The 101,453-nt window shown below is 40.4% G+C and overlaps 2 protein-coding genes across 2 annotated transcripts; one reads left to right on the top strand and one right to left on the bottom strand.

Moving 5' to 3' along the window:
* Positions 1-5,495: 5,495 nt before the first annotated feature.
* Positions 5,496-7,071, bottom strand: LOC146545088 (uncharacterized). The gene is made up of 2 exons (XM_085217994.1): positions 6,666-7,071; positions 5,496-6,161 (listed from the first exon to the last, which is right to left on the bottom strand). Exons 1-2 carry the CDS (start codon positions 7,069-7,071, stop codon positions 5,920-5,922), a joined length of 648 nt encoding a protein of 215 aa, XP_085074120.1. The 3' UTR covers positions 5,496-5,919.
* Positions 7,002-97,861, top strand: MBOAT2 (membrane bound glycerophospholipid O-acyltransferase 2). The gene is made up of 13 exons (XM_085217992.1): positions 7,002-7,141; positions 21,199-21,344; positions 23,813-23,890; positions 63,937-64,032; positions 67,124-67,179; positions 75,468-75,522; positions 76,328-76,511; positions 81,851-82,043; positions 85,047-85,150; positions 85,474-85,538; positions 90,253-90,385; positions 91,111-91,262; positions 91,485-97,861. Exons 1-13 carry the CDS (start codon positions 7,070-7,072, stop codon positions 91,705-91,707), a joined length of 1,557 nt encoding a protein of 518 aa, XP_085074118.1. The 5' UTR covers positions 7,002-7,069; the 3' UTR covers positions 91,708-97,861.
* The last annotated feature ends 3,592 nt before the right edge of the window (positions 97,862-101,453 follow it).

The raw sequence follows: 101,453 nt of genomic DNA, 5'->3' as shown, positions 1-101,453 counted from the left end.
AACAGATCAAATTTACTGTCAATACAAATATTGGTTCTGGGAATCATGGAGAAAGAACATATATCTGAGTTTGTGCATGACCTGAAGTTGCTCTCAGAAACTCTACTTGCTACTGCGCTCAACTGTTACTCATTAAGGTTTTGTGTGTGTTGTGGAGGGGACTACATTATTATAATGACCCCTCATGAATATGTGTTGGACGAGGCCCAGATGCTTGCAGAGGGACTCTTATCAGATGGGGCATTAAGATGTAATTAGCAAAGTTAAGTCTCAGTGAAGTACTTTCATGCTCAGTGGCTGGTTGGTGTGAGACTCCAGGATCACTTCTTCTCAGGTCTCTAACCTCAGCAAAATTCCCGTCCTGCTGCTCTGAAAAATGAAGGCTTCCTCATAGGCATATGGCAACAATTTCTTGATGACTGAAGCCAGACAAAGAAAGAGAAGAGCAGGTGGGTCCTGGAACAAATGCAGAAACATTTGGGCTCTGACTCAGTGACAAGTTGAATTGCACTGGGCTGTTCCAGGCGGTGGCATCCCCCGTACCACCTTTCCATTCATCAGCTGACAGCCCTATTTCTGTGCACACCACCGGTTCTGTCCACCGTACAGTCTGCTGGCAATGAGGAAGTACCTCAAGCTATGCTGGCTCCAGTGTCAGAGTCAGAAGCAGTAAGGGAGGAACTTTCAGAGCAAGAGCTTCAAAGCTGTGTGTAGAGGAGGTAGTGGTAATGATAAATGAAGCAAGCATTACGTATTACAGGAATAAACCTATCCTGTTAGCAGGTGCAACTTTTATACAGAGCGTAAACTGAATGGCAAGCAATAAGACTAGTAACACGAATGGACCCTGAAGATCTTATAACAAAAATCTCCCAAAAGAGAGAAATTCAAATTCAAGTGAACACATAAGTACTAACTTCAGAAACCCCTCAAGGAAAAGTTCCTACTTCTAACCAAATGGAATTAAAATCAGGACTGAACATGAACGCTGTTCAGAACAGAAAGAACCATCCTGATCTGAGTAGCAATGACCATATGTCTTAGAAAGCTATTTGGGGCAACCTGGTTCTAAGGGACAGAAAAAGAAAATTCCACAGTCCTCCCTTTCTCTGCCTTAACTGTGAACTGTGAAAGAAAAACTTATGTGGTAAGCATCATTTTAAACTGCTTTTTTATTATGTACTTTACATCCCCTCCTACACTTCAATCTCTTCTCTTAGAATAAACTTATCTTACTATCCAACCTTATCTTGGAATTAAATCTTAAGCAACTCTGGCAAAAATAAGGTGTTCTATTCTTTCAGAAACAATCCAAACAAAGAAGAGACTTAGTCCTATCTTATTGCACTCACCTAGGGCAAGTGGGAGGGATCCTGGGAACTGAACTCTCTGCGTAGCAAGGATCAGTTTGAGAACCTGTAACATCAGATATCAGGAAAAGTTAGGTTTCCCCTTTCAACTAGGAGACAGCCCAGAAACCTGAGAATCTTGTTAAAAGCAGTTATTTCCATGGTGCTGTTGCAATTTAACAGGAAACTAAATGATTTATTAATGATACATTTATTCATAAGCATTTAATATGATTTTTAAAAAATAATTAGGGCAGTAAAATCGGTAACCTTGTCAGCTCCTGAGGACTGTTTTATAGACTGACAAGTAGATTCCCTTTCCACCACCTTATGTCTCATACATGCCTAATTAAGTGCTAAACAACAATTTTTGATCTCATAATTTAGCTTTGAAGTTCACTGCTTTTATTGCAGTTTTGAAAAAGAACCTCTAATACCCACACTTTTCGATCATCAGTGGCAATACCCCACTTGCACTGAAGTTATTACAAGCTAAAACACTGCACTGTCAGTTTGTATTTTTTCCCATAAATTATTTCATGAATATAATTTGCTTTGAAAAGGTGGCTCATTTATTAGAGCAACATCTTGCTGCTCAAGTCAGTTGTTTTGTCCTTGTCATGCAACCATGAGTTCCTTTAATCAGGAAATTACCATTTCTAAGATCTGTACCTGAGAGCTGCTACTTACAGCTGAAAAGTCTAGTGAGCTTTCCCATATCCCTCTGTACAAACCCTGCTTGATTTTGCTAACAGTCAGGGTTATAACTGAAAAGCAACATGGGCTGAGCAGGAGTTCCCAGTGACACTAATGCATTTCCCCATCTCAGAACTTACAAAACTTAAGTACTTAGATGGGAGAAAGTTGGCCCAAATGCTTCTTTGTTTTTGATAGTTGTTGCCTTATAAGTGGAGAGGCTTCTTTGCTCTGTAGAAATGAAACACAAGAAGAAATCCAAAATCTAAAACCAAAGTGTCCTAAAAGAGCTAAAGGGAGATTTTAGCAACTGAGTGGGTGTAGAAAAGTATTTACCTTTTTTTCCTAATAACTAAAGAGAAAAACAAAAATTACATGACCTAGCAATAAGCAGTACCATCGTTAAAGAATTCCTACCGACATTAACAGGAATCACATGGGACACTGAATTACCAATATAGCAGAACTGACTAATTAGAGATTACATTAGATTAGTAAACAGTCGATGCATGTGAAACTTACTGTGTTGGGATATTTGAAATACTTCAAGGGATGGCAAAAGGCTGCTTTGGAGGAATGGTGAGACCTAGCTACAAATGGCAAAATTCAATAGCAGAATTTTTTATTTGGTTTGATTGGCATTAGCTTCTGCAGAAACATTTTTTTCTCTTTTGAATGAAGTCTCAGATATTTTAGCTTAATCAAAGCCAGAGAGGTAAAGCTAAAATAAGACTTTACTCTGGAAAAGGGATAATCTCTCTAGAGCTAATACTGAAACTTGTTTTCTTCTTCATCTGTTGTGCTAAAAGGAGTTCTAAGGATTGTTCCTGTCTCCCATTGTGAATGTGTTTTCAGAATTATCTTCCCGAGCAGAGAGAGAGGCATAAAAACTGCACCCCGTGAGGTGCATCTGATAACATTGTCCCACTGCCTCTGCCTATCCTCTGCACAGATCTTCTCTTTTGGTTCTTCATTGTTTAATGTCACGTGGTTAGACTGGTATTGTAAACAACCCAATATCTTACATGGTCATTTGGCTAAACAACGCTTACAGGAAATGTCTGTTACATCGAGGCCTCAGCATTCTGACAGACCAAGTGACCTCTCTGGGGCTGAGATGCCTTTGAGTTCATCTTTTTACAAAACCGTGAGCACTTATGGAACCATAGAAACTTAAATCACAGAACACCAGAAGTAGTTCATAATACATCGAGTCACTGTCTGGGGATTACTTACACCAACACACCCTCTCCTGAGCTCTGACAGACAGCTGTTGGTGGAATTTCCTCATGAAATAGAGGGGGTGCTACAGGAAAGCTGGGGAGGAACTTTTTAGAAGGACAGGTAGTGACAGGACAAGGGGAAATGGTTTTAAACTTTGGAAGAGGGGAAATTTAGACTAGATATTAGGAATAAATTCTTTACTGTGAGGGTGCTGAGACACTGGAACAGGTTGCCCAGTGAGGTTGTGGATGCCCCATCCCTGGAAGCATTCAAGGCCAGGCTGGATGGGGCTGTGAGCAGCCTGGTCTGGTGGGAGGTGTTCCTGCCCATAGCAGGGGGTTGGAACTGGATGATCTTAAAGGTCCCTTCCAACCCAAACCATTCTATGATTCTGTGATTTTAAGTACTGCTTCTTGCTCATTATATGCAAATGTTTCCAACAGCATGAAAATAAGTAATGTTTATTGAAAACTGTTCCACTTACATGACCAACAACTCTTACAGGTTCCTTACTCTGGATACGCTAGCTTCTTTGTATCACTTTCCAACCTGCTTTTTCATGGCATCACATGAAAGATTTCTGCATACAACTTTCAGGGCTGTCAGTGTGTCAGTGCAAAGCGGAGTGCTGCTGTTCACCAGCCAATGTCTCACTGACCAACAAACAACACAGTCTTTTCACAGAGGGAGGAAATTCTTAACAATGCTAAAAATGTGTAATGAAATCTGTTAAAAAAAAAAAAAAAAGGCACCAGAAGACTTAGTTTTATTGTAATGCCTGTGAATGCCCTCAGCACACAATTTATAGCTGATACCAACAGTACACTATGGCATAAATTGCTTATTTTCCTGTTAATTTCTTCCCAGCCAACATTTGCGTGCCTCACTTTTAATTGAATACCTGGATTTTAAGCTGTGTGGAGCAGGAGCCTTTCTGTTCTTTCATGTAACTCGTCTGCCCTGTCACTACAAAGGGACCATTATTTTAAAACACATTTCTTTATCATTGTCTAATGCACACCTTCCTAAATAACAGCACAAGAACGTCTTCTCCAAACACTGCATTTTTTTCCAGTGGAAACTTTGGACAGATGCAATCATGTAACTTAATGCCTTAGCTGACAACGATTTGTAATGATAATGGAGTTTACTGTATAAATAAATGTGTCTTTCAGGTTTGAACTCTGAAGATGCTAAAGTCATGCAAGGAAATGCATTTTTGTATTTTCTCAGCATATGCATTGGAAAAAGAATGAAAATCATTGGAAAAATGAGGATTGTGTTTTAAAACAAGCTGATTTCTTATGCCATGACAGTATGAGCTTATTTTAGACAATTTGTTAATTGAATCCAAGAGCTTTATTTAGCAGGTCGATTACTTGATGCATATATTTCAAGAAAATCTCAGTACCACCACCTCCCTGGATTTATTTAGAATCATTCCTTGTGACCAGACTGCACTTCAGAACTAGCTATGGGCAGTCTCTAAAGCAGTCCTTCTGCAGTTTCAGGTGAGAAAGTTTAGATTAAGACTTCCAAATATTTGTGCGTAGGGATATGTCTACTTACTGAATCAGATAAATAAGCTTAGCTTTTATATACACATATGTATTGGGTATTGCAGACTCTGCCCAGTGGCACTGCACTCCTGTGAAGTTACTTACATGTATGTACATACATTATACATTCAGGGGGTTCACATTTACAGGACTGATTCAGAATTAATTGGGAAAATTGCGTGTGGTTTTTTTTCCTTTCTGAAGGCAGCTCTTTGCTTTACTTACAAAAACATCATGCGATTGCTTCTGAAGCTGCAGATACTACCACACTTGTAATTGCTTGTCACACAGTGAAGAAAACTAATTAAAACGACTTATTTGTAGCTATTATCCAGTCTCTTTAATTGCAGACAAAAGACCACACTACAAGCTAAAAGAGGAGAGCGTGGTCTTCAACTCATAAGAAAAGCACCGGATGTTTTCAGATAATTACACCTCCATTTTCCTGCTACTACCAATTAGAATTAATTGTGAACTTAAATGGGTATGCAAATCACTCACCTAGCTGTTCTTCCAGCTAGGAAGACAAAATATTTCATTTTCATTTTTTGTGTACTTAAAATCAAGGTGAAAGTCTTGTGCTTGCTGGAAGCACAATGATTAATGTGATATGCAGGCAAAATACGCACATTTAGTAGGATTATAGGCAAAATATCCAATCCATCTATTTTAAATGTTTAATAAAGTTGAAGGAATAACCTGCAGCTTTCTGCCAAGAGATCCAAAATTCCTGAGCAGTTACAGATTCAGAGCAGTATGTTCCTTGAGGTTCCTCCGCCTTTTAGAAAAATTAATGCAAAAACTTAGTTCATAAGAAGAAAAACACTGACACAATGGAGGACTCCAATATGAAAGCAGCAGGGCAGGTTACTAAAGCAGAACCGCTCAGTACTAACCCTGCTGCACGTCCTCACATCAAGTCACTGAGGACTTTGCTTTGTTTCGTGTTGCAGGGCTCACCGGGCAGAAGAAAGAGCTGTGCCACACACCGGTTTGTTGCTGTTGGCACCACATCACTTCTTGCTTTCTTTGGGGAAACCACTGCAAGCCTGAGCCTACTGGAAAGGCTTACAACTTATGGTTGTACTGCTTCAAGTTTGTGTATGTAAGAAACAGACCTTCAATAAAGGAAAAATTGTGGCTTGCAGCCATGGTAGATGGATCTCCCTGAAGTCAGAAGTTGGAAGAGGTGGGGTTTTTTTTTGCCAAGTTGTCGAGAACTCTTTATGCTGGGGATGGAACACCTCTCCCATGAGAAAAGGCTGAGGGAGCTGGGACCGCTCAGCCTGCACAACAGGAGGCTCAGGGGCATCTCCTGCACGTCCAGAGACACCTGAAGGGAGCGCACAGAGAGCAGAGTCAGACTCTGTCCGGGGCGCCCGGAGGCAGGACAAGAAGCACTGGGCACAAACCGGAGCACAGGAGGCTCTGTCTGGGCACCGGGAGCACTTCTGTGCGGTGCAGTGACGGAGCACAGGCAGCCGGAGCCGCGGGCTCTCCTCCTCGGATACCCAGAAGCCCCCAGACGCGGCGCTCGGCGCTGTGTGTTCGCGCTGCAGCAGGGCTGGGCACGGCGCACCCGGAGGGCCTTCCCAGCTTCGGCCGCGCGTGGCCCGTGGCCCATGACACCGGGCCGACCCCGGCCCTCACTCGGCAAAGCCGCGTTCCGGAGGGCCGCTGCCCCGCCTGCAGCCCCGCGGCTGCCGCCGGCCCCCGGGAGGAAGATGCCGTTTCCTCTCAGGTGCTCCCGTCTATTTATGAACGCCCTCTCCGCGCCCCTCCAGCATCCTTTTCACTCTCGCGGCCGCGGGGCGAGGCTCCAGGCCGGACACGCTACCTGAACGCGGCCCCGGCCCCACCTCGGCGCCGGGCGGCCCGGACGAGGCCGGCCCGTCCCCGCGCCGCACCGGCGCCGCCCCTCCGGGCTCCATCTTCCCTCTCCCGCACCCCGCGCCGGGCCGCGGACGCCGAGAGCGGAGCCCCTCGGCCCCGCCCACTCCGCGGCGGGGGGCGGGGATTGGGCGAGCCCTCCCGTCACTCCGCGCTCGCGCCGCGCTCCCATTGGCCGCCGGCGCCGTCAGTCGGCGGTAGGGTCGCGCCGGCCCCTTGTTGTCACGGCGCCGTGCGGGGCTGGGGCTCTTCGCGCCGCCGTTGTTGCCGCCGTCGCCGCCGCCTCGGGCGCCCGGCAAGGAGCGGTTCCTTCGGCCCCGCCGCCCGTTCTCCCGGCGTGGGTGAGACGCCATGGCCACCAGCACCACGGGCTCTACGCTGCTGCAGCCCCTCAGCAACGCCGTGCGCCTGCCCGTCGACCAGGTGAGGCTGCCGCGGCGCCGCCCGCCCCGCTGGGGGCACGTGAAGCGCGGGGCCGCCTCGTTCCCCCGGCGCCGCGGGACCGCCCGCCTCGCGCTGAGGATCAGGTGCGGCCCGTCGCCGTCCGCGCCCCGCCGGGTGCGCGCTGAGGCCGCGGCCGAATCGCGGGCATCGCCCCCGGGGCCGCTCCGCCGCGCGGGGGCTGCGGCCGCGCTCGGGGTCCCGCAGCGGGGATGTGCGGCCGTGCGGCCCCGAGCGGTGTGCGCGGTGTCGGCGTCCGGGCGGTGCCGAACGGGACGGGACGGGACGGCTTGCCGAGCGGCCGTCGGGGGAGCGGGGTCGGCCTCCTCCCTCCGCGGGATGTTTGTGTGCCTGTAGGTGTATCGGTAACTTCGAGGGAGTTCTGTGGATCTTGTGGTAGCGGGGAACTTCGTGTGGGGAGTGCTTAAAGGGAAAAAATGCTCTGTTAGTGTGTAAATGAATGGAACGGGACGAGAGAAGCTGTCTGCCCTCCCGTGAAGGGATGCTGGTGCCTGGGCTTCACGGGGCACACCTCGGGGGTAGGAAAGTGATTTGAAATGAAACCCAGAGGGATGAGCACGTCCATCAGCTTCTGAGCTACCTGCTCTTCTCTATTTCTCTTTCTTCCGTGTGTCTGGGAGGTAGGTGAGGTAGCCACAGGTGAAGGGTGCGTGGAAATACCTTCCAAAAAGCTGCTAGAAGTGGGCAGGTTTCGGTGGAGCTGGCTATGATGGGGTGGATGCTGAGCGCTGCTGGCACTGCCTCCTGTGGGTATGGCGCTGTATGGCTGTGTGCTGTGTGCTGCTGCCACGGCTTTACTGGGAAATAGGGGGTGGAATAAGAGGTGATCATCTTTTTATGGCGTGTTACCGCTGTCCCCCTATCACCTGCTTGTAACTGTAGTCTTAAAATTAGTGTTTTAGTTTTAATTTAAGAGCTTTTGATCCGGCATTTTGGTGGTAATGAAGTTACTTCTTATCAAAGCCTGGAGAACTTACCTGTTTTCAGTGTGTTGCAACAGATGCTCCTGTAAAGGTGTTTTTGCAAATAACTCTGCTTGAGCTCTGTGAGTTCTTGGGTGTTATTACAATGGAGGATGGCTAAACACAAGGTTTAGAAGATTACTTTTTTAATAAGCTTTAAAAAACCTTTATGTTTGTTTTTTCTGTATCAGTGGGCTGCAGTATCAGCCCTGCTGGTTTGGGAGAGCTTTGACTATGAATGGAGTATGAAAGTTACAAAATTGTGTTGCACTAAGAATGCACCTTTAACTGATTCAAAAAGGGCAACAAAAAGCAACGCTCTGGGCTAGGATTTTGTAGAGTGTCAGTTCGAGAGCCTGTCTCGGTAGTAAGTGTGTAACACAGAGAGAATAGGGAACGTGTTTTGTGTCAGGGAGGTGAAGGCGGTGGAGGGCGTGAGGGCAGAGAAAGGAAATGCACCCAGAGGTTGTGTGTGGCACTCAGTGACACTGTATGTATGTGTACTGGGTATGGAAATAGAGCTGTGCTTGGGGAAAAGGAATGAATGAAGAGCTCCTGATCAGTGCATTGTTTCTACCATCTGACTCAAAGTCCTGCTGTGATGGGTCCTGCCATGAAGCAGGCACTCAGAATGATATGCTGTGCCAGTGGTTAGAACCAGTGGATAAACAAGATTAAGCTTCATTTATCTACTTCTCTATTTTGTTGTTTTTTTTTGTTTTTTTTTACCCAAGTTGATGCTAATGTTTTTATCTAAAATATTGTGGTTTACAATTAAGCAATTACTCTCTGTAATGATCCTGCTCTACAATCTTACTGGAGGCAAAGGTGTGTAACTGGGAGGCTGAGTCCAGGCAGCGTGTGCCTGTGCTGCTCTGCTGGCTGGGCGTGCAAACACACAGATGAAACAAACTTGCCTCTTGGCACAGAATGTAAGTAGAAATTTCACTTACAGGTGAAGCTGATATCTCTGATTTTGACCTGATTAACTGGATAAAAATTTATGTTTGGGTTAAGTGCAAGAAAGCAGGCGGACTACTTTTGGTAGAATGAGAGGCACAGATCTGTTTGAAAGCAGTGTGTTACAGAGTCGTAGGGGCCTCTGGAGATGACCTAGTGCAGCCCCCAGAGTGCTAGCTGGTACCAGCCTGGAACATGGAGGATGGCAGCTCTGCCAGAGCCACTGGGCATGCTTGTGAGATCATAGAATATCCCAAATGGGAAGGATCAGTGTGTCCATCTCCTGGCACCACACAGTGCTATCCAAAAGTCAGACCGTACATCTGAGAGCACTGGGGCTGTGCACGCTGCCCTGGGGAGCCTGTTCAGTGCTTGACATCCCTGGTGAGGAACCTTTTCCTGGTATCCAACCTGAACCTCCCTCTCCTCTGTGTTGCACGAGGAGAGCTCTGCTTCTTTAACGATTTGCTCTTTGTGACTTTTCCTCTTGGTAGTGGACCACCAGTTGGCTACTGGGGTGGAAGAAAGCTTGTTGTTCCTCTTCTGTAAGTATCCTGCATGAGGTATTATGCCATGATTGGCCCCTGTGTTAACCCTTCCTTTGGCTTTTCCCTTCTCTTGTACGAAGTGAAGTGAAATGCCTGCTTTGAAAACCAAATATGTGTTTTGTGGTGGGCTGCTGCTTCTGCCTTCATTCAATCCCTTTGTTGTTTTCAGTCTTAAGATGCTGGGGAAGATGGTTGGTGTGATCAGCAACCTGAGACTGTCTCTGTAGATTTGGGAAGGCAAGCATGCAGACCTTTTTTTGTATATAGTTAAAGGAAAAAGAAATGCACTCCGTGGAGCGAAAACCTCTATCTTCTTGCTTCTTGGAGCAGCCAGGTTTCCTGCTCAGCAAGGGAAGCATCCTGTTGACAGCTCTGTGTCTTGGGTCCCTAAAGTTAATGAAGAGTGAATGCATGTAATTGCCCACGATTCTCCCTCTGTCTTGTTTGACAAGAGAGGGAATAGGAGAAGTTATGTCATTCCCTCCCCTTGCAGCTGGAGAAGTGCAACAAGAATTATCAGGAAGGCTGGGCTGCTGAAGGATTTTGTTGCATAATGCATCGAGGTTGCAGCTCTCAGTGTTGTGTTACAGCCTTGTCTCTCACCTAGGCTTCTAGTTTTCCCATCTACGCTCCTGTCATGCTGGTGTCCCTGCTGCTTGCTTCTTCCTGCAAGGAGAAGCCTTGGCAGGCAGCGTGCTGGGCTGCGGTCCGTTTCTAGCTCAGTCTTGCTGATGACAAGTCCCTTGTCTCTTGGTGTGCCAGCTCACCTGTCTGTATATCGGAGAGATTTAAGTTAGTTGTGAGCTGAGGGTGGTCCTAGGAGAGCAAAGCTTGGCTCAGAGTCTTTGCTCTTTCACTGCTTCCACCAGAGGGAGCAAAATTTGAATCAGAAAAATCGGCAAAAATGAGTTGAAATATTCCCGCAGTTGATTTGCCATAGAAACAGATAGCAGTTACAGAGGAGTCGCTGGGCAGCAGGGATGGGAGCTGGGTGATGCCGGTATGTGAGCATCAGCTGTTGGCACTTGTCTGAGAGATCGATGTGGAGATTGTGGGGCACGAGCTGGAGAACTGGATCTGCTAGCTGCAGCCATCACCTTCCAGATAAGATCAGCAGAGCTGCAGTGTTTTTCAACAGACGTCACCAAATTTCCTCGCTACTTATTTCTACTCATCTCTTGCTTTTTTTTTTTCTGTTCCTTCAACAGTAATTTTAGCTTTTATTTGAATAATGTGCTCATTTATGTAGACCAATAGCATTTTCTTCAAGAGTCCCAGAATCCAAATTGACCTTTTTAAAGAATAGCCATAAAGAGCTCAATGAACCTTATAAACTTCATACCTTAGTGATTGGAAGTAAGGCTGCTACACCTCTGCATTGCTTGCAGCACACGTGTCCTGATGCAAAGTACCTGAGCTACTTCAGCACGCCTTGAATGCAGCCAGTGCTGCAAAAAGCAGTGAACACTGACATACGTTGAGCCTCGTATTTCCCCTGGTTGCCTTCAAGAAGGGTAGGCAGAATTATTTTCCCTTGTTTTGACTTTGGATACTTTGGAGATGAGCTCCTGCTGGAGTTTGGGTAGAAGACCAGGCATGGAGGTGGTATGGGTAATCACTTTGCTTAGCAGCCCGGTTGCCTGCAGGGAGCATTTGGACACATCTCGTAGCTCTATGGTATGCTGGGAAGTTTGGGGCATTAGCAGTGCTGTAGTCTGCCTTGTTTTCTTCCCAGGCAACCTGACACAGCCTCCTGAGGACTGAAATGCTTGACTCTAATGAAAACCTTTTTGTTTAAATATAGAGGAGAAATTAAAATGTTTGTGTAACTGTCCAGAATGTAGATGGCCTAGTCTTGTCTTAAGAATTATTTAACTATATATATTCAAGGGAGGTTCTAGTTGGATATTAGGAAACATTTCTTCTCCAAAATAGCGGTCAGTCATTGGCACAGGCTGCCCGGGGAGGTGGTGGAGTCACCAGCCATGGAGGTGTTCAAGAGCCATGGAGGTGTTCAAGAGCCATGGAGGTGTTCAAGAGCCATGGAGGTGTTCAAGAGCCATGGAGGTGTTCAAGAGCCATGGAGGTGTTCAAGAGCCATGGAGGTGTTCAAGAGCCATGGAGGTGTTCAAGAGCCATGGAGGTGTTCAAGAGCCATGGAGGTGTTCAAGAGCCATGGAGGTGTTCAAGAGCCATGGAGGTGTTCAAGAGCCATGGAGGTGTGGTGCTGAGGGACGTGGTCAGTGGGGATGGGTTGGGGTTGAACTAGATGATCTTAGTGGTCTTTTCCAACCTTAATGAGTCTATGATTAAAAATGGAGAGTCGTAAAGAGCGTCCGAGCTTTATTCTGTTAGTGACTTCTGCTGATGTAACCTAGGAAATGTATGAGTAATAAAAGTGAGTAAAAGTAGTACTGATGGGTGTGTGAAATGCAAACGTTGAGGTGAGGGAGTGGTAGGACAAGGGCTTTGTGCCCCTCCTTTGCCCTGTGCTTCCCATATCTGTCACTAGCAGTCAGAAAAATGAAGGGTGGGTGGTGGTGTGATTTCCCCTGGCAATGGATGGAGGCAATGATGGGTGATCAGAAGCAGCAAGAAGTGCTGTGCTCTGCATTCTGTGTGCCATTCCCTTTAAATGGGATATTTCAGATTTCCTAGCAAAGTGCAAGAGTGGTAGGTATTGTTCTGCTTTCTTCTCTTCCATTCTTTTGAAGGACAGTTCAGGAATACACCATCAAATAGCTCTGGTCTCTTTGCAATTACACCTTTCCTGGAATCCAGTGTTTGAGGCAACACCTGCACACTGTGCTCTGGGTGATGCTGGTTGGAGTTGCACTGTGTGAGATGTGTAGAGAAGGATGAAATTGCTGGGAGAAGAGGGGGGAAAAAAAAAATTGGCAGGAGGTAGTGATTGCCTTGAAGGAAAGAGTGGGAGCTGACAAATGGAGAGAAGGCAGCAGACGCCGACTGCAGTGCTGGGAAAGATGAATTGTCTCTTAAGTGCAGGGAAAACTTAGTGCAAAAAACGAGTATGTCTCTGTTGATTTCAGGTTTATGAACACTGTTGCGGAGACACGAAGGGTATAGCTACTTACATTTTTTAATTTATACAGAGGAGATGGTGAATTTTCCCTTTGATACAGCCTCGATCGCTTTCATAGTAGGGATTTTTCCAGGTTTTTGTGAAGTAATGGGAAACCTGAAAGATAATTACAGCCCAGGGTTTCTCCAGCGAGCAGCTGAAATGAACATGGTTTACCTGAGCACTCTGGAGTTACTGCTTTGCTTTGCCCAATTGTTTTTCCCATCCTTAGGCAATTAATTTAGCTGCTGTAAGAAAGAGTGCTTACTGACAGGGTGCCATTCAGGAAGTGCTGCAAAAACACCGTGTCCTGGGATGCTGAGAAGAAATACTGAAGTGCCCAGAGAACAGGTTAATAAAGAAGAAGCATTAAGGCACGCTGAGGATGACAAGAGTAACTTGTTTTGCAGAATGAATAGCTGCTACTGTGCTGCTTTGTTTGTTTTTGAAGAGCTGCTGTTGTAAATCAGCTGTACTGCAGCTATATAGCTGCTCTTCCTCGGAGGGCTGTGGTGGGCACAGTGCTGCTTTCAAGGAGTTCTGGAAAATGCTCACATGTAACTCGCCAGCCTCAATACTTGTTTCTTTTTAACACCTGTTTATCTTTTTTTGATGAAGATCTGTGCTGCATCCTTTGCAGCCTTAATTATGACATGTGTAGGTACAGTTAGGGATGAGATTTAGTAAGCGTGGTGGCGATGAGTTGACAGTTGGACTAGATGATCTTTGGCCTTTTCCAACACTTAGGATTCTATGTCTTTATCAAGCTGCTTATTTTGACTTGTGCACTTCTCATGAGTAAAGATTCCCCTGCTTTTTTCTCATTTTCCAAAGGGAGTTCAGGCTGTGGGGTTTTATTTTCTCTTGGAAGATGGGAAGACTTCTCGCAGCCAGGTGCAGTTCTTCACTATGAATACTTCACTTGAAGCTACTTTCCAAGGTGAAGAAGTAAACGTCAACATCAGGCATTGTTTTTTGTATTTTGTGTTCCCTGGTGCAAAAAGAGCAGTTGGGCTATTTCTATTTATCTACTTCATTTAAATGATCATTGTAATGACATTTTCAATAGCCAAGCCATCTTTGCAAAGGAGCCATACCTCTGCCTTCTACCCTGGAATAAGATATCCCAAGCGGAAGATGCTGTATTGGGCTGGCTGTAACAGTGCAGTGTTACTGCAGTATGTGGGATTTGGGTGTTTCTATTTATGTCTCATTCAAGTGGCCTGAGCTGAAGAAGGTGCTCGTGTTTTGCAGCATGGCTTGTAGGCAGCCTGTTAGGTTGTGTAACTGCAGTTGGTGTCTTCCATATTGGTAGTGCTTCCTCTATAGGTAATTCCTATTCTTTCTGACCTGCCTTCTGCTGGGGTGATACTCTTGATTTTTACTTCTTCCTGTCTATCATTTAACAAGGAACCCACAGCTCTCTGGGCAGCTGTGCCAGGGCCTCACTGCCCTCTGAGTGAAGAATTTCCTCCTAACTTCTAATCTAACTCTCCTCTCTTTTAGTTTAAAACTTCTCCCCTTGTCCTGTTACTGTCTTCATGTGTAAAATGCCAGTCCCATTCCTGTTTATAAGAAGCTCCCTTCAAGTGCTGGAAGGCTACACTGAGGTCTCCATGAAGCCTTCTCTTCTCCAGGCTGAACAAGTCCAACTCTCTCAACCTTTCTTCATAGGACTGATGCTCCAGGCCTCTGACTTCCTGCAAATAGAAATGATGGAGACACCAGTGAGATCCTGTCCTTTTTCCCTTTTTTCCTTCTGCAAAGGAGCTGACCTTAATGTTTTAGTGATGGGTGGGGAATGTTTGTTTTACTTGCTGAGTAAAGGGACTGCTGCTGTTCCTGGATTTCTGAAAGCTTTATAAACTTACTGTTACTGTTGAAGTGGGATTTCAGTTTCCATTTTTCATATACCAGAGTATAATAGTAGAGCAAAGGCGAGAATACATGTTTATGGTTATTATTGGGAAGAATACTCCCAAATATGTTGGTTATTTTTACAAATGGCTAGAAAAGCGAGTTATAAAAAAACTCAATGTATACTCTACATAATTATTACTCGAAGCATTACATAGGCTGCTCTGAAACTAATGCCTTTATATTTATTTCCATGGAACCTAAAGAGAGCACTAACACTGTTTGACAGAAGAAATTTTCAGCTACAAAACGTTATTTCTCATCATAGCCACCACCATTAGCTCTACATTTTTGCCAATGATGAAAGTGAACCTGCACGTTGTGTTTGTAAAAATCTGCATGGCCATCCGGAATGGAGCTTGTCTTTGACATTGCTGTCACCATTGCTGAAATGCACCACGCACCCCTCAGTGTGCTCACATCCACTGTTTGATCTCCATAAATGTTCGCAAATTCCAATGGGTGCCATTTTTTCTGTATGGAGGCATTCAGTGACGTTTGCTTCATACACACTTCCATGTCAGACACCGTTGTGTCAGAGTGCCCCTCTGCTGCCATCTGTCACAGCAACATGTAATGGAATATTGATGGGAAGGTTCAACCTCTACTGCTATACCACTGATGTCTATTTCTGGTGTTGTGGGCCAACATAATAAAGTATTACTTTTGGTGCAGCCTTTGTAAATAAGTTTGCCATTCAAATGCACGTTTGACTATCCTGTGTGCTGCTTATACTCCAGTGGCAGAGCAGAGATCAAGGTTAATAATGATGTGCATGTGTGTGTGATAAAAAGCCACATTTTGGATAGCTCGGTAGCTGAATGGGTCTTTGTTTGGAACCACAATTTGTCAACAGAATCCTGGACTGTTGTTTTGATGCTGTAAACACTGATGCCTTTTTAGACTGAGTTCTGCAATCTTTAACTGGCCAAACCAAGTTTTGCTCAGCAGAAGCAGCATGTTAGGCTGTCATTTATATTGGGAGGATATGAGGAGAGGGGAAATGATCCCACCACCAAAAATACCTAGGCTTTATCACAGTTTCTACCTTTGGAGCAAACTTGTTTCCTAGATTTTGGCTATTGCTATGTACACGTAGGTGTTCAAAGCTCAGTGCCTGTAATCAGATAATGCTACACCCTTACGAGCTGAGCAGGAAGAATATTGGGTCCTTCCCACCCTTGAGCAATGAGCACTGGTTGTTTTCAGTGTAAAATGCATATGTTGTTTTCCAACATAATTAAGAATTACAAGTTAGAAATTGAAAATTGGTACGGGAAATAGAGATAGTGTTAACATTAGTCATGTCTGTCTTTGTTTTGGATTTCAATCAACTTGGGAAGACAGCATTCAGAATCTAAGTGCTTAAAGCTGCTTCCTAAAGTTCATGAAAAGATGAAGTATAATGGTGGCAAGCTTTTGCCAGTATTGTAGAAGTTGGCTAACAGCAGGTAGAGCACAGGCTTAGAGCAAGTGGCTGCTCTTAGAGGAATTGTGCTTGGAAGCCTGGTCTGAAAATGGCTGACCCTTCGCACTGGATAGTCTACAAACAGAGCAGCACAGTCTTTGCTACTAAGAACACAAAGTTAACATCTCCTACACTGATACCACCTAAAGTAATTGCTGCTGCTTCACATACTTTTCCTCATATTCCTCCTGGGATGAGGTTGAGATGTCAGGGCAGGAGTGCTGATGAGTTCAATCTTTGTCATGGAAGGTAATTGGTATTGAGCCAAAAATGGACTTGAAAGCATCACCACAAGGTTTATGGCCTTTGAATTGAAAGAGGAGTGCCCCGTCAGTTTGTGACGTTCTCTGAATGGGATGCTCAAGTATCCTTCAATTTCATCCGACATCGATGATCTCTGGGATTCTTTCAGACCTTTCCCAAAGAATTGAATTAAATTACTGGATGCTTTGATTTTCATTTTTGCCATGGGATTATTTTTTTGATTGAGAAATTGATTGTTGCTTTCATATAATAATAGTTGTTGCGTTTGGTTTCTTAGTGGTTTGGCAATAGGCAATTACAGGATCATCGTGTGAGCTGACTGTTCTTTTTCTGCTGGATGGAGGTTAGAAATTGGACAGAAGGAAAGCTGTCTGTACTGCTCTTTGCATGCCATAGGGAAGCATCAGCTCTCCTGTGTTGAAAGGAGCTTTTGGGGAACATCTGTAGATGTTTTCAAGTCTTCAACTGATGGCTTTGGGGGAAGGAAAATGGCTGTGACTTAACTGGCATGAAAAGCAGTATGCAATGGGCAGTGATATGGGACTTCTAAGTGTTACTGTTGTTAAAATCTTAATTGGTGGATAAAAAATTGCACAGCAGTGTATTAAAAATGAGTTTGAGAGAAATGATCTTCTATATTCCATTCTAATGTGAGCTTCTAATAAGCCATTAATATTTTTTAGATGCTGCCTATGTCAAAAATTGGCCATGTCTAGCAGTTCAGATTAAGTGTTTTTGCTAAAACTCTGAAGCTGGAAATCGTGAGCAGTTGGTAACCTTTTTCTTTTCCTTATATAAGAAATAGATTCCTCAAATGCTTTTCTTGAGAAACAGAATGTTTTTACAAATGCAGGTCACAAATTGCATTTAAACATCTAAAAATCTAGAATCGATGTTTTTTAAAGAAGTTTTGTTACAGACTTTCTATTGACATTTGCACAGTGTATGCAAGTGGGAGATTTGACATGTTGATTAATGCATTGAACAGCGCAGTGAGTTTATCAGAACAGCTGAGTTCAAATAGCCCAAGCATTGAAACTGGTCTGTACTCATGTGGCGCTGTCACGCTTGGCACAAAAGGTGCAGAGAAGCTGTGCTGTGCCACTGCTCTTGCACCAAAACAGTGGATTGAACTTGAAAATTGCAAGGATACATGTAGCAAGTTTTGGAATACCTTAATATTTCTAAGAGGGATTTGATAGGCATCTATGTCAGTAGTTGCTGAATGATCATTGCTGGTCATTTGTGTCATCATTGTAAGTTGTTTTAATTCTTCCATGTGCACACACAGCAGCATGTAATGGAAAGTTATATGGGGAGTAGAGGTGTTAGAGTCCCTATAAGCTCAGCTTATATGGCCTGTAACATGAGGAGGTCAAAAACTCTATTTTTCTTTTATAGATACACTGAATTACAACACCTTGGGGTGAAACCTGCTGTTCCACACATTGGATCATATATATATATTTTTACCCCTAAGACTTTAGCTTCTAATGGATCCAAGTTTTTATTCCTCCATAAAACCTGAGCTGCTTGTAAGAGTGGCTTTTATGACTTAAGGGAGACAACTAGAGTTGGGTTTGTGGAATGAATCATGCTGCCTTCGTGGTGTGTTATCTTTGTTCCTTGTGGGCGTTCTGTTCGAGTCTAACCAACTCATGAGGTGTTTAAAAGTTGTATTCTGCCCATACTCAGAACGTTGTAAGGGTTTGATGTAAGCTTTCAGGTGGTAACCAAGTCTATCACTCCCAGATGTTGAGGTTACCGTATGTGATATTTGCCAGCTGAATAGCTGCTTGGCTGTGCACATGTTTTCTATGTAAGCTTGCACAGTGATGATGTCCAGCCCTGCCCTTGTACCTCGCTCCTTGTTTTCTCTCTGAGTGACTGTTTTGCCTTCTGGCAAGAGGGTTCACTTTCATGCTGTATTTCAAGTTGTATGTCTGCAGATGGTTGTGCAGCTCAGGGCAGAGCTCTTGCTAGTTGAGGCCAAGTGAAGATGGGAGATGTGATTGAGAAAAGGCTGAATGTTGAATTCTGGCTTTGTTTGCATCAAGCACTGTGGTGCTATAAGAGTGCATCTGTAGGACGTTGTTGCTAACGAAGACCCATCACTGATGCTGTGATGATTTTAGGAAATTCTGCTGCTGAAGTCTAGTCCACAGACTAGATGTCCCATTTCCTTTGGAACATATCTTCTGGTTCAGTTCAGGTTAAATTAAAATATGTATGTATCTGATTTGTGTGGACACTGCTGTACCATGCATGCCAAAGCATCTTGAAGTGAGGATGCTTGGGAGGCTGCTTCAGCAGCCCGCCTGTCTGCCCTACAGCATGGTATAGATGGTGGAATTGGAAGTGAGCAGGATGGGCTTTGGAAGCCTAGAGTCTCTCTTTACTTCCTATAGGACCAGCAGGAGATTAATCTTATTTGCATGTGAGACGAGTTGATACTTTTGATAGCTGGAGCGGTAGGAATCTGTGCTTTGGGCTGAAGCAATAACTGATAATTGCAAACAGGTGAGCATTGAGTTTGTCATAGAAATGCCATGTTTTGTTTCTTTTTTAAATGTAAGGAATCAGATACTCTAAGTGTCTACAAAGTGAATGCTCAGCCTGTGATAGTATATGTTTAAACATCAGGAGAAGCGTCAGATGAGGATTATCTGACTGTGATACAGTCCAGCAATGGTCAGAACTACTCTTCATGTGATTTCCTTTCCTCATTCAGAATACAGGTCCTCCTGCTTTGCTGTTTTTCACGTCTGTGTCTTCTCTAGTGATCTAGAGAAATAACGTAATGAAAATGTCATCGTGATGACTTTAGGTTTTGCTTGTGTTCTGAGCTACTTTGGGCCTTATTTATAGGAATGCTGAATATTCATAAGAGCAGCTGAAGCTGTATTTTCAAAGCACAGCTCCAATTGAAGTTCTGTTGGAAGTACTGACTGAAAAACCAGGCACTATGTGTTGGAAATTAGGCAGCTGAAATTAGTGGGCATTTAGTTTATGCTTTGGACTTTCATTATCTTGTATATTCTTCCCATGCTGTGGTCAGATCTGCATAAACATGCCTGTGGGGAAATGTAAGGTTTTGTATTTGGTGTAGATGCAGATGGTAAGTATTTAATGGCTTGGAGGATACAGGCAAAAACTGGGCGACTGTCCATGTGCTGAATGAAGCAGAAATCCAGCTGGGGAGAACAGAGGAGCATTACCAGGAGGAGGTAGACGTAAAGGCTAAATGGGAGATGATGCATGGTTTTCAACTCTTAACTTATGTGTATTTTGCTTTTGTAAATATGTATTTAAAGCTTTGGGGGCACCTGGTATAATGCAAGGCTGTAAAAACCATTGGTGCTTTCTAATCCACGTTTCTGTGCCTTGTGAGGCAGATATTAGGGGTGGATGGGTAGGGTTAGGAGATGGCCCTGAGGTGCTGTGTGAATGTTGTGGTGGTGTCTTTTGTGCATCCCAGTGTGCGTCCATCTGTGCATTTTTGGGAAGAGCAGTTTAAAAGCACTCCCTGCTAACTGTGGAGTCACTTGTGAGGAAGGATTTCAGAACAGGCTTGTGTTGCTTAGGTCATTTGTGCATTTCAAAGACCAACGCTGTAAGCTGACATCCTTAGATTTTTGTACTTTTTCGTGTCAGTTGGGATTATTCCACGTCCCTAAACCTACAGGTTTATCCTGAGTTGTAAAGCTCGGGGTTTGTGTTTAGCTTGTCCTCTCCTGTAGAAACAGTGGTACAGGTTGGAGATGCCGAGCGCTTCTCTCCTTGCCATGGCAACCATAGGAGCCAGCCCTTGTTGGCCTTTCTTCCCCAGTCCTTGCCACCTTGCTTTCAGAGGTAACCCCTTCTCTCACTCCCAATCTCAATCTGCCTGGGGTGTGAGATCTTGGGGTTGCAAAGAGATGTAATGCCATTTCCATCAGAAACATTCAAAACAAATGTCAATACTGACTTCATAGTTAATTACTCGGGCTTTTTTTTTCCTCTTCCTCTCTGTATATTTGATCAGTTTGTTTCTTTCAGTGGTTCATTAAATCCAACTGCTTCGTATGGAACTTTTCCACTAAACCCAGAAACTCATCCCGACTTATAAATCTTCTTTTTCATTTGCATCAGTGCGTATAATGGAGAGAAAACAGGTCAAGTTATGCCCTGAAAGAATATCTCCTCATTCATTTAGGATTTTTCAGTTACTGTTAAAAGCATAATGTAAATGTGGGAGTAAGCAAATGGATGGCCAAGCGTAAGTGACAGCTGAGTTTAGGAAACCTGCTCTGTTAAGAAGAGCAGCGCTGTGCCCACAGCTGCTTTCCCTGCTGGCACTTAATGCTTGTGTAACTCGCTAGTGCAGAAGGGTTTGGAGTAGTACAGTAGAAGGGGAATTATTCCTCCCAAATGGGAAACCTATGGATGGTGAAGAAGATGAGTTCTGTAGGTTGTGGTTGCAGGTTGACCCGAGTTCCATTCAAGTAATTAAGTTTAAAAAAAAAAAAAAAAAGGGAAACCAAACCCACATCTTCGCATTACTGAGAAGTGTAAATGTGCCCGTGATTGAGAGAAGAGTGGTTTGGTGTACAGAACTTGTTTGATATGTGCCCAGATTGCCTCTATAGCTTCGGAGAATCCTTTCTATGTGGTTGCTGGTGGGAGCCCTGCTTTGTGCTTGGTGGAGCTCTGAAGGTGTCATGCTGTGAGAAGAGCTGTGGGAGAGCCCAAAGTTCTGCAAGTTGCAAACTGTTTATAGTTTGTCAGCTAGTTTTAATACACAAGTGTGAGAATTGTTCTTTTTCTTTTTTATGCAGGTCAACTTCGTAGTGTGCCAACTGTTTGCCTTGCTTGCGGCTATTTGGTTTCGAACATACCTTCATTCAAGCAAAACTAGCCCATTTATAAGACATGTTGTTGCAACCCTCTTGGGCCTTTATCTTGCACTTTTTTGTTTTGGATGGTAAGTTGCACTTAATTTCACTTCTAAAGGATTCATAAATTTTTCATGCCTTGTTTGCAGAAAGCAATGCTTTCGTGTGAAGAACATTACCTGTGTTTTTTAGCTGCTGCAAATGTACAGCAAGTGCCTTAAGTTTTCTCAAGTGCAGAAGTTTTGATAGAGTTTCCATTTATGAGCTGGTAGTTAACACTCTTGTAGTTTTGGGAAGATGGACCAGGTGCAGCTTAAATGTGCTTGGAAGGTGTTCTCTTGGGACACTGCAGATGTGGTGAGAGCATTTCTCCTCAACATTCTCTGCATGCACTAGCTCTCCAGGTCCTCTTCTGAGTATTGAGTATCATCTGATTTGTTACAGGAAGGGTGACCAGCACTGCAGAGCTGATAATGTTCCCAAGTAGTATTAAGCCTCTGAAAAGGAGTTGTTCTTGGTTTGAGAGTTTGGGGTACATTAATGTTTCTTTTTGTTTTATAAGGAGGAGTTTTGTTTAAAAATTTAAATTTTCTGATTGCTGCTTTCACATCTTGATCTTTGCAGAGCATACCAAGACAGAATAATAGTAGGGCTAATAAAGAGAATGCATTTAGTTGAGTGTTTTTTCTTCAAAATTATGAAATGGCTCTCATCTTCCCAAGCTGAATTAAGAGCCAGTTCAGTGTACTGCAAGCAAACTGCTTTTTCAATTTTAAGTATAAAGGGGGCTTAGATTTACATTGACTATAGGGAATTTAATCCTTTCCCTCAAGCTGGAGTGTGGGTGCAGATGGGAAGATGCACACAGCATGTGCACACTGTGTGTCTGTGCACAGCGTGTATAAATAAATCTTGGATTCCAAGCCACAGATTTGGTCTCTACTTTGGCATGTTACAGAGGCTGTCCAACATTATCAGATAAGTATTTTCTAAATTTAGGAAACATCAAACTTTTACTCTTTGGATTTACACATGCAATTTACTTACATATGTAACTGTATAACTCCCATGCATTTATTCAACTTTTGGCCCTGTATTTTGCTTTGGGCCATCTGCTGTCAAAGACTTGAGGGCCTAGCTGCAAACAAGGAGAATGATACAGCAGACGTGTCTGGTTTTGGTGAGAGCTGTGTAAGCTTTAGAAGCACATTCTGTGTCTGCATTGCTTTGGAAGCAGAAATCATTAAGTGTAGTTGTAATGACAAGTGTGACCAAACCAATAGCACAGAAGGCCTAGAATACCTCTTGTTTATAAGTAAAACTCACTGCTCTGTACAGTATTTAGATGCATCTCATATGATTGATTTCATATTTAAAAAAATAATAAATTGCTACTGTTAATGAGACTTGTACTGAAAGAAATACATTTTCAGGGACTGTAATCTTGACACACTATCCATGTCAATCTGAGCTTCTACAGGCTTTATTACAATATATCCCTCCATCTGTTTAAAAAGCAACCTTCCTGACATGATGTTTTCATGTCTTTGTTATGTGTTGCTTATACGTGGTTGATCTGAAAAGAAAAAGTGAATATATTTTTAATGGGCATTTGTATGTGATAAATGTGCATTTGAATTTTAGGTAGTCATAATTTAAACAAGAGTAGCTGTTAGTGAAGCATGGCAGCAAGTACTGATTGGATCTTCCATTGGAAGTTATTTTTCAAGGTCAATCAGTATCCAAGTGAATTTGTTTCTATGAGTTCATCATATTTAGTCTTCTTGCAGGTCCCTTGCTCAGTAGCTTTTGAGGTATCTCCTAGTGAATGAATGGGGAGTGAAATTACGCAGTTGCTGACAAGCTGGACAAAAAAAAAGCAGATCATGAGAACAGAACGGTAGCGGCTTTGAGGCTGCTCTTCATGGGGAAAAATCCCAAACTAGATCAGTGCATCACTTGAGTACATGTAAACGTTACTGAGCTCCAAACTGAAGGTGTGAATCAAGTTTGGTTAAGGACCAAAAGCCTCATCCCTAGTTAGGTCTTGACCATGTGGGGCAAAGAGGCTGGCTGGGCAGATCTGCTGTTCTTACTGCCTGGGAAAGGAAAATCTTCCCTCATACTGATACTGTGCTTGCTGAAATATGGTTGGCCTGATCTGAGATCTGTTGTTGCAGATAAATGAAGGGGCAGATATGGGAGCCGAGCCACAAAACATTCATGTTATTTACTCAGGAAATAGTGCTGGATGAAAGTATTGTGAGGCCTGATAATTAAGATTATCAACGTCTTTATACTCTTGTTTACTAACTGGAGAATTCTAGTTAAGTCTGTAGTCTTTGCTCATTATTGCTGTCTGTGCTGTGCTAAAGGGGGAAGCTATTGGGAGGAAAGAGGGTTGCTGCAAATCTAAATAGAATGCATTGTAAGTTTTAGGTAAGAAGTGATGGAGTTAGAACTGGAGAAGCCTCCTCAAGTTAACATTAAATAAATAAATAATGTAGTTGATTGTCATTAATGAAAATGCCTTGAGTGATTATTTTTTTCCTCCTAGGTATGCCTTACATTTTGTTATACAAAGTGGAATTTCCTACTATCTCATGATCGTTATAGGAGTGGAAAACATGCACAAGTAAGTTTTTATTCTAAAGCATAATAATAGAAAAATTGAAGAATGCTACTGTTGTGCTTCCTTATAGCTGTGCATTTATGCTGCTTCTAGTTGTAGTGGAATACCCAGATATTTCAGTATTTGATTTCTGCTAACTGTGATTTTTTTTTTTCCAGCAGAGAAAATGGTTTATCGGGTATTTTTGCCTCCTTTTTGAACGTCTGAATCTTGTTATAATTGGCAATATCCCCACTGAGACAGGGGATAATAGTATTCTCAGCATTCTGATTTTTTTTTTGCCATTATTGAATAATGTTAGGTTTCTCAAAAAAAGATGATACAAATGTATTTTGATAACATCTGTTGCTAGTAGAAGGGAGATGTCTGTCTGAGGAGATATGTCAGTCTGCGAGATATATATTAAGGTACTGTTTGCCATGCTCTTTCTTTTATAAAAAAGCACAGAGCAACTGCTGTCTTAGACAAAAATACCATCATAAAATTAAGTATGTAGGGCATGATTTGAGGTTTGCTTGAGCACACGATTAGATTAGCAGTATCTGAAGCCATGCAGAACATAGCTTGTTTTTTTTTTAATTATTCTTGAAACCAGGAAACACATGTCTCTTATTACTGTGTGCATATGTTTTAATATTCCACTAGTCCAGAGATCAGAACCAAGTTAGGTTCCCACAGTGTTAATTCCTGCATAAGTGCTTAGTAAAACAGCAAATCTGTGCTTGAACAGGTTCCTGATGTGAATGAAGCTGTCAGGAAAGATGCTGGTAAAAGAATCAAAAAGGAGAATTGCTTTATACAGGAAGCCAGGGTGACTTTCATGATGCTGTTTGTTACAACGCTCTGTTCCATTATACAGATAGTGAACAGAATTTTATTCTGTCTCTGGATGTGAACCATGTTAGGCTCTTGTTCTCAGGATTGTCTGCAATGGCTGACTTAATCAAACAACTACAGAGGTGAGAACTTTGGATGGGCAGTTTGCTCCCTAATGGTTGCTTTGGTAAGAAGTTGTTTTAAAACAACAGGTTCATGTTGATTTCTCTTCAGAAATGCTAAGAGGAGGCACTGCATAGGTAAATCTGGGTCTTCATCATAACAAATTCTGCAGACTTCTTGTGAAAAGAAATCTTGTGGTTAATTACTTCACTGGCAGTGAGGCAGGTGGGAATGCATGCATTTAATGTTCCTATGTTGGAGTGTGGGATCTGACAAGCTCTGGGTTCTTCTAGCTCATATTAGCTGGTGTAAGTCTGAGGCCTCATCTGCTGAAATGGCTGCTGTGCTATGTGCATCTGTGTGTGTGTGTTCTGTTGTTGCTGTATCATGGTATGAATTAGGATACCACTGGATGAAACTTTCAATGAAGGGAAAAAAAAAAATAACAAATGTAACAAATACTCATTCTTGAAAGTTGACTAGAAAAATAAGCCTTATTAGTAAAGCAAGTTTTTATTTCAAGTAACTATTCCATGAGTTTGTTTTACTAACTGTATTTTAATACTATTTAAGGACTTTGGTTCAAGTGAAAGCTTGCGCTGCGTAGCTATGCAAAATAGAGTATGATAGGAAGGCTGCAATGAACAGTAAGTTTAGAAAAATGCACTCGTATAAGGGTGGTGAGAGCATTAGAATGTCTTTAAAGATGGTTGTTGAAACTCAACCTGAAATAGAGTTAGTCTGGCGTCTAGTAGTTTTTGTAAGTCAATTCATAGTTACTCCTTTTAGGTCATTTCTGCTGATACAGCAGTATGAATAGAAAGTCTAAGCATCTGGCAGCCTGGAAGCACAGTAGTTCTGCTGCTAGCTATTCTCTGGCAGAAGTAGAAAAATACTGCTTTTTAGCTTCCTGTATTCAAAAACCATATTGAGGCTCATACTGCTGAATAAATAAAAAATAAGAGCAGGGCCAGGAAGCAAGCATGAGTGTCGGACTGCGGACGGTACCTGTTTGGTGCAGTTTTGGCCTCCACCAGTCAACACTAGGGTAATGCTTGGATGCTGTCTGGGAAGCTCCAAGAGCCGTTCCAAAGAGGTGACAGGAAAGACTGTAGAAGATCATCTCTTTCAGTTCTTACAGTATCCCAGGAGGAGTAGAGTCTCCCGGTGTCTCTATATGTCAGAACCTTTTACAGAAGGACTACACCCCGTAGTCCTGATTTTTTCCGCTGTGAAAACACTACTTTTCACATGGCACCTTGGTTCTCCAGCCCTGAGGCCAGGTGGTGTGGCCCTGCCCATGTCATACTGGTAAGTGTGTACATACACAGCTATTCAGAGTACTTCTGTATGCATGCATTGTTTTGTGTTCTCCTTTGTTGGTGGTAGAAGAGCCCACTGCCTGGCAGTCCCATTTAAGAAGTTACCTGCACTGTTCATATACTGATTAAACTCAGGTACCACAGAACACCAAATACTTACATGTGATGGAAATATGGATTCAAGTGATTTTGGATTGAAAAAACACTTGCATATTATGCAAACTATTCTTCTGTGAAGAGCATGGCTCAGGTGGGCAGGAAGCTCTGGATCCATCTAGCACAGCCCTTGCTCGAGCAGGGTGCCCAGCACCACATCCTGGCAGCTTTTGGAAATCTCCAAGGAGGAGACCCTATAGCCTCTGGGCAACCTGTGCCAGAGCTATATCCAACTTACATCCAAATTCGTTCACTGAAGTTGGTTTTCCTCTTCTCCTGCCTGTCATCCTGCAGATGAGTTTATGAATTGGGATGTCATTCTTTGTAACAGTACCTCATTCTCTCCGCCTCTCTAAAATGTGTTTTTGACAAATTTAGACTATTTATCAGTTCAGCTGCTATATACTGGGCATACTGACATCCTTACCAAGGAGCAAGTTCTGCTGAACTTCTGTGTTTTGTAGAACAAACTTTCAGGTCTGATACTGACAGTCTTCCAGACCTCTCTCATTTTCCTCATGTACTTCCTTTGGTTGGTTCCTTGAAGTCCTGCTGTTCTGCCAAGTTTCTACCTTTGTTGTCTTCCTAGGGTATCTGAACTCTCCGCAGCTATTGCTTTTAAATGTTAGTCTTGGCAGTGCACACTGTGTTAAAGGTGAAAGCCTCACTTCAATAATGGGAGAGGCAGAGATGTGGAAGTAAAACTCCATGCAAAAAGAAAAATTGAACATGCCAAGAAGAAAACAAATCTTTCTTTTGTTTTTTCAACTTTCAGGAAAAAGTTAATTACTAAAGACTGGTTATCTGAGATGTGAATTTAACTAAAAGCAATAGTTTCTTTTATATGCAGGTCTTATTTCAATGATGGTATTTAAATGAAAAATGAAGTGGTGAACAGAGTTTCCTGAAAATAATTTGAGTTTGTCATTGAGGTTATATATTTGTGGTGCTTTTGTGGGTCGGTGGTAAAAAATGAAAGATGTTTAACAAGTTCTCAACTGCAATACATTTGCATTTGATAACTGATGTGGTGCTAATATTTTTTTTCTTAGAAATCCTCCTTATCCTTCTTTGTTTTTTTTTTTGGTTTTTTTTTTTTTTTGAAACTGCTGCTTTCCTTAAAAGACAAATCTCCAAATGCCAGAGTTTTTTCTTGGAGCAGTTGACTACTGTTGGCTAGTAGCTATGTAAGCAAATTGTGCACAGGTGACTTACTGACAAGCTTTTTAAGGCTTCCAGGCAACTTTCTCTTTTGACAGAATTGTTCATTTTATGGTTGGTAAATAATGTCCCTCTGCCTGTATGGAAAGGAAAGTCAATTACAGGGCTTGCAGTTGCTTCACTGAAGTCAGTAGTTTTCTCAGTGACTTCACTGATAAGGCTCAACTTCCAGCTGTGACAGCGTAGAAAGTAAACGTGCTCATCTAAAATCAGCCCTTTTCAACCTCATAAATCTGCTAATGTTAAGCCAAACAAAGGCATGCTATTGGTGTCTAGTGTTACCAAGCAATAGGTGTGCTATTGGTATCTAATATGTTCTGCCTTATGCTTTAGGCTATAGGATGATTGTTTTATTGTTCTAGATTGAACTGCAGTAACTTAGGAGGTTGTTTCTGGATTGGGGGGGGGAAAAATCACTTAGCTATTTTTTGGCATATTGAAGTTGTAAAAAGACAGCTGTTGAAGGATTAAGAAACTATTAGAGGTAAATATTTAATGAGCTTGGAGAGCTCATAGAGCTGATTTTTTGATAGATTCTCATAATTTTGTCAAGTCTGCAGGTTTCAGGCATCTTCCTTTCCTATCACAATTAGGTATAATACTTTCTCTTTGGGACCATGCTGCATCTGTGGAAATGTTGTGGCTGCTTATTTGGATGACTTTTTTTTAAAGGATTTAATATCTTTCTCCTTTGATCAGTTAATGAGGCTGTGGTGGCTTCTCTTCCTAAGTTTCATCCTAGGTTTCCTCTGACTTCAGTAGCTGAAGTGTCTGCCAAATACCACGTAGAAATTGATCAAGTACTTGCTGCTAGCATTTTGAACTCCTAATATTTTGCTAAAGAATCAATTTCTAAACACTGTGGTGAAGGGATTGCCAATACAGTCCATAATCACCAGAGGAAGGCAAACAAGTAAGCTTGATGGTGATGACTTGCAGAAATTCAGCTTCTTAACATGGAAGCTATGATGGAGAAAAGGAAGCAGGGTCTTTTTAAACGTTTCTCACTTAAAGAATTTATTTTTTTAATCTACTTCAACAAAATATTCATCTAAATTAATTTGCTCAGCATGTTAATTGAGGCATTTCATTAAACACCTGAGTGACAAATTCTGCTGCATGTCATGATTAGCAGATAGACACATTGGATTTATGGTTACCCTGCAACTTAAATTGCTGTCAAAATTGTTACCAATTTTTAAAAGTGATGGTTTCAGTGAAATACAAAATGGGTCAAGTAAATTACTCTCACACTCATCCTGTGAGCAAGAGGGGAGATTTATTGTAAGTGTCTTTCTTGTATCTTCAGAAATAAGAGAATTCATAAGCTTACGTGATTTTTTGAAAGTGGATTTTGAGCTGTTTTTATTTCTTTTTGAGCTTTCATCTCTTCCAAAGGCCCTTAATCAAGACAAATGTAGGGCTTTTTGTTCCTGTCTCCTTTTGATTTGATCACAAGTGCTGTAGAGTCTATGAAGAACATATGTGATGTGGATAAAGAAGAAATTTTTTATCTCCAAAAGAGGATCTGATGCAGCCTCTAAAATTAGTCATCAAATCTACAGACTGAAATAACAGTATCTAATAACTGTTAAGAAATGCTATCACATTCTAGTGATAACTTTTAGCAAAGCTAGGGTTGGAAGCCTGCCAGTCTAATTACATTTCTTAGAAGACACAATGGTGTCCAGAGAACTGTAAGTAAGCTATCGGGCATCGCTTCTCAGTTACAAATTTGTAATTTATTCATGGAATTTGAATAGAGATGTCTGCTACATGGGTAGCTCCCACAGGGCAGTGACCATAGTGTGGAGAATACCTGATTCTGAATTTGAAGTATTAGCAGTCGCAAATTGTTCTGCATGCACAAAAAAATTCTATGTTTCTGTTCCCACAGTTAGCGCAAGCAAGATAAATCAATTTGAAATATATAAATCAGTTGAGAGCTGAAAAATCAGAAGTGTGTTCTTATCATCCAGCCAAGGATAAATTGAAGATGAGAGGAGATCCCGTCTCCAGCTTCTGTGGCCTTAAATACGAAGGTTCCTCATCAGATGTATGGTAAAGGCAAAACAAACAAACAAAAAAAACCTGTTACTATTCCATAATTACAAAATGTATATTTTATTTAAAAGCAATTTAAAAGTTATTTTTTCATAAAAGAGAATCAAATATATCCTAAATAGTATTAACTCCTACAGCACACATAGCAATTTCATTTTCACCTATTAGGAATAACTACCAAGCCCAATGAATGACTGTATTTGGGAGCATATATTAATAGTTAAGAACAAATAATAATCAGTTTTCTGTTCAGAAGTGATATGTCTTTTCCCAAAGAGAAAGGGTTATACTCTGTAAGAAAAGATCAGCGGCCATTATATGTAACTGTCTCAGCATGAGCAATGCCACAGGTAAAACACGTAACGCAAATCTTAAGGAATGGACTTGCAGTACTTGAAGGGAGCTTACAAGTAGGAGGGGGGGAGGGGTGTGTGTGACTTTTTACGTGGTCTGATAGTGATAGGCTTTAAACTAAGAGAGGGGAGATTTAGGTTAGATGTTCGAATGACATTGTTCACTCAGAGGGCAGTGAGGCTCTGGCACTGCTGCCCAGAGAGGAGATAAAAATGTAGAGTGGTTTTTAGAAAATATTACAGAAAATGAGTTAATGGCACTGAATGCAAGATTCCTGTTTTCCTTTAGCTGGGATCTCTTGTTTGCAGTCAGAAGTACTAAAATGCTTCTATGTAGAAGCACGCTAACTGAGAGGTGAAGCATGTGTTTCTCAATAGCAAAATATATGGTCTTGCTGCTTGATTGCTTTCCTAATTATATGAAGTCTTTGAGACAGCTTGTACAATGCCAGATTAATTTGTTTGCAGAAAAGAAACTAGTGTTTGCTTCTACAACAATGTAGCTGAACTCTGTGCACGCTAGAAAGGTAAAACGGTTAAAATGCTGAAAGTTATTATTTGAAATAGGTTTCATATTTTTGTCAGTTCTAACATCTTTGAGAAATCTGTGTTCTTAAGTGCTGAATGCATCTTTATGTAGTTATATTGATGTCCTGTGTGAATGTCTTAGCCATGCTCAAGAGCTCTGCTCAGCTTGTATTCCTATATCCTTCTGGCTCTACTTTGGTTAATGTGTGGGGTAAGGACAAGGATGGGGCATATCCCATAGCGCTTCAAAGTTCACCAGCTGCCTCTTGCATGTTCTTTTCTACCTCAAATTACTCATCAAAACAACTAAAACCTAAAAGATAATGTATCACAAATTTAAAAGCAAACAAAACAGAATCAAACAACAACAGCAAAAGCCTAAGAAAGCAACAACAACAACAACAACAACAACAAAACTCCAACTATCCCTATTTACTTTTTGTGGAGCTTGAAACTTGTGGCTATTAGTACTAGGAGTTCTGTTTGTTTCTTTAGTGGTCTTGATTGATTTTATTTATCTTTGTAATTTCTTGTGTCTCCTCTATTCTGATGCCTACCTGCAGATCAAAATTGTGTATTCTGAGGAGTCTGAATGAAAACAACAGGCAGCAATTCCCTGTATGCTGAAGATCTGGCCATTCCAAAAATAGCCATGTAAATACATGGCTGCATTCAGTGGCTTGAAAAGTGAACACTTGTCGAAGCAAATAGCTGTGAAGGAATTTCCTAGGAATCCTTGTGAAGTTCTTTTGAAAGCATTTGTTTTAAATAACTCCTGCAAGTTCATCCACTTCAATAATTTCCTGTAACTCTCCTGACTGTGTTTTGATAAGACTTAATGAGTGACTTAAAACAATAAAGGAGTAACAACTTGATTTAACATCCTTCTTAAAGCTGAGATGTTTGAATGGAAAGGCCTTTACTGATCATATTTTTGTAACTACAGAAATGGAGTGAAGATTGGAACTGGAATTTTGTTACCTTTTAAAATGCTTGTAAATTTTGTCTTATTTTTAAACAATGAAACACATTTATTTGTTCTTCCCTGATGTATGTACATGGGGAGGAAGAAGGAAAGACAAAATCATATAGTCGCACAAAGCTTTGCAAAGCTTCAGACATTTGTTGCTGAACAACAAAACAAAAATGCACTATTTCTCAAGTTTGTAGTTGTATTGCATTCAAGCCTTCAATTTCATTGATACTAAAGTGATGTACTAACGTTCCAATGCAACTACAACAAATTCTAGTTGTGTACTTTGTCTTTCCAGGGAGAAAAGTCTAAATTAGCACACTTTACATTTTCCCACCTTCTTATTTATTTCTGACTTTGGTTGCTGATGTCCTTCAAGGAAAGGAATTCTCAGGATAGGCATGATGATGGTTGCTGGTATATAGAACCTCCGTCATCCCACTTGACAAAAACTCAGGCAAAAAAAACTCTGGACTTTGATTTTGGGAAGTAGCTTTGGATTGAGTGTTGAGGTTTAATTAAAAGAGTTCTCTTTTTTTCTTAAACTGAATTGATGAACACTCAATATTTTTTGAGTGTTCATCAATTTTTTTTTTCACTCAATGTACTTGATTTCTATAAGCAGAGAGGACAGTCTTGGAAAGAAGTAGTAATGCAAAATGGCATGCTGCATTAGGAGTCTGCTGGGACTGAGTAGTTATTGCTTTCTGGCTTGCATAGATATGTTTTTTTAAACTTCATACCCAAAGTGAGGGTGAGCTCAATCAATTAATCAAGCAAAAGAAAATTGATAGCAAGAGTGAAGTCGTGTTTTCTGGGCAGCGTATTTGTTTGATAATCCTTGAAAGTTGTTGCATCTATATAAATACTTCTTCAAGGCACATTACTCTGCCTGTCATACTGCCAAGCAACTTGACTGCTAGCAAATGAGCTCTGAGTCATGGTATCACTGCTGCATGGTTTATTACCTCAACAAACTATTGATGTCAAATAAATTGGGCTCCCTACAAAATGAAGTGGCAGAATAAATTGTACCTAGAAAAGTTCAGTGAAAGCTGTGCTCATCTTCAGCTTCTGGCAAAGACTGCAGCTAATAGCAGTTGATTAAAAATTCTGGTTGTATGACATCAACTGAATTGAACCAGTTGTGGATATGATAGGGAGGGATTATATGCAAGTATTCTTCATGTTACAGTCATTTATTTCATTTCAGCATGCTTTTTAAATATTTCATTCTTTGACATGTCTTTTCTTTGGGGCAAATTGCATTTGAGTAATGATGACAAGCTCAGCAAACAACCATTTCATTGTCCTCAATGGCATTGTTGACTGTAAATTATGCAAGTCCATTTTGAATGCAGAACTGGAAGTGGTGGTGTATGAAGTGTCTCATTTGGAGCAAAAAGATGATTGAAGAAGTGGAGGAAGTTGGCCCATTTTGATACAGATGCGTATTATTCAAATAACAAATTTCCTTTAAGGGAAGCTGGATGTAAATATAATATAGTCCTTTTTATTTACAAAATACATTTTAAAATCCATCATTTTAAATAATAAATCTTCATTTTAAAATCCAATGTCATTAAAAAGGTTAAATGTCTGTATTGTAAAATCATAGCATAGCTGAGGCTGGAAGCATTTTCTAGTCTAGCCCCCATGCTCAAAACAGGAACAACTAGAGCAAGCTGTTCTATGAAACTGAAACCTTCCTTAATATGCACATGATCCTGGATCGTTGTCATAAGCATGCCAGCCATTTCCTTTTGGTGTTTTGCTTCAATGTCTATTATAGCTTAACATTTATTTGAGATGACTTCATGCAGAATAATTTCTTTATCTGATCTAGACCAACTACACAAGCTTCATTTTTATTCCTTAATTTCCCTTCACCCCATGGGTGCAGAGCATGGTCAACTTTCCTTGAAGTTGCACAGATTTAGTATTGTCAGCTGAAGCATAGTAGGCCCCTTTCAATTGAAATGAAACAAGTAACTGAGACAATTATTTTGGTACAAGGAGACCATACTAGGGCACAAGTAGTAATCTGTTTTCTTGTCTTCCTTTTTGAGGGGAATAAAAATAAACAATAAAAAGAGGATGGGGAGAAACTCAAAACAATGACTTCATCAACAGAAAATATATAAATCTTGCATATTTAAGCTAGTAGAAATAAGTGGAATCCAGCCTGGATAACTTATCAAATATGCCCTCTGATATTTCTATTTCAAGTTTGTTTCAATTTTGAAATCATTTTCAGTTGTATTAGAAGACAAATGTTTTCAGTATTCAAACAAGAAATTTCTTCTATGCCATGAAAGCGTATGTAAGGGATTTACTCATGCTGTCTTCAGTATGATTGAATTGCCTCGAGATCTTAATAGGGTAATGTGCAAAGAAGTTGTTTCCTTGCAAATAGATTGGCGTAGTTCTTATGTAGGATGCTTAGAGTTCTGACAGCAGATTTCAAATTGCTGTTTAATCAGTAAAATGCAACTTCCAAAGACAAGTGGTAAAATACATAAATTGTAAATGGCTGTCGGATTGCTATCTTAACTCTCACCTGTGAGAAAGTGAAATGGAGCTCTCCACGTCCTGCTTCCTGTCAAACTTTAGCTGTGGTACTAAAGCAGTTTTTCTCTATATCAGTGTCTTGTAAGAAGATGCATGTACGTTGAACAATATAGCACAGTGTTGATCTTCAACGCTGGAGCTGAAATATGAAATACTTAATATGGACAAGTGCTAAGCAGTTTGCAGTCATTACTAATCACAGGCACAACAGGAACTGTGAAGTTGGTAGGCTTGTGAAAGGAAACTGGGTATTTCAGTGCATGATTACTTAGAGTGAATAATGTAATTTATTAATAGATTGTCTCATGGAAATGCAAGATGCATACACGTAATGCATAATTTTAAACAACAGCCATGTAGCTGTCTTTTTTCTTGGCATTCTGTCCTTTCTGGCAGTGCCTGGTATGTTTAAGTCCGCTATTTTGGAAAGTCTGTAGTAAGTCTAGGACTTATCAGTTTATCAGGAGTTCCCTTCTCCTTCCCTCCACCATGGTATTCATATCTGATGGCACACTTCATGTATGTTATGTTGAATTAATGTCTTCTGGCTTTGATATTGAGTCCTCATTTATGTTTTTGTTTTTTAATTATTGCTTGTGTGAAGAGCTTTTCAGCTTCAAGGCAACTTGCAGTCTATGAAATGTGAGGTGTGAATGAGGTGGTGTGAGTATAGAGAGTACTAGTAAGATTCTCCCATATTTCTGTATAATCACAGGATGGCCTGGGTTGAAAAGGACCACAATGATCATCTAGTTTCAACCCCCCCCTGCTATGTGCAGAGTTGCCAGCCACCAGACCAGGCTGCCCAGAGCCACATCCAGCCTGGCCTTGAATGCCTACAGGGATGAGGCATCCACAGCCTCCTTGGGCAACCTGGTCCAGTGTGTCACCACCCTCTGTGTGAAAAACTTCCTCCTAATATCTAACCTAAATCCCCCGTCTTAGCTTAAAACCATTCCCCCTTGTCCTGTCACTATCCACCCTCATAAACAGCCCTTCCCCTCCTATTTGTTACGCTTCCAAGTACTGGAAGGCCACAGTGAGGTCTCCCCAGAGCCTTCTCTTCTCCAAGCTAAATAATCCCAGTTCCCTCAACCTTTCCTCATAGGAGAGGTGCTCCAGCCCTCTGATCATCTTAGTGGCCCTCCTCTGGACCCTCTCCAACAGCTCCACATCCTTCCTGTACTGGGGGCCCCAGGCCTGGACGCAGTACTGCAGATGGGGCCTCACAAGAGCTGAGTAGAGGGGGACAATCACCTCCCTCTCCCTGCTGGCCATCCCTTTTTTAATGCAGCCCAGAACACAGGTGGCCTTCTGGGCTGCAAGCGCACACTGCTGGCTCGTGTCTAGCTTCTCATCTACCGGGACCCTCAAGTTTTCCTCCACAGGGCTGCTCTCAAGGAGATCTTCCCCCAGTTTGCATAAATACTTGGGACTGCCCTGATCCAAGTGCAGTACTCTGCACTTGGCCTTGTTGAACATCATTAGGTTTTCATGGGCCAACTTCTCCAGTCTGTCTGGATCCCTTTAGATGGCTTTCCTTCCCTCCAATGTATCGACTGCACTGCTCAGCTTGGCGTCATCCGCAAACTTGCTAAGGCTGCACTCAGTGACATCATCTAAAGATGTTGAAGAGCACCAGTCCCAAGACCGACCCCAGGAGGACACCGCTTGTGACTGGCCTCCACCCTGACATAGAACCATTGATCACAATCCTTTGGCTGTGACCAGCCAACCAATTCTTAGCCCACCAAACAGTCAATCTTTCCAATCCATACCTCTCCAATTTTGAAATGACGTACGTGTCAGTCCTTGAACTCCAAGCCCCAGATTTTTCTATTAGAAAATAAGATGCTGGCAAAGCAAAGTCACCTGTTGGCTGAAGGGCAAGGCTCACTGTTAAATCTTTAATGAGAGTTGTCTGTCTTATGGTGAGGTTATCATCCATTTTCTGTCTCTGCCTGCTCTGTGCTCTTGGCATCTCAAACATCCAGCATCTATTGTCTATCTGACAGGAATTCCATGTTGGAACCCTTCGGGCTTCTAAGAGATGAAGCACTCTGGATTTCTCTGGCAAAAATAAAGTGCTTCCCCTTGCAAAAATTTCCTCTTGACAGCAAATTCTTAACTGACCGTATTGATAGTTCAAGGATGGTCTACTGAAGTCAGCCAATGTCAAAGCCTGAGTACTCAAAGATAAGAGATGAACAGGTCAGAATAACAATAAATACACAAAGTCCAGAATTCAAGTACTTATTATTCTGTTTGGTCTTCTCTTATTGCACTCTATTTCCACTCAATTGCCAAATCAATGAGCTGCAAGACTAATCCATTAATTGTTACCTACTACAATTTTTTTATCATCTTTGCACACAGGGACACTAACTCTGCAAGAATTTGCACTCCCAAGGAAAACAAAGAAAAGTAACCTACATAGGTTGATCAGGCATCTGCTCAGTGACTTCATCAAATACCATTTTAAACATTATTGTTAATGTCCTGTGACTTAGAAACTGAAGTAATGCAATCAAGAATAAACCAGACAGCCTGCCAGTATTCCTGTGTGTTTGTACACAGCAAATGAGAAAGAACAACTAAAACAAGCTATTTGCTGTTAGCTCACATTTCTTCACTCTGAGAATGAGAAAGAAAAATCAAATTCTCACTGGAGGAATATGCTATGGATAATCAGAGGCCAGGAGAATACAGTTCCTCTCTTAAAAAATGAGGGAGAACTGGATCCAGACATGGAGAAGGCTGAGGTACTCAAGTTCTCTGCCTCAGTATTAACTGGCATTCAGGCTTCCTATGCCTCTCATGTTTCTGAACCCCTGGGTGGGGTGTTGGAAGAGCAGAATCTCTCTTCTGTAAGCAAGTGGCCTAATCAGACTGAATAAGCATAAGTCTGGGGGGCTGGACAACATGCAACAACAGGATCCTGAAGGAACCAGCTGGTGTAGCTGTCAAGTCATTCTCCGTCATGTTTGAGAAGTTATGGCTGTCAGGTGAAGTCGCTGGTGACTGGAAAAAGGGAAACATCAGTCCCATTTTTAAGACAGGGAGAAAGGAAGACCCGGGGAACTAAAGGCCCACAAGCCTCGCATCTGTGCCTGGGAAGATCATGGAACAGATCCTCCTGAAAGAGACATTAAGGCACATACGAGACAATGAGGTGATGTGAAACAGCCAGCACAGCTTCACCAAGGGCAGATTGTGCCTGGCCAATCTGGTGGCATTCTGCAGTGGAGCAAGGGCATCATCGGACAAAGGAAGGGCAACTGATGTCATCTACCTAGACTTGTGTAACCATATCAAAGGCCTTGCACATTGCATTCTTAAGGGTGGACAAAGAGTTGGTTGGATGATCTCAGCCAGAGGTTGAGGTCAGTGGCTCTATCTCCAGGTAGATGCCAGTCACGAGTGGTGTCCCCCAGCAGTCCCAACACTGGGACCTGTACTCTTCAACATTTTTATCAGTGATGTAGATGGTGGGATTGAGTCCATCCTTAACAAGTTTACCAGTGACACTGAGTGGAACAGTTGATACGACAAAAATAAAAGATACTATCCAAAGGCACCTGGACAAACTTCAGAAACTGACTCATTCGAATTAATGAGGGTCACCAAGGCCAACTTCAAGGTGCTGCACCTGGGCCAGGGCAATCCCAGGTATCTGTAGAGATTGGGAGAAGAACTGGCTGAGAACAGCCCTACAGAGAAAGATTTGGGCATCCTGGTGGACAAAAAGCTTGACATGATCCAGCGACGCATATTAACTGTTAAAATACATAGGTTTTACAACTTACAGTAGGAAGATGATCACCAACCAAAAGAACTGGATGAGGACAGCATCCCAATCTATGTGTGTGTTCTAAATGGTTTTGTAGTTCATTTCTTAAACCTCAAAGGATGGTAATTTTTAAGAGCATAAATCATTTCATAGTATTGAGGTATTGCGCATCTACATTGCAAAGTAACCTTTGTAAGGTGTTTGAAAAATACACCACATAATTACACGTTGTGTTAGCAGTGCTTTGCTATTCAAACTAAACTCAATCTGTTTCTAAGTGCCTTAGGCTCCTTTATTTATATCTTTCTACTGTTTAGAGAGATCATCTCACATACGCTAATTGCTCAAACAAAAGTGTGGAAAAGTGCCAGAGAAACTAAACAGCTGCAAAAACCACACAGTTCATATCTAAGCAAAATCAGAATAAAGCTTTATTTCAAGCCACTTTTCAGAAGCCACCTGTAAACCATGGTTTGCTTTCAAACCCTTTCAAAAGAGTTAGAAAGCCTTAGCTATTTCAGTACGCAGATATCTTACCTGGATGTGGATGAAAAAATTGTTTTATGCAAATATCTGATAAAAATCTGTTTTTCTGCTCTCCAGTAACCAGGAACAACAAGGAAGCCACTGGTCTCTGACTGGAGGTCTGACAGCAGCTCAGTAGCAAAGCCTTTCCATTCTTCTGCAAAGCTCCCCCAATTTCATCCATATCACATTACATTCATGTAGACAAATTCACATTTTGTTCCAATATAAACTGGCAACAATTTGCTGTAGAGACAATTCTTCAGAAACCACAAACACATTGCATGTGAATTTCCAAAGCAAAGGACTGACACATACGTTGTTTCTAAATTGGAGAGGTATGGATTGGAAAGATTGACTGTTTGGTGGGCTAAGAATTGGTTGGCTGGTCGCAGCCAAAGGATTGTGATCAATGGTTCTATGTCAGGGTGGAGGCCAGTCACAAGCGGTGTCCTCCTGGGGTCGGTCTTGGGACTGGTGCTCTTCAACATCTTTAGATGATGTCACTGAGTGCAGCCTTAGCAAGTTTGCGGATGACGCCAAGCTGAGCAGTGCAGTCGATACATTGGAGGGAAGGAAAGCCATCTAAAGGGATCCAGACAGACTGGAGAAGTTGGCCCATGAAAACCTAATGATGTTCAACAAGGCCAAGTGCAGAGTACTGCACTTGGATCAGGGCAGTCCCAAGTATTTATGCAAACTGGGGGAAGATCTCCTTGAGAGCAGCCCTGTGGAGGAAAACTTGAGGGTCCCGGTAGATGAGAAGCTAGACACGAGCCAGCAGTGTGCGCTTGCAGCCCAGAAGGCCACCTGTGTTCTGGGCTGCATTAAAAAAGGGATGGCCAGCAGGGAGAGGGAGGTGATTGTCCCCCTCTACTCAGCTCTTGTGAGGCCCCATCTGCAGTACTGCGTCCAGGCCTGGGGCCCCCAGTACAGGAAGGATGTGGAGCTGTTGGAGCGGGTCCAGAGGAGGGCCACTAAGATGATCAGAGGGCTGGAGCACCTCTCCTATGAGGAAAGGTTGAGGGAACTGGGATTATTTAGCTTGGAGAAGAGAAGGCTCTGGGGAGACCTCACTGTGGCCTTCCAGTACTTGGAAGCGTAACAAATAGGAGGGGAAGGGCTGTTTATGAGGGTGGATAGTGACAGGACAAGGGGGAATGGTTTTAAGCTAAGACGGGAGATTTAGGTTAGATATTAGGAGGAAGTTTTTCACACAGAGGGTGGTGACACACTGGACCAGGTTGCCCAAGGAGGCTGTGGATGCCCCATCCCTGTAGGCATTCAAGGCCAGGCTGGACGTGGCTCTGGGCAGCCTGGTCTGGTGGCTGGCAACTCTGCACATAGTAGGGGGGGTTGAGACTAGATGATCATTGTGGTCCTTTTCAACCCAGGCCATTGTATGATACCCAAAGCAGTGTTCCCAGCACCATGTCCTGGTGGCTTTTGGAAATATCCGAGGAGACTATAGACCTTCTTGGCAACCTGTTCCAGAGTTCCATGCCCCTCGTTGTATAAAAGTGCTTTCTGGTGCTCAGAGGGAACCTTCTGTGTTCCAGTTTGTACTCACTGCCTCTTGTCTTGGTTCTGGGCTCCACTGTTGAGAGCCTGGCTTCATCCTCTTTGCACCTTACCTTAAGATATGTACAGACACTGATGGGATCCCCCTGAGCCTTCTCTTTTCTGGGCTGAGCAGTCTCATAGGTGAACTGCTCCAGTCCCTTCATTGTCATCATTGCCCTTCACTGGACTCTCTCCAATATGTCAAAGTTTCTCTTTTACTGGGAAGCCAGAAGCAGACCCAGCACTCCAGATGTGACCTCATCACTGCTGAGTAGAGGGGAAAGATCACCTGCCTTGAGTTGCTGGTGGTACTTAACCTGATGCAGCTAGGGATACCATTACCCTTTGTAGCAGCAAGGACACATTACTGTCTTAGGGCAACTTCAACATATAAGGAATTTTTTTTAGGTAACAAATGCCTGGATGTTTTTCTCTTAAGTTTATTAATGAAGCTAAGACCATCAGCCTTGAAACAATCCCAACTTGTATTTGTATTGATCTTTTTCTGTCTGTTTATGTCTGTGGCCACACTGATTAATATCATTGTGTGACTGGTTTTGCTTTTTCATTTTTTAATATGAGTGGTACTTTAAGACATTTGCAGATTTCCAGTGATCATGTGCTCATTTTAATATTAGTAGGGTTAGTTGCTGATCTATCATTCAACCCATTTCTCATTCTCTTTCTCAGAAATAGAAATATAAAATAGACTTTATCTTTTTTGTTTTTTTTTCCTTGTTTCTTACTGAGAGAAAGCTAATGCTGTGCTTGTGCATTAGAAATTGGTCAATTGCTTCAGTCAACTTGAGCATAAATTCAGATTTCTTCAAGATAATTTCCAGTGTACGCTGTGAAAACTGGATCTTAAGGGAAGAGAGCGCTTACAGACATAAATCTGTGACACTTTCAGATCCTTCACCCATCTGTTGTTGGCTTGCTTTGTCCTGCAAACTGAACTTCACTATTCTCCTGTACACACCCTCTCCCTTGTATTGAATGGATCTTCAACTTTCACTGAACAGCTGTGTCTCTCTGAATTCATGGAACTCCTTGCTGTTTTCCTTCCACCCAGTACCTACCTGTCCTATCTTGTTGTAGAACACTGTGGTGCCTTGATCTCTCCTCTGCAAACTGCCATGCTTTTCCATGCTCTTCAGTTTATGGCTGGCTTGTTCATTTTTCTTGAATTTGAACAATGTTATTTATCTTCCTGTCATGTACTTAGCGTTCCAGTGCTTTCTGGTATTCATGTCTGCTATAAATATTTTCTGCAGGTCAACTTGTAAGCTAAGTTTGAACAGAGGAAGTCTTTTCTGGCTTCAACCAGGGAACAAGTTGTTGCATGTCTTTTCATGGCTTTTGTGGTGATAAATGTGGAACTGTATTAATAAGAGAGCAAACTACTTCCAAAAGTTTCCACAGAATATCACAAAATATCCTGAATTGGAAGGGGTCTGTAAGAATCATTGAGACCAACTCCTAATGCTCCTCTCCTAAAGGATTAATTACTCTCCCAAATAGATAATGGTATCAGAACACACGCCAAAATCTCTCGTTTCCTTTAGGATTCTTTTGAAAGAGCATTCTGAAATGATTCTACTTGCTAGTGTGTGTTTGTTAAAAATACATAAGAATCCTTGTATGTTTGCTCTCCCTTTATGATGATCTGACACGTTAGGTGAGCAAAAGCTGAGAAGAAAGAAAATGTGAAACAGAGGAGAGTTGAGAGGTCTTCTGACTTTGCTAGCTTGCATTTTAATTTGGTAGTTACTTTTCCTAGAAATGGTTTGGTGTTTTTTTTTCCTTTGCATCGTGCTTTCCTGTTAAACCATTGGGAAGGTGACTTAATTTCTAAAAGGAGACTAGGAGCTTTAACCTTTAAATGTCATCGGCTATTTGGAGATAATTTGGCTCCAGTAATGAAAGATATATAATTTATGAAACTTCAGATCCTCCTGCTACTTGAAGTAGGTAAGTACTATGAAATCTAGTTTCCATGGAGTACATAATCACAGTTCTGGATCCAAATGAATCATTTCTAGATAGTAGGAGCATTTATGGACTTCCTTGATGACCTAGAAGTCCTGTTCTTATGCACTGCAAAAATACATATGGGACACAAAGCTGTCTAAAATAAAAGGTGGAGAAAGTCTACCAACCATTAGTGTGGGGGCCACCATTTAAGTAAAGCAAATAGTAAACTTCATTTTAAATGAGCTTAGACTTGTACAGGGAGATTGATTCTTAATGGTTTGTCACTAGTAAAATTTTAATTGGACTTTGAAGGATTTTGCAGAGCTGAATACATTGAGTACTTCCAACTTAGTTTGTTTTCTTAAATTAGAAGCATTCTTTTCTATTAGTTACTTTGATTTTGATTTTTATTCCCCATGGCAGCTAAGGAAGATTGTGAGGACTCTGCACTAGGAATACTGGAAACAAAATTTCATTTTTCCTACACTGTTGTCTTCCTAGTTTCTGAAAAGGAGACAACAGTAAGACTTACATCGGTGGATTAATACTACTGGAAGTGCCATTCAGAAGGAAGAAGCCTGCATCATCCTTCATGCTTCTCTGTCTGCTGCTGCTGCTGCTTCTTTTTTTTTTTTTTTTAATGCTGATGAGGGCATCTCTTCTGAGAATCAATGTGTGGGTGCAATTCTGTTGCAGAGTCCAAGATCTTTGCTTAAGGAGAAGGAGGAGCAAAGGTTTTGATGTAACATAAAATTTCATTATTTAAATCCTCAATTTCTTTATGTTTGTTCCTGGAGTAAACCTGCTTTTTAATAGGAAATGTTCCATATGGCTTTTCCAGAAGAAAAACATGTGGAGTACACAGTGTAGAGAGAAAAATAATAATAATAAAAAAAAGAGTATGTGAGAGCTACAACTCAGCTTAGTTTTTTATATGGTTTTTATTTTATTTTTGTATTTCATACTGCCTGGCTTATTGTAAAGAAATACAGTACTCCAAATATTTGATCTCTAAAACAAAAGAGGAAAAAAGCTGTTGGTTTATCTCCCTCTTGCCAAATGTTTCTGAAATTACTGATGCTGAAGCCTCATTCTGCCTCAAGAATACTCGCTTGCACTGATCAGTAGATAAGAGGTATAACTGCCCACCCTAAAAGCACAGCTGAACTTCTTAATCAGGCATTTATCGTGTGGAATATGCATTCAGAAAGAAATACATGACTGTACAAAATGTGAAAACTCTGCAGCACACACAACCTTGTTTGGCAGGGCTAGAAACGTTTAAAAGAGATCTGAGTAGTACTAAATGTTATGACACAAAAACAATTACTGTGGGTGTGTCTCTCATTCTGTTCTTGGGTTTGTCTTCCCAGATCGTAAGCATCTGCACTGCCTTCCCAGTTGTTTTTTTTCTTCATTGCATCTCAGCTCCTAACAGACTTGAAATTATAAACACTTCAAATGCAAGCATCTTTTCTTGTACACATTGGATCTGTTTTAGACAGATTCCTTTACTCACATTTCTACAAATGTTTATTTTCTTCAGGAAACCAAATCTGATAATAGAATCATGGAGGAGAAGGCTGGAAGGGACTTGAGAGTTCTCCTGGTTCTGGATGAGAGAAAAAACAGTTTCCACAGTTTTGTTAGTCAATTCATATAGGTGCTCAGTGGTAGTTTGGTTATGTTGTCCTAGAAATTAGCATAAATCTAACCTAAATTTTCCATAGCTTAAACTCTTTTATCACCATTGGGGGATTTATTCCTTTGCTTTTTTGCAGCAGTCCTTTGTTCATGTTGTCTCCTTTCATTCCAGTAAGGACTGAACTATTTAAATCTTTCATTAAATGGTGTTTTCCAGACCTCTTTCCACTTTTGTGTAGTTGCTTTTGGACTTCTTGTTCTACGCCATTTGGGGATGTGCTTTGCAAAAACAGGTTGAGGCATTTAAAATGCTAAGCAGGATAAAAGGCTTTTCTGTCTGTTTTGTGGTGCTGTGACTTTCTACAGATCCTTTTCTGCTGTAATGCTCCTTAATAGCTGGTTTCCATTACAGATTTGTATGGTTGATTATTTACAGCCAAAATTGCACTTTACACACAACTTAATTCCACTCCATCTGATGCTTTTAAGCCTGCCTTCATTTTCTTTCAAGGTAATTTTTTCTGATCCAACTAAGAAAGTATTTGCAGTTTGTATAACTTATTGGGTATCTGCATGTTTAACCAGTTTACTTACAGTTAAAGAAATACTTAATAAGTGATACCAGTTGTTTTGCTACTGTCCTGACTCAAATGCGTATCTTATACATCCTTCTGATTTGATGTCATATCACCAAAACATTTTTTTATACAATCTGCCTGTGGGTACATAGTAGTATCTCACACTGACTGGACTGCTTGGGATGGTTTGTTCGTGGCAGTCATTAGCTTTGGGTATTCACAGTGGTGCAGCACATCTTTTAGTCACAGCTGTCTGACCAAGTCATTAAATAGGCTATTTTGATGGTACATGTTCTGGATAAGGTTTAAACCGTGTAACGTGTGTTACGTTCTGGATATTCAGAGATGCAGAATGGGGGGAAAAAAATCCCTCACGAGTATCTGACATTGAGTTTATGGGTCTGTGATTTTCTGAGGTCCCTTTCCTACTTCTAAAGATAAAATCAGCATCCTTTGCCTCTTTTCCAGTTTCCTAGAAATATAGAACTTCCCAGTTGAAAAGGCTTCACAGGAATCATTGTGGCCAACCCCTGGCTCCACACAGAACAACACGAAACCCAAAACCCCATGTTTGAGAGCAGTGTCCATACACCCCTTGAACTCTGGCACTCCTACTGCCCTGGGCAGCCTGTTCCATGCCCACTGCCCTGTGGTGCACAGCCTGTCCCTAACCCCCAGCTGCCCGTCCCTGACAGCTCCATGCCATTTGCTCAGGCCCTGTCGCTGCCACGGAAAGAGGTGATCAGCACAGTCTTCAAACCTTATTTTTGATTCTTTATTTCTTTTTCTGCAATTGGCAGCAGTGCCTTTGTGGCTTACTGGTTATTTGATTTTTATTCTTTTTATGGTTTTCTGTTTGTGGGTAGAAGGAACAATTGATCAAAACAATTCCTTGTGAAAAGCATCATGTGTTCGCCTGTTAGAGGCATAGCGCTGCTGTGGATTGAGTATTTCTACTAAAGGCAGCTAGTAGAAATAAAGAACCTGCATAAAAGTTTAGCAATTCTACAATTCATAATTAAAGGTACCAATAATCTAAGATCGCACACTGAAAATCAGAATTACAGACTGGTTGAAATTGGCAGGGATCCATCTGACTCAGCCCTGTTCCAGCAGGGACACCCAAGCGTTGCCCAGTACCACATCAGGGCTATTGGAGATCTCCAAGGAAGTGACCCCACAAATTTTGGGCACCCTGTGCCAGGGCCCTGTCACCCACACAGCACAGAAGTGCTCCTGGTGCTCAGTGGCAACCTCTTGTGTGCCAGTTTGTGCCCTGTGCCTCTTGTCCTGGCACCACTGCTCTGTTCTCTCTGTTCTCTCTGCACCATCCCCTCCGTTGTTAGTAAATATTGATGGGATCCCCTCTGAGCCTTTCCTTCTCCAGTCCCAGCTCCCTCAGCCTCTGCACAAGGACGGGTGCTGCAGTCCCTTCATCACCGTGGTGGCGCTTTGCTGGACTTAATGCCTCTCTGGTGCTGAGGAGAAGAGAATCACACAGAGAGGGATCGCTCCTCTTGATCTGCTGGCAGTGCTCTGCCTGATGCAGCAGATAATTGCAAATAAATGTTTTGTTGAGACAAAAGAAGAGTTTAATGATCTTTCAAACTACTAGGAGTCAGTAAATGGAGAAAAATGACAGGCTTAGTTCAACATGGGAAAGGCAGTCATTGTAGTTGATTGCTCAAGTCTTCATAAAACGCAGTTACCTTGGAATTAGAAGTGAGACATGTATGTCATGGTAGACAGCTAAGAGAAACCTCATAAAATAATCTACAGGAAGCATGAGGTGTGAAGCTGAGAATAACAACAGAAGACATTACACTGTTCCTATATATACAGGGGAGCTGCTGTTCTGCAGAGCTCTGTGTCAGGGATTGAATGCTTTATCTCATGTAGATACTGCAGAACTATTGGGTAGTCAGAGGAGTTCAAAACCAAAACAAACAAAAGTCACAGAAAACTCTGATAAGAATTTGAGTATATTTGAGTTTATCTTGAAAAGAGAGTTAATTAAAAGGGGCATAAGATTAGAAGCTGCCTGTCTAAGTCTCGACAAAGTTGTTTGTCGAGAAATTGCTTTTCTATTGTAGGACAATGGGGAGGAGACTGGGAGGGGATATGAGATGGGAAGTTGGATTTGATCTTCTTATTGCTTGTGGGAAAATAGAAGTAGTTCTGCCCAGTCCAGTAGGGGTACTTGCTTCTAAAAACAGCTATTTTTGTTTCTTTCAAGTTACAAAAGTACCTAATGTAAATTATATATCTAGTTTGGGCTGCAAATAGAGATGTGTATGAACAGGGTAGGAAAGTCAGCTTGGCAGTTTTTCTTTCACAAATAATATAAAATTGAATTGTTGTTAAAATTTCACTTCTAAAAGGTGTAAGGGTTTACCTTCATCTTAGTACGTAGTGAACCATTAAGCATCAAAATCTAAAATGGCTTCCAGCTGGAAGATCTTCATAGGCTGAACTTTTATAAGGGAGAGTAAGTTCTAGCTACCTGGTTTCAGATATAGCATAGATATATTTCCCACAATTATTGAAACCAAACACTTTTTTTAGTTGAATGTTTTTCAGAATCAAGACTTGATGTTTTTGCAGCAAGTTTGTTGAGTCAGAAAATGGCTTCTCTGAAAGGCTGATTCCCGTAATGGCACTTACTGATTCTAATCTGAACATTTGGTTGCTTTGCTCCTGCCGTTATTTCTTTATGCCCATTTTTGCCTTTTAAAAGGTTTCCTAATGGACCTCATATTCTTTCACTTTGATCACAACACTTGTGATCAGATATTTTCTACCTTGTGGTTCTCCCTACAGCTTCTGGTTTACTTATGCTGATAAGGATTACTGAATTAAATGAACCATTGTGTTCATCCCTCATGTAAAATAAAAATTGTCTAAAATACCAAAATAAATTACAGTGAACAAACATTGTGACTTGTTTTTTGTAGGTTAGTACCTCCTTTTATGGCAACAATAGGTGAATCTTTTGTAAGGGGGGAATCCTTTTATCCTTTTGAAAGCTTCCTTGGGCATAGGGGCAATGAGATGCTGCTGCAGTGGGGCAAGGGGCAGCTGGGGAGCTTCTATACAAGCCAGCAATGGGCAGCCAGGGCTCAGATGGAAGCAGAGAGCTTCCCACGGACCGGGGTAAGGGAGCAGAGGCTGCCATCATTCACAGCAGTGGAGCTGGCTGGCAGCATGGGCTGCTCTGCCAAGGACACAATGAACAGAGGGAGAGATGTGCTCTTTGTTCTGCCTGCCCCAGTTGCTCTGAGATTTTTTTTTTTTTCTCTGTAAAAGTTCGGGTTCTGGTTTTTGTTCTAGCAGTGCCTGGGGAGGGGTTGTTTTTTGTTAAGCTTCAAACTTCTGGAAAGCTTCCTGTGGGGAAGGGATCCAGACATCATTTAAAGCTGTGGGCAACGCTGGGTTCTTTGTTTAACTCCTGTCCTTCTTAGACTAAGTGGTTTGGGGCATGCACATGTGGAGATTTTTTTTAAATGATGTTTTCCCACAGCAAATCATGGTGAGCGGTGGAGCATCTGTTTGTAAAGTGAAGGAATTGATCTTTTTGACTCCTTAGCTATCATTGCTCTCGTACAGTTTCTCTAGACATTTCTCTCAAAGCATCCTTACAGATTTTCAGTATTTTTAATAAAAATGTGAAAATTTCCACAATCTCTGCTACCTGTACTGAAAACTGAGATGATTTGATGCATCTGCTCTCATTGATACAGGCATTCATAGCTCGCAAGTATGTCCTCAGGAGTAAACAGCACTGAGAGAAACCCGAGCTTTAACTGCGATGCTCACAGTGCAATAGAATCTCTTGTTTGAATCTATGTTTGGGAATTTACAAATTTGCATAGAAGGTACACGTTTATACTTACACATGTATTCAAATATTCAACTCAGAGCTTTTTGCACTTTTCTGTAAATACAGTAATGTTTTGTAATTTACTATATGCTGAGAGTGTAGGTACTGGACAGACAAAAGAATGTGCAGAAAGATCACTGTTGGTGCATTTATCCTATATGACAACATCTCAGTTGCGTTGCTGTACTGATTCCTACAGCATAACTTCTTTCTGTAAGGCTTGCCTCATCCTGCTTGCTTTGGTGATCTCTTCTTCTTCTATAGCGTTAGGAATAATTTTAATTACTGGAGGAAAATTAACTTGTTTTGGAACAAAAAGGCAACGAGGCCCAACTATTTTATGCTCAGAATGCAAATGCTTCATTATTAGATGGCAAACTTGATTAGGAAAAAAAGTACTGATTTTCTTTACCATGTTTTGTCTTAGAAAATTAGCAGTTAAGTTGAGCCTTCCTAATTCAGGTGGAAGGAAGCTGAATGTCTCCGATCCAGCCTCCTGCTTGCAGCCAGATCAGCTATGGGGTCAGAGCAGGCTGTTCCAGTTCCTGTTGGTGCTGGATAACCCATCTCCCTCTTATGCTGCTCTCCTTCAAGCTGATAATCAGCAAGTTAGCAGATCTGTGAAAGATGAAGATGGACCTCGAGAGCCAAAAGTTGCCCAGTGTATTGTTGCCCACCTTGAATTAAAATTAACTGCAGTTAATGCATGTCACTATCATTTCATAAAGTGTACCTTAGGCTAACAAAGTGCTCTGCTACTCTGAAGCTTGTTCATTAAACGTGGTCTTGCAGTCTTTGCAGGAGCCCAGGATAATTTGGGCCGTGATGAATAACTATTCCTCATGAATAAAATCTTTGTCCTTTTCTTGCAAGTCACACATCTCGTAAGGCAGATGTGTTCCTGCTTTTTGCTTTTTTCTGCACCATACATTCACGGGCTTCATTGCTTCATTACTGAAGTAATTTGCAATAGAAAAGCTATTACAGAGATATAACACATCTGTATCTAGTGGCAATAGTGACCTTAGCCTAAAGGTGTGCCAATATGTTCATGGTACCCTCACATGGCCTTTGCTGGAATGCTGGAAAGGTAGAAATAACTGAAGGGAGCACTGCTGGTTTTTGGCGGTCACTGATGTTAATTTGCTAGCTGGAGGCCAGCTTACGTGCTTTTGTTTAGAGTAGAGATGTCTGACTCAACTAGCATGGCAGAGCCTTCAGATAGGCTGGGAATGCTTCAATAAACCAACTTACAAGCTTACAACTCCAGATGCTTTTGCTATTAATTCATTATGAATTGTGACAAGATGAAAGCTCCCTCTTGTAGTTTACAGCTGATGCTATATCTTAAGCAGTTTGAAGTAGAGTGCTTTTTCTCATGACAACATCTGGCACTTGGTTTTGTTTTGTTTTTTCCTTTTTCACTCCTCTTCTGTCTTTGTATCTCCAGAGCAAGTTCTGGTGTTCAGCTGAACTCACCTAAGCAAAATGTGAGTGCTGCAGTCTGTTTGCTTGTTGTTAATTCTGTGCTCTTCTTGCAAGACTGCCACCGACATTTTTCTTCCTCCTGCTGCTTTCTAGTTCATTTCTGCTTCGGTACGGTTCAGTATGTGAAGCAGCGTCACAGCAAACAGTACTTGTCCCCTAACAGCTAGGACAAGTTTGAAAAGCATTCTATCTTGACATTTTTCCCAGCTAATGCCATTTAAATTTTCTCTTCTAAATGACAAAAAGACCTACATATAATATATTTTCAGCTTGCACTGTCTTTACAGAGCGCTTTCTCTACTGTTCTAGCAAATAAAGATGACTGAAGAGAGACTACTAGTAGCAGGAGCATTATAAACCATTGTGGAAGGAGGACTCCAAGTCTACTAGGAAATAAGTATAATAAATAAAAATCCTGGCGAATAATAATTAAATTTTATCCCTCTGTGGAGGGATGTGGATGCCTGGTGGCGCAATGAGAGGATATCAAATGCAGACTATAAGTTGTTATTTCGCTTTTGAAAACAACATTAGAAGTGATGAATAACTGAGGTAAACATAGAAGCATAAACACTGCTTTTCATTTCACTTGAATAGAGTATGGCTGGTTGAAACAGCTTATGGGAGAAAGAAGCAATGGCTCCTGCGGATCTTAGAGGCCAAACCAGCATAAAATTCTCTTCTCTTACAAGACGTGGTCCACCTTCCCTCAATCTGAGTCACTAATGAATGTCACAAACCCCAGATGCATTGAGCTGGTTTTTAAGGCGTGTAAAGCATAGCACACACATTTAGCTGAAACCTTTGCTCAGATTTGGTTTCTAATGAAATCACAGAAGGAAGCTGAACAGCAGTGACACTGTGAGGCTTTGCAACAATGAATAATCAGAGATAGCACATTGTGTGCTTGTGTTGCAGATTAGTTTGTCTTTACTGTTATAACATATGTGATTTTTCAAAGTCTTGACATTCGTGGCAAGCACAGTGTAGGAGATTCTGGATGCATACGGAATTTCTGGCTGACTGACAATCAGTCTATTTTTAGGCTGAAGGGTTACAGTGGAGCCTAACATGCTTGGAAGAGATCTTAATTTCATTCCATCTGAAAATGAGTGATTTCAATTAGCGCGAACACAATTTGTACATGGCTCCACGATGCGTGTTTTCTAATAGAATTAGTTTTGTAGAGTGGCTAAGTTTAGTGTTTGGGCATTCGTATGATACAAAAACAGTTCAGCAAATTGTAATCTTTGACGCTGTTGCTCACAGAATGCTCTTATGAGCTAGGTAAGTGTTTCTATTCATGTTTTATAGATGGGGCAGTCAGAGGGACTGAAATAGCTCTGTAAATTTAGCTCCCAAATCCCAAGCTTCTGTGGATTTATACACTGGGAATTTGAATGCCAAAAAAGAACTTCACAAATAGGAACACTTATTTGTGGATCTTGGTTTAAGTCACCTGTTCAGAGTCTTACCATAAGGCTGTGATGGGCTTTCCAGGCTGCTCAAGTTGCATTCCATCCCTTGCTAGTTCTGTCTTTCTGCTGAGTGAACTATGAACTATCTAAATTGTTTCTATACAGATACAGTGTGTATTTCCTCCTTGAATAAATAGGTATAAATGATTTTATGCATACTACTTTTTGTCTGTGGCTCTAAGTTTAGCAACCTTTAAGTGCTAATATGTCTTTTAATAGTCTAAATGCAGTAATGTTTTCCCTTTCTTAATTCAAACTGGCACCGGTCTTGAAAAATAAAAATCAAGACAAACTTTCTTCTCAGTCTGTTTCTGCAGATCAAATTTAAAATGCATTAATTTATTTTTAGAGTTTTGTGGCTCTTTTGTTACCTGTAAATGAAGGAATTTTTAAAATGAAAATTTAACAACTACAAAAAAGGAAGCTTGAAGCTGGCAAAAGATAGTGGGATACCTCCCTTGTAGGTACCTGCAGCCTGCTGGGAGTCTTGCTAGCAGCAGCAGATGTTGTCACTGATAAACCAGCATTACAAAGGATTTGGGAGTGAGAAGTTCATTTCCTTGGATGCCATGTTTGTTTTGAGAAAAATAACTGATCTCTACTGAAGAACGGCTCTTTGTGTTTGGACGTATCACTCCTTGTCCAAAACAGAGCAAACTCTTAGTAGGAAGAATTTTCCCAGCTACTTAGTGAGTGGGAAAGGTGACTGAGTGCTGAGGGAAAGAAATTGTTAAGAGATTTTAGGAAATAGGATAATTCAGGAGTGTTATGGAACATCTTCATTAGGAGCAATAGGCAAATGGCACTAATATGGGTGACACATGGGTGAAGGATTTGTGATTTTGATTTCATATCTCAAAGGATAATTGGTGAACAACCTGATGTTCCTTATCCTCCTTGCATTGACACTAACACTGCATTTATACAGAAATGGAGCCTCTTCCACTAGCATATATTGTTATTACATTTTCTGCTATTGGCTTCTGCTAGTTGACTTCATTCTACATGTTCCTAGGGACAGGTCATATGATTCTATTGGCTGGAATAAGCAGTAACTGATTTTTATTTGCATTTTACTTAATTGTGAGATAATTTAGTATCTCCAGACGTGTAGGGAAGAAATTTGGAAGCACATTAGAAGCTCATCTTTACTGAGGAATTGGGAGATGACAAAGCAGAGCACAAGCAGTTTAGCAGTGAGTTTAGGCTGAAAGTATGGCAAAGTTCATGCAGTGTTGAGACAGGGTCATGGCAATAACCAAGTGAAACTAAATATGTGTATTTTGTGACAGCAAATATATGCAGTATATATAATAAGAGATATGTTATGAAAATACAGTTACTATCTAACTTGGAGATTATAAATGTCACTTTGAAGAATTTTTGTTTGCCAGGGGTTAACATCTGGGTGATTCCATGAATGATTGTGCCATGACTTGGGCCATCACTGAGTAATTAATCTTCAGTTTTCAGTTTCCCTTTGGGAGCTGGAAGAGAGAGAAATGTTCCAAAATAAATGTAATAAATGTAAAGCTATTTTCATAATGGGTTCCTTCTATGCTTGCATGCAACAGTCTACAGATACTGATTCTGAAATATTTCCTTATTAGCGTACAGTAGGACTACTGTATATCACAAGTAATCTTTACATGTAAGGCTCGCTGCTGCTGAGGCTTGGTTTCGTGCCATGCCATTTCTATTGCATCTCCTGTTTCTGTGCGGTAGCTTGGATGCAGTCTTGGAAATGGCTGATAGTGTTTCATGTGGGAGAAAAGAAATCTGCATGAAAATGGAAGTTGCCACTCTTGTTCTCAGGAGTAACCTGTGTTAGCTTCACCGTGTGCAAAGAAAATGGAGTTAGCGACAGGTTTTCTCCAGGCTGGGAGTAGGAGACGGATAGATGACTTTGATCTCTAAATATGATTCTGCTGGAGCACGTGACAAGCACTGTGACAGTGGCAAAGCTGATGCATCGTGTGAATGCTTTATATATATTGCCATGCATTAATTAAAGGCTGTAAAAGATGAAACCGTTGTGTGATTGTGGTGATTTAACTTAGCCCTGGGAGTCTGAGGTGTGAGAAAAGCAGACTGAAGTGAAGCAGATCATCCAAAGGGATGAGCTAGGGATGTGTTAAGCACTGGAGCAATGCAGGTATTTCTATTAGGCCATATTTTTGGTAAATGAGAGTTTTTCAGAGCAACCGATTCCTAACGCTGCACTGTTTGAGATGTGTGCATGATCACAAGATGATGCAAACTGCTCTCTGATGAGGAGGGGAGCTGTGGATGTGGTGTGGGTCAGATCAGCTGTGGGGCTTGCAGGTACAAGGGCAGCCAGGTGACATCAAAGGCTGTGTCCTTCCTTCCTGAAGAAATGAGACTTCAGGTGAGAAACAGGCCGCCATCCCCTCTGGTGAGAATTCTACAAAAGGCATTTTGTTTTGATACGCAGTTGGAAAGAAAATGCAGCTGTGTTCTGGGTACGTTGGTTTATTATCACGAACTGCTGGCTTCCCTGTGATACTCGAATTGCTCAAATATTCAGTTGCTGTAACAAAATGTGACTTCTGCAGCCTTTCCTTTTGTGTATTCCACCTTGCAGGATGTGGGTTGTTTATTAAGCTGCAAGCTGCCCCATGCACTGCTTCTGGCTGCACAACCACCTTCTCAGCAAATCGCATCCCCTGTGCTTCACAGCTGCTGCCATCCTTAATGCAAGTGCAGAATGTCTCCTGGCTGTCTGAGAACAGATCCCAGCTGGCATCACCTCACGGCTGAGCAAAGCTTCCCCTCACTCCCAGCGGTGTTGTGTTGCCCTCTTTCTCTGTCTCAGGTGCTCATATCCGGAGGCAGGGATGTGAGGGCAGCAGCACAGCTCAGGGGAATGAGACAGCTGGGAATCTGCCCTGCTCTGCGGCCGGGAAGGACAGCAGCTGTGACTCTTGGGGGTGTGGATGGGGTCTGAAAGGGTGGGAACCTGGAGGGGAGTGGTGAGCGGGTGAATGAAAACAACAGCTCGCTCTTATCTTTATCCAAGATGATACATGCCAAGTACTGAGAATACGGCAGTAACAGGTTTAATGATTGACCTCGTGGGTTTGCCAGCAGAGAACTTGTTCTGTTGCATTTGCTCCAAGTTCTTGCATCAAACTTAATGGTCTGCTGAAACAAAATTATGTAGCCTTACAAAATGTTTTGGTTTTGGCAGTTCTGGTTTACAGATGCTAAGGCATTATGGATAGTAGAACTGCATTTTAAAATAGTATTCTTAGCAATTTTTGTCCATGTTATGAAAAACATCTGTATTCCTTTAAAAATATTCTGCAGAACTTGTGTGATTGCCCCTTTCCTAAAAGGAGACTGTTTTCTACCCATAGGTTTCTGCTGATGTGCAGAAATAAAGGCACTGGACACATCCCTGATGTTTGAGAATGTTACTTGTGTATCACATGGGAGAGAGGGGAAGGATTAGATCACTGGCATGCTGTGATACTGGAATATCAGATAGGTAGGCAAATACTGTGTAGAAAAATGGGTGAACAGATGGAAATTCCCAGCACCAGAATTAGGAGTGTTTGGAATTGAGCAGCTGTTTTATTTGTGAGCTATGACTGCTCATCTTTGTGAGAAGATATGTGAAGGATTCCTTCACCTGTGTCTTGTAAGGCAGATTTCAAGGGAACTTTGCCTTTACATGTTTTGTGTTAGGTTAGTTGTTAGGCTTTCTGCTTTGTGCTTGTTTTTAACTGCAACAAACTGTTAGCAGCTTTTTATAAAATGTAAAGGTCAAACTCGGTGCTCTTATCTGCATTGTTTACTGTTACACTTCAAGCAATTGCAGAAATACGGGTTGGTATGACATGACAGTACACACTGTGGTTTTTCAGATGAGAGAGAACTTGAATGACCTCTCCTGGATCATCTCAGTTTAATAGGGGATTTTGGATAGGTCTGACTTTATCTCTCAGCTCTGAGTCTGATAAAACAAGTTTATTACTATTCCCATCCTTCCAAGTTCCATGTTCCCTTGGAGACGTGCGGAAAGAGTGAAGTGAACAACATGTCTCCTCCATCCTGGTGAAGCAGCGAAGGCACTCCCCACACACTTCACTTGTGGGTGATGCTTTTCCTTTGTACAAGAGCCTGGAGCATTCCAGATCTGGATGGAGCAGGAGGGGAAGTCAGAAAGTGAGAGAGAAAATAACATTTGAGAACGTGTGGATAATACCAAATTTCAGTATGCATTTTTGACAAGGATGTCTGTGGCTGTATTTGTCATTAATGACACATTTGAAATATGGCCTATAAATGGAGTGATTGTTTAATTTAGCTTGGTTTGAGATTTACCAAGCCACTAAATTGCCACTATCTAGCAAAACATCAAAATACTTGAGGCAAGCTGGAACATCTACAGTATATCTGCAGTAAACAAAACTAGCTATCCCAGAAATCCCAAATGCTTTTGGGTGCAGCAGAGCTAATGAAGCCTTGTTTTCCATGGCTTTCTGTGCCTGTCCTTGCTCAGGAAGCCAGTGGGCCTGGATACCTTTCTCTGCCGACTGGACAAATCCCTTACAGGCACTGATCGGCCCACAGAGGAGGACCTGATGGCCTGCGCTGGGCCTGTCAGCTCTGTGCTCCTTGCGGCACAGCCAAGCCGGCCAACTCGCCTTTGTGGCAGTAAGGCCAAGCAAATGGCTTTGGAGGCTGTGCCGTGCCCTTATGCCATGCCTTGTGTAGGAGCGTTGCTGCACCCATGTGTCACAGAATCACAGAATCACAGAATGGGCAGAGTTGGAAGGAAGCTCAGGAATCGTGAAGCTCCAACCCCCTGCCACATGCAGGGCCACCAACCTCCACATTCAATACTAACCAGGCTGCCCAGAGCCTCATCCAACCTGGCCTTGAACATCTCTAGGGATGGGGCATCCGCAACCTCTCTGGGCAGCCTGGTTAGTTCCAGCATCTCACCACTCTCATAGTAAAGAACTTCCCCTTGACATCCAACCTAAATCTTCCCTCCCTCAATTTAAAATCATTTCCCCTTGTCCTGCTGTTATCTACCCTTTCAAAAAGTTGAATTGTCAGCTCGTGTGTGGCCATCAGACCCCAAACCTTCAAGTGAAGTTGAAGAAGGATGGGTTGGCCTGGTTGCTCATCACTGAAGCATGGTGATACGGGCTCTTCCTTCTGTGGCCTTGGGCTCATAGGCAGTTTGGTTTTGTTCATTTTGTTGTGGGTTTTTTTTCCAGCACGTTTTGAAGTACTGAGAAGACCAACTAGTGCATGGGTCACAAGGATTGATATTACATTCTAGAGAGTAGTCTCTTGATATGTGGATAGGACTGTGACTTTCTGAAGGCCACAAGCTCTGGCTGGTTATATGATCAGTGTTCAAAGCGGATGTACACCAGTGGTGTATGGTTTGATCAGGAATTGTGTAAATAAGGAATCTTTTCTGGGTGTAACAACAGCATGTTGGGGCAGGCTAGCTTACCCTGTGCAATGTTACACAGTCAAAGCTAAATCTAATCGGTATTTGTATTGGCTTGGAGTGGATGGTTACAGAATTCGAGGTTTAGCTTTGTCACTTTGGACCTTTTTGCTTGATGTTTTTCCCTTTCAAGTTTCACAAACACGTTTTATGTTGTAACTGCATGGAGTGGGCTTTCGCTGTGTGAGCGATGAAAACTAATTACATTTGTTGGAATTAATGCAGTTAATATAGCTGCATCTAATAACTATTCTGTTATGACCCTAGTGGTGAGAATTTATTTCTTAGTGGTTTTCACATTGGTGGAAGCAATGGGACAACCAGCCAACCCAGGCAACAGCTTTCAGCAGAGGGCTGGAATGTGGGCTTGGGAAACTCCAAGGCTATTCTGTCTCTTTTTCTAAAAATCAGAGCGGCGTGATGCTACATTGGGGTCATATCTGCCTTTTGAAACTGTAGCTACACGTTTAAAATCTATGTTTTCTCCTCATGTATTGGAAGGAGTGGAGCTTGACTGAAAGTTAAACCTTTATAGTGAAAAAGAGCCTTGTGCTGATTGGTTTACTTAACTTTCTTCTAGCAACGTAACATACTATGCTGTTGTCCTTCCACTGCATGGGAAGAGCCTAAAATAACAAAAGCGTTACGACAGCTCCCAAAGGGTGGCTTTGCCAAGGTCACTGCTCCTATTTTCGCTGGATTTTGTGCAAATAGAGATAGGTATGCTAGGTACTCGACCAAATATTTTATTTAGAAGATGAGTCCTTCAGAAGTGTAAAATCAAACAAAAATGCAACTTCTGCCCCTGGTTATGCAAATACAATCAGCTGATGTGTATTGTTAGCCTGAGACTGTGACTGGTCAGCGTGTACAGAGCTCTGGAATTAACCTGTGGATGTTACTGCTGTTTTTTAGCCAGCAAACCAAAGTCTTTGAGGGTCACAAAGATCTTGCTGTGAAGGCACAACACAAAGCTACTGAAGCTTTAGCAACTTCTTTTTGCTTGTTTCATGCTAATTTTTATGTAGTTATGCTGAAAACTTGGAATTAGTGAACAGAGTGAGGGTGATAAAGACGGGGGGATGTCTTGAGAGGAAAAAAACAAAGAAGGCTATTAAATATGTGTAAATAGTAATACACATATATTAAATATGTGTATTCAGTAGTATTTGATTCCAGGCCTTTAAGGTGCTGATGGTTTGAGCCTCAGAGCTTTGGGAAGTAGACTGAGTGTGCTTGTCTGAGCACCTCCCTTTAGCCATTTCTGGGGAGGAACACTGACCTGGATGGAGACTCAGAGCTTAACAGCCCTGCTGCTTGGATGAGACCTTCAGCTCTTTCTTTGTTATTGATGATGTGGTGGGCAGAATAGTAAGGTTATGATGTGGAATGAATTTAAGACAACACTGGGTTAAAAGGGTTTGCCTGTAAAAACAAAATTAGCTCACCTTGCACTGAACTAGACAAGCAATGATGATGTGAAGTATTGTTTTGTTTGCTCTGCTGTGCTTGGGGGGATGATCAAGAGGAGGGATTGTACAGGGCAGAGCTTTAGGAGGTATTCTGCATTGGCAGAAACGATGCTTTGGAAGTCTATTTAATTTAGCAATGCAAAGTCTATATATTGAATTTCATGGAGATTTTTGGAAACCAAAGGAAATTCCTTTTGATGTAAAAGAAGCCTGTATATATCTTATGTGTGTGCATATATTTATATGCATAAATACAGACACGTAGGATGGTTTTTGGCTTCTTAAATCTATATATAGACACATACACACACCTATAGGTAGACTCATGTGCATATATGCGGATTAAAAAAAAACCCTTTTTTTGATTAATATTAACAACAGCAGTCGATAAGACAAGAAATGTTGTAGAACAATGTATTTGCTAATAAGAGATAACTCTGCATTTAATTTTTAGCAAAGTTAGAATAGAAATCTTCTTGATCAACATCTTCTGCAGAGTACCATTTGGAGAGAGAGTTTGTTTGCTGTTTTCTATGTATAGTAAAACACATGATAATATATAGAGTAAATTATATTTAATGTAAATGTTAGAACCTATGTAAAAAAAAAAAACACAACAACTTTGATTATTTTACTAATTTTTTTAGTGCTTTCAGAGTTCAAAATAGTAGTGAATTAAAACATAAAATGGCAGTTTAATACCAGAAAAGCCCTGCTTACTAGTGGTATATTTAGTCTTGTTTGCTTATAACCTGTTTTCTAGTGTGAGAGGGGGCTGTTGGTGTTTTTTTGTTGTTGCTTTTGTTGGGTTTTTAGCTTTAAAGCTAAAGTTAAACGTTTCAGACAATCTGTTCTGCTTTCTGCTACTTCATTATTGCAATGTCTTCCAGACATGCCTGGCTCGGTTGCATCTGTTGATAGATGAAGGAAGGTCATTTTGACAAAGATCCTGTGAATTAGTTCTAAACAAATACTAAATGAACGCCTTTGTGCTGATTAATTATATACCATACAACATGAATTACAGGTCAGTTTGTCTTACTAAACATATTGTAATACTAAACATATTGTAACTTGCTTGTAGCAGCTCTTGAGCAAAGGGAGTTACTTCTGTAATTCTGCAGTGCGACCGTTCACCTAACAGCGGGGATCGGTGGAAGATTAACATGGCTTTTCGAAAACCACTAGCTTTTGAACCAGAGGAGAAAATTCAGCCCTGGGTAATGCTGCATTCACATACAGCCTATAATTAATGCTGTGGTAGTTAGATACAACTTCACATGGTTGAGTTCTGCAAAGCTTTACTTGTTTTTCAGGTCTATGGGGTGTTTTTTTGAAGAAATCCTGCCGTGTTGGCAGTGGTGGCTAACATCTATTTCAGGTAGTCAGGTGGGTGACACTTTGGTCAGCAGCTAAATAAAGCTAGGTTTGGTTTTGTTTAGGGAATCGGTAGGCATAGCAGGTGCTGGATCTGATAGATGTTTGTGATTCTCCTCAAGGCAAGGAGCCATTTGTGCTCCTGCTGTCGTTTTGGTAACCATTGGCATTTTCACCTTTAGAGATGATAGGAAGGATGTCTGTCCCATCCACTGCAGGGTGTTGTCTAATGCTTTGTCAAAACAATTAAATACTTGTAAATACTTGTTTTTTCTGCTGCAGTAGGTTTGGGATTCGTTGTTCTGAGATGATCACATGTACATACTGTTCCTGAACACATGGCTTTGATGAGTCTTTCTATAATTAATAGTGACAGAGCTGCCTGACAGCCCTGGCTGACATGGCTGGATTTCAGGTATTTTCATTCAGTGGGGCTAAAATATCCCTGATACCTCATTTACTTTTCTTTTGAGTTGTATCACTTTGTTTTAGCCGTCGTATCGACCTCACCTTGTCTGTTACATTTAGAAAAACTTGAAAATGAATCAGATGGAGATTCAGAGAAAAAGAGAAGAGAAGCCCAGGAGCTTGTAGCCAGAAGGAAGGCTCTGGAACGAGAGCAGAATTTGTGGATTGCTGGAGGATTTACACCTGTATTTGTTAACCAGGTTCATTATAGGCAGATGTCCCTCATAATTCTAAGCCTTCATGGGTGCTTAGAGAACGTATGCCTGGGCTTTGATCACAGCTTATGATTTTTGTTTTTCTACGCAGACCAACTGTGAATGGTTATAACCTAACAGACTTCCTGTAAATCCTGAGCATAAATCTGGATTTCCATTCAAAGCTGTATATAGTGGTAACTTCTGTTTCCTTCTTTCTGGGAGGCAGGAGAAAGGGGAGTGTCATTGCTGTCCCCCTTCCCCTTATTATTATGGATTTTTTTCCTTATTTTTTTCCTTAAAAAAAAAAAAAAATCGTTCATAATTCTGTTTAGTTTGTTCTATTGTAATAGTAATCAGATTCTGTTATTTTCAGGAAGCAAGAATCTTCTAGATTTAGTACATGCAAATATGAAGTTCTTCACTGATAAGATAAACATAAATTATTTTAGAAATAATCTGTAGTTAATATTTAGCTAAAATCCCATTATAAAATAACAGCAAATTATATATTATAAGACTGGAGGTGTTTTCAAAATGCGTAAGTAAAGTGAAAGCAACAGTTCTGTGGATTTTAGAGTGTTTCTCTTTGCTTTTGTTTTGTTTTGTTGGTTTTTTTTAGGGGGTATCTATCTAGTGCTTTTGGAAGCACTGCCTGATTGTCGTACTGCTGTGGCTCTCTACAGTGAACTGATGCTGATTTTAATTTTTATCTGCGTAATAACCTTTTAGGGAATTGATTATATTTACTTTGGTCACTTGTTTTCCAAGCCTTGCCATATGTTTCATGTCATTTATTTTATTATCATTGCTAGCAGTAAAAACATCTATGTCCAGAAACCACCCTAGTTTTCTTGCAAGTCACTTCAGGTGGCACTTGGTTGTTGCTGTCTCTTTGAGAAGTGTATAGTATTGCTTTGTTATTCACGTGGGCTCCATGGCCTGCCACATGGCAGCTTGTGATAATCCTTCCTGAACATCAACAACAATCTTTGACTTGGCAATATCAGATTGTATCTCTCACTTGCTCATAAGGCAAATATGATTTTGAAACAGTAGGTTTCACTTAATGAAGCATCAAATTTTGTATCTTTGCGTGTGTATTGACCTTTAAGCTATTACGGAAGACCTTTACGCTTACTTGTAGAGCATGTTCAAACTTGCAGTGCTGAAACAAGAAACAAAACAAAACAACAACAAAAAACCAACAAATCTAAGAAGCCTGACGAAGTCTCTCTGGATGGCAGCACGACTCCCTGGCCTATCAGTTATTTCTCCTGTTTTGTGCCATCAGCAGCCATGCTGAGGGTGCTACCACATCACCCAGGTGAGTTACAGAGCTGCTGAACAGCACCGGACCCTGTAAAGACCCTTGGGTCTGTATGGATCCCTTTCCTTCGCTGCTGGCCTCCAGCCAGACTTTGCATCACTGACCACCACTCTGGGTGCTACCATTCAGCCAGTTTTCCATCCACCTCACTGTCTGCTCTTCCAGCACATGCGTCAACAGCTCCTCTGTGAGAATCTTAATGGGAGACAATGTCCAAAGCATTACTGAAATTCAAGTATACAATACCCACTGCTCTTTAGTTGTTTGCCAAGACAGTCATTTCACTGTAGAAAGTTAGTAATTGAAGTTGCAAGGCATTTAAGCAATACCATAGCCAACCGCAAGCAACCATAACGCTGTCTTGTATGTTTTAGTATTCCAGAAACGGGTAGCATCATTGCCTCAGTCTGCCTCAGCACCCTCACTCAGAGGGTAGTGAGGCCCTGGCACAGCTGCCCAGAGAGCTGTGGGTGCCCCATCCCTGCAGCTGCTCAAGGCCGGTGGGGGCAGCCAGCCCATGGCATGGGTTGGGCGGGTGGGCTGTGAGGTCTCCTCCAACTCAAGCCATTCTATGATTCTATGATTGCAACTTGGTTTAAACTATTTGTTTTAGCTACAGATATTGTCCGCCCACTTCTGGGCATATTTCATAAAACGCTTGGGGTTAGAGATGTAGAATTAGGAAGATTGAGTAATTTTTCAACTGCAGGATCAGTGTAGCTTTTCTGCAGAAGAAAGTCTTCATGTTTTGTTAAGAACTTAGCGTAGAAGTGTTACAAGGTAAAACATTCTGAGGTAGAAACTGGTGACTGTTTTTGTTTGTCTGATGAGATGTGCCTAACCCATTGATGAACCGTAGAATCACAGAATCATAGGACCATGTATGGCATGGTCCTTGTCCTAGTGGTGAGCCCTGCTGCTGTGGTGGCACCGTGAGGTAGGAAAGCTGCAGTTGGTGTTGTGTGAAATTCTGTTTGTTTTAGACCTGCTGCAATATACAGTGGATAGACTGCTGTTAGCAAATATATCATGTTACCATTGAGGATAAAATGAGATTTTCTTAGAGAAAACAACAGTATTTCAATTGTTCTTGTTTTATTTATATTTATTTATTTTGTGTAGTATCTTTGGGTGGGTCTCAAAAAAAAAAAAGGCTGGTAACATTGAAAATCATGTTGAATTTTAGCTAATGAAATGGCTGGGAGTTACATCTGAGTGGGAAACCACTCATCAGTCATGTGAAACCTGTGTGATTTCTATCAGGAAGAGGAAGCAGCTTTTCTTAACAATATCTCAAGAAGTTACTTTCTAACTTGTTCTGCAGTGTATAATGCTCTTGATATCTGTGATCCACTTCTTAGATGTGTCAACTTTTTTCCTTGCTGAAATAATTCAGTAGTATTAGGGGTCAATTGTTGCTTAATTTTGTTGCGTTTCTATTATACACATTTTTGTGCCATTTAGCCACTCAATATGATATTGTTTCTGGATTATTAAACTGGATGAAAAGAGAAAAATGCTATTTATTGCTAAAGCAGGCAACCTAAAGCTTTAAACAAGCAAGCAGACGTGGATTTACACGGCTTCTGATGCATGGCAGGTGAGGTCAGAAATGGTTCTCTGTCCGAAAAGCTGGACGGCTTAAAATATTGTGTAGTTTAAATCTAGCACAATTCTTAAAGGTTAACCTGCAAGTGTTCTCTATGGCAAAAACAGGTATCCCTTTCAGCTTGAAGAATAATTTCTAAGAATTCAGACTTCATTATGTAAACACTTTTGTGCTAAAATATTAGTTTGAGAAAGAAAGGAAAAGCGTGTCCCAGACTCCTCCTGGAGTGCCCCTCACTGGGTCACCTTCATACAGTCCTAGTTCTGATTTTCCATGTAATACAAGAAAATTTTCAGTTTAATTGGATTTTGATTGTACAGCATAGTCTGCTGTAGGGATTGAACATCAGTCTAGTGTGCTCGATTTCATTATCGTGAATGCTTCATGATCTGTGTGGAAATAGTCACCATTTTACATTCTTACTAATAGGAGGAAAAAAAATCTGCCCTTAAAATGATATGTGAAATGAAATTTTTATTGCTTACAAAAGTTGCCTTTGTGTGTATTTTTTATACTTGCAAGGATCAGCTTTAACAGGAGGCATAAACTCATACGGTTCCCTTTTCAATCAGATATGTTTTAATGGGTATATTTGAAAATTAATATTCTTTTCCAGTGTCTGTGGCATCAGAAACGGTGAGGCTTGTGGTATGATGTATAGAAGTTCATTCAATGGAGATGTTGTTCAATGTATAATTTGCTTAATTTGCCAAATTCACATACTGGTACGGTCAAAAATTAACTTTGAACTAAAAATAATAGATTCATTTTATAGAAATTCTGTTCTTCACAGCAGCATTTACATTACAAATCCCAAGTCTCATTCATGTCAATAAATAAGATAATGGCATTAGCAGTTATAATTTAGTACTGTACACTTGGAAAAAAATAATAGAATAAATGTTACAGAAAAAGTCAGAATGAAGGTGTATTGACACGTGCAAATTATGCAATACTCACTGGAAATTACTGAGAATTAAAATCTAATTAAAGATTGCTGACTCAGTGAAAAAATGTTTTTAATTAAAATGTTTTTTGTTTTTTACCCCTGTCAGGTATTGCTTTGTTTTTGCTTTGGGATACCTCACTGTGTGCCAAATTACTAGAGTCTATATCTTTGATTATGGACAGTATTCTGCTGATTTTTCTGGGTAAGGACAAAAAATAAATCTCTCCGTCTTACCTTCCTGTGTGATGCTGCATCTTTGTTGTTTATTTTTCCCTTTCCCACCCATGGCAATATGATGAAACCTGAATTGTATCTTACATCCATGTATATGTCTGTAATGCCATGCTGTGAATTAAATCTGAATGTTTTAAGGGATTTAGCTTTTAGCTTTTCTCTCTTTTGGGTTTTATGCTATGTGTTGCAGAAAGGAAAGGCCAAGGAGAGAGGCACCCTTAGAACTAGAAAGCTATGCCTGTTTGTGTTCTCATTTTATATGAGGACCTTAATCTATATTTGGTTGGAGCCATGTGTGAGCAATATATAATAAAAAAGTTGAGGCAAAAATGAAAAATATTGGCGATTCTTGTCAGTATTACAGACAGAAACGAAGCACATAATTTCCTATGACTGTTTACTCCTGGTCGGTCTTTGATTTAAAGGAGCATTTTGGAAAAAAAAAAGAGATGTGTGCAAGTCTGTTTAAAAACAGCAACGACAGAAGCATTAAATACTTCTCAGGAATAGTGGGAATGGCACTGGTGTTTGTATTCAGTATTACTGTACTGTGTAGCAGAGTTGTGTTTGTCTTGTCACTTCTCAGTCTTCGTTGGTAAGAGCCCCAGCACTACCTTGTAGTCTGAAGCCTGTAGCTTTTATGGTTAAGTTCATCCTTCCTGTTCCCATCAGTGGAGATCTAACCAATGCAGACAGCAGAGCCTGGAGGGCACTTCAGCTGACCCTCCACTGAGTGTCTACCTGGATGTGAACTGGATCACTTGCCCCTGACTGTCTTGTCTAGATTTCTGCTGACTGTAATGAGAGATTGTAACAAAGATATATGCATACAGATGCACAGAGCTAGATTTACAGATGTTGAACTGAATTTCACCATTAAGAGTGGAATCATGATCCAAATGCTGTCCTTTACAGATCACTTAAGGGCCAAACTGTACAGCCTTACATCAACCAAAGCTCTAAGCTCACTCAGAGCAGTGTAATTGTATTTGCCTGTTACTGACCTAAAACTATTAATAGTAGCCTGAGCACACCGTTCTTCAAATGTGACTGTATTGCTCTGATAGCAGCTGTCTTTGATGTTAGCTCCGATTTCTGCCAGGTCTAAACGTGTCCAGAGATTCGTGAAGTCTGTGCTCTGGATAGAGCTGCTCTGTTCAAACGACCCTTTCATGCCTGGGAGCTTGGTGTATGGGTGTTGTATTAAATCTCTGGCATAAACTGCATCTGCTCCCTTGAGACCTGAGACAGGAGTTGTTTCCAAAACAGCAGGAGAACTGCATGCTGCAATTTGAACTGGAAGAGGCTGTTTTCCCTCAGTTTGCCCTATTTCCAGAGAAAGAGGTTGAACTCAAAATTAACAAAAATGCCCTAACCAGCTGGTGAATCCCAGCACCAGCAGTTCTTTCTTGGTACCAAAGAAGATGGCACAGCTTCATACAGAGGTTAGCCTTGAAAGTGCTTTGAATGAGTTTAGATATTTCTCATAACCCATCTTGCCCATCTGAAGTGTCCAAGCCCATACAATCTGCCAATGAAATCTGACCTCGTGCTGGAGGTGCCGTTGTGATTCTGGCTTCAGTACTAACAGACCCCAGCTGCCTGCAAGCCTTCCACAGCTTCCTTGCCCTTCTACCAGTACCTACAAGGGAAATGAAAACTGATATTCTGCCACACTGTTCCAGAAAGGGCTCTTCCTCTTTTAGTCTCTAGATTGTTGCTCCTCAGTCACATCTCTGAAGGTACTGGAAGAGCCATTTCAGAAAGAAAAAATATCAATGTCTGCTATGATAACAATGACATGTGTCAGCTAGAATTATTGTAAGGTCTGTCTGAGCTTCTCCTGGGCTCCATCCATTCACATATCCATTTACAGAAGGAAAACCTGTTCTGTTCTTAATCAGCTGGAGATCTGTGACAGCACCAGGCAACCCTTCAGCTCAGATGCTGAAAAGAGACTAGAGAGAATATTCCACAGTGTCTGTTCTCATTTATTTTTTTTCCTTGCTGATCCTCCCCTGTCACTCTAGCCTTGATAACAGGATTTTTGGGGGCACTGGTAATACAGGGGGTTAGTTTTTCCCTGATTGCATTTGAGAACTGAAAATGCATTGTGCTTTGAAATAACCTGAAACCTAAAAAATATCATTTGGCAGGCTGAACCATCTGGTGTAAGACTTGTCAGTAGAGGAGGACTTGATCTCTACAGGGTGGTCATTTTTCTCTGTTTGTTTTTGTTATTGTGTCTCCAGCTCACATACTACTAGGCAAATAAAATATGTTTAAGAACTGGCCTCTGAATTCTGGTTACGCTCGTTTTATGCTTTAGTCTTCCCTACCCCTGTTAGAAGTGCTGAGATTTACATCAGTTTAAAACTTAGGTACAGTGGAGATGGTACCATTTCTTAGTAAACTTTTCTGTTTTCCAGTGCAGTTAAAGCTGAGTTACATATCCAGTTAAGAATCTCTCTTGGACAGTTTATGATCCAATAAAATGTAGGAAATTCAACACGAAATGAATTCCACTGAAGTCAGCATAATTGTGCTAGGTTTTATTTATGTTTACTTGAAGCACATAATAATTGTAGATGGAAAAATTAAGCATAGGACCAGCTGTTAGTAGAAATAGTGAAAAATGCTCTGAGTATCTAAATAAGTAATGCTGCTGCTCAACTTTGGTATTCTTATTGTCCTTTTTTTAATGCTGCTGTAATTCATAATGCATATAGTTGTTCTTACTGCCCTTTTTCCCTTACTCTTCCCACTAAAAGAAAAGAAAATAAACAGTGCTATTAGAAAGTAAATGTGGAACACTGGCTGTGTTTGTGGGACCTAATGCAGTAATAAAAGGCATGGTTTATCAAATACAGTATCTAAGGAATAAATTATTTTCGTAGCTTGAAAACAGTGTAATGCTTTAAGCTCCGAAAACATACCTTGTATTGGAAGTCTTCCACTAGAGAGTAATTAACCTGGCTATTTGTATAACATTTTCCTTGATATTTACATGAAAATCTGATTTTTTTTCTAAACTGTTCTTTCTTCCTTTCTTGTAACAGTCCAATGATGATAATTACACAGAAGATCACTAGTTTGGCATTTGAGATTCATGATGGTAAGATTTCTTTAAGCTGTCTTAAATTTTACTTTTTCTTTTCCTTTTTTTTTTTTTTTTCTAAAAACAATTGACATTCTTGTGCTGGGGTATAGATTCTGAGCGTTAGCCAAATAATCTCAAAATTCAGAGGTCTCTGTTGTTGAGACATTGGTGGTAGCAGTACATTGTGATCTCAGTTGCTGAGCACCTGTTGTTTTAAACAACAGAAATACTGTATGTGTACAGGCGTTAGTGCTGTTGTTAATTGTTTGAATTCTGGTAAGCCTAGAGAAGCCTGCAGGCTGTAACGTTCACAAATATGAAAAGCCTGAAAAACACTTCTTGTATGAATTCTTGAATGAATGAAAATGAATGAGCAATGCTAGATATGTCTAGCTGATGTCTAAAATGGTCAAAAAGATGATGTCAAACTTCAGAGAAAACATATTCGGAAGTATTAGTTTTGCAAGCTATAATCAGAGTACAGAGTATGCAGATTAGAGGAAACAGCTTATTCTGAAGAAGTAATAATTCTGTTATCAAAGGTAAATGCTTCCTCCTATTATTTTGCTAAAGGAATGAGCTATTCCAGATTTGCTGAAATCATGCACATGTAGTGGAGTTGTGTTACAGGATAAGCATGGGAGTGTTTCTGATGGAGTGTCTCACCTTTCGGTCTTGAAACAAACGTTTCATTTAGTCAGCTCTGTTCTTTAACTGTGAACTGCACAAGATTTTTTTTACCTACTTAGAATCATAGAATCATAGAATTGCTCAGGTTGGAAAAGACCTTAAAGATCATCAGGACCAACCACGACCTAACCATATACCCTAACTCTGACAACCCTCTGCTAAATCATTCCTGAGCACCACATCCAAACGGTTTTCAAACACATCCAGGGATGGTGACTCAACCACCTCCCTGGGGAGCCTATTCCAGTGCTTAACAACCCTTTTGGAAAGAAGTTTTTCCTGATATCCAACCTAAACTTACCCTGGCACAACTTAAGGCCATTTCCCCTCATCCTGTCACCAGTGAGAAGAGACCAGCCCCGCTCTCACTGTAAGCACCTTTCAGATATTAGAAGAAAGCAATAATGTCTCCCCTCAGCCTCCTTTTCCCCAGATTAAACAGTCTCTCCTTCAGTCTCTCCTTGTAGGGCATATTCTCCAAGCCCTTCCCAAGCCTTGTTGCCCTTCTTTGGACTTGCTCCAGTACCTCCATGTCCTTTCTGTATTGATGTGTCCTTAAATTAATACATACCACCTGTATTTTACTAGAAAGTTCAGATTATTTTAGGTCTGAATTTGTTTGAGATAACTTGAATTCTGAGTATCTATCATGAAATTTTCTTCCCTAATGACTCCACATCAGAGATCCTTTAGAATCTCTGTCAGCTTGTGGGAATACAGTGGAAAGCTCTCTCTCTGGTTGCATTTGCAGTTATCAGAGTTCTTGAGTTGGATGATCACAGCTGTTGAGAGCACAGTGGCAGCATGATGAGACCAGTGTAAATTCAGGAGCATCTTTGAGTCTTATCTCAGGAGATGATTAAAAAAACATATACAAGGGAGACTGAGGTTGTATTAAATCAATGACTTTTAAGCATTCACAGCCTGCAAGGGATCTGTCAAGAGAAAACAATGAAAAGAAGCCTGCTGCCAATGGGCATTTGTTCACTATACTTGCTTCCACTGGAAAATATTTTAAGAGACGTACAGCTTAATGAGGAGGTAATGTTGGAAATCACTGTACAGATCAATTAATGGCACTCAGCCTTTAGCCACCTCAGCTTGGCTATATTCATCACCAATTACTTCTTGTTTTTTGTTGGTTTTTTTTGCCCTCTCCTTGGTTTTTACCAGTATATCTAAGGAAAAGTAATGAAAATAAAAAATCAGACACGTTGCTGCATTGGAAGATCTTAGTAAATGTCAAGGCTCTAGCTGTGGTTAGGTTGGTTTTGTGGTAAAGGCAAATCTTCTGCACTTTGGACATCTTTTCCTGGCAGCCTACTCTCTGTAGAGTTCAGCTGGTTTCAGTATTACATTTGAAGATCCTGGAAAGAATTGGCTGTAAGAGCACACACTCACACTGCATAATAACTCACACTGCTCTTAGTGAATATCCTTGATCCCAAGTTGAACACCAGCACTTCTGTAAATAAATAGTTCAGGAACTGTTACAACTCTGCGCGTTTATTGTGGACTTTTACAGCAGGAAAATTGTATGCAAGTTTTATAGGAACAATTTAGGTTTGATTTGTAATGCTAGCTTTTCAGAAGGTTGCATGGGTCACAAATTCACACCTACATAAATTTAGTCCGTGCCTTTTGTGTTTTGAAGATAAGCCCTTGGTAATTCTTGTCTTCTTACATGTTCCTGCTACTTAAATGAACACTAACAAAATTAAATAGTCAGTATGTTATATTTTGTATTTCTTGCTGACTATCACACATATTTTAAAGGCAGAGAAGTTTTTGTTCAGAGACAGAGAAAAGTGCTTAAAGACTGCTTGTGTCCATATTCATTCTTTCTGGCAAGATTTAGATTTATTTGTGTAATGTTAGGCTGCTGACAGAGTTAAGGGGATAAAAAAAGGAACTTTTCAAATTCTGTATGAAGTACCTTTTCATCAAATTTAAAACTGGCATGTTTTGGAGAAGGAAAGGTGCACTGCAGCTCTTCCAGAAGTAGACTGATTGGCTGCAGTTAGTTTAGGAAGGCTAAAAATGAAGAATTTTATTTGCATGAGAATTTTCCAGCTAGAAGATGCTGTTAAATAGAGAAGTTTTTGCAATTATAAGGTGCAAAAAGTTGATCAGAGGTGAAAGATACCATCACCGCTTAACTCCTCTATCTTGAGATGGCAACAGTATATTTTTTGGATAGAAGTTGGTTTAACAAAGTTTAATGATTAGTAAGACAGCTGTTTAACAAGCTTTGATGGCAAGGTAGACTTGGTTATTCTCTGCATAGAGGACAGGATCAGAGGAAATCATCCAGAAGCCCTTTTTGTTGAGTCATGAGTTCTGAGTGGACCCCCTTACTTTCCAAACTCCTCCTCAGAGGCACTGGGGTGCAGCAGGACTCAGTCTTAGTCCCACTAACAATGAAAGACCAGGTTGGGCTGGAGGATGCCATCACACACACGGAGTTCGCCCTCTTCTGCTCACAGCCCATATACCTGCAGATGAGTATCACTCATTTTACTGCAATTCTGCAGGAGCTGGGAGATCTTTATGAGAAGGAAGGACCCGTATCAACGTCTAATCTCACTAATCTGTATGTGCTTTGACAGCTTGTTTTTAACTCCATTGCTTAATGAGTCTTAAACAAAGAATCTCTTCAAATGTTTATATTCATAACCCAAGGAAGTTCTGGAGCTCACAACATATTGATTTTTGAAGCACCGAGAGATTCAGTCACCAAAATCAGGGAATATTAGGCTCGATATTTGCTATTTAAATGGGCAAACATGCTAATGGCTTCTTCCAACCTCATTTCTCTTCTCTAACTTAAACTAAATTAAAGATTAAAAAAACAAAAACCATAAGCACTTCTTATATGTAATAGTCGTATAGTAAGGCAGATGTAATTCTTCCACATTTCCTCCATGTTGCTGTGTTGCATTTGTCCAGAAAACTGACTAGACACAGGTAAGAAACCAGAACCATAACGCTCTTCTGTCAGCTTCTTGGTTCCTAGAGGCTTATCTCTCACATGCTTTCTGACCACTGGAAAATAAGCTTTCCTGTTCCTTTAGACACCCTTCTGCTATCACTCATGCCTTGGTTTTCAACTCTGTAGTTGCTAATGCTTAAGTGCACTGTTTCAGGAACACAGCTTGCTTTTCTCTATTATGTCCTGATGGATCTGATGCCCTCCATTTTTAAAAACAATAGAGCAGACATGGATACTGATCTGATACAGCACTGCATTTACTGTGAGAGCTAAAAGGAGATAGAGTACACTGAATATGCAACTAATAAGGTATTTGTTTTATTTTGTTTGGATTTTTTTAAGCTCTGCCTTTTCTTTTTCAATCATGCATCAGGAAATATAGTTATGTGCTAGTCTTACAGCAGTGTTTTGGGTCTCCCCACATTTATTGTGCTCCAGCAGCTGCATATGAGGACAACAGGGGGATTGTTTGATGCTGTTTCTCCTCATATTGCTGTTGTACTACTGTATAGTGTTGTAGATTTGCAAATTGGCTATTAAAGCTTATTTTCCTCCCAAAATTGTGGAAGTATATTCTTTGTTCCATGTGGTCCCTCAGGAGATGATATCTTAATGAGTGGATGAAACACACAGGAAAAAGAGATAAGGAAAAAGAAAAGTAATACTGGAGAAACTTACTATGTTAGTTGCAGTGGTCTTAATTATCTTTTGCTACCACCTTCTTACAGTCAAAGCATGCACCATACACTTGGGATGGTTGTTAAGCAAAGTAATTTGAAAGAAAAAAAGGCAAATTTCATGTTCATTCACATCTAATGAGCAATCCCATCCAAATTGCAGTACCTGCTGTTCTGATAGCAGTGCTGGCTTTATTAGCTGTGCTCAGACAACGTAATGCTGCCGAAAGTATTGAGGAATGCTTCATGTTTAGATGGATGCAAACATTCCATCTTAATTTTCAGTTAACTTGATGTTTTGCCTTCTCCTTTTCTCAAAGGCAAGTACTTCCCATATTCAGCAGGAATGCTGTGGTGGTATGGTGTTTCTTTATTTGTTGTTGTTGTTTTGATTGGTTAGTTTTAATTGAATGCTTTCTTCAGAAGTCTTAGAGCTTCTCTCTGTCAATTGCCTCTTGGTCTATATTTTGTACATCTTTTTTTAAACTGCTCCCTCTTGTGTTAGTGACAACATAGCTATTGTAGCTGCTACCAAATCACTTTAATTACTCTACATGTCACTAAACTTCTAAGGAATTACATTGTATTTCTCAACTCCTAAGACTTATGTTGTTTGGGGCCCATGTTTGATCATGTCAAAATTTCTGATTTTTTTTTTCCTTTTTTTTTGTAATTTCTCTGCAATTTTACTTAGCTGAGCCCTGTGTCTGTTTGCTGCCAGCGTGCTGGTAACAACTAAAACTGTTATGGAAAGTCTGTGTCTTCTTCAGACCTTAAAATATTTCATTAACAGCGTGCATTTAAACTCAGGTGATCCACTTCTGAACCTCAAATTAAATCTTGCTGTGGTTTCAACAGAACTTGTGATACAATCTTCGTGTTTAAGTATTATTAGTTAATATCATATTTAAGTATTATAAATGAGTTACTTAATAGCCAGTTTTTCATGCAAATGTAATAATGGGTAGATTCAATCAGATTAACTACTAAGCTGGGTTAATACCAAGATATAATGGTAAATATTGTGCTGTTGTAGTGAGAAAGCCTGACAGTAGCCATAACAGCCTTTAATAAAACCTGTGGGGAAGGATATTGGTATTTACCCAAAGATGATGATTTACCTTTATGGTGTGCTCTCCTGAAGAGGAATGAACAGATGCAACTTCCTCACAATCTAGATTAATGGAGATAATTTTTGTTAGTGGTGATTTACAAAATTCTTGTACACAGAAGGAACGCAGGCTTATTTCTTTACAGATGAGAAAACTGAGTTATAGTTGCTGAAAGGCCAGATAATTTCACTTCTCTCACAAACGTTCGATAAAACCCATTTTCTGTAATCCCCACTGTGTGATTTGGTAGCAACTAGAAGATGCAACCATTGCAGAAGTACGCTGCTTTAGAACAGGAGAAAACATTTCTCATAATCCCTAGAGGAAAGTTAGAAAAATTCATAAATTCCCTACCAGTGGCATACTGATGAAATGAGGTGTCTTTATCTCCAGTGTGTAGCAGGTAGGGAACAGCTATGATCTGGGGCCTCTGTCCCCGTGGGCAAATACACTGCCTCAAAAGCATTGAACGCATTTATCTTGGTTTAGATAAGGTTGGACTTGATGATTCTTCAAAGTCCTCACCGTGAAGAGGTTTTAAAAGCATCTTTTCCCCTTTTCTATATGTATTTTCTATCAACTAAAAGAAGTCTGCAGTACCTTTCTGAAAGCTTGCAAGAGTGTGACACAGGCACTGAGAAGACGTGTAAAAAAATTAGGGGAAAGGCACTGACCTCTGAGAAGCTGGTAGTTGGAGTGAAAAAACCATGGAGGCTTACTTGTATGCTGCATGCTTGAGACAGCAGGTGTATTGCCTGCCACATTATGTAGGGGGAAAGCAACTCCACACATATGTATGTGGATATACTTGAACCTATTTTAAGTATGCCAACTCCTTAACCTCTCGCCCTCCAAAAGTACAGGTCATATTTCACTGATTAGATTCTTCTATTTCAGTTTTTTCCCTTTTTTGTAGCACATCAGTGGCGTGAAATCTTTTATTAGGCTAATTACCTGTCTTTAGTACTTCCTTGTTCAAGTTAATTTGGACATACTTGGTCACTGCTTCCTCCTGACTCAAGGAAAAAGGTATCTACCGGGATTTAGTACCGGAGACCTGTTATGTTGTGGCCTTAAAGGTTAAAGTACTTTTCAAAAAGCTTCTCCCACTATTTTTAAAATACTTTTAGCTGTAGTTAAACTTCTGCTGTAGTACTGAGAAGATAGGACAGTGTAATGGTGGGGAAGAGAAAATGCCTGCATGAAGTCAAGGGCCGTGCTTTGTCCTTCAGTTTCTTTCCTTGGGTCTGAATGAAGGAGGTTGACTTTTCACTGTGAAGATGAGGAATGAAGAAGGTATTTTTTCAGGTTGTAGGAGATACTCATTTGCTGTATCCATCTCAGCTTGAAAGACAGATGCAGTTTTTAAGACCTAAGTATCTGTATGTCATAATTCCTGGAATCAAATGAAGACAACAGGGCTATCTTCCCTTCAGATAAGAAGTATTTCCATGAGTCATAGAATTGAATGAGGTTTGATATCACTTCCCCCTCTCTCCCCCCCCTTTTTGTTTTGTTTTTTTTTGTGTACGTGTGTGTGTCTCAAACTTGACTGATTTTGATATCTAACTAGAAAACAGACTCCATTTGAAACTTTTCTTATGCTTAGATCAAATGTAAGGGCTCGTTTCCATGGATTTAACGGCATCAAGGGGCAGGCTTTGAAGGCAATCTTTCTGTGAGTGAAGGAGGATCCTTTCCTTCTATATAGTCTGTATAATCACTTATTTTTACACAATGTGTTGTAATTTCGTATCTATGTTACCTCTACACTTTCATTAAACTGGGATGGAGATTGGCTTTTGGGTTTAGGAACTTCTAGGAAGGAATATAATTGAAGTGGGATTCCATAAGCTTAATTTCCCTTAGGAAGCTATGTTTTATAAAATAAGCGAATGCTTGCAGTCACTAAGGAAACTTGCCGATGTGAACAGCAGAGATGGATGCACATGCTGCTGTCTGAGCTAGAGGCAGACCTGCAGGAAGAGCTGAAGCAGCCATTTTGGCAGGTGCTGCTGGCTGCTCTAAGCCAGGCCTGTCTGAAGGAAGGAGCTCAGCTTCTTCTGTGCTCCCACCCTTGGATTATTGTATTTTGTAATTATTTCAAGTGTTGAAGGTTCTATTCACTTTCACAGCAACATGAATTCTGCAAATTGCTTTTCAGGAGTAGGCCAGCAAAGCGCTGGGTACTGCAAGAACATAAATCCAGCCTTGCTGCTGAATGTAGCCTTGGCCTGCCCCTGTCTGCTGGCAGGGCTCTGGGTTCTGGGCAGGAACTCTTGCCTGTTGTGCCTGCTTCACTGGACCCTCTCATAGTCCCTACTTACAGCATGGAGGTACCTTTTAAAGGTCTGCATTGGGCTTTGAGTAGGATAAATCTGTCTTAGGCTGTGTTCATATAACATATCAGAGGTGTATGACCCTGGGTTACTGCTGTGTTAATGGGGATTGGATTTTAACTTCCCAGACAGGGAAGAAAGGGTTCTGAAACCTGCAGACTTTGAAACCTGAAGAAATGTAAGGGAAGTGTATTTTTCACCACTTATTACAAGCCTTCTTAATGCTCTCCTGAAATCCATGTGGTTTCAGGTTTGGACACTGTTGGATATAACTGAGGATATGTAAGTTTGTAATTTTGTCAACAGTAAGAAATGATTGATCCAATTCCAACTAAAATATTATGTGACATAATACTTCTGAAGTTACTTGAGGACATAAAGAAAAAGGTTGTACTGCAGCATGAGGGTTGCTCTACCGATTAAAGCCAGTACTAATTAATAAGTGTTGTTTAAGCTTTTCTTTATTTTTCCTTTTCTCTGTGCTCTTTTCTAGGTATGTTTCGAAAAAATGAAGATTTGACACCATCACAGAGGTGTTTGGCTGTAAGGTAGGCTTTCACTGATCTGAGAGTCTAGTTTTGGTGGCAGGAAAAAGCTGATGGTTTGTGTGCTTTATTAATGCTGTGCAAAAATGCTACAGCTCCTGTTCAGGATCGAGCATTTACAAACTTGGCTAAAACAGATCCATGCATTTTATATTTGTAACTTAATTACAGGCATCTATTCTGCAAAATATCACTTAAAATGGAATATTTTTCTAAAGTGTAAAAGCTAAGTTCTATGCGTCATATGCAAATTACATCCAGACAGGAGACTAGTTAACATTTAGTACACATATAAAGTAGTTGGCAAAGGGACATACTTGTGTAATTTCTGTTTTTCAGCATTTAACTTACCTGTTTTCCTTTCTTTATTTAGGAGACTTGCTAATAATATGTTGTCCTGGGCTAAACAGTCTTGACTTGAGGAATTTTCCTCAATTTAGGTTATTGCCAGTTAACACAAACCTTTGTTTACTGACTCAGTTATTGAGGAAAAAAGAAAACATAAACAATTGAACAAGCACTTTAGGGAAACACCCTTCCACCTTCTTCCCCAGGTTCAGCGTCAGGTTGAGGACAAAGTCTCAGGAGTTAAAGACCTCGTTCTGAACATGCTCAGTATGGATTGGAAAGCGATGCTATGTTTAGAGTATTTTGAGTTGTGATTACAAAATATACACAAACTGCTTTTCTGCATTTGGTTTTTACTGCAATTAGAGTAAGCAATGACATGCAGTATGACTTCTCCTGCTGTGGAAATTCTGTGGAACTACACATTCCATCTCACAAGCTGCTTGTCTTTGAATTACAGACGCATGCCAAGTCTACTGGAATATTTAAGTTACAACTGTAATTTCATGGGTATCCTGGCAGGCCCGTTATGCTCTTACAAAGACTATATTACTTTCATTGAAGGCAGATCATACCAACTGCAACAGTCTGAAGCAAATGGGAAGGAAGATACAAAATATGAACAAACGGATCCTTCTCCAAATGTAAGATGTATGACTCTGACTCTTGCAGTGCTGATGCTGTTGTAATCATTGCATGAAAAGCTTAGTTTGCACTGTTTGTTTACAGGCATAACTGCTGAGCTGTATCTGGAGTTCATTCATCAACAGTACAGTTTTCTGTTCAGAAAGTTAAATACTTTCTTTTTAAGTTAGGTTTTCTCCATGGTTTCCAGTCTGGATCTTGTGGACAAAAGCAAATGAAATTGGTGCTTCCTAACAAGCTTATATGGTAAAAAGCCATCTTTAGATGAAGCAGTTAATGCATGTTTTCTTCAAAGTGTATGCTGCGTACAGTGAAGACAAACTGTATGTCTTGTCTTTTGAAAGTGGATGAGACTTAACAATTCCAGCAAAGTTTTATGAAAGTTCTCAAATTCTATTGTTTTCTAATGTTTTCTGCTCTGCATGGAGCAAGCAGCAAACATGCACATGCATTAAGTTGAAAAACACTCATAGAAACAAATTTTCCTGCTTTTATTTGTGTAGAGAGGTGCTAAAGCTCAGTGTTATTTTTTGCTTTCATCTGGAGATGTAGTAAAACGTATACTAGTGATAGCTGCATGGCTAGCCATCCGTACAGTGTACTGCTTTTCTCTCTGTTCTTCTACTGGAAAAGAGAATACATATGTGCAGGAGAAACTCCATTTGATCCTACCTAACTGAAGAGATTGCATGGTCTGAATTAAAAGCTCCCAGAGCTTGTTCCTTTTGTAATTTAATCCAAAGAGTTTAATGTTGAGGGTACTGAATATTATCACTCTCTTCATATGTTCTTAAATAGGAGTGTGTCTATCTTTTACATTTGTGTTTAAGATAATTAGTATTACATATTAAAAACAGAATTTTTATGGAGTCAACTGGAGCACTTTGCATTAATGGCTTTCACTGACTCCAGGAACAATTACTTGTTTTCTGCTTGTCTTTTAGACTGCTAGCAGTTGCTAGAGCAGATGAAGGCATTCCCACAGCTGCTCGTCACATCCTGCTAGCTGGAGGATTGCATCCCCTAGCGAATAAAACACATAAGTGCTTCTCAATCAGTTGTCATCTCCAGCCACTTCCATTCTTTGAATGTGGGTGAGGACATTTTGGACATTCTGTTCTACCGGTCTTATGTTATTGTTGAAAGTTGCACCACAGAAATATAAACAAGTGGCTGGAGAATGATAAAATTTTAACCTGCTCTGCATGTTGGCAAACTCATGCAAGTGTGCTGTTGAGGAAGTTGTCAAGAAGGGAGAAGGACAAATGAGACTTGCTTGCATAGATTGGCACTTGAGAGTCTGTCCATAGCCTGCACTTGTGTGTCGTATGGGCTAGGTTGCATACTCTTGGTTTTTAAACAGTCTTTTATCTTATGTACTAAACTCCTATTTCTGGATAAAAATATTATGAAGTAAGATTACTACAGATAAATAGACCTAACCCAATCTGCTGGTATCAGGACGTCTCAACATGCATCTGCTGTTTGCCTAGTAGGGCTTCATAGCTTTTTACCACATAATCTTTCTAGTGACCCAAATAAAGTCAATACAAATAAATGTAAAACTGTAACAGATTCTTCTTTCAGGTAAGCAGTTTTTGTTAAAGTGTATTGCTCTCAAATTGCTTGATGGTTTTTGCAATTTATGCTGCATTAGATTTTGACGTAAAAAATAAAAGAGAAGTTGACTCTGCTGTTGATACTTCATCTCCCAACTGGCATTAGAGAGATCTGGCAGCATTTTATAACACCAGAGAGTATTCTGTGCTTTTGGAGAAATGTGGATGATACAATTTGTTCACTGCATTTGCTGCATCAATTAAACAATTCATTGTTTTGTTCTAGAAGAATGTTTAAATCCCATTAACTTCATGTTAATACCTTAAATTTGTGCCTAGATTCTCATGTTACCTTTAATTTCGGTGTAAATTGTTAGGTAACTCAGAAAAATGAAGTGCAATGGGAATTGGCAAATGTTAATGTACTAAGTGAAAAAAAATCCTTCAGCTGAGTTTACAATAAGCCTCTTGTTAAATATAATTTTTATAACAGAAGTAGTTTATGCTGGCCTCCTCCCCTCTCCTGTGTGTTGATTGCATGATATTTACTTGGTTTAGCATTTTTGCTGTGTTCATTGCATGTTAAATGAATCGAATCAGCATATTAAAACTCATTTCTTATGTCCCTCCTATTGTGCCTTTTTGCAAGCTATCAATTGTTGGTGCTCAAAGTGGTGTCAACTCTCAGAAATTAATATCTGTCTTTGTAAGTTTCTTTTTATTATGGCTACCCTTAACATACGAGATGCCTGTCAGTAGATATCCACTTTCTTGCATATTCTACAGACTCTTCCTATAAATTAAAAAAGTTCTGGGTTAATTACGTGTAATTTCTAACTGAGGTGCTATCCTTCACAAAATGATGCACTTAACGTAGTTCAGTATTATATTGAGATCCTTATTTTTATCAGGCAAGAAGAAAAAAATATTCATATAAGGCCTAAAGCGCCTTTTATACTTTTTGTTTGTATTCATTTACACAGTACTTCTTCATACAGTGATACATCCATGCGAGCTCAGCGTTTATTGCTTCAGTTAGAAAGCTGTTCCTGAACTCCTGTCACTACTCAGGAATCCAGCTTTCAACCTACTTGCATTCCCATCTAATTTATGCACATTTGTGTTTGCCCTGGCACTCTCCTAGCCTAAATACATTTTTTCCTTTCACAATATTATCCATATTTCGTATTTTTTATACAGGTATACTCAGTTTTTATTCATCAGAGCTAAATGAGCCAGGCCCTTCTTCCTTCTTGATGACAAATAAATTGTATGTTCTACTTCACATGAGGTTAAAGGGACCCATCCTGCAGCTTCTGTTCTTGCTGCTCATTAGCAGAACGATTGCCTTGGACTGTAGTTTTTGAGTTATTCCACAATAAGTGAGTTTTACTTTTTGACTTGATGTACAGAAAACTTCAGAGAGTGAATGAAACAAAATTTCAGACTTCTTAGAATTAGTTTCTTCCTCCTGTAGAGCCTGACCAATCCTCCTGTGAGTGTGGAACCCTGCTTATGCTTCGGCAAAGAATAACCAAATGGCAATTGCACTAACTCTGGTGTCAGGTGTGGATTTCTGTTTGTGTGTAAGATTGTTCAAAATTAGAGTGCTCTAAGCAAGCCGAGCCTCAGGCTAGAATGTAACGATCTGTTGAGTCCAACCCAAGTATCAACTTGTAGCTGTGGCTTCTGAGCGGTGTACCTGTCACAGAATGCTGGTGAGCCTTCCATGGCACAGTGATCTGATTTGAGCAGTTGATCCCATCCAAAGCTAGTTTGTCAAAAATAAGTAAATAAAAACAAAACAAGGCAAATACCCCAGCAGCTGGTATTTCTCCTCATTTGCTTCCCTAATCTGACCCCCCAGAGGGAAAAGAGCAAAGTTTGTAGCCAAGGTGAGGAGAAAAGGCAGGACTGCTTTGTTGCATTGCAGCCTGGGTTTGGACTGTCCTTCAGAAATGCTGCTTAATGCAGGCCTGGAGCTGCAGCCCCCAGTCCTTGTAGAAGATGATGTCCAGTATTGCTTGCTGAGGACTTCAGTGTGCCTGCCCATGCCTGGGAGTGGTGTCAGCAGGCTTGGTTGGGGTTCTGCGATTTGTAATTATACATGTGAAGTAGTTAAAAACCAAAAACACAAACAAAAAAAAGCCATTAAGGAATATGCCGTGCTGCTCCTGGATGTTATTACCCTTTTTCCTGTACTTCAGTGTTGCTGCTAAAAAATTATAAATAAATATAAAAAGTAGAAATACATCATTTAAGTGAATAAAAACACCATCCTCCTATGGTACGTAGAAGTTCTGCAACTACAGATTGAAAACCTCAGAGTTTATTTTTCAAAGGTATGTCTGTATGAGTTCATTGTTCTTTCTTAAGATGAATTTTATTGAGAACCTGCTGCTGTTCCTTCAGAGAAGGGCTTTCCCCGCCATGATTTAATTGAAAACCTGCAGAGAGTTACCAATGCATTTTGGGTTGATGATAAAGTGTTTGTAAAGATGGCAAGCAGTGGCAGTGGACGAAAGGGAGAACAGTACTTACTGTGTGTCACGTCATGTCAGTGAGACTTTGGTACTGTGCATCTTGCAGAAATCCTGTGTTCATTTGGGCACTTAGTGCTGCATCATGGAACAGAATTACTGTTTTGGAGCTAGGTATTTGTAGCTATGCTGATTGAAGTAGGACTTTAGGTACTGGAAGCAGGATGGGCAGCAAAAGGATTGTGAGTATCTTTTCGTTCGGTGCTTCAAAGAAAAATAGCTGTATTGATTATTTTCCTGCCAAGTTTAATGTCATAGAACTATAAATTAAAATTGTAATATTTAAATTTAAATACTGAGTTTGCTTACAATGAAAACTTGAGAGTTGGATCATTTAAACACAGTTTGCAATCTTCTCTTTGAGGTGCTGGGTTAGGGTGTTCCTTTAGGAGCTTGCCCACACTGGTAGCCACCCTCGGAACATGGGTGAGACTCCTGACTCAAAGTCGTGCATGTCAGGCATTATCTCTGTGCATTTTGTAACAGAACCTTAGCAATCCTGATGTCCTAAAACCTCTTTAGTGCAGTGGTTATAGCAAAACTGAATTTTGAGGAAATCTGAGTCTAGATTCAAGCTGAAGAATGTACTTTTTACATGTCTGTGAGCATATTATTTGACTCCTTATCGCTTGATCATTCTAGGTCGGAAAACAGGACGTTATAGAACTGAGGTATTTTGGCTGTAAATGCATAAATTATTTCAGCATTTTATTGTTTTAGAACTTAGGTATTGCAATAATTGAACACAGATAATTGACGTTTTGAGTTGGGCAGCAACTAAACATCTGTATTATGCCAAAGGTTTCAAAAATGAACTAAAATTTAGTCATTCTTTCTGGAATCTCTGCAATAATTGCAGGTGTCCAGTGCAAAGTTACACGCTTTGTGTTACGATGTTTTGGCAACTTACTTGTTTAGGTAATTTGACAATGAGCTAAAAACTGGGCTTGCAAAAGAACTTCCTGTTATTGAAAGGGATTCTCAGGGGCTCAGTGTAGTTGAATTTGATTTGCTGAGTTGCCAAAAGCAATGGTACTCACAGTGTAATCGAGATAAGGATATTTCTTGAACACCACTAAAATGGTACCAAATATTATAAATATTTGGTAGTAAGTATTACTGAAAAATCTGACACGTATATATACACCTGCTTAGGAAAGACTAACTCCAACTTACCTTTGTTTTCAGAAGACTGACAAAACCTGAAGCTTACAAAGTCTCTTATCTTAAACTTTGCAGATAGCTGTGGCACAGAAGCTCTTAATTTGTGGACTGTCCTTACTCTTTCACATGACTATTACAAAAACATTGCCTGTGGAATACAACATTGATGAGAACTTCAGAGCTACAGCATCGTGGCCTGTAAGGGTTTTCTACCTATACTTGTCTCTCATGGCTGCCAGACCCAAGTATTATTTTGCATGGACTTTAGGTAAGTGTGGTAAAAAAGTGTGGTTTCATTTGAGATGCTGCACAACCTATGTTTTAAAAAGAGACAGTGCCCTCTTGAGGCCTTATGAAAACATTATTAGATGTAAATTTTACAAGGCATTGTCAAAGATACTGAATGATGTCTCTTTCTTGTGAAACAAAGCCTATCAACCACAGCACTAAGCACAGTGTTGTGACAGTGTGGCAAATGAGATCACGGAATTCTGAACAAATCTATGTGAAACGTGAGGGTTTTTGAAGAGTGATATTGTTTTAATGAACAATGTCTTTTTTGCTTTTTGAAGTGTGTACTAAAACTAGTCTGATTTACAATCCTTAGTGTTCTAGGCATATCTGAGAAGTGGCTTTAAAACTTTCTGTGATTAGTTATGAGTAATTTGCTTGATGTTATTATTCAAGCATGAAGAGAAAACGAGTACATTGAAATTCAGATGTATAATTGTGTTGTTAGCAGCAGATACACTGGTATTTCCAGAATTGGATTGATGATGCTTCATTTTTAGTCCTTGTTCACTAAAGATTCTATTTGACAAATGGCAGAACACCCATGGTCTCTCATCTAAGATACTGAATAGATGATACAGTTTAAGCAGTGTTTTGCTTTTTGCATTACGTTCTTTAAAAAACAGAACAAACGAAGAAGAAGCAAACCCAACACACACAAAACCAAAACGCTGTATGTATGTAACTTTGCATGCTGGATGTGTCACAAAGCAGATTTCATTGATTTCCTCCTTCAGTTTTACATTATTTGTTTCGTAATTCTTTTGAGAGAGAATCTGTGGGAAACAATGCAATAAACAAAATCTTAGTCTTCTTAGGCAGAGAGGCATGACTCATTTACTGCTTTCTGGTCACTGAATGATGTGCTTTCAGTGTGTCTGGATGTAGTAATTTTGGAGCTTGTTGCAGACCGAAATATTTTTTAATATTGTGCTCTTAAGCACCAGTATCATCATCTGTCAAAAGCAGGAATCAGCTGAAAAATGAATAATATTCTGCTCTTCCCCCCATCATTCTTCACATGGATTTCTACTTATGTTTGCTAGCAGTGAAGAGCTAGTTTGCTTTTGGTAGAATAGTGAAAAAAATAAATGACATCAATTCTGTACTTCCAGCTTGCTAACTCATTTTTTTCGACTTTCACCTTCAATTTTATCTCATCTAAACTTCTAATAGCATGAACAGAATGTGCAGGGCCTAAACATTTTGCTGGATGTTATGCTTTTGAGCTGTGTATTGCTATTCTTTGCACTTAGACAAAAGCTGTTAGTAAAATGAATTATTTAGAATAAATACTAAAATGCTAGTTAATAAAATGAGTAACTATAGTCTTTCTGCTCTAGCTAGCAAAGGATTGTGGTTCAGCTGTTTCTGAGAGCTTAAAATCATTGTCTAATATTTGAAGTTGACATCAGTGGTATGACTGCATGCATCCATACAGGTTAGGGGTTGACCTGCTGGAAAGGAGATCTGCAGAAAAGTACATATGTGTCCTGGTGGATGGAAGGTTGGCCATGAGCCAGCAGTGTGCCCTTGTGGCCAAAAAGGCCAATGGCATTCTGGGGTGCATTAAAAAGAGTATGGCCAGCAGGTCAAGGGAGGTGATCCTCCCCCTCTACTCTGCCCTGGTAAGGCCTCATCTGGAGTACTGCGTCCAGTGCTGGGCTCCTCAGTTCAAGAAAGACAGGGAACTGCTGGAGAGGGTCCAGCGGTGGGCCACAAAGATGAGAGGCCTGGAGCGTTTTCCTTATGAGGTCAGGCTGAGAGACCTGGGGAAGAGAAGGCTTAGGGGGGAACTTATCAGTGCCTGTGAATATCTAAAGGGCGGGAGTCAATGGATGGGGCCAGGATCTTTTTGGTTGTGCCCACTGACAGAACAAGGGGCAGTGGGCATGTACTGGAACTTAGGAAATTCCATATGAACACAAGAAAGAACTTCTTTACCATGAGGGTGACAGAGCACTGGAACAGGCTGCACAGAGATGTTGTAAAGTTTCTCTTTCTTTGGAGCTGTTCAAAACCCGCCTGGATGCTTTCCTGTGCCACCTACTGTAGGGAACCTGCTTTAGCAGGGGGCTGGAGTAGATGGTCTCCAGAGGTCCCTTCCAACCCCTAGAATTCTGTGATTCTGTGATATCAGAAGTATAGAAATAAATTTTATTGCTTTAAAAGATAGCTATTAAAGTTGTTACTGATGAGGGAAAAAAGTGTAAATTACGCTGTATTAAATCAAGAGTCATAAATCCCTGTTCCAGACTTGTGAATGTTTGGAGAATCAGCTTCAGGAAAGGAACAGAGTGTTTAGGTTGATCATTTATTTTCTGAGTGCTTTAGATTGGTACCTTCGAAAAGCTGTTGAGAAGAAAGGAAGTACATAGTAATGTACTATGTTCTGTACATAGTAATGATACAGAAGTAAATCTCTAATACAAATTCCTTTCAATATAGTAATAAAAGTTGAGTGAATATCCTTTCCTCACTTGTTGTAGGTTAAGAGGTGACAACCTGAATAGAGTGCTTTAGATGAGATCTGAGTTCACACATAGGGTTAATGTCCTGCCACTGGAGGACCTGAACTGCACTGCTACTGTAGAGCCTTTTGGCTGTGTTGTGTTCAATTCCTTAAGGTTACTTTTAATTGTGAGAGGAATGGGCCTTCTTTTCCCCAGGGCCGTTTGTACTGCCAGGTGCTCCATGGAGAGTGCACAAAGCTGAGGCAAAGGGCTGTATAAGAGAAAGGGATATCTGTACTGTGAGATAGATAATAATACTATTCATACTTCTGCTTTCGTAGAAGTTTTTTAATTGAAAGTGCCTATGTAAGCATAGGTTCTTTGGTTCAAGCATCTGATGCAGTGATCCTCTATATTTAAAAATAATACACATAGACCTTAAAATGCAACAGATTTTGAACAACCTACTTGTTGTGTAATGCACAATACAGGCAGTTTACAATTTGTTTCTTCTTGTCTCATTGCAGCAGATGCAATTAATAATGCAGCAGGATTTGGTTTTAGAGGCTACGACAAAAATGGAGTTACGCGTTGGGATCTAATATCAAATCTGAGAATCCAGCAGATAGAGGTTTGTTCACTGTTGTTCCAAATATATGGCCATGTAGGCATTCAATTGTAATTACATTAACTTTTTCTATACATTTTGTTTATGAAGATGGTGTATATGTTTTAAATCAGAAATGACATATTTGTACCCTTAGGGAAGGATCTTAGAATATGTTTTACTTGTCAGCTGACTTCTAAAATATTTTGTGGTTATAAACTGCTGAGTAAATTCCTTATTCAGCTCATTTCAAAATAGGTTTTTTGTGCAGTTCATATGCTAGAATTCAGGAATGTTTTGTAACGTTTTACAATTACTGACATAATTGTTTTGTTTTTCTTTTGCAGTCTTCCACAAGCTTCAAGATGTTTCTTGATAACTGGAATATCCAAACAGCTCTTTGGCTTAAAAGGTATTTATTTCTGAAGGGCAAGCTCTTCTGTGCTGAAGTTCTTTTAAGTAAGATGTTTTTGAAGAAAATTTAGCATTTAAAGCTAAAGCTTACAAAACAGTACAACTGTTTAGCAATTGCATGGAATATTCATCCTATAATGCCTGTATTAAACTGTCTGAATTCAGATCACTTACTGTAAAATGTCTGCTAATGATAGAAACTGATTGACTTCTTCACTAGTCATAGGAAACCGGGAAGTATTAATATGGAGGAGTCTTTTTTACTTCATTTCCTCTTACCATTCAAAGCTGTTTGTGTTGCTGAAAACAGTAGGCAGAGCATTTAGTTTTGGCTGCTAGCCTATGTAGGCTGGGAATTTTTTAGCCACGCAGTGATACAGGAACTTCCATCCAGTCTGTGCGAGAACTTTCTGCACTCCTGTAATGGGTGCATGGCAAATATCAAACCCCACAGTATGCTATCAAAAAAACATTTACAAATGAATATCCCCTAGATGCATTTTGTCTTGTCTGGGAAACAGAGTGTCTAGTGATGTAAATCACTGTGCTTCCACCACTTCTTTGTGGTAAACAGAAACAAAAACAAAAAAGCATTCTTGAGAGTAGTACACAGGTTTTGTTAAGCTTTGCCTGGTGTCTGTAGAGGCAGGTCTTTTTTCTGTAAGTCTGATTTAATTTAAATCCCCCCATCTTGGGATCACTCAGAGGACTTTCTCTCCTATTGTAGGATGGCTGGCAACAGCATGTTGCTTCCATCAGATTTCATTATAGTATGTGCTCTGCCTTCCATAATTTCTTCCCTAAATATTTTCCTGACCTAATAATAAAAATTAAAACAAACAAAAACAAAAATAGAGGTATATCATTTGATTGTTCTGGCTGAATCAATTGGCATCAGAATGTGTCAACTGCCAAGAAGAATTAATGCATAAATTTATTTAGAATGTTTGGAGAAGAATCTTTGAGGATAATCTGAATACGTACTGATTCTTTCCACAGTGAAAGGGGAGGAAAGTGGAATATTTTCTTAAGCATTCATTTTCAGTAAAAGATTGCTTTCATGTCTACGTACAAGGACCATAAATAGTGGCACAGAGTATGTGTTACAGTTACCTATACTTTGTTAGTTGTAGTGCTACATCAATTTTAATAGAAAAACTCACATATTTGAACACTTTGAAACTTATATGTTTAAACACTTTGAATATGCCACTCGTTTACCATTTAAAAGAAGGTAAAAAACGTAGGTGTTTATCTCATAAGAGATACAGAAATGTTGGACATAAACATTGTTTCTGTGTTGGTTCTTTTTATATCTTTGGAAGAGGAACCATCATAATTGTGAATTCCAAATCCTGATTGTGTGTAAAAACTTTGTAGAACTGTTAAGCAGTTAACTGATCTGCACATCATAAGGATGCTTCAGAAGCATTGTAGATCACAAAATAAAGCAGTTCAAAGGTATTATGGTTAGAAGGATGCATGTTAAAATAGATATTTGATGATGGGGCCCTGGGCAGCCTGGTCTAGTATTAAATGGGAAGGTTGGTGGCCCTGCACGTGGCAAGGGGGGGGGTGGAGATTCATGATCCTTGAGGTCCCTTCCAACCCTGGCCATTCTGTGATTTTGTGAATCTGTGATATTTACACAGTAGCAACATATATTAATATATATTATATAATATATATGTATATATATCTCATTGTAGTGTTTCCTCTCTGGGAAATTCCTCAGCCTATTCATTTTAATTTTTATTTTTCCAAAGGAAACATGTAATTCTGTTTGCAAAACCTCTGGGCTTTTTGTTTCTTCTGGCTTCTTCCCAGGTTTCCTCTCTTCTTACAGTGAATGTAGTACTTCTATAACTTCAAGGTCTTTCCCTGGCTTTTTTATAGGCAGAATGAATGATTTGAATGGATTCATTACAATTCTTTTCTTTAGCTAGCACTGCTGCTAGTACATCAATATTACCTCTATCTTTTCTTTTGCAGCAGCGATCTACTGTTTGCTCATGCTCAGCTGATAGTCACTGTTGATTCATATTTATGATCAGCTATATTCGGTAATATTACACGGACAGTTACTGTTTTGTATCTTCCACTTTTCTTAGATATTCTAGACTTTGGACTTCATGTTGGTGATTTCAGAACATCATTCAAATCTGTCAAGATCACTTTGGATTCTAGTCCTTTATCTGCTGAGAAAACAATGCACGCCTCCTCTATTTCACCTTCCCACTCAAAAAAAAAAAAAAAAAAGAGAAGGGAAGACAGGGTGAAAAATAAACTTGTTAGCCTGCCACCCAAGCTAGTAATGAAAGCATAGAACCAGGCCAAGGCAGTGCCTTGCTGAATAGCTGACGCATCTTCCTGCAGCTAGAGGAAATCATTACTAAATATAAAAAGCCATATTTGAACAGGTTTTTTGCAGCCTGGACCCCTATTCCCTTGATTTGCTTTCAGAAATGTTAAATGAAGTGTTTCAATGTAGACAAAACCTTGGAGGAATGTTCAAGCTTACATTTAACTCTTTTAAAATGAGGCCTGATGATTTTTTCTAGTATATAGCTTTCCTGACCTGTGCTGGTAGGGCTGAAATTTGGTTTGTTTATGTAGTTAGTTTTCCTTAAGCTCCTGAATTCTTTGCAGGGGAAAATCTGCTTAGTTAAAGCAGTTTAAACCAAAACAGAGATTGAAGCCATTTATTGCTATAAACTAACAAGACCTAATTAACCAGCAGTCAATGAAATGCACATTCAAGATTCAAATCATTACTACAACAGGTAATGTTTTGTCAGTGCATAGTGTTATGGTTTAATGAACAAATTTATTCTGTGACTAATCTCAAGGAGTTTAAAAAATACATGTGCATGACCACAGCTACAGGCAGCCCACCCCCACTCTGAAGGACACGTGGGTTACAAAAAACACCTCTTTTTTCCAAGTGTGGCTCCCTGCCTGTACACAATGCTTTTGGGAGAGGAGGGGTCTCAGCTTGGTGTGAAGCTGCTGATTCACATGGCAGTTAGAGAAGCACGCGACATCTTCACATGCATGCAGCTGATAGGGGTAAGATGCTGCACCCTATGGATAGCATACTGCACTAACAGTCCCCTGGCTGGCTGCAGCCTTTATGATGTGTTCCAGGAGTATGCTCTGTCTTGGTCTTGGCTGAAGTCGTGATGCTGGTGGTGACTTACAGCAGCGTGAAACTAAGTTTGGATTCCAAACATGTCTCCTCAGCTGTCCCCCAGAGATGTCATGCTGCTTTTGTGCTTCTTTTTAGGCGGCTGACACCTTCTTTGTTTCAGAAGTCTCTTGGAACGTTCCTGGTTGCTGTTTCATCTGGCCAATGTTGCTTTCTTCCTTATTATGGGCAAATGTCCTCAGTCTGGTCTACTATGCACACAAACACCTGCACCCTTCTTAGGTCCAAGTTTTTATCCTAATGCTTGTTAGCAAAGTGCTTTTGGCAAGGAGAGGGGACTGTCCTGGTACACCACACTAAAGAACTCGTAGGGTAAAATTTGCTGCATCTATTTGACTGAAATAAGCTATGGTAGCAAAATACACTTTTGATATTTCACTGTCCGGATTCCGTCTCTTTTCCTTTCACTCTTTAACACTGACTGTATAATTCGGTCTCAAAAATCTTTTATATATATGAAAGTAGTAGTAAAGTAATTACATAAGTAGTAAATGTTTTGACTCTGTATCATAACCTTGTCTTCCTCTTTCAGTAACAGATCTACATTCTCTTCTTTCTGTCACTTGTTATGTATTTATAAAAACTTTCTACATGTTGGTGTCAATGGCCTTTTTTAGTTAAAACTCATTTTTGTTTTCTAGTCTTAGATTTCTGTTCATGCGTGCTTTGTGCTGTTTTTACTCTTACTTCACTTTAGTATGCATCTGTTTCCATATTTCCTATTGCTTTTTGGTTTTCAGATCATTAAAGAACTCTAGATGAAGCCATATCAGGACCTTACCATGCTTCCTATCATTGTTCCACATCACGATGGTTTGTCACTGTGTCATTTAATGCTGTCTTTTAGTAACTACTGCTTTTCTTGGAATCCTTTTTCCCTTCGTCCTTCTAGAACTCCTCACCATAGGTCCTTACTTAGTAATTCAAAGTTTCTGTTTTTAAAGAGTTCAGCATTCACCTTATTTGATATCCTCACATTCCTCAAGTCATTCATCGTCATGCTCAAAACTGCCCTACACGCGTGTGTGCAATTACAGTATCTCTGTTACTCAGAATTGAAGGAGTTGTTACTTTTCCCCTTTGCCCATAAGTGACTTTCATTTTATGAAAAATATTTATCAGACTCACTGCAAGAGTTTGATAGTTTCTGGCTTCTGATGCAGCTTTTCAAACACATTTTTAGATGACTTAAGATCTCTTGTTGATACTGACGCCTGTCTTTGGATGCTTCTGTGCAACTTTGCTATAAATAAGTACCATAAAGGGTGCCATTGAGCATAGATAGCACTGAAGGTTTAAATCTGCAGCTGTGAGCAGCTTTAGGCATTTTCTGTAAGTCTTAATGTAGGGGCATTATTTTTAAATAACAGTAAACTGCAATTGTACGGCAAAGAATACATTAGAGGTGAGCCTGCTAAAAGTATGAAGGTATAAATGATAACTGGGAAGGTTTGTTAGCAATCTGTCTCATGTTGTTTGTCTTGATTTGTCTTTCATTTGCTAGAGTATGCTACGAGCGAGCCACCTTCAGTCCAACAATCCAGACATTCATCCTTTCTGCCATTTGGCATGGGGTTTACCCAGGATATTACTTAACATTTTTAACAGGAGTACTAATGACACTAGCAGCACGAGCTGTAAGTATCAACCAAATATCTTCTTAACTAATAAGTAGTTTTGACAAAGAAAAGTGAGATCACGTGAGCAAAGTTCATGGGCACAGCTCATGGGTAGCAGTTGTGTTTTCTCAGCAGGATTTTACAAGCAAATTCAGCATAAGAAATAATGAATCCAGCATAGGAATTAATGAATCTTTTTATATTTGTCCCATTTGATATTAGTTGTTTTATTAAGAGTTCTGAAGTGTGTTATTAGAACTAATATTTGGAGTGTTCCGTTGGGTTTTTTTGTACCCCACTAGTCCTAAAATATACCTTTGCAGTGAACATATGAAAATGGTTTACTACATAGGATCTTTTCAGAAGCGTTCTGGTTTTCATTTGTTCCAAAACGGAGGGGTTACAGAATGGCTTCATAGAATAGAATGCCTGCCATATTCAGACAACTAGTCTTAAGATGCAATGGATTTAGGAGAGATGGGTGCTTATGCATTATGTTTTGCTTAAATGTGGCTAAAATACTTAGAATCCCTGTGCTGGATTAAACATGCTGCCCTAAAAGGCACGGAATTTCAGCTGACTTCTTCAGAAGTTAATGGGTACTTTGAATGCTCCGAAGATGTTTGTGCAGACATTTCTATTCTTCTTATGTATTTTGTGGAAGCACAACAAATTCTGTGCAGTAAAGTAGCACTGATTAGTTTATTACTGATCTAACCTATTATATGGGCTTTTTTTTTTAGATTAGAAACAATATCAGACACTATTTTGTTGACTCTCCTGCTGTTAAACTATGTTATGATATTATAACATGGATGACAACACAAGTAGCAATAAGTTACACAGTTGTGCCATTTGTACTGCTTTCTGTGAAACCCTCCTTCACCTTTTACAGGTAAGCACGTTCTCCCTGTTTCCTTTTCTTTAACTAAAAGGAAATGAATTTATTTTCTGCTACAGCTCTAAATTCTGTGGGGAAGACTTCATTTCCATTTTCCCCTATTTTTTTTTTTTTTTTTTATTTACTGTATTTGAGTGGGTCTCAACAATTTATTCTTAAGCATCCTGAAAGACTGCTCATCGTTTTATTCAATGATTGATTTCATTTGTTTTTCAGCTCCTGCTATTTCTGTCTTCATATCGCCAGCATCCTGGTGTTGTTGGTATTTCCATTGAAAAGAACTCAAAAAGGAAATAAAAAGCATGAAAGCATCCAGCCAGTGTGGTCCAAAAAACTAGAAGAAGAAAATCTTTTGCAAAAGAACAGTTATTCCACAACAAATAATAGTTTCAGTCAGAAAGAAGAAATAACCTGCAGATATCAAGCACTAAAGCAGTGATTGAGGAAAATTATGATCAATATATTTTGTATGTTTTCAGAAACCCATTTTTAGCACCTTTTAAAGGGGTTTGTATTTGTTTGCAAAGATGTTTAGTATGAAAAGAATGCATTACCTAGGAAAATCACATACAATAGCAAGACTGGAAACAAAACAGATTAACCCCTCCCATGCCATGTCCCGGTGGGTCACGCCTTATATGAAGATATTACCATTATTTCAATGGGCACTCAGGACTTGCAACGTATGTCCATAGGGTCATATGTGTGCCCTCTGCTGAATGTACGTTGTGTATCCCAAGGCACTGATGGGGTGAAATGAAATCGTGTCAATCTAGGATTAACAAATGGAAATTAATTTTTCCAAATGAATGACTTGCCTTAAACCCTCTATTTACTGAAACACTGTTTCTAAGTGGTATTTTCAAGTCTGATTTTGTGGAAAGTATTTCAAATATTTAATACTATATGCTATAAAGAAGATACAAATATGAAATGCAAAGTCATTGGAAGGTTTTTGAACCTCTTCTCTAAAAGGGAATTGCAATAAGCATCTCAGTATTTGGAGGGTTTTCTTAAAGTATCTCAAACAATTACAGTACATTATGGAACTGTAAACATTACTGATGCCAAATTATAGTTAGGTTTCTGTGACAGAATCTAATAAAGCATAGCCCTTCTGAACAGATTAAAAAAAAAAATCATCTTAAGGTTCACCTTTTCCAGGGCTTCACAGCTCTAACTTCGGTTTCCTTTAATTTCAAGTACATAAAAACAACAAAAAACACCACTGAGTGGGCTTTGCAGTTAGAGAAGGAAAGGCAGCCAAAGGATGCTGAAGACAATGTGCAAGCACCAGAACTTCAATGGAAACTTGTTTTTACCCTTAAATACCAGAAATATTTGTTCAAGAATATAATTATTTTACCAAAAAAGAGGTTTTAGTACTTAAAGTAATTTTGAATTTTAAGGCATACAGTAGTTGATGATGCTAGCAGTGATTGACTTGAGATCTAATTCATAATCAACTATGAAATCACCATGATGAACAAGATCTGTATGCTTGATCATTGATTTCCCTTTATGCAAAGTGTATGAACTGGGGGAAAAGATTTATCTTTAGATTAGTATTTTAGATGCAGGTTTCGCATGGCACTTGTAGGTAAAATAATGAAAGAAAGAAATGCGTGAGAATATCTAACCGACTGAATCATGGCAGAAAGTGAAGGGAATGATGCATTGGTTCTATCTGCTCCAGACCATTTGTTGAGATGATGGTCACTGCTGTTTCAAAGGGCTACATTTTAGTTGTTTGTATCCTGTGTTACCTTCTTTTTTTTTTTTTTTTTTTTTTCTTTTTTAGTAAGCACTGCTTATCCACACGTTGTATCGACTTTAAAGGTAAAACAAAGTACTGCTGGGGAGAAATAACATGGCTCGTTGGGTAACCTATGAACAAGTGAAAACAAGTATGTCATACTATTTTGATCCTGATATTTTTGATCAAACATCTGGCACTAGTGAGGTCAGTATTCCCACTCCAGGGTCAATGTTGCATTCCAGGGAAACTGCAGTGGACGTTCTCAGCTCTGGGGACATTACCGTGCAGAAATAGTCACTATATTTGTCCCGTTTACTCTCCAAAAAAACAAATCCTCAGTCAAGTCACCTCTGTGACTGTAGTCATTCTGTGTCTGGCCTTTGGCTCCTTGTTTGAAACTTCAGGAGGAAAGCACACGTTTTGCCGTTAGCACTTAGCATACTTCTTGTAGGTTAGCACTAATTAACTATTTAACTAACTAATTAACTAATTAACACTTGGAAAGGTGGAACCAAATGTGAAATGAGTCTTAGATAGGCAGGGATGTTCATTGTTTCAGTGACAGCTGCATTATCTTAAAAAAAAAAAATCTGAATCCTTATGTTGGCCATTCAAGCAGGCTTCCCCTTTGCATGGGGCTGCCATTGTCATCAGATGTGTTTTTGAAACAGCATTTTTTCTTCCATTGTTTGTAAATAAGGACACACTAATTTCTTTATGCTTATTTATCCTTTCTGGAGATAGAATCAGGAAAAACGTTGTCCACTTTCTGTTCTTGGAAGGGTATTTATATTAAATAACAAATGGAACTGCAGTCTTGTAGGTGAGTAGATTTTGGGTTGGTTCTTTTAGTATTTGCTGCTGTTGAGCTTAAATTCCCCTTCTAGTTGGTGCAGGCCACGTATCTCCTCAAAGGAAGTGGCCTTGGATATCAGTACTTCTGATGTGCCATTTTCCATTAATATTCTGGTACTCCTGTTTCCTTCTTTTGGCATGAGTGCCACTGTGTGCAATGAAAGCTTCTGAATTCTTGATTAAGAAAGATGAAAACAGTTGTAAGCAACCCCCAGAAAATAAGCTGAATTAGGCTGTGAAGTCCGGTTACTTCAACATGAGCAAATGCACAGATACAGTTTTGTTCAGAGGTTTTGTATAAGTTAAAACAGTTAAGAGAATACACTCATGCTTTAGCTGCTCACAAACAGCGAAGATGGGTTTCAGAATTGGACACAACAGGGGTCTGTGTGCAAAACAATTAGTTATTTCTTCATGATTTGAATCCGTAAGTAATAGCAGCATAAGAAAATGACAATTTTGTTCTGCCTGGAATTTCTTTTGACGTGTAGTGTCCTAGAGTTTAGTTTTTAAATATCATTGTTGAATATAGAAGTACTCATAACCAAAATCTGCTCTTCATGCACATGAATTCTCTTGAAGACTATCACAAGAATGGGCCATGGGGTTTTTTTTGTTCCTTTTTTTTTTTTTTTTTTTTTGCTTTTAAGTGGCAGCACTCGAGTTTTTGTTATTTTCCCTCCACTTTGCTAGTTTTTTGCCTTGCTATGGCAAATGGAAATGTTGCACTGGATCCTTTTTATTCGTTCAGTCATAAAGATAAGAGCAGCCAGCCCAGATGCTTTAGATAATTTTCAGGTTTTACACACACAGTTTCGTAATAATGATTTTGAAAAGGTGGAGGTGATTTACTACATATGACTCCTTCTGAGAAAAACAATAGAAAGCAAATTGCTTAGAAACACTTCTGACATGAAAGAAACATGGTTTTAAGTATTCTTTCACCTAATGTATATCCAAAAGGTAAAAGTCTTTCCTGTGTTCCAGATCAGCACTCTTTGAAAAGTAAAGATAACATATCATTCATGATGTTATGGTGCTTTGCAGATATTTGCCTCTTGTGAACAGTTCATCCAGACACTTAATGAATTAATATTATTTACTAAATGTAGTCATCCCAACAGTAACTATTTGCTCGCATAACCTTTTTTTAATGCTTCTGTATTAATGAAAGAGATGTGTTATATATATTTAAAGAATAGTTTCAGTGGTGCCTACTACTGTTCCATTAGGGAAGGCTTTGTTAGCTATACAGCTACATCAGTGCCCTTCAGGAAACTTATTTTTCTGTGGCTATTCCTTAAGGTGACATGTAGACAATATTTCCATAACAAGTGACATTTGAAAACATACTTTCATGTAAAAAACATATTATCATGTAAAAATATTGGTCCTCATTTTAATGTGCTCTTAATAACAATGCAACAAAGACAACTTTGCTAAGAGATCTTAAGTGTATTCCATGCTCTCCACTGACTTGTGATACGAGTTTTACCAGTAGAGTATGTTATATATTAAGAAATGGTACAGTTTTTTTAACTTCCTCCCTTCCCCCTACGGAATAAGTAGTACAAACAGAAGCACTGTGTTTGTCTGGCACACACTTGGTAGCTGTGCCCCTTTTTAATAGCGCTGATTTAGTTAGTGGTAAAACTTCTGATGTGGCTGAGATCTGGTTTTGCAAACAGCCCTCTGAGAACTTGGCCTCCTGTCAAATTCATATCAAAAGTAATTTTAGCAGTCTGCATTTTTCTCAGGAAACAAATTACTGTCAATTGCTTTAAATACAAGGTCAGATGGGTACTCACGTTCACATACAAATGTGTTACAGTTGCTTACGTGAAAACTTTTACTTGTTCAACTTTTTAAGTCAGCCGTGAAAGATGGAGAAAAGCGTGGGTTATGATAATATTAGGCTTTCATTTCCTTTACCCTTAGTTCTTTCACTTTGTCAGTTTCACTGGCACAGCTGCCCAGAGAGCTGTGGGTGCCCCATTCCTGGAGGTTCTCAGGGCCAGGCTGGGTGGACCCTGAGCAGCCCGTTTGCAGTGCCAGCCCCTATCCTGCTCACGGTTGGGATGGAACACGTGCCAGCACAGGGGGCAGTGCAGTGCCAAGCATGTCCCATTGGAGCAGAACTGGCAGGGGAGCTTATGGCAACCACAGCTGTGGCTGCTCTGTGCTGGGTCTGCCTGAACTGCCATGGGTGTTGCAGTCTTAACCCAGATGCTTTGCAACCACCACCAGATCCTGGCATCTTTAGAGCCACCCTGCCATGTTATAGCAGGGTGTTGAAACAGTTGCTTGGCGTGGTTAAAACTAAACGATGATTATTTTTTTCATTTCTTAAAAATGTTTTGAGATTAGCTTTTTGTATGCTTTTAATAAAATCTAGCTATCAACTGTAATAATTTTCAACCCCATTAAATAATATCTAAAACAGGACTTTGCTCCCTTCACAGCTATACAAATATTCAAATGCAAGCTTTGCCACTTCATCCTGTTCTGTGAGTCAGCTATGTGTGTGTCCAATGACTTTTGGCCTGGTTTTGGTTTTAGATGTTTGTAGATTGCCTGGATCCCTGTGCCTATCCATATAAACCTCGTGAACTGGCAAGCTGTAGTTGCCAGGAGTGTGCGTAAATAGACGTAGCAGAGGCTGTACTGCTAGTTATGTGAGCCTGGCTTCGGTGCACCTGCTGGTGCCTGCTTGGTCTGCTCCCACAGTGCTGAGCTTCTACTTCTAGAAGTGAGAACAGAATTCACTGCTTGCAGTTCAAGTGGAAAGTTAAGGGCTGCTTTCACTTGGCTGTTCTGCTGTAGACCAGGCAGACAAAATTGGGCTGCCGCTAAAGGTCTGAAATCAGAGTTGGAAATTGCAGGGCCACTTCTGGAGGACCTTTTTCTACTGATAGTGACTGAGCCTGGCACCTTACTCCTAATGAACCTTTTGGCTAACTAAGCCTCAAACAGTCCCTTTCGTTCCAAGGCAAACAGCCCGTGCTGCACTGACATTAAGTGTCCCCACAACACAGTAGGAGCAGCCAGCTGTGATCTGGGTTTCAGTCAGACTCAGCAGTTCCCTTCCTTCCTCCCAAACTGCAGAGATGTGATCTGAGACAAAAAGCAGTGAAATGTGGCCCCTGGAGACCTGCAATCTGAATAGTGCAACGCTGCACATTAAAGATGCAACCAAATGTTGTGACAGTAAGTAAAAGGAGGATTTGCCTACACATATTTTGCCTTTTTTTGTATGTTTACCTTTACATTTTTTCTGCGTACCTTTTTTGTCCAGTGGTATTGACTGTTTCTCTGAGCATCTTCTGATGTGTCATACCGTGACAGGTGTCAAAAGGGACACAGCAGTAGCCGGGTGGTCATTCTGACATCCCAGACCTCAGATGTGTTCTAGATCAGTTAGAAGAGAGCATTTAAAATGTATGGAAGGACAAATGGTGCAGGACAAGTGAATACAGCATTGTTCAATGATGTGGTAATAAGTTATTCAGTTTAGGAATATACAGTACAGAACCGCATTCTTTCCTGCCTTGGTCACATGTTCAAGGGAGTAGTTTTACCTCAATGCAGTAGTTATGCCTCCAGATACCCGTGTATTAAGATGAGAATACACCCCTAAAAGTGTGGATAGTTACAGTATCCCTAAATTTGCCTTTCCTGATTCAGAATATAATGCATTGTCGGTGAATTTCATTTTTATTATTCCAAAATATATATTTTTTAAAAAGTGTTATTTTTCAACAGATCCATAAACTAAGTGTTGGTGTATGGTAAAATTAAAATACCACTGTTAGTTACACTGTGATTGTGATATTTTAATAATTACATATTTCTAATTTGTCTCAGCCGTGCTGCAGAAGCAGCATGCTGTTATGTTTTAAAGGTGTTTTTAACTTGCCTATAAATGTTTTTTTTCTAATTTGTGTCTTTAAATCTGATTAAACTGTAGTTAAAAAAAAAATGTGAACTTGTTTTTCCAAGTTCTTTGGTGTCTGTCTGTTTTTAATTAGTGCTAGGAATGGCATCACGCTGTGTTTTAAAGCAGCTTCTCCTTTACAGATAACCAAACATTACACGCACTTACATTGTTATTGGGGTATTCTGTTTAAAAATTGCTTTCATCCCATGGGACTTACATACAAATATATAGATGTAATAGTTTCCCAAGTCCAGCTGCATGTTAATTGGGAAATGTACTTACACAACATGCAGACCTCCATCTCAAAGCTTCCTGCTACATTGTGCAGCGACTGCAGTTTTTTCCAGCTGGGAGCTTCATAACTAACAAATCACAACCAGTGTTTTGAACAAGCTGCTTATTTAAGTGCTGACTCCAAAGAAGCAGGGTTAAATGTGTCCTATGTGTGTGTGCTTCTTTTGCTGTTTGAAACTTCACTAAGAGGGCTCTGCTATGATAGTTGCTGTTGGCAGGTAATGGTATTTTAAAACACACAACATACAACATACAGATTCCTCTACCTAAAGTCTCTTTATCATGCAGATTAACATAGATTGTTATGGAAATGAAGGTATATTGTATGCCACTATGACACAAGTGCTGTTCCCATGACTTGCTGTCTAATACTGACTCATTCCCTCTCTTCTCTTCATCAGGTATTAACGCTTCAGAACAGACTTTTTAATGCCAGTGTAATTTGCTGAACAGGTCTTTACAAGGATCTGGTTTTGCAGGTGGTCCCATCTTAGAGCAGCACTTAGAGCACGTGTGCTGCTCTCTGGAAAGACCTACTGTATTAACGATATTTAAATGCTGTGTTCAGACTTTCCCTTTAGGAAGCTGTACTGTGGGAGTTAAAAAGCACTTGCCACTTCAACACAGGACTACAGATACAGCTGGAGAAGCTCCAGTGACTTTTCATTCCAACCAGAACTGAGATACTGCCATGGAAATTGCCTTCTCAGCTATGCATTCACAATGGAGTGGGTCACGAGTACGAAAAACATCACCATGAACTAAAGATTTATCGCTGCATCTAGTGAGAAACATTTGAGCTGATGAAGACAAAATACAACTGCTGAGATTTATTGGTACACCCAATTATTCTTACAGTGGAAAACTGTGACTCCGTGCCTTACGACACTGAAGAAAATGTCCTGATTCAGAGTACCCTGGAGGCACAGATATTATCCTATGCCAACAGTGAACCTTAAATTGGCCCAAATAACTTCCTGATAACAAAGCAGGACGTTTTAGTGCATAATGCAGAAGCAGTTTTAGGGGAAGATATCCATCCATGGCAGATTTCCCTTTGTTTGAAACATGTTGGCCTTCATGGCAAAACTTTTTTCTGTGCCCTCAGTCTCTGCTTTAAGTGGGTAACATCTCTGCCCCCAGTTCACCTCACAGCAGCCTTTTCCCATCATAATGCTTTGGTCAGAAGACAAAAATATACTTGCCAAGTGGCTGCAATTTTGATCAATTTAAGTTGAAGAAGTTAGAAGAAGAAAATAAAACAGTTCAAGCATTATAGTAATTATTATCAATACAAAAATAAGATTATTAATGATTAAAGCACATTCGAAATCTATAACCTTGTACAAATTATTTCACCGAGTCTCATTTGCTTCTGGGCTGTTAATTGATCTGGGTTAGGTATTGCTTTGGAATAATGTCAGATATTTAAACCAATACCTTCTAGGTGTGCAAGGGAACTTAACTACTTTTTTTTTCCAAGTAGGTTTTGATGGTATGAATGACGTTACTGCAGAATGCAGAAGTCTGTCAGAGGGGGGATTAGGAATCCTTCAAGTCATCTGTTGTGAGTTCTCACATTTATCTCTCTTTCTCCATAGGTTTTGTTGGGGTTTTGTTTTGGTATTTGTTTAATGAGGTGTTCAAATGGCATAAATCCCAAGCCCCACAGGCCACTCTTACTGTTAGTGATATGACAAGTTTTAGAACAACCATTTAAAGACAAAAATTCAAATGGGAAACTGCACTCCATATAAAATTAAGATTTTTCTAGATTGCAGCTTGAACCCCTCAATAGGACCATATTACATCGTCTGTGTGAATTCACTGGTGGGAAAATGTTGCTCATGTAAGGGTAGGGTGTGAGTGGAAGAGCATGAGACAGTTCTGCAGTTCCTCAGCTGAGATCAGCAGGCACGAGCATGTCAGGAGTTGAATGAGCCGAGTGAAGGGGGGAGAAGGTGAAATACAGACAGTGGTGCCTTCCCTGCCTCCCCATCACCAGAACGTACAGGGCCCTCGCACGCAGGAGCTGCTGTTTCTGTTTGTAGTCATGGGGTGAGAATATAGCTAATACCTTATGCGTGGAAAAACTATGGTAAAAGAGCAAATATTTAGATTATGATGATATAAAGTGAGATTAATATACTCTGAAAAACAGTATTTTATTTGAAAATCCATACATTTCATGATGCTTAGTTTCTTGAAAGATCAGGACCACTCCTTGAGCAGTGGTCCGTGGGCATGAATTTAAGCAGTGCAGTGAATGCTTTCTAGCTCAGCACTAACTGCAGGGATTTGGGATCTTTTCGCATCTGTTGTATAAAGAAGAATGTGCTTTAGGCCTTTCACTGCTCCCAGTTTTTCAGCTAAACACATCTTCTGGTGCAGACCTAAGCGGATACAGCTTCTGATCTTCAGAGCTTGCTCATTTTTTCTTGTATTAACAATTTTTTGTGCATGTAAGGTACTCATTCTATCTGAGTATGAAGAAGTTCTTAATACAACTGAACTTTAAAAGGTCAGGGGAGGAACTTGCAGTCACTTTATGGTTAAAGGTATTTAGGACATACAGGAGGCACTGTGCATGTTTCTGCAGGCGGCTAAAAATTATGTTTCTGCAGAGGAATGGAAGATCTCAGTTTGGTGAAGATCTTAAGTTGACACTTTCACCCTTGGGAACTGGTAGCCTCAGAAATATGACTGCGTCCAGGTCTGGGACCCCCAGCACAAGGACGACACAGCACTTTCAGAGAGGCCCAGAGAAGGGCCACAAAAACGATCACACTGCTGGAGCACCTCTACTATGAAGAAAGGCAGAGGCAACTGGGCTTTTTCAGCCTGCAGAGGGCTCTGGGGAGACCTCAGTGGAGCTGTGGGTGCCCCATCGCTGGAGCTGCTCAAGGCTGGGTTGTATGGGCCCCGGGCAGCCTGAGGTGGAGGGGGGCAGCCAGCCCATGGCAGGGGTCGGGCGGGTGGGCTGTGAGGTTCCTTCCAACCCAACCGCTCTGTGATTCTGTTTTTTTGCCACCCCAAGTTTGTGTCCGTGCCTTTCGAGGGAGCTGTTATTACTGTTGTCAGTACGGAACTAAACGAATCTTGTAACCAAACAGGTCTGTTACCATGGATTCGGATAGTCCTGGGGATGACTTTTGACAGCTACCACACAGGCTGTACATAGAAAGCACGAACTGAAGCGCCGTCATTAGCGTGATGATGAGACCGGCTGGAAGCAGCGCGGGAAACCGGAGCGCGGGAAGCCGCAGCCCCGAGGCCCAGCGGCGGGATGGGCACAGTGGCTGTTAAGGGAAGGCTTAACAGGCTTCTGAGAGCTGAGCGC

This window comes from Meleagris gallopavo, chromosome 2 (assembly GCF_905368555.1).
Source record: "Meleagris gallopavo chromosome 2, MGAL_WU_HG_1.1, whole genome shotgun sequence".
Classification (NCBI taxonomy): domain Eukaryota; kingdom Metazoa; phylum Chordata; class Aves; order Galliformes; family Phasianidae; genus Meleagris; species Meleagris gallopavo.
Note: the sequence above shows the minus strand (reverse complement) of the source record. Positions and strands in the feature narration are given on the sequence as shown.

Coding starts and splice junctions, on each gene's coding strand:
- MBOAT2 (XM_085217992.1), top strand. CDS start 7,070: ATGGCCACCAGCACCACGGGCTCTACGCTGCTGCAGCCCCTCAGCAAC. Junction 82,044..85,046: donor TTATTTTGCATGGACTTTAG/GTAAGTGTGGTA, acceptor GTCTCATTGCAG/CAGATGCAATTAATAATGCA. Junction 85,539..90,252: donor ACAGCTCTTTGGCTTAAAAG/GTATTTATTTCT, acceptor TTCATTTGCTAG/AGTATGCTACGAGCGAGCCA.
- LOC146545088 (XM_085217994.1), bottom strand. CDS start 7,071: ATGGCGTCTCACCCACGCCGGGAGAACGGGCGGCGGGGCCGAAGGAAC. Junction 6,162..6,665: donor GGGGCCGGGGCCGCGTTCAG/GTAGCGTGTCCG, acceptor CGCTCCCTTCAG/GTGTCTCTGGACGTGCAGGA.